Source organism: Vipera ursinii (genome assembly GCF_947247035.1).
Source record: "Vipera ursinii genome assembly, chromosome: 11".
NCBI lineage: Eukaryota > Metazoa > Chordata > Lepidosauria > Squamata > Viperidae > Vipera > Vipera ursinii.
Window position 1 is genome coordinate 19,173,295 of NC_139524.1, and position 135,909 is coordinate 19,309,203.

At 43.3% G+C, this 135,909-nt stretch overlaps 1 protein-coding gene across 1 annotated transcript; it reads right to left on the bottom strand.

Annotated features, from left to right (window-relative positions):
- Window positions 1-1,109: 1,109 nt before the first annotated feature.
- Window positions 1,110-115,449, bottom strand: LOC310645501 (thrombospondin type-1 domain-containing protein 4-like; the record flags this gene model as incomplete). The annotated part of the gene is given in 18 exon segments (XM_083371274.1): window positions 1,110-1,448; window positions 1,966-2,110; window positions 4,299-4,478; window positions 11,176-11,235; window positions 11,237-11,350; window positions 14,859-15,032; window positions 15,543-15,747; window positions 16,671-16,800; window positions 19,972-20,202; window positions 21,311-21,407; window positions 21,915-22,090; window positions 32,140-32,344; window positions 74,190-74,326; window positions 96,329-96,428; window positions 101,747-102,203; window positions 108,153-108,583; window positions 113,343-113,412; window positions 115,421-115,449. Coding segments are annotated over 18 exon segments (3,084 nt in total). The 3' UTR covers window positions 1,110-1,305.
- Between the last annotated feature and the right edge of the window lie 20,460 nt (window positions 115,450-135,909).

Below are 135,909 nucleotides of genomic sequence, written 5' to 3' on the forward strand. Positions count from 1 at the left end.
TGGAATGAGTAAAAATCTTTTCTTCTTGAGCTAAAGTCAGCATCAGAAATGAAATCTGAGTTCCTAATTCTTCTTCTCTTCAAAATGAGCAAGACACGTCCTTGAGACTTCTATTTCTGGGTCCAGAAATGAAGGATGCTGTGGGAGATCTACCCTGATTGATTTCCCATTGGTTCGATTGGAAATCAAAAGCAATCACTCGGTGATATAAACATAGTTATGTTGGAACCCAGAATAAGGGAGCTTGTTCTCCACTTCTCCAAGAACAGGGAATGGAAACGACAGAACTCAGCAAATGTTCTTAGCCCAGAGCGAAGTCTGGTGGAACGATCCTACAAATGAAACGTGGAGGCCAGAAACGGAGGTTCCTTAAACTTGCTCCATAGCTGAAGAAAGGAATGTGGTGAACCTGAAGAAGAAGACTGAAACAACATGCTTGTTTACTACAAGACAACTGAAATAATTGGGGGGGGGGGGGAAACCACCCCACCATTCTGCAAGATTTGTGGGGTGAGGAGGGGAAAATTTCTAAATAAAACGTTCCTCCCCTGCACAGCCCTCCATGAAGTTGCCTTTTCATACGTCAATGAGAACCTGGGTTGGGTAGGTCAATTTGACTCAAGTCAAGCCAACCAGGAGTTGTTTGCACGAGGTTTTTCCAGATCTGTCCTTGCCCTTCAAAGAGACTGTGAGATGTCAGATAGTCTTGCTCGGACAACACCTCTAATCTAGTCAACAGCTAATGGTCCAGTCTCTTTGCCAGGGGCAGCACCCAGTCAGATGAGCTTCATCAAAAGTGACAATGCAAAGACCTCCCCCACTTCATCCCAGAAGTGCCAGATTTCTATCAGCTTCCCCCCACCCCCCCGTGCCTTCAATTTACAACCGCAATGACTTACGACGTAAATTCCAATCCCAATTCTGGTTGTAAGTTTGAAGACTACCTCTCTTGTCATGCATCCTGAAGAGCTGAAAAACCAGGTCAGGGACAACAGGTCGACATGGAGAAAATCTATGAGGTTGCTAAGAGTCATCAATGACCTGATGGCAGATCATCCATCCATCCATCAGCGTGTATCCTCATGCCTAAAGCTTTGAAGGTGCAGCTTTACAGCATGGGTTTCCCCAATGTTTTTTATTACAGTGTGTGTTAGTGATATTCCCCCAGTGGTCCTTCCATCACCCCTTCAGAGGTGCCCATCATTATGGGGGGGGGGAAAGAACCACTCTTGCAAAGGTAGAAGTGTTGTGAAAGCAGCTTGCAGGAGCTGAGGCACAGGTCCGAAGCCCGGGATGGAGCAGCTGTTATCGCCTGCCCAAAAAGGCCGACTGCCGATTCGCCACTCTGGAACAGGATATGCAGCAGGCCGTCTTGTAATAGGTGTACACGCAGAGGCGGGCTTGCACCACCACGTTGCAATTGTAGTATTTATCTTTGCAGTTTTCATCTGGAAGCAGAACATCAGAAAGACCTTTTAGGTCAGGGGTCTCCAACCTTGGCGACTTTGAGAGTTGAGGACATCAATGCACAGAATTCAACAAGACTGCAAGGTCTGGTCCAGGCGATCATCAGGACCCTATCTAAAAGCGCTCTCTCTCTCTCTCTCTCTCTCTCTCTCTCTCTCTCTCTCTCTCTCTCTCTCTCTCTCTCTCTCTCTCTGTATCTCCATCCATCCATCCACTCACCCATCCATACATCCATACAAGGATCTATTATCTATACCTATCTGTCATCTATCTATCATCTATCTTCCATCCATCTATCCAGCCAGCCAGCCATTTATCCATCCAGCCATCTTTTCATTCTAATTTTTTTTTTGAAAGAGAGATACATTTAGCTCTGGTTAAAATCATCTATCCATCTATCCAAGAACTGCCTTCGTAACCTCAGGGGCATAAATAGACTTCTTTCTTTCTCCACTAGATGGAGATCCATGGCTAGAAAAACAAGACCAGGCTTCTTACCTATGTCAGGCATGCAGTCCTGGGTGTTGCAGGATTCCTTTTCTGCCAGCTTCAGCTGGGAGTCACATTTGATACTTGGGGACATGTCATCTGACAGACATCGCACCTCCCGGATTCGGAAGCCGCCTTCGCACGACTTGGAACACTGCAAAAGCAACAAGCAAAAGCATTGTGGTGAGGTTGGGTGATCTATCTATCTGTCTGTCTATCTATCTATCTATCTATCTATCTATCTATCTATCTATCTATCTATCTATCTATCATCTATCTACCTACCTATCTACCTACCTACTTACCTACCTACATATCTATATGTCCGTCTGTCCATCTGTTCTATCTATCTATCTATCTATCTATCTATCTATCTATCTATCTATCTATCTATCTATCTATCTATCTATCTATCTTTCTGTCTATCTATCCATCCATCTGTCTGTCTGTCTCTTGGACTGCAGATTCCAAAACCTGCATTGGCCCCTCTAAGTCTGGGGGGTCGTACTTAACCAACTAATTTAACCAATTCCTTGTTTTGAGAACCCAAGCTGCAAATGTAATTTTTTTAATTCTGCGTGAGGCTCAACCTCAGCCCGTGAGGCGATGTGCAGAGCTCCCCACTGAGCTGAGCAGTTCTTTGGATGACCCCGGGCCAGTCACCCATTCTCTGACCGATTCCCTTCCTGAGATTATGCTAAGAACAGCAGAGCGAGCCAAAGTGAGTTTCTGGGAAGACCAAAGGCTGCAGATGTAAATAATACCCTGGGTTATTCTATGCTTACCTTAATCAGTGCATTTATCTTTAGTCTGCAAACTATGTCAAGTGTTTCTGAGAGTAATGTTCTTAATGTGCATTTTTTTAATTAAGCCAAACCTGACTCAGTTTGCATTTTGGTTCCTGCTGCGACTGGGAAGGGCAGCAAAAATGCCAGCACAGAGAGAATGGACCGACTCCACCAATGAGTGGTGAGGAAGGGACGAAGCAGTGAAAGCAGCAGAGGCCAGAACAAGACCGCTTTCTTGCTTTATGACCGAAGCATCAAAATCTACAAGGAGCTAACTTCACCTGCAATCTTCCCATTTTTAAATTATTTGTTAAAGAATGTTTTTATAGCACTAGCATTAGAACTTAGACTTATATACCGCTTCACAGTCCTTCACAGCCCTCTCTAAGTGGTTTTTCAGAGTCAGCATCTTCAATCAAAATAGAGCTGGAAGGGACCTTGGAGGTCTTCTAGTCTAGCCCCCTGCTCAAGCAGGAGAACCTATAGCATCTCAGACAAGTGACTGTCCAGTCTCTTCTTAAAAATCTCCAGTGATGGAGCGCCTACGATTTCTGAAGGCAAAGCTGTTCCACTGGTTGATTGTCCTCACTGTCAGGAAGTTTCTCCTTAATTCCAGGTTGCTTCTCTCCTTGATCAATTTCCAACCATTGTTTCTTGCCCTGCCCTCTGATCTTTGGAGAACAGTTTGATCCCCTCTTCTTTGTGGCAGCCCCTCAAATACTGGAATACTGCTATCATGTCCCCCTTAGTCCTTCTTTTCCATAGACTAGCCAAACCCTTGCCCCCAACAATATGGGTCCTCATTTAACCGACCTCAGAAGGATGGAAGGCTGAGTCAACCTGGAACCAGTCAAGAATGAACTGTTGGCAGTTGGCAGAATTAGCCTGCAATACTGCACCTAACCTCTGCGCCACCACGACTCCTAAGCCCCGAGTCCAAAAGTTCAAAAATAGCTTCAGCATCAGCAGCACGTTGCACAAGTAATCCTTGACTTACAACCATTTGTTTAACAACAATCCGACGTTACAACACTGAAAAATGCCATAATCAGCCTTCACACGTATGACCATTGTAGCCAGAGGTGGGATTCAAATATGGGGACAACCGGTTCTCTGTGTGTGGATGCCGCTTGCGGAAGTTCGTTTTGAGCCTGGGCAACCAAAAATCAGCTACCGGTTCTGCCAAAGTGGTGCAAACCGGCTGAATCCCACCACTGATCGTAGCATCGCCACAACCAGGTGCTCAAAATTTGGGCGCTCAACAACCAGCATTTATTTACAACAGTCACACATCCCGGGGTCATGTGATCGGCAATCTTCCCGTTTGGTTGCCGTCAAGCAACGTCCATAAGGGAAGCCAGATTCATTTAACGATCGCACAGTCCACTTAACAGCAGCAGCGATTTGCTTAGCAACCGTGGCCAAAAAAAAAAAAAAGGTCATACAATCAGACTGACTTAACCATAGGCACCCTGGTCCCAAATGTTGTCGTATGTTGAGGACTACCTGTACTTTGGCACAAAGAGAGAGTGGGGAAAGCATCGAGGTACATACGGCGCTCCATTCGGTGCTGAACCACTTGGCCCCACAAGGTTTGAGGTGGCAGGACTGCTGGCTGGGGGGTCTTTGCAGGAAGGCGCACTCGTGGGGGTTCAGCATCTCGAAGTGGTCCTCGGTCTTCCGAATACAGATGACCTCCCTCTGCTGGGTGCCACTGCCACACTCGATGGAACACTGGACCGGGTGACAAAAGGGCAGAGACAGAGATTATACAAGGTGGACAGCTCAACTTTTTTGAGATAACCGAATAACTGGCAGGGGCGAGTATCGCCATGGTTACTAGAGGAAAAACAGAAGGTAGAAACTGCTTTTATCAGAAGCGACTAAGCACCTAAAATCCTTAAAGGAGCAGAATATAGGATAACAGAATAACAGAGTTGGAAGGGACCTTGGAGGTCTTCTAGTCCAACCCCCTGCTCAAGCAGGAAAGCCTACACCGTTTCAGACAAATGGCTGTCTAGTCTCTTCATAAAAGCCTCCAGTGATGGAGCGCCCGCAATTTCTGGTGGCAAGCTGTTCCACTGGTTATTTGTCCTCACTGTTAGGAAATTTCTCCATGGTTCTAGGTTACTTCTCTCTCTCCTTTGTTCAGTTTCCATCTGTTGTTTCTTGCCTTGCCTTCGTCTGCCTCTTCTTTGTGGCAGCCCCTCAAATATTGGAAAAATGCTATCACGTCTCACCTAATCTTTTTTTTATATTAAACTAGATTAGACACAGCCAATTCCTGCAATTGTTTTTCCTGGCCCACTCTGGATTCGTGTCTCCAATTAATTTTGAACAAGGTAGAACAGGGTTTCTTGACCTTGACAAGCTTGAAGATGGGTGGATGCAAGTTCACATCATTTCTGCACAATCAATGTTTGCTCCAGCCATTAGCCAATAGATGCCCTGCCCACCCAAGAATACAGATGCAATTGTGACTGGATCAAAAGAAGGGATCCAATAGCTAAACAACTTGATTCCTAGAGTTTCATCTGAAGATTATCACATCATCTCTTGAAACAGGTTTGATGGAACAGGTGAACATACACATGTTCCCAATGGAATATTTTCTGGAGAAGCAGCAGTAGCAATCCAGGTTTAGATTATTTTTCCCTGTTGCCTTTTCAAAAAGCTTTCCCCCCCCCCACTTGACATGTTTTTATGTCCAGGGTTTTGATACTCTTTTGGCTCCAATTTGGGTTTCCTGGGTGTTCCAGACAGTCAGGAATCACATCTTCACAATGCCCTGATTTGATGAAGTGAGCACTATTAAAATAAGTGTGAAACCTGGAATATCACTGCAAGAATATTGTGTCCCATTTGTAAAATAACAGTACGTTGAACTAAGCCAACACAGAAACAGCATCACATACCTTAAACAGCAATTATGAGAAAGCAAGAAAAATAATATCAAAAGATACTTCAGTGGCTGGTCCAAGAACTGTTTGACTTTTGATATTAACACTTGCTTTGTTTTTCTGAGTTCATTCCAGCTAAATTTGCAGCAACCACCACCAAGATTCCTGTGTCTGTTCAAGATCTGTTGCAGGCATCTTACTTTAATCAGGAGGACTAATTGATTCTGCTTAAAAACAAAATAAACAGGCAGTTTGATAGCTCAAGTTTAATAAGCACTCGCTTTCACAGAACACCAGGATCGGTTTGCAAGACTCCACCAAATGTGATTGCAGTCATGTGGCTCCACAGAAACCAGAGCTAGGCCAAGTTATTTTTCCAGCATGTTTGACCTCTTGTTTAATGTGGGAAAGAAAGAAAGAAAGAAAGAAAGAAAGAAAGAAAGAAAGAAAGAAAGAAAGAAAGAAAGAAAGAAGAGGAAATGAGAATGGGAGAAGGAAGGAAGGAAGATGAGAATGGGGAAAGGAAGGAAGGAGAGGAGGGAGGGAGGAGAGACAGGAGGGAGGGAACGAGGGAGGAAGAAAAGAAAATGAGAATGGGGAAAGAAGGAAGGAGAAAAGGGAGAAGAAAAGGAGGGAGGGAGGAGAGACAGGAGGGAGGGAGGGAGGGAGGGAGGAAGGAAGGAAGGAAGGAAGGAAGGAAGGAAGGAAGGAAGGAAGGAAGGAAGGAAGGAAGGAGGAGGGTAATAAAATCAGAGGAAAAATATGAGTAAAATTCTCCTGGGTACACTGTAATAAAGAAAAAAAACCCTAACAGCATTGTGACATGGGTGGTTATCTGAAGGGAAAGAAGAGGTTTTTCTTAGGAGAACTAAGACAAAGGCAAGCTCTGAATCTCATCCAATTTCTTTTCCTCCGTTTAGCCAATTCATTCAATTAGATTTGGAGGAACCACCAATCCACTCTCACCCTTTACAAGGAGCAATGCAAAGCAGGGACTTATGGCGCCTATTATTTTCCAGGCCCATATTCCAGCCTTGAATACAGTTCTCCTCCTCTGGTGTTGCAGTCCTCTGATGGAAGCACGCGTTCAAAAAGCAAACAGAAAAAGAAGCATGCGTTACAGCCGGTGGTTCTCTGATTCCGTACATTTTTAAGCACATTCTCCCCACGTGGAAGTGAGGTGGAACCAGCTAGAGCTTCAGAAAGACCACAGATTGGCAGAAACCCAAGTGGGTAGAGACCTCCTTCCCTTGTGGCAGCCGTCGCACAAACGTGTTTTTTCCCTTCTTCTTCTAAAAGAGAAGGCTGCAGCTTCTAAGCAAAACTGACTTCCGTGGAAGGTGAACATTTTTGCTCCTTCTCCAGCAATGGAGGTGAGAATTCAGGTTGACTGCTGGCTTCTTTAAAAGAAAAAAAACCCCTCCTGTCCTCTTCAATCTTTTGGAAGGACAAGCAATCCACCCAGGTGTTGGACATGGACTTCATGAAGGTCTGGAAAAACGAAGCTGATTTTGGCTTTTTGAAGATCTCTCCTGCAGCTTTAAAGATTAAATATACAGATGTTGTGTTCTTCCTGAAAAAGACAACTCCAATAATGCACCGTTTTCTAGGTCACTCGAAAGGCTACGATCTCTAAAGAGATTGGGGTTTTGGATTAGCCTAGCCTAACCGACTCTTATTTTTAAAAGGGACTGTTGTTCATAGGCCAAGTATAATTTTTGTTATGTTTGAATAGACGTAGATCAGCTGTCCCAGCGAAAAGTACAGGCTGTTCTGAGCAAAATCAACACACGTGATAACTAAAAGCAGCCCAAACAGACTTGAATCCAGAATAACAAATGTTTTTAGTATGGTCTGGTTAACAGGGATGGGGGGAAAGGATAACTCAGCCTAAAACCCCTCCCTTCTGCATTGATGATGTTCCCTAGTTGGGTCATGAAATGTGTGCAAGAAAACTGCCAGGCTCAGAGAGCACTAAGTACCCCACAGTCCTCCTCCTCCTCCTCCTCCTGCACAATTATGTACTGGTTTCAATGAAGAATATGAGGATTTTTCTTTTGGGTAAGTGGTCCTATAAAGTTTAGCTTTGTCCTTTACCTCAGGGGTCTCCAACCGTGGCAACTTTACAGATTGTGGACTTCAATTCCCAGAATTCCTCAGCCACCCAGAATTCTGGGAGCTGAAGTCCACCAGTTGTAAAGTTCCCAAGGTTGGAGACCTCTGCTTTACCTGTTCCAATTTCCTGGACACAGATGCAACTCTTGCTCCAATATTTGATTTCCTCTTCTCTTTCTTCTTTTTGTTGTGCACCAATCAGGTGATTGATTGAGTGGAGCTGATTTATCTGAGTAGGCTTTGAAACAATCATTATTTCTGAGATGGCTTAAAGGCTCACGCATTTATCCTGATGTAAGGGCTCATAAATTACATCTACTTTTCAACGGGGACACCAGCAACAATAAGCAAGGAACCAAGTTGCGCAATTGTAATAAAACTATTTTGAAATGGTAACCATCTGCTTTCAATACGACACTGTGTCATTTTGTGTGCTTTTCAACCTTACAATATCAGCATGTGCCCATCTGTTGCAGAGAAAGAGATTATAACTAACAAAGGAGAATTAAAGTCTTGTGGGTTTTAAAATACTCTTGGGTGCCTATTCCTGAAGAATTTATTACCTTGGAGAAATAAATTAGAGGCCTGGGGCAGAGAGGGTAGATTTATAGATAAACTCAACACGGATGTCTGGAGTTCAAACATAATTCCAGTTAACAGCATTGTAAATTGTGGGTCTCAAAGCAACTTAACTCTTAGGGGAGCAGTTACCCAAACGAAAACTTTTGGCTGTGCAAAAGTTGTGTTTTATTTTCAGGAAAAATGTTTGTGCAGTGGGAGTGAACTGTTGGTGCCCAGCAAAGGCTAAGCAGCTGGCAGATGTGAGTATCGCCAATATTATCAGAGGAAAAATAGAAGGAAGAAACTGCTTTTATCAAAATCGACTGACCTCCTAAAATCCTTAAGGAACAGGATTAAAGGAGCAGAATATAGAATAACAGAGTTGCAAGGGACCTTGGAGGTCTCCTAGTCCAACCCCCTGCACAAGCAGTCAACCCTATACCATTCCAGACAAATGGTTGTCCAATATCTTCTTAAAAACCTCCTGTGTTGGAGCATTCCCAATTTCTGGAGGCAGGTTATTCCACAGATTAATTGTTCTAACTGTCAGGAAATTTCTCTTTAGTTCTAAGTTGCTTCTCTCCTTGATCTACAACTGGATCAAGCTGAATCCATCTCAAGTGCTCACTTTGTTCCAGGCAGAGTGGGGTCAAATGGATAATAAAGACCCTCGATTGCAGGGATTTCCCTCAGATCTTGCAATGGTTAAGGTAAGGGTAAAGGTTCCCCCGCACATGCGTGCTAGTCGTTTCGAACTCTAGGGCCCGGTGCTCATCTCTGTTTCAAAGCCGAAGAGCCAGCGCTTGTCCGAGGACGTCTCCGTGGTCATGTGGCCAGCATGACTAGACGCCAAAGGCGCACGGAACGCTGTTACCTTCCCACCGGAGTGGTCCCTATTTTTCTACTTGCATTTTTACGTGCTTTCGAACTGCTAGGTTGGCAGAAGCTGGGATGAGTAACAGGGGCTCACTCTGTTACGCGGCACTCGGGATTCGACCTGCCAAACCCACTGAGCCACCGCGTCCTTTGCAATGGTACTTGCTTAAAAACAGGAGTGTCCAACTGTGTCAACTTTAAGACTCATGGACGTCTGGATGCTATGATGATCGAAACTCTTGAGGACCAGTTGCAAGTCTCCCTTGGACCCCACCATCACCAACTTGAATGGACCCCTAATAAATGGTCCAAACCCAAGGACTATCTGAAGACATATTGCAGGAGTGGAGCTCATGGCTCTGACTTTATCTTTTTGGTGTGAAAAGACTAAATTTACAGCAATATACTATTTCTGGCTCTGCAGTGTTCAGCACAGGATCACCTGTTTTGCTGAAATCCAGGGATGTTTATCACGGTTAACACTTCAGCAGGATCGTCTCCAGACCCATTTGAGGTGTCATCAAATTGGAGGACCAGAACGAGAAGAGTGGAAAATGGGGCTACGCTCCCCTCCACAGCTGAGAAATCAGCAACAGATGAGCCCTTCTTTTTAAATGGGCCTCTTCCAGCTTTCTCTGATAAGACAACCATCAAAATCTGGCTAGGTTCTGCCACATCTGCTTTGCAGCTGTTCTTAAGGCCGCACAGCATTGAGAATTGGTGAAAGAGCGATTCTAGTCTTCTCTTGTCTTCTCACCTGCTCTCGGGGGTGTGCAAGGACTTCCTTACCTCATGGCCTTGAGACAGAACCTAGTTCTCTTGGCAACCATTCCAGCTAAAGGTACAGATTCCCCCTGTTCAGCCATGTCCGGCTGTAGGGGGCAGCACCCATCTCCGTTTCTTGGCTGAGGGAGCCAGCATTGTCCAAAGACAATGGTTTCTGTGGTCATGTGGCCAGCATGGCTATACACCAAAGGCACACGCTGTTAACGTCCCACCAAAGTGGTACTTATTGATCTACTCACATTTGATTACAGAATAACAGAATTGGAAGGGACTTTGGAGGTCTTTTAGTCCAACCCCCTGCTCAGGCCGGAAACCCTATACCAGACATGTCAAACTCGCAATGTCACATGATGTCGCGTGACGTATCAGGACTGTTTTGCCATTGCCGGCAACGGGGTGGGTATGGCTTCTGCATGATGCATCCGGCCCATGGGTCAGCAGTTTGACACCCCTGCCCCATACCATTTCAGACCAGTGGCTGTCCAGTCTCTTCTTAAAAACTTCCAGTGTTGGAGCATTCACAACTTCTGGAGGCAAGTTGTTCCACTGATTAATTGTCCTCACTGTCAGGAAATTTCTTCCCTAGTTCTAGGTTGCTTCTCTCTTTGGTTAGTTTCCATCCGTTGCTTCTTGTCCTGCCTTCGGAGATTAGGTTCACCCCCTCTTCTTTGGGGCAGCCCCTCAGATATTGGAACACTGCTATTATGTCCGCCATCATCCTTCTCTTCGTTAAACTAGACATCCCCAATTCCAGCAACCATTCCTTACATGTTTTAGCCTCCAGTCCCCTGATCATCCTTGTTGCTCTTCACTGCACTCTTTCTAGAGTCTCAACATCTTTTTTACATCGTGATGACCAAAACTGGATGCAGTATTCCAAGTGTGGCCTTACCAAGGCGTTATAAAGTGGTAGTAACACTTCATGTGATCTTGATTCTGTCCCTCCGTTAATGCAGCCTAGTACTGCACTGGCTTTTTTGGCAGCTGCAGCACAAGGCTGGCTCATGTTTATTTGCATGCTTTTCTACCTACTAGGTGGGCAGGGGCAAGGGAACAGGAGCCCCCCCGTTGCACAGCACTTGGGTCTCGAACCCGGGCTGTCAATTTCCTGGCTGACAAGCTCAGTGTCTTTAACCACCGCCTCCAGCTAAAGAGGGATCCAGAAATACCTGACATCCATGGGTGAAAGATACCTGACTCCAGCTGCCGGCAAACCACTCGACTTTCCCCAGGCAAGGCCCGTTGTCACAGGGGGGTGGTTTCCGAGGGTCTGTTGTGCCCGCAACCCTCCAGCGGCAAACTGCTGATGTGGTTGGTCATGCAGACCACGGATCGGGTTCGAACGCCGGAACCACATTCTGCCGAGCACTGTTGGGATGAAAAAGACAGCGGAAGGATCATAACTACGAGAAAATGAATTACAGGAAGCATTGGGAGGAGAGAGTCCTGTTTGACACAAAACATACCACACAAGTCAGATTTCTAGCTGGGGAAATCCCACCTTGGGCCATGGAGAAAGGCTATGCAACATAGTAACAAAATTGAATGATTTTAAAGGTGAGTTTGCAAGAGATTCTTCTTCCTCCACGCCCTCTTGTACCAAAAAACTGGGCAAGGGGAGAAAAAATGGCAGGAGAAAACAGGAAGAGCAAAAGGCACAGTGGGGTTTTTCCAGAGAACCCGTTTTCCATATAAAAAAAGAAATAAAATTTAGGAAATTAAGCAGGGCTCGCGTTTGTAGAAAACTGAGATTCACAGAAGGTATGAAATGCAAAGAAAAGGAAGGCTGTATTTCTCTTTCTCATACACACATAGAGACACAGATTTTTTTGGGGGGGGATATCTATGGAATGTGGTAAAGGACGAGGGTCCCAACAATGTGACGAAAAACCTGCCCGTTTTTTTCCTCTGTGAATGCAACGCCTTGAATATGCTGAATCTTCCAGAGCCTCCGAGTGTTTCAATCAGATGCAAATTCTTTCCGTGTTTTGCACGTGTACCTAGGTCCTCGTTTTCCACCACGCTTCTCTTCCTTCCTTTAACTCCCTTTCTCACTCTATTGTCCCTCACCTTTTAAGACAGACCCAGGCAGGCAGGAATTCGTATCTGATTCTTTTAGAGGGGGCAGAGAATGGATTATTCAAAATAAAGAAAAACCATGCGCTGACTGCTGAAAGATGTGTGCATAATTGAATTTAAACAGTCACGAACATTTATATTATATTTCACATGGAAAGAAAGCCCCAAGTAAGCATTTTGTTACAGGGTAGGCTACATGTGCCAATTTTGGCATTTGGCAACCGCACGCACACACACCCACAGCCACACACACACACACACAATTTCATTAAGAAAGGAAAGGAAAGGAAAGGAAAGGAAAGGAAAGGAAAGGAAAGGAAAGGAAAGGAAAGGAAAGGAAAGGAAAGGAAAGGAAAGGAAAGGAAAGGAAAGGAAAGGAAAGGAAAGGAAAGGAAAGGAAAGGAAGGGGAGGGGAGGGGAGGGGAGGGGAGGGGAGGGGAGACGAGGAGGAGGAGGAGGAAGGGGAGGATTATTGTGTTGAAGAACTAGGTTCTATGGGATGATAAAATTCAATTATGGAGGTTCTTGAACTTTCAAGCTGGTTCTGAGTTCATCAGGAGGGGAGAACACCATGAAAAAAAAACCTCTGTCTGCAGCCCTAGGGAAAGAAAAATTACAACAGAAAGACATTATTTTAGATTGTGTGTGTGTGTGTCTGTGTGTGTCCCTGCAAAAGATGTTTTTCTTTTCAGCTGATTTCCTTTTCCAGGATCATTCCTCCCCCAGCCCTCTCCAAGGCAAAGAACTGGAAACCACTTTGGGTGAAGTTCCCCAACTAAGATCCCCCTCTCTTCTGTCTTAAACGGCTGCAGGCGAGCCCGCCGTTGGCGGATCCAGTTTCAGACGAAAGGCCAAATGAGAAGATAGAGCCGAACCCACCCTGCCGAGTGAGATTTCAGGACAGAATTTACTGCTCCAGAAGAATTCAAAGGGCTTCAGCGGGAGACTTCAGACTGAAATATTCCTTGGCGCTCAGCTTCTCTCTCGCCCAGCCTTTTAAAATTAAAATAAGGACATTCTTTGGGAACCACCAGCCCAGCCAAGAGGCGAAGAGCAGAGATCTGGGTGGGGCCGAGACCAGAAATTTAGATTTCTGACTCGTATTTATGATGGTTGCAGCATCCCCGGGGGAGGGGGGTCACGTGATTCCCTTTTTGTGACCTTCTAACAAGCAAAGTCAATGGGGAAAGCCAAATTCACTTAACGACCAGGTTACTAACTTATCAACCTGCAATGATTTGCTTAGCAACCGGGACAAGAATGGTCGCAAAATGGGGCAAAACAAACTCTCTCGCTTTGCAACAGAAATGCTTGGGTCGGTTGTGATCATTTGTTGAGGAATACCTGTATTTGGAATAACATTCATCTTAAAACCATTTGCTAAGCTCTCCTCGATTCTTCAAAAGGACCCACCGGGCAAAAATGTCTGATCCAATCAAAACGATTTGGTACACTGTGTGCAAATAGCAATAAAGACATTCTCCGGTGTAAAAAGCGAGGGGGGGGGAAGTCACAGGTTTAAAACTTTGGAAGAACAAATGCTTGTGGGAGAAGGAAGAGGAAGAAAGCCTGCAGTTAATCTCTTGACTGATGTGGCTGGATTTATAACAGTGTTGGATTTAATCCAGAGATGCTTTTGTGCATTTATTTTTTGCTTCACTGTTCTGGGGGAATAATACCTTTTTCTTCTCATATGGATTCCAATAAATCACTAAAGAGATATCCATTCCCTTGTCAAGGTAAATAAATAAACACTAAAAAATACTTTGTGAAATGAGAAAAGAGACTCAATTACAGCTTTGAGCTTCAGCCTTGAGAAAGAAGTTGGTGGAGCAGGGAGATTCTGGCATGGGGTTATAAGCATCTGGCCAACTGGAAGAATTACAGCTTTATTGAGATGAAAGTCTATAGAAATCAGCTTCTCTTGTGGGACCTCCAAGATATTTTCTCTACAATCACTCAGGATCACCTCTAAGATTCCTTGGGAAAGGGAAGTTCCCCTAGAGCAGGTATGACAAAGGTGGAAGCTGTACACTTTGGACTTCTCCAGAAACAACTATCTTCCGTGTCTCTTGGGCAGGAGTCTCCAAACCTAGCAACTTTAAGACTTGTGGACTTCCAGGCTTCAAGACTTCATGGCTGGTGGAGGAATTCTGGGAGTTGAAGTCCGCAAGTGTTAAAGTTGCCAAGTTTGGAGACCTCTGTTCTTGGGGAAAAGAGAATTTCCTGCTGAAAACCTTTCAGAAGACTAGAGAATATCGCCGAGTATCAGTGGGACGGTGGGTCCTTGAACATCCTTAGTGACCAGGGGGACGTGTGAATTAGGTATTTCTCCTTGCAAGCTTCCATACACCAGCACTTCCAATGACCAAGAGAGTCAATTTCAAAACAGCAAGAGGAACTTCAAAAGAAATTGGCACACATCTGAGGGATAAAGTTAGAAAACCAGGTGTCCTTTTAAGGCTTTCCAGAAACTGCAATATTAATCTGTACTGCTATTTGTGTAATGCAATTCTTTTTTTTTTAGACCAGCATGACCAAAGATTAGACTTCGATCATCTATGTCAGGGGTCTTCAAACTTGGCCCTTTTATGACTTGTGGACTTCAACTCCCAGAGTTCCTCAGCTAGGCATGCTGGCTGAGGAATTTTGGGAGTTGAAGTCCACAAGTCATAAAAGGGCCAAGTTTGAAGACCCCTGATCTATGTTGAAAGTTTGGGGGTTTTTTATATGCTAAGCTGCTCTGCTTTGCCTGAGCAAACTCTTGATTCAATGGGATGAAAATACCCAACCTTACCCGATCACTCCATTCCGTAAGGAACCAGCTCTTGGCACAAGGCCCCATATCACAGTTCTCAATGTCATTTGGCCGCAGCTTCATGTTACACTCCTCATCATCAACAACGTCCCCAAGGTTGCTGACACATTTTACGTCCCGGGTCTTCTGGCCAACTCCACATGGAACCGAGCACTAAAAACAAGAACAAACTTTCGGGTCAAGCAGACACAAAACTCAGGGATCAAAGGTTGCTTTCAAGTCAGCAGGCTATCACCCCAGGCCCTGCCCTTGTGACGACCCCACCACACAGCCAAGATCTCCTGGATTGGGGGCTATGTCAAAGCTCAAGTCTTTTGGAAGACCACAGCTGTTTTTCCCCCCTATTTATTTATTTCAAGGGCAGTCTGGTGCTGATGGAAACCTTCCGCCCTTGTTTTGAAATGGAGCCCACGAATTTCCTCTGATAATCAAAGTAAGCCAAGATCTGCCTCTGTCTCACTAGGTGCCCGGATGCCTCTCATCCCATTCAGCTTTCAGGAACACTGTCCTTCCAGCCCTCCTGGTCTTGTGAACGGTCTCATTTACCCTGCTGAAGGATTGACCTGGCCTCTTCAGAAAGGGCTACCAACAAGGAGGAGTGGGTTGCGTCAATGGCACTGCCAAGCTGCCAATGTTGTTTGGCTTTGAATCATTCCTGTTTACCGATGTCCATTCTGTCCGAATTTGCCATTCACTGCAGATCTTCAGTTGGCACGTACTTGTCGTCTCTGGTTTCTCCAGGTGTTGGCATCGGTGCAGCTGAACCGTTAAGGTGCGGTTGGCATAGACTTGCCGGCAGAGAACTTGGCGGTGCTGCATCCCCAGGCCACAGGATTTGCTGCATTCTGACCACTCTCCTAAATCCCAGCTAGGAAATAAGGAAATGCAACACATTGGTGCCATCTATAAGTCTGGACTTTTGCCAATAGCTTTATGGATTGTCTTGCACACTAGCTGAGCGCAGAAAATGGAAACCTCTGAAAAATGGTGGAAATGAACGACCCTATCACCCGACCGGGGGTGAATTTCTCCTCTGTACTGACCGGTAAATTTCAGCACAAATACAAATTTCCCCTTAACTTCCTTTCTGAGAAATGTGAATTGGGGTCCTTGGTGGTCTCTGAGCTTGTTTTCCTGCAGATGTGTTGTTACCAAATTAGGCAATATCTTCAATGCTCTGGTGGTGTTGATGATGCTTTAATGATGAGGGTGATGATCAGGTACTTGTGACGTTACCTAGTTGGGTAATGAAATGTCTGCAAGAAAACAACCCAGCTCAGAGTCCACCAAGGACCCCACCGTTCTCCTCCTCCTTCTTCTCCTCCCCCTCTTCCTCTCCTTCTTCTCCACTCCACAAACCCCCTTCCCTTCTGGCACTGATGATGTTACCTAGTCCTAGTTGCATCATGAAAACTCTGCAAGTAAACAATCAAGCTCAGAGAGCACAAAGGACCCCACAGTCCTCCTCCTCTCTGCAAACCCCCCTCCCTCCTAGCCCTGATGATATTACCTAGTTGGATCATGAAACGTCTGCAGGAAAACCACCAAACCCAGAGAGCACCAAAGGTCCCACCATTCGACCCTGAGCTAGAGAGATTCTCTGTGTTCAATGTGGATTGGATTGTAGCTTTAGTTCCTAGACAGAGCTACATTAACTAAGCATTGTCACCCTACTTCCACTTGAAATTTCAGAAATTTGTTTTGGGTGGGGGGGGCAGGGACTGTGGCTAGGGTTCTCTGGAAATGGCCAGGAAAGCTTAGATGCTACATGAGAAAGGTTCGGCTCCTTACAAGGCTGGGCAAGGGAAAAGGTTGCAGGGCTCCTCCTCTGGGGTGGGCTTGGAGTTGACCTCACAGTAGCTGTCGGCCACCTCCTCGTGAGTGTTTCTGTGCACGCAGCGGAAGACGGGATATTGCGCCCCTGAAAGGAAAAGCCAGATAAAGCAAGAAGCTGTGAAAAATCCATTGAATGGCAGATATACAGGTATTCCTGGATGGGATGAGTCAATTTCTTCTCCTGCATTCAATTGAACTCACCCTGAATTTCCATAGATATTCCAGATCAGAAACCATAAATAAGAATGGAGCAGAGAAAGCCCACTAAACATACACCAGGTCAAACCAATCTCTCTCTCTCTTTCTCTCCCCCTCCGTTTCTCCCTCTCTCTCTCCCTCCCTCTCTCCCTCCTTTTCTGTTTCTCCCTCTCTCTCTCTCTCTCTCTCTCTCTTTCTCCCTCCCTCCCTCCCTCCCTCCCTCTCTCTCTCTTTCTCCCTCCCTCTCTCTCTGTCTCTCTCTCTCTCTCTCTCCCTCCCTCTCTCTCTCTCTCTCTCTCTCATGTGTGCTTAATCCAACAAGCGACAAACACATCTGACTGAGTTTCGGCCAACAGCCATGAATCTAATTAAGAGAACTGCTTTTAGGTCATCGTAAATTTCTCTCTAAGGGGCTTTTTTTCTTTCTTCTTTGCTGGTTTGGCTGCAAAAGGCTACAGGGCGCTTCCACCCTAGACTATGAACCTTTGTTTTAAAAGAAACCACCACCACCACAAACTTCTCACAGTTGGAGCCAGTTTTAGTAAGACTGCGAGGAAACCCTTTGAATGCCGTGGGGGCTTTAGTGACCAGCCTACCACATCGGCTTCCACAGATCTCCCCTAAGTGGGACCAAGCGTTATTTCCAAACCGTCTACTTGATGCTCAGTTTAAACAACCTTGACTGTTGTTGTGATGCTTCTCTGATAAAGCTGATTGTTTGCCCTTCTGTTATGGTTGATGGCAAAAGCAAATACATTTGAATTCCTCAGCAATGGAAACCTTTCCCAATCTTTGAAGTAGGATATCGTATATATTTTGTCAGAAAATTGATTTTCCCTTCACAAGGGATAGAGGGAGAAAGGTTTTTGTTTTTTTAAAAAATTTCTCACAGCAGTCCTTGGAACAGATCCCTCTTCCTGAATTTAAACCAGAGAAGGTTCTTTCCATTGCCAATTTCTCCAGGGCAGGGATCTGGACCAAGTTGGATTATCTTCCCAGTCAAAATATGACATGCTCTTGAACCCAGGCCAACTGCAAAGTAGATTTTGACAACGAGGTTGCAGTTCTCACAAGACAAGGAGGAACATTGAAGGCTGCAGAACGCTTTATTGTACAAGGTGCTCAGTGAAGAGATGAAATGCTACAAGCTTGCGGGATGAGTATCACTTCAGAACAGTTGCAGGGCCTACTTAATTAGGTTCAGATTTGACCAGCTTCGTGTTATCTTACTTTGGACATATCATATGAAGACCCATCTCTCTGGAGAAGACTCTGAGGGTGGGAACAGTAGAAGGAAACAGAAGAAGAGGAGGACCACCAGCAGCAAAGGGGAGAGACTCAGTGGAAGGCCCTTGGAAGTTCTGAAGAACAAGGTTGGGGACAGATCACCAGGGTGAAGTTCTAACTAGGGTTAGAGAACAACTCGATAGCAGCCAACCAAGAAATCGATCAAAACTGCCACATATTATATTAAGAGATGTTGTGGCCCTCCATAGGTTGCAGAGCCCACAACTCTCAGAATCTCTCCACATGGGCCATGAAGGCTGTGGCTCTTGGAGGTTGTATCTGGGCCACTGATGGTCAGCTACAGATTCATGCGTCAGACTCTTGGCATCGCAGAATGAGGTCCATTCAGTGTGTTTTGTTTTCAATCATCCTGAACTCTCATGAGGTATTTCCCGCGGTTCTTCCATTCACGTTGAGGGTGGGGTGGGGTGGGGAGAGAAACTGGCTTTCCTGCTTAGTCCTGAGGGCTGCTTGACACGCCGTGAAAAAAAACAGTCCTGATTTACTCACAAAGGAAATGAAAAAAGAAGTTTCTGCCAAAGCCAAATGTAATATATTCAGTGGTGTATTCAACCAGGAAAACTCTCAGCCTCCCAAAAGCCAATCTGCAATAATTTCACTTTGAGGGCTATTCTTCTCCAGAGTGAGTTTACAGAAAATCCGGAAGTTTTGGCCAATCTCCAGCATTTCTCTTTTTGCTACATTTTCCTCTCTCAGCATGCTGCTTCTATCAGAGCAGTAAATATCCCAGTGGCTAGCAAATCCTGTTTTCACAGCCACCAACGTTCCCAGGAATGGTCAGCTGAGGAGCTCCAGAAATGGGGCATGATCGGAGAGAGGAAAACCTGCCCAAAATGTCTTTGGAAGAGGCAGTTTCCTTGGGTCCCAAATGTGGAAAATTCTGACAATTGCTTTGGATTTGGCCAAGGGGACAGAGATATAGCTCTGCTTTTTCTTTCTAGGATGGTAGCAAATCTTCCATCCAAGCGTTAGACCCTCGGCTAAGAAAAATGGAGGAAGACCCGGTCAACGTGCATGGCCTGGACTCAGGAGGGGTGTCCTTCACCCCAGGTCTGAAAAATAAAAATGTTTCTAGGAAGCCCTAAACTTCAGATGGAGTTACACCACCAGGAAATTTTTCCAGCAGAGAATTTCTTGATTTTTTTTCCTCCTGAGGTCAAGCTTCAATAACTGAGATGATCTGGAGGGGAAAATGACAGCTGGCATTGGGAGGCCTTGAAGATGTCCCAAGTACTAAGAGAGAGAGAACTGACAGTATTTTGCTGCCCCAATCTGGTTGGTCTTCCGTAAGGCTTTAAAAACTTGGCTACCTGCCAGGGTATGGGGATCAGAATCTGCTCAGGGCCCTGTTTCTTGATCCTACTGTTAGTTGTTTCACTATCTTGGCTGCTGTTAGTTGTTTCACTATCTTATTTTAACTGGGGTTTTATTTATGCAGGGACAAATATAATTTTTTTAAAATTTGTTTTTAACTTTTGTATCTTGGTTTTTTAATCACCCTGTAAACCGCCCTGAGTCCTTCGGGAAAGGGCGGTATATAAATGTAATAAAATAAATAAATAAATAAATTTCTTTTCTGGCTGTTTTCATTGTTTTAACTATTTTAGAATTCTAGACTTATAAGCCATCCAGAATCGCTTGGCAGAGATGGGCAGTTATAGAAACTGAATAAATAAACTAATCAATGGCTAAATTCTCCACCTCCTTCAAGCTTTCCCAGGGTCAAATCGGTGAGTCCGTCACTACAAACCTTTCCCACAGGTAGCGCTGCATTCAGTTGTTCCAGTTTGCTTCCAGTTATGTTCCCGGCTACGTCTCGGAGGCTGACCGACCGGGACTTGGTTGTCTGGAACTTGGGAAGGAAATCTTCCAGGCTGACTCATCCCGGGTTGCCTCGGGTGACTGCCTGTCTCCTGATGCAGATCTTCCTCCTCATAATTCACGGTCTCTGTCACATCCAGTTGGCCATTGAATGGCTCCCCTAGGCACACGAGGTCATTCACGTCACAAGAAGAAATATGCCTTTCTCAGCCATGAGCCAGCTAGAATACAAAAGCCCCCTCCCCCCCAAAAAAAAGCCTTGAGGACTTGGGGTGACTACATAAGTTCAGAGGTTTCTTGTAGCAGTGAACCCCAAAGCACCAGGATGGTTTGAAAGACGCAAAGGCCGTGAACTGTTTAGAAAAAGATATCCTATTTGTTAATCAGGCTGAAACGTTGAACGTTTGTTCTTCGACCAATCTTGCAATAGCACAGAGCATTCAGTTAAAGCATCCTGGTGTGAATAAAACTGACGCAACAATGGAAAACGCGCCAAGCTAAATAGCTGGAAATTAAGGGGAGAAAAATTGGTGTGAGGGGGAAAAAAATTGCATTCTTGATTCTGCCCAAAAATTTGGTGAAGAGGTATTTTAGGAAAATATCCTGAGACTTTAGGTAAAATTAAAAAAATATATAGGCTTTTCCCCTCCTTCTATTCCCCCACTTATTTTCCATGAATAAAATCTGTTTTATCTATAAAGATACCCTTCCTTTTGCATGTAGAGAATTGTGCAGAAATGTCCAGAATGACCTTTCAGAAGCATTATTTCTCTAAAGGAGTGAAGGTGAAACAAACAAACAATCTTTGAATAGCTAAAGAAACTAAACCTGGTAATTTGAGCAGGTAGATGAGCCTCTTAAATAATCTTTTGATAAAGCTATCAAGTTTGGGGTACCCTAAAAGCAACGCTGTGATATTTATGGAGATTCCCCACCATCCAGGTCACAGTTGTCCCATAAGGGCTTTTTCAAAAGGCCACTGGACTTCCTTCGTTTTTCCTTGAAGACGTTTCGCTTCTCATCCAGTTGTGAAGGAACTTCTTGGATGAGGAGCAAAATGTCTTCAAGGAAAAAACAAAGTCCAGTTGCCTTTTGAAAAAGCCCCTATGGGACAAATGTGATGCTTTGCTTTCAAAGATAGTTTTACTGGATGCATCAAAGAGAACCATTTCCTGCCATTGAAAGGATGGACAAATGCCTTGTTTAAGAAGTCCCTGCCAATCAAGAGAAAGTCATCAGATTGGTTGAGGAAATCACCGCATTCTTACCTGGCCGTCTGTGAAGAGGCACCTGAGAACTGATGGTGTTGGGACCTGGAATAATGTACTCATAATGTATACCTGGATTGGGCTGTTGATGAATCATCTGCGGAAGGAAGAATTCATTGAGTTGACTCTGACGCACAAACCCAGTTCATCCCACCAGCTGGACCAGATCAGGAAACCCACTCCACAGAAAGACTTAAACTACAGGTGTTTAGCAACCACAGTTGGGACTGGACATTTAGTTGTTTAAGCAAAAACGTCATTCAAATCCCTGGTGGTGTTCTTAGGGACATGAACTCCATAAAAAGGTGTGGCTTTATTCATCTCCACATTTTTCTGTCCCCTCTCAAATTCAGAGATGTTGAGCATTTAAGTTTAATAACTAAAATAAAATAAAAATAAATAAAGTTATCCATCCGAGACAAGGTTATAAATAAATAAACATGCACACATGCTGGCTCAGGTCTCTCAACCTATCCAGATGGAAAATTAACCTAAAAAACTATTTTATCCGGGGGTAAATGACTTCCCAACTTCTAATGGTTAAGGGTGGTTCCTCTGGTTCAATAAAGAAATGATATTATTATCTGAAATCTTCAGTTCTTACATAGACATCCAAGATTTCATTGGTTGGACCCTCTGCTAAAAAGGATTCCCCGGCAGTACTTGAGATCTCGTTGGGCCGTTTATAGATGAACATCGTTCCTCCTCCCTCATATCTCCCAGGTCGATCAATTGCCCAATTCCCATTGATAATGGCACGTCCTGATCGACTCCGTAGTGCTGTAGGAATAACCAGGTGAAAACAACAAAAGAAAGAAAAAGAAAGTAAAGCATTAAAGAAAGTAATAATGAATAGCCAGGTGAACAGTTACAGCAGTGAGGAGTGTCCCATTGGGAGACACTAGAAGCACAAATTAGTAGTAGATGGTCATATAGAAAATCCCTCCCTGTGGTTGTGAGGATTCAACAATGGCATAATCATGAGCCACAATCTTTCAAGTAGAGTAGATGTTTGACCTTAGTAAGAATAATATCTTCTACTATCATCCCTTGTGAACTGTCCATGGTACTGACACGTTACCATTTCTACTGTTTTTAGCTTTGCCTTCTTCTGTCCCACAAGGCTGGATCCAACTATTTCTTGGATGCAAGGTGCTTACAGGGAAAGGCAAATCTAGTGAACTGATTTTGCCCAGTATCTCTAATCTTTCCCTTTAAATAGCTCTGCTTAACTTTGCACAACTCTACATATTTCCCCAGGAAACTTATCATGATATGAGATTATGGATCTCATCATGTAAGCATTTCTTGATGGGTCGTTGATGAAATTTCTTCATTTCAGCACAGGGATTTCAATAGTGCTGGGACAGCTACAATGGAGCATGGGGGATCCTTCCATCATTGTCATAGCAGCTGAACCGGGAATCAGAAAAAGAGAAAATAGAAGCAGAAACATATTGGTACAACACATACTATGCAAAGAAAATGTTTTGAGTCCTCTGTAGTAAAACTATAAATATTTGTGTTTGAAGGTCTCAAAGGTTTTTCTCAATTAGTCTTTCTAAGGCCACATTCCTTTAAATTGAATCACTTCTTAGTGAAAGTTGAAATAAATCTTTGGGCATTTCTGGTGATAAACCAAATCTCTGGAAGATAAAATCATGAACTGAAACTCTTTTCTGTATATCTCAGTCCCTGACATGGGAAAAACAGCATCTTTCATCTATAGGATAAATCCATAGCCCTATTTCTTGTTTCTTCTAATTTTATGTTAGGAAAGGGGGAATAGCATATTTTCCAGGGCAGGGATTATTATCTGCAAATTGCCACTTACATTCAGTACAGTGACAAGCCTTCTAAATCAATGCTAGATACATAGGGACGTGTGTATGCATGCTTATGCAGCCAGAATTCAAAAATTAATAATGAAATTGTGCAGAGATGTTCTGTATCTGAAAGCCAGAACATAGCTCAACATCTGGTTGTGTAGTCTTCACAAATTAAGCTTGTCAACAGCAATCAGCAAATGGTTCTCTTCAAATATTTGGATCTGAAGTTCATTTCATACAGACTTAGGGGGGAAAAATGGGAAGAAATAAGGGTTTCTCTGAACTTGCGTTGAATGGTATGAGAAAGTCTCCAGATTCCACCAAAAGTAAAACTATCTCTAGATACTTCTCATCTCCCTTCCTTAATTCTCCTTTTGAGACCCCCCCCTGCATCACTCAGCCTGCAATTTTCCCTTCACTTATTAGGCTTCCAAAATTCATTCCATCTGAATTACAAGTTGATGTTTCCCAGAAAAGCAGATCTTGAGACATAAAGTAGCATGAACAAACTTGAATCGTGCAATCTCAGAATCGTGCAAGCGATGGTATTCCCCATGAGTCTCTATGGAAGCCAAAATTGGACTTGGTTAAAGCGGGATGGAAAGATTATTGATGCCTTTGAACTTTGAACTTGGACCCTAGACTCCTGAAAATACCATGCACAGCCAAGGAAACTAATTCCCTACTTTTGTTCTGGCTCGTTTTTAAATCCTCTGAGCCGCCCAGAAAAATGGGTAATGCGAATGAAATGTTCTGTAATTGACAGAATAATGACTGCAGGGGCACAGAATTCCTTCGTTGTCAGTCACCCTCTCCCAGCACTGCATCACGGTCTTCTCACCCTTAGGCTAAAATATTCTTGCTTATTTGGGCAAATATATTTAATTTAATTTAATTTAATTTATTGAGATTTTTATACCGCCCTTCTCCCAAAGGGACTCAGGGCGGTTCACAGGGCATAAATATAAACACCAATACAAACATTAAAAAATAATTAAATTAATGCCCAAGTTAAAACCAGAATACTAAAACAAACCAATAAAAAACCCAAGTACCCCCATCAGGCCAGACCCGCTAGTTCAAATAAATGGGTCTTCAACCCGTGACGGAAGGATCGGAGGTCTGATGCCATCCGGAGCTCGACCGGCAGTTGATTCCATAACGCCGGAGCACCCACAGAGAAGGCCCTCCCCCTGGGGGCCACCAGTCGACATTCCTTGACAGGAGGCACCCTGAGGAGGCCCTCTCTGTGGGCGCGCACAGGGCGGAGGGGAGTCGACGCCGGCAGCAGGTGGTCCTCGAGGTATCACGGACCCATGCCATGTAGGGACTTAAAGATCATAACCAAAACCTTGAACCTTACCCGGAAGACAACTGGCAACCAATGCAGCTCACGGAGCAAAGGTGTAACATGGGAGTACCGGGAAACTCCCAAGACAACTCTCGCGGCCGCATTCTGTACCAGTTGGAGCCTCCGAGTAGTCTTCAAGGGAAGTCCCATGTAGAGAGCGTTACAGTAGTCTAGGCGAGAGGTCACGAGCGCATGAGTGACCGTACACAAGGCCTCCCGATCCAGATAGGGCCGCAACTGGCGCACCAGGCGAACCTGGGCAAAAATTATCTAATTTTTTTAAAAAATCAAAAGCTTTCTTAAACTGCTGTTGTATTCCACATTGTTGCGGATTGCTTTGCATTGTGCATTCTTCGGGAATATGGAAAAACTTAACTCGGACTCAAATCACAAACTCAAAAACTGAACGTGACCCCAACATTCCTCAACAGAGAGGGGTGTGCTTGCCCTTGAAACCTGCACTTTTCAGAATTTGGTGATTACACAAAAGAAATGCTTGCCCTACAGAGACAAATAAGGTGTTGAAAGCTTGGCGAGGCGAGAGCAACGAATGCCATAGAGAAGAGCTTTGTCCCTTAGCAGATTAAACTATCATCAGATTCTTTCTTGTCGTTTAAACACTGGCTTTCCAACAAGTGAATCAGCAGGACATTTCTGAAAACTTACCCTTCGCCACAAATTCTAGGAAAACCAGCTGATTTCTTGAGAAACGTAATGTCTACATTGTTTGGAAATGGGCTTTTGAGAGAGAAAGACATTTTTTTATGAATGGGAAGCTGCCAAGGCGGGAGGGGGAAATGATATTTGAACAGCATGAGAACTATTCAAGGGGCAGACCATTGTCTTTCTGGCTCATTGAGTGGTAAAACTGCTAAACCCTGCAAAATGGAGAATTCCCATTTCACAGTGTTCAAATCAAAACCCTCTGTGAGTTTTTACGCTGGGGAGAAGGGGAAATGTTGAATAACATATTCTCTTTTCTCTTGTTACAGCAGTAACTATGCTGGGGAAAAGACGGGTTGAATTTTCAGATTGTAAGCCCAATTTGCAATGAGGGAGGAGACAGGCTGAATGCTTAGAATATGGCAAACTCTCTTCCAAAGAGAGGTAGCCAATGAATTTAGAAAACTCCCAATAAAATTTTCTGCAATATTGGTGTTAATAAATACAAGTAATCTTCTATTTACAGCCACAATGGGGATCAGAATTTCACATTGCTAAGCAGGGCAGTTATTAAGTGGGTTGTCCTGATTTTATTCTACGAAAGTTCATCCTTGTCCATCACCTTCAGAATATTCTCTGGACCTTCATTTCCACCCAAAAGATGCTTATTACAAATTTGTTATAGAAGAAGACAATAGTCTGAATCTGCTTTGGAAATCCCTGAAATATTTTGTTGACTAAGCTTCATCCCTTCTTCTTCAAGGAACTCTTAGTCCTGTCCTGACAACATCTGATTTCTGAGCATCAGGAAAAGCATGGGAAGGCACCCTGACATAAAAACAATGGGAAGAATAGAGGTGATCTTTTAAGGATGGTTCCTAAGCAGACAGAGGCATATGAATTTCTGATCTGGTCATTTCATCCAACTAAATTCACAGGCTGCGCTGGGACCGAGGGACTTGGCTGATGCCTCTCCAGCTCTTAGCTCCTGCTAAGCTTGTAAGCCGCCCTGAGTCTTCGGAGAAGGGCGGGATATAAATGGAATTAAAATAAATAAATAAATAAATAAAAATAAAACATGTTCTGAGTTGGGTCTTAAAAATAAATGTCTGTTTCACTGAATGGAGTACAGTCCATTTTTGGAACCTGGGAGTTTCTTCTGAGAGCTGCTTGAGAGGACCAGCACTGAAAAGGGATGGTCTACTTGGGAAATCTACAACTGACTAGCCTGGGAAGAAACTGAATCTGGATGAGGTCATGTCCAAAATTCAGGAATGAGGATGAGGAAAAACTAGGCGGGATGCACCTTATGGGAAACGTAGTGATGGCATTATTCAAGAAGAAGAAGAAGGAAGACGAAGAGAAGGAGAGACCTTGTTGAGCCAACATTGACACATCACTCTGTCTTAGGTCAACCCTAGCAACCTCCAAGGAATAGCAGGACATTTGGAGGTAGGAGAAGTTATCACTTGTATACCTTCTTCTCTCCAGGCTCTAGAGATGTGTGGTGGCTCCTATTCTGAGGAACACAATTCACAATTCAAGATGGAGGACACCAGACAGGGCAAACTGTCCCTGAACATCATTAAACTTTCAGGTTGTCTACAAGGGATCATCCAAAAAAAGCTAACTGAAAATGTGTCAGGACTCAAAAGCTGCATTTAGGTGAAGCCAAATGGTTAAATCCAATGAAATGCAGCTCTATTTTTAAACTGTAATCAAGCCCTTAAAAAAGCTAACTTAATTGAAGTCTTTATCCATAGGATACAATATTACTTCTCCTGCAAGTTTTCTCTAAAGGAAAAAAAAGGCCCTTGATCTCAAATCAGTCGCCTTGCCTCGTTACATAATTCAAGGGAAGAGCTTAAGAAATTCAAAAGAAGGATTAAAGTGTTTTTATTGAGAAAGTAAAGAGTCACAGTAAGGCTGGACACAGTCAAAGTGGGATTTAGCATACAAATTAAGAGTCTAGTTGGCACATCCCTGATGCCCTCAGAAAGCTCTTTCTAGCTTCTTCCCATATTTAGAGTTCCTTCAGAGTTTTGAGAGCTATGAAGTTTCTCCCATGTCATACATTTGAGCCACAAGCTTGCTTTATTTCTCCGTGGGACTCCACTGTCTCCAGATCTATTATTTGGAGAGTAATTTGAGTATAGTTTGCCATATTCCAAAGAGACTGGATTTAGTCCACTTATTATTCTCAGTAGAACCATAGCTTGGTGTCAGATCACAATGGCTTGAAATAGGTCTGCTGATCTTCAGACAGCCTCAAACAAATCAACCCAGAGGTCTCACTCAAGACCAAAATTGTCCTACTTCAGAGACATTAAGTGAAGACAGAAAAGGCTGTAAAACTAGGAAAGGTGAAGGAAAGAGTAGAAGAGGATGACCAATAGGCAGATCGATGGACAGTAGCGATGGGTGGGACAATGTGTCCTGGAGAAAATCAGTTTATTGGGTGAAGAACTGACAATGACTCAATGGCACAAAACAATCGATGAATTATAGACCACATCTTGAGAACCAATGCAGAACCCGCAGCAAAGTCACTAATGTATCCCCTTCCTCCTCCAGTATGAAGCATTGCCCTCATTCTCTTAGTTATTGACCAGTAATCAAGACAGATAGCTTCCAGCCCCAGATCTTGACTCCAAAACAAACACAGGCCAGTGTTTTGTCAAGGCCTGATTCAATATTAATTGTAGGGTTCCAGTTTCTTTGGGAGAGTTTTAACTTGATTGTCTTTTTCATTGCTTTGGGCTTGGCACAAGATGCTCTGAGTTCCATCAACTTAATAGTAAAAATGAGATAATTGTTTTTGCAAATAAAGGCTGGGCCTTTTGTATGCTTTTATTAAGTATTTCAACCCTTTCTGGTAATAAAGCATGGAATTTCTCAGACAGAGAGAACAAAACCTGCCATGTTCTGTTGCAGAAGCAAACGCTGAAATAGGGAGAGGTTAAAATTACCAGCTAATAGCCTGCATGATTAAAGGTTGCAGGGGACAAAAGGGGGTTGCAGAAAACTGATCTTTTAATCATGTTGGCAACTTCTGAAGAAGGAAGATAAGGGAAGAACAGTGAATAAAATTTGAGAACACACAAGTTGGGTTTTTAACTGTTCTTCTCCCCAGAAACTCAGGAAAGTGTCTTTAATTGACTCTGTAACCCAGTATGTAAGTTCGCTGGCAAAAGTTCTCCAATTATTTGTTACAGGAAGAAGGCAAAGAAATAAATCCATGTTCACAGTTTAGAAACATCATTGTTCCCCCACATAATCCAAATCTGATTTAGATTAAGAGAGCTGATATGAATTAAGAAATCTCAAAGAAATCTGATATGAATTAAGAGTCTCACCGGAACATATCAATGCAGTCCACCCCAATTATTTTGCTGCATGAAGATTATACAAGAAAGCACACCCTCCACATTCAAAATGCATGTTGGCTGCAGGAGTTAATTGTAATTCTGTGTAGGCTTTCACACAAGCCAGAAATACAACTCCTGGCTTTTCCAAATGTATTCTTCACACAGCTGAAATAGGTTTAGCTTGTGTGTCAATCATGCACAAGATTGAGTCATTCTTCTGCACTAGCAATGGGACCCCGCAGCATTGGGAACAATGCTGAAGCTTGGTTGGGCTCTCCACTTGAGCTTGATCTCTTGGCCAAGAAGATCAACGTCAACGTTTCTCTAGTCAATGTCCTGATGAGGATTCACTTGAAACTTTGGTGGAACCCAAACCTAGATTTCTAATTTCAGTTTTCCTTCAGCCAACTAATAAAGGATGGAGATATGTTCTGATCTACAACACCTAGTTGGGCTGGGCCTTTCAGATCCAGATTGAAAGAGTTTGATGGAATAGTATTGGAAGTGACCTTTTTTTGGATGATTTGATATCTTTTTCCTCCAATTCTCCTTGATTGTTATGTCTCCTAGATATCCATTTGCCAATTCCTTCACTTTTCCAAGTTCTAAGAACCTTTATTTGATTTTTGCATGCCTTCTCCTACCACAAACAGATACCCTGCTGACTTTACATACATATACATGAGCTGGCTGATCAAAATATACAAGGGTTGTGAGTAGTAGGTCCACTGTGGCCAAGAACGAAACCTGAAACTCATTGATGTTTTCCAACTAAACAGTCAACCAACGATCCTCTCCCCAAGGACAAATACTCTGTTTTGTTGGAATGTGCTGCTTTGTGCACTTGCTTGCTCCTTGTAACTATAGATTTGCGTTCAAAGGTTCCGTTCTGCTTTCATTCATCATTTCTTTCAAGGGAAATATTTCAAAATGGAGAAGGAAGACAGGGAGAAACATGACCAAGTGCTAAGCAGATGCCAGCTGCAAGAGTTAATCGCGATGCAACGTAGGGTCTCACCCAAGGTAAAAATATAGCTCTAGGCTTTTTCCAAATGCCTTCTTTACACAGCAGAAATAACTTTAGCTTGAGCATTAATCAAAGTTGTGGGCTTTTTCCCACAATCGTTTTAGGGCCGACTCCTTAGCATGTGCTAAGCAAATAATTCATCCAAATACTGAACTTAGCTCATGCCTAAATAAAACTGAACGAAAAATATTAATAGCTTTTCACACAATTCTTTTCCTCGTTTTTTTTTCCTTTAAACAGCAGTATCAAAAAAAATCATTTCTGCATTTGGAAGTAGATATTCTATATATCTGCAGTACAAACTACAGTGCAATATGCTTCAAAGAGAGTCAGTTTGGTATAATAGTTATGGCACCTGGCTAGAAACCAGGAGATGGTGAATTCTAGTTCCTTCTCAGACACAAAACCAGCAGGGTGCCTTTCGGCCAGTGATACCTAAATCTCAGCTTTTAAAAATGCATTTTTACCTCTTTTTGACAGATGAGGAAAGATTTAGCTTTTGGTGAAAAAGAACAATCCTTGGTGTTAATTTTATGGTCTGTTTCAAGTTAATGAAGCATTGATCGGATAGCTTAAAGGATGTTGTCTCAGGTGCTGAATAATCAACCCCTTGCTTTCAGACAACAAAATGTGTTGGCTAAGTTACCACATGCAGGAACACATCTTACTGATGTGTTACTTTGTTTATTCCACTCCACCTTTGGTGGAGATGGGACTTTGAACACACCAAACCAAAGCTAACAACACAGCCTCCAAACTGAGCACTGAGATCAAACAAACCACAAAGTCGCAAACCGATTCAAGTATCACATCCAATCCCCTCCTAAACCTAGCAAGACAAACACAGGAGCTGAGCTTAACATTACGTTTAGAGAAATAGTAACATCCAAATCACAGCATTCCTCCTCCAACTGGCACTGGAGATCTGCCCAGCACATGACCTGCGACAGGACAGAGGCAATAAATACACTGTACAATGCCGCAGAGATACCTAACCCATGGAGCAGAAGATATTGTTGGACTACAGTTCCCATCACCCTTGCAGGACTCGCCTTGGATGGTGGGAGTTGAGTAACATGTGGAGATATGCAATTTGGAGCAGGGCGAAGGAATATGAGAATGGATAACGTTTGGGTTTTTTTCATTGGGTTGGGGGAGCTTAGCCAAAAATTATTCTACAAGCACAGAGAAGGCATTTAACTTTTTTTTTTTTGCAAAAAAGGTGAATTAACGTGAATCCACATTAAAGCAAGGATGGTAGACATCAATGACGACTCTGACTGAAGGGGAATCATCATCTATCTTTCATAATTGGTTCAACTGTTGAATGGCTTTGCCTTCCTAGAATTTTAATCTGTTATCTCATGTCCTGTACTCTGGGATAATCAAGAGCAGATTGTGACACCCCTTCAGACAATTGACAAATACAATCATCTCAAGGCTAAACTTACCCTTAACTAGATAGTCAACTAGTTGACTACTAGTTGGCCCAAAATGAGAAGGCTCCTTAGCTAAAGACGTTGGAAGCTAGCTCTGAACCAGAAGAAATTAAAAGACTGGGAACTTGTAAAAAGGTGATGATGGGCATTTCTTATAATGTTCCTTTTTAGGACTTGCCTCAAACTGAACATACCAAGGTATTTTCATGGGCAGAAAAATAGCAACATTCCTGTTTTAAAAAAGAACCACACTCCTTGGCATGCCTGGGAAGAAAACCCACACAGTTTCTCAGGGCTTGTTCAATCCCTAGAGTTTCACAGCTTGGCTTGCACCAATGTTTAGTAGATGTTTTTGAAGACCTGTCTGCACCAGATCAATCTCCCAGTGTTGAAGTTTCCCAAAACTATTGCTCCATCCTGCTAACTACCAGACATTTTGCTTCCATCAGAAGCAAAGCGTATTTCCTGTTTTCATATATGGCCGTCTAGGTAGCAACTACATCACCGCTGTATTTCAGACAAAGTAGATGAAAACAGGAGCAGTAGAGCGACTAGGGAGAGTGATGTAAAGAGGTCAACTTTGATGTTCAAACATATTGTCATAAAAGACACATCAAAAAGCTTTCTTACAAAAACAAAAATACCCAGAAGGTGTTACCAAAGGGAACTGATTGCACAGATCAATTTTCAGGTCCTCCACTTCTAGTTCATTTCATGTATTAACTCATACATTATCTTGGGCCTCATCTCATACTCCTTAGGAAGCCTATTATTGTTCTTGAGCGTTCACTCAATGGTTCAATTTCCACCCTTAAGTGATCTCATGAGCTTTGCTTGGACTGATGTCCTTTCTAGGAAGAAACAATCTTCCTAGAAGGTTTCATTCAACAAACAATGTTCAAAACAGCACTCTTCTCAAACCAACATAGGCTGGCTCTGTTTTTTGCTTTTATGCCTCCTCCTCCTCCTCCTCCTCCTCCTCCTCCTCCTCCTCCTCCAGAAACAATTATTCTCAATCTGGTTTCTTTCAAATCCCTTGGGACCTACCACACCCAGGAATCCAGAAGGCTGAATAGGGAATTCTGGCATCTGCAGTACCAACAGATCACCCAACTAGAAGAAGACTTCTTTGGGGAGAGATGGACTTCTTACCCAGGTAATTGTTGCTCTTGGACATCTCTGTGATGTTGATTTTGGTGGCCCCTTCTGGAATTTCTACTATTTTGTGGTAGCCAAGGTTGGTCAGACTGTGCTTGAAGACTCCTGAGATCACCCTGCAAGCTGTGTTGTCCCCTCCACAGATTCCACATTTGTCCACCACCTTATCGGAGCCCAGGTAGTCATCACAGCCAATACTCTGTCACGGGAAAGGAAACAGAGAATCAAGTGGTCAATTCACTGTATATGGAATGCATCAGAACTGGTTTTAAGAAAGCAGAGTGAAACTCAGGGTAGACCCGTCACCAGCTTGTAACATGTTTCTATTTCGACATTTCAGAAGTTACTGTAGATCAGACTTTCTCAAAGTGTGGTCTGGGGACCTCTGAGGGCCTTCCAAGCATGAAATTATTTGCCAGCCTATGTTGAAATAAAAAATCCCATCAAACACTTGCAAGAAGCATAATGGCAGCGAATGTGTCAATTTAAAGTTTTAATATGATAAGTACTGTTAAATTTAAGAAGCATCATCGTGATATGGAGGCATCTTTTCACTTCCTCACCGTGGACCCCCAAAAGGCCTGGCTGCTCTATAAGCATTTAAAGATGTAGCCAGTCTCAGCATCAGGTAGTCACAACTAGGATAAAGAGAAGCCCTTCCCACACTTACAATGCTCACCTTAGGAGATGTGCAAACATTAAAAATTGCTCTACAGATCAAAGAGATCACAGTGCAGACAAAGAGAACAATGTCTCTGCTTCCAAATCCCAAGATCTTCCCCGTTTGCTGAGGGGTCTTTGGAAACTGGAGTTAACATATTGGGGGTTGGAGATGTTGTCATGCTTCGTCTCAATGGTTCTTTGGTTTGAGCTTTCATTTTGTTTATATTGTTGTTTTAATTTAGTATTATAGGGCTTAACATTATATTTTGTAAACTGCCCAGAGTCCACTGAAGAGGCTAGCTATGTTAAATCTGTCAAGTCAAGTCAAATCAAGCCAAGTCTGGTTTAGTTTAGTCTGGTCTGGTCTGGTCTAATCTGGTCTAGTCTAGTTTAGCAATGGAACTCAACACAATACAATATAACACAACACAATGCAATACAAAAGTGCTTTTGTTAATGATTCCTTTGCTTGGAAGTTCTGTAGAAAGTCCTTCCTGATGGAATCCAAAGAAATTACAACTGGGGCAATTTACTCCCCAAACAAAGGCAGACTTTATTCCCTCCCCCTTCTCAAAGCAATGGAATTCACTAAGTTGTCATCACTTCTTGGTTCTACTGAAAAAATAATAAATAGGACAACCATTCGGCCAGACGTGGATGCACAGTAGAAACTCTTTTATTCTGCTGCCTTACTAGGAGCTTTGACTTCCAATGGCCTGAAGTAGATATTTATAACTCTGATGAGTTATGGAATATTGCTGGACTTGGACCTTTGGCCAAAACAATTTTAGGGGTGAAGAATAAAGCAATTTTTCTGGCAGGTTGATTTTTTTTGTCTGTTGGCTTTAAAGGCAGCTGCTCCAAGAGGCTCAGCACTTAGGAATGTTTCTGAAAATGGAGAAAAAGATCAGCCTACACCACAATGGAGAAGCCGAGTTCTTGATGGATGACAGAATGGGTTGCACAGGGCTCTGTTTGCCTCCATTTTTCATGGGGATATATTGTGACCAGATGATATGATAGGAGCAGGACAGGAAGAAGGCAGGGGGGGAAAGGATGCAGGCCAAGATGGAAAGAGGTTAAAGGAGATGATTTTCCATCAAGGGCTTGGAAGAGATTAAAGCCTCTTTTTTTTTGCAAGGCATTATCTTTCAAGCTGGATCTTCTCTTCCAGCTGGAAGAAGAGTTCAAAGGAATCAATTGCATCGCTTTCCTTCCAAACGAAAGACTCCTCTTTCAGATTAGTACCTTCTTGGTATCTAGAAATAACCGAATAACAGAGTTGGAAGGGACCTTGAAGATCTTCTAGGCCAGCCCTCTGCTCAAGCAGGAAATACAAGTGGTGGGATTCAGCCGGTTAGCACCACTCCAGCAGAACCGGTAGCTAATTTTTTGTTGCCCAGGTCCTGAATGGACTTCTGGAAACAGCATCCACACAGAGAACCGGTGGTTCACATATACTTGAATCCCACCACTGAGAAGACCCTATACCATTCCAGACAAATGGTTGTCCAGTCTCCTCTTGAAAATCTCCAGTCTTGGAGCACCCACAGCTTCTGGAGGCAGGCTGTTCCACTGGTTAATTGTACTGTCAGGAAATGTCTCCTTATTTCTAGGTTTAGAACTAAATTTCAGTAGAACCCAAAATCTAGGTTTAAGGACTCATAAAGCAACTTCATTAGGAGGTTCTCCCCAAGTACAAGACTCTCCAGCTATGAGTGGGGAAATGCTTCCAAAACCTGAAAAGTCACTAACAATCCATCCTACTTAATGCAAGGCTAGAAAAATGAAAGGTTCTGTCATTATAAGAGAAGATGCTTCTTGGCCCAGAGAATTTAGTAGCCGTATGGAAAAAGAATGGAAGAGATCTCTCAGAATTAGTCAGACATCTATCTAGCCAACATCATATTTATTTATTTTTATCTTGCCTTTATTATTCTTACAGATAACTCAAGGCAGTGAACATAGCTAACACACCTTCCTCCTTCTCCTCCTATTTTACTCACAACAACCCATGAGGTGAGTTGGGTTGAAAGAGAGTGACTGGTTCAGAATCACCCAGTTGGCTTTCGTGGTGAAGGCGGGACTAGAACTCACCATCTCCTGGTGATTGGCCCAAAGTCACCCATCTGGCTTCCAGGTCTAAGGCGGGACTAGAACTCACCATCTCCTGGTGATTGGCCCAAAGTCACCCATCTGGCTTCCAGGTCTAAGGCGGGACTAGAACTCACCATCTCCTGGTGATTGGCCCAAAGTCACCCATCTGGCTTCCAGGTCTAAGGCGGGACTAGAACTCACCATCTCCTGGTGATTGGCCCAAAGTCACCCATCTGGCTTCCAGGTCTAAGGCGGGACTAGAACTCACCATCTCCTGGTGATTGGCCCAAAGTCACCCATCTGGCTTCCAGGTCTAAGGCGGGACTAGAACTCACCATCTCCTGGTGATTGGCCCAAAGTCACCCATCTGGCTTCCAGGTCTAAGGCGGGACTAGAACTCACCATCTCCTGGTGATTGGCCCAAAGTCACCCATCTGGCTTCCAGGTCTAAGGCGGGACTAGAACTCACCATCTCCTGGTGATTGGCCCAAAGTCACCCATCTGGCTTCCAGGTCTAAGGCGGGACTAGAACTCACCATCTCCTGGTTTCTAGCCTGGTGATTTAACCACTAGACCAAACTGGCTCATCATATTGATGCAAAGTTTTAATATTCAAGTCCTCTGATAATCTTATGCAAGTCATTTGACAAGGATATGAAATGGATACATTGGAGAACAGATTCCCACCCCATGCCATTAAAAAAAAAAAGGAATCCTCTCCAGGGATTGGAGGGGGCACACCAAGGACACAAACCCATTTTAGTTTGGTCTAGGAGATCCCTGGGTTTGGTTTCCCACGCGGAAATTCAACAAACAATGAACAAATGGGATTTCTTGCATCAGGAGAAACCCTTGAATTCCAAATTAATTTCAGAAAGTTATGCAGGTTCAATTAATCTTGGTTTAACCCCTTCTGTCTTTTTGTTTTTCTCTTCCACAGGCCCGTGTGTCGCGTTTATACGTTGAGTTTTGAAGGGAAGACCTCCAGGAGGTCAAACGAAATGGGAAAGGAATGAGTTGAGGTTGAAGATTGGCTCAACTTTCGCTAATTAATCTGAAAAAGAAAATAATAATAACACCAACCCTTTGGGGGCACTTTTTGTATTTGCTCATTCAAGTGATTCCAGAGAAACTCTGGGCATCCCTGGAAACTCATTAGGGACTTCCGCGTGAGGCTAGCAGTCGCGAACAAGCTGTCTCCTCAATCAACGAGGGGCTATTCGCCCTCGGCGAAGTACATGGATGGATGAAAAATTAATCCCCCTGGAATTTGTGCACCAAGATGCCTGTTCTGTGCCTCCCCTAGCAAAAATGAAAATTCAGAATGAATTTTCCAGACCAAGAAGAGCAGGCTTTCATTTATGTTGGATAGAGACAGAGATCTCAATACAGAATAACAGACTTGGAAGGGACCTTGAAGGTCATCTAGTCCAACTCCTTGCTCAGGCAGGAAACCCTATACCGTCTCATACAAATGGTGGTCCAATTCCCCTCCCCTCATGTTTGCGGCAGCCCCTCAAATGTTGGAACACTGCTATCCTGTCTCCTCTGCTCCTTTTTTTCATCTTCATTGCAGATCAGAGCCCACATGTGGGCAGGAGAGAATAAGATTCAGAGTTGGATCACATCTGGAGGACAAATTTTTTTGCTTTTCTGGGTCTCCCCCCCTTTATTCCTGGCTATTAAATCACTCTTCGGAAAGCCAAGCTGCAGACAGTTACACAAAGAGCAAAAATGTCCTTCCACTGAGTTTAAAAACATGACTTACATAACTCAGAACATTTGATCTCATTTCCTATGGAGCCTCCACGGCTGGCATTTTGTACCGATTCCACAAGAGACAGGTTGCATTGGGATGTTCTTAGAGCAAGGAAGACCATTTCCAGCCTTTAAATGGGAACCAGAAAATTTTGTAACCACAATGATAAAGAACACATTGCTGCACGCTGGTAAACAGCAAAAAAACCCTGGGTTCGCACCACTAGGCTAAGCCACGATTCAACAATGGTTTATGGCTTTGTGGTCTGAGGCTTTTACGATTGTTGTGAGCTGCCCCGAGTTGCGTTTTAAGATGGGCAGCCCGACAAATCTTTTAATCCAATAAATGAACCTCGGAAAGGGTAAGCCAAAAATAATGATGAGCAAATATGTTGTGTTTATTAGTCTATTATACCCTAAACTAATCCAGATTTAGGACATATTGACAGTGGACTGTAAAGTCCCATGAATGGATGACTTTGTGGTGCCAAAACTTTATTGGGTGGAACATAAGAAAGAGACAACTCTTTACTCTTTACACTTTACAGCATAAATAATCTGCAGTGAATCATCTGGAATTGCACATTCCCCCCCCCCCTCTTTAACCAACACATCTTCCTGGAACAAAGTAAGGGCTACAAAGTCAAACACTCGTTGCCAAAAACCCCAGCACACATCAGACGTGGGTTGGTCCGTTCGTTGGCTGTGAGCTACATTCCCACAAACCCATCTTAAGAGATGCACGACTCCTCTCCTGGGACCGCCGTATTTCAATTCTTCAAAGAAGCACAGAGGCTCACCAAGAGTTTGGGAAAGACACAAGTTTTGTTTTGTGTTTTTTTTTGGGGGGGGGGCTTTTTTGCAGTTCCTCCGAGATTCTGCCTATTAGCTTTTGCTTTCAATTTCCTTGTCCATCTCTTCCAAAAAACCTAGCAGCAACCTCCAGGCTTGCGAGAGAAGAGGAGAGGGCTGGAGCTGGAAAGTCATACGCTGGGGATTTTGGGGTAGGCAACCGGCCATCGGATGCCAGCCTTTTCCAGAAGACTTTCACACAGAAGTCTCCTGCTGACTTTCCTCCTCGGTCTCCAAATCAGCCCTTCAACCATTGTTCCTTTGAACGCTGCTTCGGGAGGAGAGGGAGGAAGCGTCCTTCCCCAAATTGCCATGCCGTGATTGATGAAAACCGAGTCAGAGGAACGAGCACATTTCATGCTGGGCACAGTGGGAGAAAGCCCTTTCAAGACAGACCCGCAAGACTTAGTGTGGTACGTTCCAGCCATAAAGTTCGGTGGGCACTGACACCTTTGTCCAAAGCTTTTGCTCCTTGGCAACTCCGTCCCCACCCTGTGGCCTCACACAATCGTTGTTCTCCTTTCCCAGAAGAGTAGCAGAGCTGCACGAAGCTTGCTTTGGAGATGTCCCCCTCGGTAAAATACAAAGAGTCCTCGGCTTATAACCACGATTAGGCCGGGAACGTCTGTCGCTAAGTGATACGATTGTTCAGTGAGCTGTGTTCAGTTTTGCACTATTATTATTATTATTATTATTATTATTATTATTATTATTATTATTATTATTATTTATTGCTTTGGTTGTTAAGCAAATCATCTTAACTTCCCCCACTGACTTTGCTTCTCAGAAACCGGCTGGGAAGGTTGATCAGATGGTGATCAGATGGTGATCACAGGAGCCCGGGATGCTGCAACTGTTGTGAATACGTGCCGATTGATACTTTACCCATAATTTTTTTAAAAAAAACACAACCGCACACCATTTGTAATCTCCAGATTTCATTTTTTTCACACTCTCCTTTGGACAGACCCTTGCTTCCATCGGTAATAAAATAGCTAGAATTAGTGGTTAGAAATTCATGTCGTACCTTCCTGGCAGGTCTGGTGTTTTTGAACAGCAGCGTAATTGCTGTCATAAAGCCAAAAAGTTTCTCTCCTGCCACAAATCACAACCTGGGGCTCCTCAAATCAACACAGAGCAATGAAATCTCTCCCCAGATCCTTGGTGAATGTCTCAGAAGGTGGGAAAGGAAAAGGCTGGTGGGTAGTGACAGGCAAGGGACCAAATCTGCAAGACTGAAATTGCATTTATTTACGGTCAGCGACCAGCTGAAGTAGCTACGACAATAAAAATCTCACATAAAAGCAGACCGGAAATACAAAAAGAGCAATAATACCTCCCTGCACAGCTGCCAGGTGGGATCTACAAGTGTGAGAAGTCAAAAAAGGAGAACAACGCAAGACAAAACAGAAGAAAAATAGATACAATCTGTGAGATGAGATCACAATGCAAGTCCTGCCCCTTTGGCATAGCTGCCATCTTGCAGAATTTCACCCAGGCAATAAACACCCCTGCATTTGTCATCCTGATCTGGTCTTTCTTCCCAGGAGATGCTCCGCAACGTGGCGATGTGGATGTTCCCTCCGGAAGCGCCTGTATATCTGTGGGGGGTTTTTTGGGGGGGGAGGGGAAACACACCCTTTCTTGTCTCTCTCCCCACCCCCACCCTCCGCCCTCTCTCTCACACACACAATAACTCTTTGCCCAAAATAGAAAATTCTGTTCTCAAAAAATAACGGCACAATCTGAGATTGTGGAGAAGGAAGAAGAAAAGGAGGGGTACAAGAAGGTGGAGAAACGAAAGGAGAAAAGAAAAGGCAGGAGGAGGAGGAGGAGGAGGAGGAGGAGGAGGAGGAGGAGGAGGAGGAGGAGGAAATGGTGGAAGAGAAGGGAGGGAGGGAGGGAGGGAGGGAGGGAGGAAGGAAGGAAGGAAGGAAGGAAGGAAGGAGATGGAGGAGGGGAAGAAAGGTGGAGGAGAAGATGGAGGAGAAGGTGAAGGTGGTAGAGAGGAAGGAAGGAAGGAAGGAAGGAAGGAAGGAAGGAGAAAGAGGAGAGAAGAAAAAGGAGGAGGAGGAAGAGCAGATGGAGGAAGAGAAGGCAAAGGAGGAGGAGGAGAAAGAGAAGGTAGAAAAGAGAAGACAAATTCTCCGGTCTCTTTTGTTAAAGGAGAATGTCCTGAACAAACCAACCATCTTTCAACACCCTAGAAACAGGAAAAAAGAGTGTTTCCAAAGTTGTCCAGCAATATTTCCGGGAAGGCAAGAGGGGTGCTCATGGGCCAACATAAAGAAGAGAAGGAAAGGAGGGAAAAGAGTCCTTGAGGTGTGAAGGACCCAGATGTCCCCCTCCCTCCTCCACTTATCTAGAGTTGGTTGCTCTTTCTCAGCCAGCAGGAATGAAAGACCAAGCAGAAGAATGGCCAGGCCACATTTGGAGCCCAGATGTCAGGCAAGGGCTGATGTTTCTTCTTCTTCTTCTTCTAATTGGGAATAAAGAAGAAACGCTGAGAAGCTTTAAGAGGAACCAAATGCTTATCATTCCACGATAAGGCCAGATAAGGGCGACTCGAGGCCCCTTTTGCTTTCAGCCTGGTTGCAAACGCTCAGAAGAAACCAGGTCTCAAATCCGAAAGGCCCACCCGAAGCCGTTGGGGAGACCTTCAGCTTCCTGGAGTATTTCTGTTGCATCAGGATAGGAAACCCACGTTCGATGATCAGTTGTGGCTAACCACGAAAGCCTTTGTTCCCATTCCAAGACACACTCGGCTCTCCTGTGACTTGTGTGAGGTTGACTCTGCATGCTGGGTGAGCCTTACTGTGGCTTAGTGCGATTTGCTTTATTACTATTATTATTATTATTGATAAGGAAAAGTCCTATTTCTAATCGTCATGATGCCTTGGGAGACAGGAATGACAGCATTCCCACGTGCCTTGATCTCTCGAACTCACCCCCCTGACGCGCGCACACATGCACGGTAGGTAACTAACGTGGGAAGTCTTGGCGCTGCCAGTAAACTTGCTCCAGATTGATTTGCGATGCTGTTGTGTTGATCCAAGCGCTCTCTTCCATGAAGCTAAAGTATTTGGCAGGGGTTCAAGGACAACTAGGCGGGCCACCGTCTTTGAACCACAATGCACTTTGGAGGACAGATGTCAAATCTTGTAATGGCAGATCAGCACAATGAACAATATCTGTACAGCAAGCATTTTATAAGCCGAGGGGCTTCTGAGGCTGCCGTTTGATAAAAGAGTAGCAGTGCTCCCAACGTCAGGAGGAGGAGACGTGCAAAGCATTATTAATAGTATTTTCTCTCCTACACCCAGGTCACATGTGTTCTTCAGCATGAAGGTCCCAAAGGTGTTTTTTTCAAATGGCAATGGGACCTTCTCTGGAAGACATTTCACTTCTCATCCAAGAAGCATCTTCAGAACTTAAGATGTTTCTTGGATGAGAAGAAAAACATCTTCAGGAGGAAAAAACACACACACACACACACACACAGAGAGAGAGAGAGAGAGAGAGAGAGAGAGAGAGAGTCCACTTGCCTTTTGAAAAAAGTACCTTTGGGGCAACCAGGACCTGGATGACTGAGAATCTCCATAGACATCTTCAACATGAATTTGTGTGAGATGACCAAGATGAGCCTGAGGGAGGGACCACGCGAGTCATCAGTCTTGAATCCCTTCATGCCCACAAGAGATTTAAGTTCACCCCACCTTGAATTCCGTTGACTCTTATCTGCTGCCAATTTGCTTTGACCATTAGTACAGATTCTTGTAAAGACATAAGCTTGCAATAAACATTCATATTCATTTGAACTGCCTGGATTTTCTGATTTTCTCATGCTTGACATTAATCTTCAAGGTGGGTTGGACTTAGATCTCTTGTGGGCGCAAAGAGTCTCGAGACTGATGGCATGTTTGACCCCTCCCTCAGGCCCAGCCTGGTCATCTCCTATAGAATCTCTCTCTAAAAGCATGTTCAACAAGGGGTTTGGAAGCAGGCGGAAAAAGCATCTTCTGGTGTGAAGTCATAACTTCTTAGCTTCTCTTCTATGATTGGTGGCAAGAGGATAATTAGAGGTTCTTCCATTGGAGTCCAACGTCAATGGTCCACCTCTACCTTAAGTTCAATTCTTCTTTGGAGGCCCAAGGGCTTCTAAGCGAAGAAAGATAATTGGCTACTAAGGAGACATTTATGCTGACCAGCATTTCTTCAGCTATGGAACAGAACCTCCAAAGAAGCTTGGCCTGCTCTTAGCCTGTTTTTGACCCATTTGTAAATAACTTTTAAGTCTCCTGATTCATTCTCTCCAGCAAGAGTGAAGCCATCATATTCACAAATGCCTCTGATACCCAATTTCCCACCAGGCTCTTGAGAAAGTAAGGAACGGATCCAGGCACACTGTCTGGAACCACTTAAAGGAAAAGTAGAATGCAAATGTCCCACTTAAATAATAGGTTGAAGAACTTTGGAAAATGGTCAAAGAGGTATTTCAAAATACAATTACTGGCCCTTGGAAATGCAAACCAAACGGATGATCCAATCTTCTTGAGCATGTATCAGATCCATGGCTTTCTTCAGATGGAATGGGGTGGCCTCCTGCCCTTGCATTCCACAACCACTTAATAAATAACTTGTGGGAAAGGAGGCAGAAAGTCCAAGATCTACCCACACTAATGGAAGAAGGGGGACCACGTTCAAAACTTGACTCATTTCCTCCTTTCAGCTGCACCAGATGCCATAATAACTTGGCAAAACAAAAAGCAACAAATTAAACTCAATTTTCTCCAGCACAGATTGGGACAAAAATGAACGACCACAACAGAGCCTTAAGAATTAGAGAAGGATGGCTATAAATTCATCGGGTTTGCAGTTAAAAATTATGGAGCTTTTGCTCTGCTCTGCTTTTTTTTTTTTTTTTCCTTCCCCTCATTTCAGGAAGAGTAGAAGAAAATAGACCAAAGACGCCCGTGGCTTGCAAAAAGAAATGCAATAAAAGTTCCTTGGTTGCTTCCTTTTAGGGGGACAGCATGAAATCCCCCCATGATGGACAAAGGGGGAAAGAGGGCAACAATTTAATAATTTAGTGCTGTGTGTCCCATTTAAGAGTTACTTTCTCTCACTTTTTGCACTAGTCTATCAAATAATTAGGGATGCGGTGGCTCAGTGGGTTAGGATGCTGAGCTTGTCGATCAGAAGTTCGGCAGTTTGGCGGGTCGAATCCCGAGTGCTGCGTAGCAGAGTGAGTGCCTGTTACTCGTCCCAGCTTCTGCCAACCTAGCAGTTCGAAAGCATGTAAAAATGCAAGTAGAAAAATAGGGACCGCTACGGTGGGAAGGTAACAGCGTTCCGTGCGCCTTTGGCGTCTAGTCATGCTGGCCACATGACCACGGAGACGTCCTCGGCCCCTAGAGTTGGAAACAACTAGCACGCATGTGCGGGGGAACCTTTACCTTTACCTTTTATCCCATTTAAGAGTTACTTTCTCTCACTTTTTGCACTAGTCTATCAAATAATTTGTCTATCTATCTATCTACAGTATCTATCTATCTATCTATCTATCTGCCTTTATCACCTATCTATCCTTTATCTATTATCTATCTGTCTGTCTGTCTGTCTATTTATCTATCTAGTCACAAGGAGTCAAAACAACTTGCTGGCACGTAGTCAATCAGTATCAAATAACAGTACCAATAAACTATTGTACAAAACTCAAAGGTTGCTTCATTGTTATTTTATGTCTATAAACCCTCTTCTGAGTCAAGTTCAACTCCTGGTAGATTTTATGGACATGTCTCTGTGGTTTGCCTGACAACATTTTGCTGTGGGACTTTGATTATTTTATTTGAAGTGAGTTTATTTAAGCTTCCCAGTCTAGTCTTCAATAGAGGAGGTTTTTAAGAAATGCAACTTTCTACCTGTAGAAAAGGGGTTATAAACAATATTTTTTTAAACTTTTTCTAGGGTGTTCATTGAAAAATCACTTGACCAAAAGCAAATGTCTGCAAAGGCAATTCTCCCTCTCCGCCACACACACTTACCCATCCACCACAAATCTTTGTTGTGAATCATCCTTCTCTGAGGCTTCAGTTGTCATGAATGATGAATATATGAGGACTTTTTCCTCTACAAAGTGCCAGCAAGCTGAAACACTTAAATCAAGCAGACATTGATGACAAATTGCCCTTCACTTGACAAGGATCCTGTCTTAGTATTCAAAAGGGCATGCTCAGTTTCTTTACAAAATGGGAACTCATAGAGAAGCGGTTTCTCTCTCCATCCCTCCCTCCCTCCCTCCCCCATCCATCCATCCATCCATCCATCCATCCATCCATCCATCCTTGCTTCCCATCTATCCAGGAAGCCTGAATCTATCAATATTCCCCAATTAACCAAACTTTGCAAAACCATTGTAGTTGTAAATCTCTTCATTCTTTTGCCCTCTTTAAGTATTAAGAACGAGCATCCCCAAACAGTTGAAGGTAGACTATTGGACTTGGCCTACTCAAGTATGGATAGCCAGATCATCTGGATTTGTCCCAGTCTGGGACAAATCTTCTTGTGTGATTGTTTATACGTATTTCATTTGAGTTACACTATACTGAGCCCCAGAGAACTTACTCCCAAATTAAGGAACAATGTTAGGAGAAGATTCATGAAATGTTTTCTCCTTGGTCACCTGGATCAAGCTCATGAATTTGGGGAGACAAGCAGAAATGTACCATCTCCATCCCTTGTCCTGGGCGATGCAAATTTGGCTTAAATAGATTGAATGTAATTCTATTTTAGAAAAATAGAGAATCTGGGTGTGTATTGAAGAGTTTAATCCAAATTCACTGAATTCAGCTGAAACATCGCCAACAGGTTTTTGAAAGAATCCTGAATGCTGATTTTCATATGTTTCCTATTATGCTAAAGTTTCACACTTCCAAGAATACCAGAGTCAGTGTTTTTCACATTAAAAAAAATCTGTGTTTCATTGTGTGTGTGTGTGTGTGTGTGTGTGTGTATGTTTAAAGAAAAAAGGAAAGGATTTCAATTGCCCTCTTTAATTTCTTTCAGTCTCTTTCTCTCAAAGGCTGAGAACCTTAAATTGTTTTTATGCTATTCTACTGTATGACCGTAATAAACATTGGATTGGACTTGATTTGAGTTAAATTGTTCCACTTTGGATTGCACGTCAAAACCTAACAACAGTGCTGAAATATTATTGATCTTCAAATTGATATCCTGGGACAACAGGGAAAGGGAAGCTCCAGAAAAATGCATGGAAACTATTGCTCCCGTAATAAAAAAAAACTGCTATGAACCACCAGTTAGGAAATCCAATTATTTAATTTATTTCCTATGCCTATCAAGATATTTGGGGTATGATCTGGGGTAGGACATCACCTGATTGACATTCTCAGCCTTCTTTGGTTGGGAAGCTGGAGGAAGTATTGATTATCTCAGAGGGTTTGAGGATGGGTGACAGGCAAGATGATCATGAGTCAGTCCTCAGCTGCTTTGAAGGATAAGGACTTTAAAATTATGGTGGTGGGGCCACCTCCTTGGGGAGCAAAAGTTTTGGTTCCACTTGCAAGGGAAGTACACAATGGAAGACCCTGGAGATACAGCTTCCTTGCACACTGACACTGGACTACAAAGTCACACACTGAAACACAAAAAGTGGACTGGAGGAACTTCACCCAAAGGGTTAGTTACTGGCCATTTCTTATCAACCCAATGATGAAAATGACCTCAGCTTAGATGAGGGTTTTCCAGCTTTGGGAACTTTAACACTTGTGGACTTCAACTCCCAGAATTCCCCAGCCAACAATGCTGGCTGGGGAGTTCTGGGAGTTGTAGTCCACAGGTCTTAAAGTTGCCAAGGTTGGGAAACCCTGGTTTATAGTATACTTTCCATGGAATAATTTCTGAACATATGGTTGTGGTATTCCTGGGAATGTTGTGCAGATCATCATGGTTTCTCTGCTTAAGGCCATAAAGATATAAGCTTCCCAACCTCACATTGAAAATGTGCAGGATGGCTTTTTAGGACGTTTCCAATATTGTTTCACTTTCACATACAGCCACCTCATCCGCTTGGAAACGCCCAGAAGACTTTGATCACATCTGTTCCTAGTCAGAGCTAAGAAAGAAGTGAGTTGAGGTTGGCCAAAACAGAGTTTAAAAACCTTGCCTTCAAGGACGGAAGAAAATCACAACATTTGTAAAACTCCCCGTCTGTTTGATTCACTTTTCCTTTCATTTTACAACACACTAAACCCAAGGTGATCTCCACTCATCCCACCAAAAGAACGTTTCCATTGAAAAACGTGCGGGATGGGTGTCAACCCCTTCGTGGATTTGTGGCTTCCATTCGCGGATTTCAAGATGCTGAATTCCCAAGGGAAAAAGAAATGAACGCTTTGACGACGTGTTCATGGGAACGGCCAATGGCAGGAGACTTGATCATTCACAAAATAGGTGTTTGGCTGGAGTGGCTAGTTAGAAAAGACCAATTTGCTACAAGTGAAGTGAGATCTCCAGCCCACCTCTCTAAGGACGAGGTCCACCAGCTCAGCTTTCCTTGGCTGAATTCTGAGGAATGGAGAATGGAGCTCAGCATTGAAGATGGCCTCTCCCATAGTCTGTTTTCTGAGAATGTGTGGTGGTCCTACAAGACCCAGCACATCCATGAAAGAGAAGACTAGGATCTAGAGCAGGGGTGTCAAACTTGCAACGTCACGTGACGTGTTGTGACGTATCACAACTTTTTTTCCCTTGCCGGCAATGGGGTGGGCGCAGTTTTGCTATGATGCATCTGGCCCACGGGACAGCAGTTTGACACCCCTGATCTAGAGTATGGTGCTGCAGCCAGGCCAATATAATTAATCCGGGGGGACAGGCATTAAAGATATGGTTGCTACCTTGAGTTAAAAGGTCTCTGGTAGTAAATCTGAGGAGCTGATCTACTCTTTTAGGTCAATGCTGCTAAGTCAGTGTAGGAAACATTGGGCTAGATGCATGAACGGCATGTGAGAACATAAATGCAGCTTCAAACCTGTCATTTGCAGAAGACATAGCGTAATACATCGTTAGCCTGGGCCAAATATGGGTTACAGAAGGCCACAATTCAAATACCAAAAAGTTGGTGGGTTCTTGACCCTAAGAAAAAAGTAAGGGACTGAGACATCAAGTCTAACAGCAAACTTATTTGGTCTTTGGCTTTTGTCTTTGCCATTTTTTTATTTTTATTTTTTAAAAATTCCTTTTTTAGGATGCGTTCCCAGCCAGCCCAACAACCTAGAGAGGTAGCACAGAAATCAGCAAAAGAAACTGCCTCTTTACAGAACAGCCTATGAAAGCAAGAGCACAGTGTAACCTCTGTGCCAAAAGAGTCTCTGGTGCCAAAAATGAAAGAAAATGAGACATTTCAAACCACAAATTGGAAGGTATCGTGAATTTCAAAGGAATTCAGAGGCCGGAGTATAAACAGAGCTGCTTTTAATTGCTCAATGCACTGGATCAAGGTATATTTCCCCCCTCCCCCCAGCCGAGTGTGGCCACATTTCCCTTTTCATAAAGAAGCATCCAGACCCCGGGATCCTGTATCTCCACGGGCCCAAGTCAATTCCTCGGAGAAGGGTACGGAACCCTTTGACTTGATGTATTGTCAGAACTAGCCTCCTGGCAAGCAAACGACAGTCTCCCAAGGCCGGAGAAGGTAAGCGTTAGGGTCTCCTTGTTTGAGCAGGACCACCAAGGTCCCTCCCAACTCTGTTATTCTGTCCAGGGAAGAGTCACACAGCAGCAACAGAGCAAATAGTTGGCATGCCAAAGGTTCAGGAGATTTCCAGAAAGGGCTGGAGAAATGGCCCCTTGAACAGTTTAATTCTGCGTTGGATCTTTCTTTGATAAAAGAGATCCATTGTAGAACTAAGGAGAAATTTCCTGACAGGGAGAACCACGGATGGGTGCAACAGGTTTTTAAGGAGAGATTGGACAGCCACTTGTCTGGAATGGTAGAGGGTCTCCTAGACTCCTGGATTAGAAGGCCTCCGAGGTCCCTTCCCAACTCCGTTATTCCGCATTCTGTAAATGTTGGAGAAGCTTTTCCAAGGAAAGCTAAGCTACAAGGACAAAACTCCCATCTTTCCCGCTGTTTCCTCGAGTTCCAAAAGTTGAAGGAATGTTAGCAACTGGCAGAAGCGGCCAGGAGCCATCATCCCCGACCCTTTGAAAATGAGTTCAGACAGGGCTTTAATCCCCCAGGGGCCGGCCTCCTTCCCAGCGCAGAATACCGACTGAGTTAGCCAAACGGATGAATCCGCCTCTGGTGAAGATGCAGACTGCTGTGTGGCTCTGGAAGTGAAAATGATCTCGCAGCATCCAGCCAAACGCTTGCAGGCGCAGAGAGGCTTGGCTTGCTGCAGCAGCAGCAGAGAAGGAAGCTCCAGGAAGCTCAATAAACATCCTGGGAAACTTCCTCCCTCCCTCCTTCCTCCCTCCTTCCTTCCTTCCTTCCTTCCTTCCTTCCTTCCTTCCTTCCTTCCTTCCTCTTTCTTTCTTCCAACCTGAATTCTTTTGACTTGCAAATCAACGGGGAAATACAAGCCCCGACATCCCCAAAAGCCCCCTGCCCCCAATTCCCGCAGCCTTGCTGCCAAGGAAAGATGCTTTGGGCGTTGAAGGCAGCATCTTACTTCGGACGCTCACTTCTTCCTTCCAACCGCGAGTCCTTTATTATGGAGCATTAAGGAGCAATTTCCCATCTCTGAACTAGTAAAACAAAAACAAAAAAATCGGGTGCCTGGATGAGAAATAACAAAACGAAACAAAACTGGAAAAATCTAAAACTTTTTTTTTCCCCGGAGGGGAAAAAAAATAAGACGCTGACCAACACGACTTATCCTGCCACTCTCCGAAGACGGAGAGAAGAGATAGCAGGATAACGGCAGAGAGGACCGTCGCACGCCCGCGCGCCCCCCTGCCCAAACTCCACGCCACCCCCGTCGTCTCCCCCACTCCCCACTCGTGCCGGCGCGGCTGTTGCAAAACCTCACTGTTGTGCCACGGGGCCAAAGCGGCGGTGACTTTTGCAAAGAGCCTTGGTGGAGCAGTGGGCTAATGCCTCCTTAAGTAACACCAGCTGCCTGCAATGAGTGCAGGTTCGAGTCCCACCAGGCTCAAGGTTGACTCTGCCTTCCATCCTTCCGAGGTAGGTAAAATGAGGACCCAGATTGTTGGGGGCAATTAAGCTGACTTTGTTAATAATGCCGCTTGGGGGGGTGTGTGAAAGCCCTAATAAGCAGGCATATACATAGAATGAAGGCTACTGCTAAGCTTGTAAAGCCGCCCTGAGTCTTCGGAGAAGGGCGGATATAAATGGAATTAAATAATAATAATAATAAAAAAAAACTCGCCTCCCTCTCCCAGAACGGGTGCGTGCGTGTGTGTCTGTCTGTCTGTGCCTTCCTGCGCGGACAGGTGCGACTTTCCCCACAGGTGCAAAGGGAAGGCGAGGGCGTCAGGTTGAAGAAGGCAAGAGACTTCTGACCCGTCCGGCTTACCTCGTCTTCGGGGGTCGCTGAGGTCGCGGCTTGGAAGCAGACCATCCCCAAGAGCAGGTAGCTGGTAAGCACCATCGCCCCACCCTTCGACTCCCTTCCAAGCCGGAATCTGTTCTTTTTTTTCGGGGCTCCGACCCCCCGACCCCCCGGGAAGGTGAGGCGCTAGCAGGACGTGGTGGGGGTCTCCAGAGTCTCCAGATCCTACATTTCTGGATCTCCGGGGGGCGATCTCGCCCAGCGCGCGCGGCTTCTGCGCCCAGCAGCTCCGCTCCAAAGACGGGTCTTTTCAGGCACTCACCTCTTCCGATTCGGGGCGGGGGTTTCACGGCAGCCCCGAGCTGGGGGGTGGGAGGGGGAAGGGGTTGCATGTGTGTGCGCGCGTGTCATTAGTGTGAAGCAAAGGAGGGAGGGAGAAGAAGTACATGGGCAATGACAAATCCCCCCCATCTGTTCCAATTTATGATTTTTTATTTTTTTTTAAGAAACTACGGCAAAGAATTTCTTCCCCGCCCCCCTCCTCCTCCTTCTTATACTAGGAACGGTGCCAGGGTGTTATTTGCTAACTGCGGGCAGGCACGGCTGGGTCTGAAAGCGCCTTGGGGCACCTTCGGGGCATGTATTGAAACGAAGAAGAAATCTATAAATCTACATGAAGAAGTAAATGGTGTGTTTTTTTTTTTTTAAAAAAAAAGAGAATGTGTGAAACCTCTAGGAGAAGAGAGGATAAAAGTGGCCGGCTCAAAGTCTGGAATCTCTAGAAAAGAACAAACTGTCTGGATTGGAAATTGGTTCACCATCATCCAAACTTTATAAAAGGCCTGAAAACTTAATTCTGCGCAGGAAATTTCTTTCTTGCAAGACTGTTCGGCTTGGATGTGGTAATTTCCTGGCATGGGGAGGAGGTTGTCAAATTTGGCCCACTTGCTACCCATCTCACCAGTGGACTTTCCTGGAAGGAAGAAGGGTAAAACAGGGGTAAAAATTGACGGAAACTGACTTGAACCTTGCTTGTTTTGAAAAAGCAATTGATAGAGCAAGTAATTTGGCTTTGTCTACTCCAGTCCTTGTCCATAGTTTGAAGGTCCAAATGTACTCCCGTGATAACCTGGCTCTTTGAGCTATCAGGTCTGGACTGAGGGGTTTTAATGATTTTAAATTGAGATTTTAATTCTTGGGGCCATATTTAATTTAATTTTACTTTAACTTAATTTTATACTGTATTGTTTTTAAATTTTGCCCTGTAAACCGCCCTGAGTCCTTTGGGAATAGGGTGGTATACAAATTGAATTAATAATAATAATAATAATAATAATAATAATAATAATAATAATAATAATAATAATAATAACCAACATCAGCCCTATAAGGTAGTACAGACGAAGAAATAGATGATACATAAGCTTACAATTACTTTATCTGCTCACTGCTTTTGGAGGACCTTCCCTCTCTCTTATTAATATCCTACAACACAGGAGTTGATATTTCTAAAGTTTTACCTTCTCCCTCTTTTCTGACTCTATACCATTATTTAAAAAAAATCAATCCAAATTGCTTTCTTATCCCTCTGATGAAAAATTATCTCCACATTGTTGGAATAAATTCTCTTACTTTGGACTCAGATTACATTCCATTGAGTAGAATGAAATCAATAATTATATTTTTAAAATGAGACTGTAAGATGAGCCAAAAATTATGGCTACCCACACCCTCTCTCCAATTGCATAATTTGATTTAGACAATTTTGTTCCTCCCTATAAATTTTCATAGTCCTGGCATATAAATTCAGGTTGAATCGAATATCTTTATTATGATGTTTGACCAGTTTTTATAATAGGGAAAGAGAAATAGCTTGATACTGCAATTCATTATCGGGGGGGGGGGAAACAATAATAAGACAATAAAACAACTTATCTAATTAAAAAGTTTTGAGTAGTTGTATGACTTGATGTGGATATTTGGCCAACTGGTATGCAAGTGTAGAGTTGACATCCCTTATAAAGCAATAAACATAAAATTTATTAGTGCAACCCTGAAATTTAGAGATGATTGGGGAGATCGAAGCATATATAAATATAAATGTAATCCACTGTATGAAGTAGTGTCCTAAGTTAACTAGGAGAAAAAAGAAAAAAATGGAAAATGGAAAAAAAAACAGTAGGTATCAGACAACGCCTTTTTCACATCTAAATCGGTTTAGAAAATTGGTAATCCCAGATGGCATTAGGGTCAATATAGGTAGTCCTCAATTTACAACAGTCCATTTAGTAACTGTTTGAAGTTACAACAGGACTGAAAAATGTGACTTATGACCAGTGCTTTTTTTGTAAAAGAAAAAGGTGCCGGAACTCACACAGGTCATACAACCCGCCTTGCCTACCCTACAAGGTCCCATCCCAAAAAGGTGCCGGAACTCCGTTCTGGGCGTTCTAGGAGAAAGAAAAGCCCTGATTATGACCATGTTTTACACTTATGACAGTAGCAATATCCCAACGGTCATGTGATCAAAATTCGGCCACTTGGCAACTGGCTCACATTTATGACGGTTGCAATGTCCTGGGGTCACTGTGGTCCCCTTTTGTGACCTTCTGACAAGCAAAGTCAACGGGGAAGACAAATTCACTTAACAACTGTATTACTAAATTAATCACTGCAGCAACTCACTTAATAACTTTAGCAAGAAAAGTCATAAAATGGGGCAAAACGGCTTTTTTTAAAAAAAAAACTTTTAATACATTGAAAAAAACCCTGACTTGCACCATTTCAGATGCGTATAACAAAGAATTCATTCGCTGCTGCCGAATTTCCATGTGAATCATTGTCTGGGGCAAAACTACCCTGAGTGGACAGCATATGGAATTTTCCATTGCAAGCCCATCGCATTCTGGGAAATCCAAAGTTAGCCAACACTCACGCTTTTTGAAAGAAGATTCATACATGGAGATGCTTTCTTGGATCCAAGAGCCCAGTAGAGATTTAAGATCTCTTCCCTTCAAGACGAATTCCTGAAAACTTCCCATGAGATGGGGGGGGGAACCCTCGCAAATCCTAAGAACGCCCTTTTCATTCTTCCAGGTGATTTGTTTTTTCTCCCACCTTTCCACTCCACGGATTGTTGTAATCCTTCCAATTTGCAAACATGCAACTTCTGTCTACTGCCATTGACTGGAAGTAATTATGCCTCTATCTGTACCACTCAACAGCACAAGGGCATTTGGGAGTGGGCAGCTGTTTTGATCCAGCTTATTTATTTATGTTAGATGGTTTATTCTTTCCATGTGTTTCCAACTTAGATGAAATCCCCGTCTAAACTCATCATGGAGGCTAAGATCTCCGGTCCATTTGGAGATGAACCGTCTACAGGGAACGCTTGGTCTGATGATGAGGGGCTGTTTGAAGTTGCACGTCCTAGAGGGGACCCCAAAGTCAGAGACAGATGTGCAGACACTGCCACTATCGTATGGCCAACCATTTTACGCAAGGCAGTTCCAGTGGTGAGGAGAACACAGCTCGGTCAACATAGAAATATTGCTACATAGCAGTCTTTTCTAACTGAATTCTAACCGAATTTCTATAATTGCTAGGTAGAGTATCCAGTCCAATGTTTCTCAACCTGGGCAACTTTTAAATGCTTGGAGTTCAATTCCCAGAATTCCCCAGCCAGCATGCTTTTAAGGTGCATGGACTTCAGCTCCCAGAATTCCCCAGCCAGCGTGTTTCAATTCCCAGAATTCCCCAGCCAGCATGCTTTAAGGTGCATGGACTTCAACTCCCAGAATTCTCCAGCCAGCATGCTTCCAGTTTACAGTTTATAGCTATTAAAGCCAGAGGTGGCGTTGGGGCCCACAAAAAGTTAAATCAGGGGCCCATCTCTATATTCCTTAAACTTATTTATTTATATTTTATTTCATCTGCTAATTTTCTAAACAGCCTCAATCTTAGATTGAATGTAAACAAAGCAAAGAGGAGACCAATGCACATAACAAAGGGATCAAATAAATCCATAATTTCATTGCCTATTAAAATTAAGAATTATGCGTACTTTCACATCTGCTGCTGGCAATATCCCCCTGGACTGCATCAGAATTCCAGCGTGACCAAGACAGACACAAATTCTCATCCATTCTACTTAAAAGTTATTTCTTTCTAGTTCATAAATAAGGACAACCAGCCCTATTTAGACTATTACAGCAAAAATCAGCAAGCCAGGAGAGCATCTACAAGGTTGCCATCTAGAATTATTTCTCTGTATGTATCCGTTCCGTTTTGCATCCATAATGCAAAATAGCTGCCATCTATTTTGATGAATATGCCACAAAGAATAATATTTAATTTACAGGTAAGTTTATTATTCATTTATGTGAGAAATGCTGATCTTCTGAAATCTCATTATAGCTGAATACAGAACTGCAAATAACAGCCAAGTGAAGCATTAGGCTGCAATTCTGCGGATTGATTGAAATCAAGATTATACACAGCTGGTGCAAAAGAACACCAATTCTTCTTCTTCTTCTTCTTCTTCTTCTTCTTCTTCTTCTTCTTTTGTTCCAAAGGAAACATTAAAAACCTCAAAGAAAACAGCATTCCTGAGACAGCCCCCATATAGTGCAAGGACCCCAAAGAAAACAAATATTGGTTTTATATTACCGATATATTAAGGCACCACCTACAGGACTTTTGCTATTTGTTCATCAAATCCAGGAATTAGATCAGGTTTATTCAAAAACCTAGCATTTTCTGCCCTTTCTTGAGTTAAATCCAAACAAAGCTAAGGTACGGGTCATTGAAATCTAAACTTTGAACTCAGGGGAATGTAAGTGGTTAAAATCATGGCTGAAAATATAACAAAATGAACGGGTTTTCAATACCAGTGATCCTTTGGTGAATTTGTTGTTGTTAGTTGCGAAGTCGTGTCCGACCCATCGCGACCCTATGGACAATGTTCCTCCAGGCCTTCCTGTCCTCTACCATCTTCATTGGTGAATTAAGAAGCAGCAAATTTCAAAAGTAAATCTCTCTGGCTGAGAAATGAGGACGTAGAGTAGGTTGGGTGGATGTTTTGGGGTGACACAGAAACATGATTTTCATTCCTTATTTTATTTTATTCTTTTCACAGACTCCTAGTGCAGGGAAGGGCCTCGAAGCTCTTCAAGCCCCCACCCAAAGCAGGACTCCTGATACCATCAAGGACAAATGGATGTCCAATCTTTTTTTTTGAAGACCACCAGCCGTGAGGCAGCCCTGAGTTCAAGAGGCAAGTTGTCAGTGCTTAACCATTCTCACTGTCAGAAAATTCCTCCTTAGGAATTTTCCAGGCTGTCTCTCCTCTCATCAGTTTCCTCCTATCTGCTTCTTCAGGTGCTTTGGAGAATAAATCGCTAATTTAGCCTGCTTCTTTCCTTCCTTTGTTTTACATATAGTTTTATTAGTGTTTTGTGTTTTATTTTGCATTTTGATATAGCCTATTAATGAACAATGGAATTCTAATCCAGGTTCTCCTAGAGAATATTTTCCTGACTTGAGGTTTCATCTTTAGCCAGAGGAGTCTCTTGCAGGTTGGAGATTTTTCCCTTCCTGAAATCTTATAATCCTGAACTCAAATTTGAGCTTCTGAATGCTTCGTAAAAAGAAAAGAAAAAGAAAATAAAGGGGGGGGGAGACCAAGCACAGCCAAAAGCACAGACATGCTGCCCGCCACCCATACTGAAATGCACATTGATATAGTTAGGGTTAAAGCGGGTCCAAAACTAGAAGCGTATGAATTGTAAGCTATCTTATGACATGTACTTAATAACCTAACCACAATTAAGTTGTGTCAAGTATGGGCACCATGAATCACGACAGACACAACCAGGAAACCAAGAGAGAACAGCAGAGGCACTGCGCAACTGCTGCAAATTAAAGCCATGGCTCAGATGCCAGAACAAATGTTCACAATGACGCTTGTTTTAATTAACAAAGGAAACATTGCTGGAATAATGAATCCAAAGACTTTTTAAAGAAGAAAACAGAAAGTCGCTTGATCGGAGGCTGAGATTCAGAACAGGTTCTCTAAGAAATTAAGGCTGGGAAGTCATGGGGCAGGCATGTCACCTCCTTCCTTCCTTTTAAATAATGGCTCGGGGAAAATACAAACTTAGAGGTTTGACTCGCCAGCCTGAGGATGACGGATGAGATTTCATCGAAACGTTGCCCTGATACCTCCAATTTTATGTGGGGAAAAACCCGAATGACCAAAGATCTACACACACAAACACACACACACATATATACCAGAATTGATCAGTAGCAGGTTTTCTCTTTTCTTATTTTTGCAAAGGATTAAGGACCAATCCACCAGTTTTTAACTGCTTCCATTGTCCAGGAAGGCAAATACCATTTTTCAACCATGGGAATGAAAATCAAGGTAACGTAACAGGTAAATTTTGCCAACAAACATATGGATCTGACCCATTTTACTCTCAGTTCCTCTTGGGAGAAGCAAAAGTCTAGCAAAAGGAAGAGAAAAACCATTAATTTCACCTGACTTTCATGCAATTTCCTTTGCTGAGAATTTTCTATATTACCTATGCCTGTATCCAAGGTAACCCTTACCACGTTACACACAGCATTTGAATTTACAGTTTTGGAAGTCTACAAAAGCTAACGTGTTCTTCAAATTGGGCTTTTTTCCAATTTTTTTCTCCATCCCGCCTCTGACTATCCCCACCAATTGCTTTTAATGGAACCTAAAGGTGCAGGTTGACAAGGCTAAACAGGATTCAGAGCAATCCTCTCTGAAGCATCTGTTAGATATCTCCACCAAGTTAAATTTATCACCAGACTGAATTCTTCAAGGAGGTTTGCAAAGGTTCCTCCCTTTCCCACACTGCCGCAAGGTAACAAAAACGTGTGTGTTTCTCACAACATCCGAGTTTCTAAAAGAAAATTGATTTTCTCAGAGGCCCAGCGTAGAAAAAGTTTGGAATCAAGACAAGCCAGAACAGCAGAGAGATTAACATCTGGATGAAGGTTTAGTCTCGGGCAATTCTGCTCAGGTTTTTAGTGAAGACCCCTCTCTCTGCAAGAAATTCTTGATTTCAACATTTCAAGAAGAAGCTGAATAATTTAAGGATGGATTGGCCATTTTTCAGTGATGGGAAACCAAAGGCGATATACTTTCCCCATACTTTCTTTTCTCTTCCTTTCGGATCTCGTTTGACACAGATTTTAATCAATAGTAAATTATCTGCCTGACCTAGCACATTCTATCTTAAGAACCAAGACCCCACATCGGTTTTTCAGCTGTTGTTCCCTTCAACAGAAATTATAGGTGACACCAGCTTTTCTGAATGTGTTCCTTCTTTTTTTTCTCTCTCTCTCTTCTGCAAAGGATGGGTGTTCCTATTGCTGGGAAAATTTAAAGGGATAATCCTAACAGGACTCCAAAGATCTGGTATTCAAGAGTTCTGATATTCCATTTCTTGTTTACTTGCAAACTGCAATTCTTGTTAGCTAGAAATCAGGGATACAGAACGACAACAAAAGGTTTTATTTTGTCTGTTTGTTTGTTTTTAATTAAACGCCACCTTTGGGGTTTCTGCATCCTCATTGTCTTTTAGAAGTGCAAAAAAAAATCTAGACATATCCTTATAAATGAAAAAGAGATATCTGTCTCTTCCCACAAACAAAGGGCCGACTTTCAGGACCTAGGACAGAGTCTGGAGACCAGTTGACTTGGAAGACTTCATCTCTTATCTGGGGGGTGGGGGTGGGGCTGTCAGTGCCTAGGAGACCCTTGTCCAATCAGTTGTCACCCAAGTTCATTGAGGTTGGCCTTCCCAACATTTGAGGATCATTCTCGCACTGAAGCTCCACCCCACTTAGATCTCATTGCTGGGGCCTCCTACATTTCTTAACCCAGTTGTGGGTTGTCTCTTTCCTCTTGAGGGCAATCAATCAATCAGGCTAAGCAACACTGCATGGATTATATTGATCCCAGGATGGGGATTTTCTTTATGTAACCATTCGACCTCACACAGCTCTGCATATTGTTGTTCTTCTGCATAGTTTGGGGAGCCCGTCATGATCTTTTAGCAGTTCAATGCACAAAAAAGATACAGACACATTTTGTAGTTGCTACAAAATAGGCAGATATAGTGGGGTATTTTCAAATTCTACTGCTATCTAGGGTGTTCTGGGGAGATTATTTTGGCCTGTGGTTGTCTGAAATACAACAGTTTCACACTGACACAGAAGCCACGCAAACATGGGGTTCTCAGTAGAGGTCTTCAGAATCAAACAAAGCCATGGAGGTTTCCTTTACAATCTGAGGACAAACCAAATGATTAAAATGTGACATTTCTAGAGCTAAGAATGATAGCAATGTACGGGGACAGATTGCAGAGGAGGACTGAAAGAGCCTTCGCTTATCAAGCTATTCCAAATTTTGGGCTGGTTTTAACTTGTTTTATGCCACAAAGCCTACAGGGAGCAATAATACAACAGCTTGTGTTTGTGGCAAGAAAACTACTAGAAATTTTGGGCATGTTTTTTGGGGAGATGCCAATTGTTTTAAATCCGTATATTTTCTGCTTCAAGAAATTATATTTCAGAATATTCATGCAGGATACATAAAACAGGCTTCCCTAAACAGCTGGGCCCTCTAGGTGTACTGGAACTACAGTTCCCAGAATTCTCTTGGCCATGTTGGCTGTTGATCCCTAGATTTTCTACAAGGATTGGGGGAAATGGAATTAAAGCTCCATTGTTAACCAAGAAGACTTTTTTGTTCTGCCAATTATGGCATTTTTTTTCTTTTCTACTTTATTTACTTATTTTTACAATATATATATATATTAGGCAGTGTCAATGATCAAATGATACAATCATTCAAAACCCTGACAAACACATGGACTCAAATTATACATTCCATGGATAAGCTATTCCAGTGCTTGATAAATGTCTTCCAGATGTTTCAAATAAGACTTTTTCCCCACTGGGTTTTACTGTTCCTGTAAATGCCTAAAGCTAGTTTCATCCTTTCATTTTGCATTAGGTTCCCTTCTTTTTATTTTATTTTTTGACAGATGTTTGAAAGTGACTGGCAAAGTTTAAAAACAACAACAACATCGTCATAAAAGTGAAGCTCACAGTATAAAAAAAACAACTTGATATTGGGCAAATTTGCAATGCCTGCCATCCTGGCCATTTCCTAGGTTATGTCTTACACTCTTTGGCAAATAGGTAAAATGACAAAAGGTAAAATCAGGAAAGACAGCATTAACAGGCTATCTGTGAGCTATCGCTGCTAATTTGGGGGAGATTTCTGAAGCTTTGATCTTCTTACAGGCAGGATTTGAATTTAAAAAACAAGAAATCTGACTAACTGTAAGACTAGGGCCTTAACTCAACTCCCTAAGTAGCAATAAAGTAAAAATAAAGTTTGATTGAGGATTAGAACATGTTGGATTCTTAAAAAGAGACAAGCAGACTTAAAGGAGTCTCAGTTGCGGCTAGTTTTTCGAATGTTTACCCTCAGCTTTTGTTCAGTAAATCCACCAAATGGCTGCCATGAATGTTTATATACATTTACAAAATATTAATAGCACCTGTACTGATCCTAATTATTAACTCATAGGACTGAGCACCAAAGTCAGTGCTCAGAATACAAAGTCAAGCATGGGTCATGCTAAGTGATATTAATACCTGGAAATATTTATAACAGCTTTAGGCTGAGTGTAGGAAGAGACTGGGTGCGTATTTTACATTTGTGCGAGAAAAGGCTATTCCTTCAATGATTCCACGGGCTGAAAAATCAGAAAGACAGAAAAATATGTCTCCTTGCTAGAGCAGTGAAAGCTGATTAGATTACCCCTAATTAAAATGCTACATTTTGATTAGCTCCCTGCCAACTCAGGCTTCCAATAATGTTGGAGGGGAAACGAGTTCCATCAAAAATATTTTTGAATATTTCACATTTTTGGGCTCCAGCTGTGCTTACAGGGGGAAGGAATAACATCTGATGTGGGGTTTAAATCCATTTATCACGTTATTTCCGATGATGGCTGCTTTCTCCCCAGTCCCTCCACATCCCCCTTTGACATTTTAATTAAACCACAGCCACTGCCATAAAACGAGATTGCTCTGAGCCGCACTCCAGCTAAGAACCCATATTTCATGAGCAGGAATCAGCGCAGTGCAGAAACATATGGTTTGGAAAGCGAACTGAACAGAAAGATTGTCAGGGAAGGCAGGCAGAAATTAAAAATCCGAAAACCAGACAATTACCACAATTAAGGAAAGGCTCTGGTGGCGTTTAAATGCGGCCGATTCAATGTGTGCCTGATTCGCGACTCCTGAGCATTTCAACAGATTGTTTATTAATTAGAAAAGATTTGATTAACGGGGCCAGATAACATGCGCTTTGGACGTCCCACAGGCGCTTTTTCCAAAAGGCAACTGGTCTTTCTTGGCCTTTTCCCTTTGAAGATGTTTCGCTTCTCATCCAAGATGAGAGAAGAACTAAAGGAGCTTCTTGGCTGAGAAGGGAAACATTTTCAAAGAATACAAGCCAAGAAAGTCCAGTTGCCTTTTGGAAAAAGCTCCTTTGGGACAACCGTGACCTGGATGGTTGAGAACCTCCACAGAAATGTGCTCTGGACAAAACTGGACCTTGAGTCACTCTATGAGACAGATGGTCAGTCTCTAAATACCATAAATAAGTACATCCAAACATCCCAGACTATATTTCAATGTATCATGATGTCATTCGTCTCCAGAATGTTATTGCTAACGTGCTGAAGAGACCATCGCTGGTGCAGTGGTTAAAGGCACCAAGCTAGGAACAAGGAGCAACCTTGAGTTTTAGTCCTGCTTTTAAAGCACGAAGCCATCTCGGTGACCTTGTGCCAGTCCTTCTCCCTCTCAGCCCTAGGAAGAAGAAGAAGACAGTCCCACCCCCCCACCCCACCCCCCACCCCCGGCTTGGGGAAAAATAAATCTTGGCAAGAAATCTGCAGAGACTACAGGTAACCCCCCAGAGTCACCCCCAAACCAGAAAGATAAGAAGGATTTGTGGAAACTCAGAATGAAACAGAAATAAAGAATTGTGTTGACCTGAAAGAATTACAACTTTGTGTTCCTAACTGGTTGGGCACGGTCTAATGAAATTCAGGTTGGTGTATATAAGCCAAGTTGCATTTCAGGGAAGAGTTACTAGTCTTTCATGGGCCAGGTTAACTTTTTTTAAAAAAAACAACAACACGTGATTCATTGTCGAAGCTGAGGACTCCAGCTTAGTATAAAATAAAATATAGGAAAAGGAAAGTAAGGGGGAGAAGCTTCACTCCAGCAGTTTTCTTAAGGCTGGAAACGTAAAAGGCGCTGTGTCTTTATCCCAAGGAAAAACACTACCTGATTTTTACTATAATTAAAGCCTTAAATTGAAAAAGAAAACATATATAACAACTGAGGTCATTCTACTGGGGGGGGAAAAAGAGATGATTTCCAGGTGAAGGAGGCACGTTTGGGTTACACGCTCTGCTCCTTGAGAGACCACCCAAGGAAACCAGGAGGGGAAAAGAAACGTCTTGCCATTTTATCTTCAAAGAAATTCCTTGGATAAATAAATAGTGTGAAAAGGGAGGAACGCAGGGTTTCCCCCCCCCCTCCTTATCTTGCAGAATGTATTTACTTGGATCAAAAAGTGAATGTTTCGAGATGAGCTAACAAAACACAATTCCTAGATCATAATAGCACACACTCCCCTCTCAGGTGGGAATTAAGATTAAAAACAGCAAACAATTTCCCCAAAGCTCAGAAACTCATTTATTCAGATGGCCTTTGTTGCACACCAGTGTTCTTGCCATATAGAGGTTATAAAAACAATCCAAATTCCGCTTGGGACAGGTCTATTCTCTGAAACTTTCACGTGAAAATGACATGGTTTTAAAAACTTAAAGATTGTTTTAAAAACAGGGGTGCCCAATCTTGACAACTTTTAGACGTGTGGACTGCCACACCCAGCCGGACTGGCTGGGGAAATCTGGGAGTGGAACTTGCCAAAGTTGGGTTCCATATTTCCAAAATATAGAACAAATGAATGCAATAAACAGTTTTGTTTAATATTAAGCCACCCCAGTGCAGTTTCTCCAATATTACACACTTCTTCATAGCATTTTAATGCTTGTTCATTCACGTGTGGGGTTTTTTTTAATTCATGTGTTGAGCTACTAAGTTTATTACCAAATTCAGAAAGGCGGACAACCCCAAGGATTAATTAATAGATTAATTTAGGAATTACAAATTAGCCAGATTCACTTGAAATGAAGAGCAGATCTTTAGTTGTCCTTCTAATCTTTTCTCAATGCAGCAGGACGGACAATTCTCTTGCCCATAATGCACAGACCTACATTTGAAATGGTATAGGCTTTCCTGCCTTAGCAGGGGGTTGGACTAGATGAACTCCAAGGTCCCTTCCAACTTTATTATTATTATTATTATTATTATTATTATTATTATTATTATTATTATTATTATTATTATTATTATTATTTACCTTACAGGTCTTTAGAAGATTGCAAATACTTTCAATATCACTTCAATGTTGCTTCAAGAAGCAATGGATGGAAACTAGTCAAGAGAAGCAACCTAGAACTAAGGAGAAATTTCCTGACAGTGCGGACAATTAACCAGTGGAACCACCTGCCTCCAGAAGCTGTGATTGCTCCAACGGTGGAGGTTTTCAAGAAGAGACTGGACAGCCCTTTGCCTGGAATGGCATAGGGTCTCCTGCCTGAGCAGGGGGTTGGACTAGAAGACCTCCAAAGTCCCTTCTAACTCTGTTATTCTATTCTAGATCTACTCTCAAATGTTGAAAATGGGAATTGGTTCATTTGGAAACCATTCACTGCCCTTGATTACCCATGCTAATGCAAGTGGACAGTTTTGGCTTTCTCCCCCATATGACCATTTGTATCTGCGTCTCCAACTTTTTTTCTCATTGCTGTTCCGGAATGTCCTGCGGCTTAACACCAGCTTTCATAATTTTCCTAGCAAATAGTTTTCAACGCAACAAGGCTTTGCAGGTGCTCATTCTCAGGAAAGATTAAAGCCCTGCCCGGGAGATTCCTCATTTCCGCCTCTTTGATGAAGGAAGCGGCACCTGATCTAAGTAACTGATCTGATCCAGAAAGCTCCCAAGATGATGATGATGATGATGATGATGATGATGATGATGATAATAATAATAATAATAATAATAATAATAATAATAATAATAATAATAATAATGTTGGAAGGGACCTTGGAGGTCATCTAGTCCAACCCCCAGCTCAGGCAGGAAACCCTATACCATTTCGGACAAATAGCTGTAAACAGTCTGGGAATATGAATAAATGAACTCCAAAACTCTGGAGTACTTTTGTATACTTTTTGGCGGCACTTTTGATGGTTAGGAATGCAGATCAGAGGTTGAGACTCTGGAAAGAGTGCAGAGAAGAGCAAGAAAGATGATTAGGGGACTGGAAGCTAAAAGCATACGAAGAACGGTTGCAGGAACTGGGTATGTCTAGTCTAACAAAGAGGAAGATTAGGGGTGACAGGATAACAGTGTTCCAGTATTTGAGGGGATGCCACAAAGAAGAGGAGGGGATGAACCTCTTCCCCAAAGCACCTGAAGGCAGGACAAGAAGCAACAGTTGGAAACTAACCAAGGAGAGAAGCCTCCTAGAACTAAGGAGACATTTCCTGACAGTGAGACCAATTAATCAGTGAAATGACTTGCCTTCACAAGTTTTCGGTGTCCCACCACTGGAGGTTTTTAAGAAAACATTGGACAACATTTGACCAGGTTGATATAAAGCCCCCTTGCCTTGAGCAGGGGGTTGGACTAGAAGACCTCTGAGGTCCCCCCCCAGGCCTATGGTTCTATGTTCTACGGAATCATTTTCAGAGGCAGCCCTTTAAAATCTGAATGCTATTTCATTAGCCACTATGGGATATCAGCAAACGAAGGTGCCATTTCCTGAAGGGGAACTGTAATCTACAGTTAAATGTCTCAGCAACCATCTTGTGGTTTGTTTGGTTTTTTTTGTATTTTTAAATAATCTCCTCCTTTTTCCCTACCCCTCTTTCTTCCTCTCCTCTTTCTTCTCCCTCTCCTCCTCCTCCTCCCGTCATGCTCCTGACTTAGAAAAGAAAGTTAAAGAATCTGTGCTGCCCAAAATGCACTTTGCCCTAGTTAAACCATTTGCCTACTGACCTGCCCTTGTGAGGAGAGACTCAAGGTCTGTTCTTAAATACAAACACTCCTTTGAAGAGGGACAGCCCCTAACGGTCTGCAAACATTCCTATTTGAAAAGGTATAGTTTACTCCAGAGCTGGAGCCCAACCAATTCAAACCGATCCATGTAAACTGTAGGAAAAAGCTAATTTTCGGCATAAAAAAATATCGTTCAGAGGCAAGTCACTGTGCCTTTGGTAGACAGAAAAACTGGATATTGACGAGGGGAGAAAGTGGGAGGTAGGGAGGAGAGAGAGCAAAGTTCTACTGAATTGCAGAATCCCGTTGTAACAAGGAGTCCTCATTTAGTGACCACAGTTGGGATGGGCCACTTGGTCACTGACTGAGGAGTGAAACTGCAATTGTGCTTATGATCTGACTTCAGTTTTCCTTTCCTCTGCAGAGGTTGTCAGTGTGAGAATGGGTACCAAAGTGACTTTTTTTCATCACTGCTGTAACTGCGAAGAGTTGCTAAACGAGGCAGTCGCTAAACGAGGACTACCTGGGAGCACTGGGAGCTGGGTTGTGAATCACATCTGAGCCAGTTAGTTTTACTCTTTTATTAGTGACTACTCCCAATTGGTGACAATAAATTCTCATTTACCAACTACAAAAATTGGGTTGGCACAATGCGCTAATAAACCACACTTTGCCGTGGCAATTTCCTTCGCCTCTCACACATTTTTTTTTATAAAAAACTTGATTAACAACTTTTGAAAATCTTAGGGGAATTCTACCCAGGAAAGCAAAGAGTTCCAGGAGCAAAGTTGGCTGTTTTTGGCTCGTCAAAGAATTTCCTAAAATAAATTGTGAACGTTGAACTCTTACCAATGGTTATATTCCCGAAATATGCCTCTGTTCCCAAACAAAAAAATACCCAAAAAAACCCCGTGATTCAAATCAACCAAATCCAGGAAAACAGAATTAACAACGGGTGCTTTGTTCTCACTCTAGTGAGAAGGTAGGGAGAGTTTTTCAAGCTACGAGGCCACAAAGGAAGACACCACCTTTCCACCCTCCTCTCCCATCACGTCAAATCCTGAAGGAAAAAACGAGGGGGCAATATTTTTTTAAAAAAATTCCCCAGCCCCGTTTCTGGCCTCGAAAGCCACAATTGGCATGGGAACGCCGGTCTCTGACTGGCTGTCAGAAATCCTGACTTCTCGGAAGTGTTTGAAGATATGATTTGTGGGACACACCACTTGAATGCCAAGACGGGCGCAACAATGAGCTGGGCAAAAGACGGCAAGGCAGACGGGAAGGCTGCAAAGGCGGTGGGCCGATTGTCTGCCTTTCTAAGTGTGCGTGTGGGAAAACAAACATGGCTCAATTATTCTAAGATTAGCCTGGGCCTCCGATGAATTTGTTAGCAGCTGCTGCCCTACCTTGAGACGTCTCCACGGTGAAGGACGGGCCCTTTTTGCCAATTACGGCAGGCAGCCGAGGGACGAGGCAGGGCCATTCAGTGGGCTCCGTCTCTGCTCCAGGCGGTCAAGGAGTTTTCACGTCTGCTCCCAATGAAAAGCCGGCCTCGGGGAAATCTGCGATGGGGCAGGAGCTCCCAGGAGTCTGGAATCCTACTTTGGGGACCAAAGGAGACTTCTTTTCTTTGCAGGCAGACACTCTCATTCAAAGAGTTTGGTCTGGGATTGTTCAGGTTGAGAAGTAACTAATTATCTGAATGCCTTTCATTAGCGGAAGGCGGTCATTTGAAGTTTCATTAGCCAGGATGAGTTGTAGCTAAGCGCCGTAGCAGGAGCAGGTTTTCTTGTCTAGATGATGTGTGGGAACTTTGTGGCAGTGTACATCCAGGCTGGGGGATCTTTGAGTGGAACAAAATGTTTTGTCTGGATGGAGCAGGTGTCCTGTAGCTTCACTGTCCTGAGAAGAACGGACCTATTTTTAGAGACACAGCAAACATGACACGCTTCAAGCTTGCTTTGTTTCCTTCACTTGGTGGAGAGTTTGTGCTTTCTATGCACACAACACTAAGTTCATTCCCATATTGCCAGATGAATGGGGCAGTGAGCAGACAATAGCTTGACATTGACAAGAGTGGCTGTCGAACTCAACTACCCATAGAAGAGAATATTTGTAGGTCAGGAGTCCTTGGGGCTCTCTGAGTTTGGTGGCTTTCTTGCAGACGTTTCATGACCCAACGAGGTAACACCTTCAGTGCTGGGAAGGAGTGGGGTTTGTGGAGAGGAAGAGGAGGAGAATCGTGGGATCCTTGGTGCTCTCTGAGCTGGGTGGTTTTCTTGCAGATGTTTCACGACCCAGTTCGGTAACTAGTTGTGATGATGATGTTACCTAGTTGGGTAATGAAACATCTGCAAGAAAACTACCAAGGACTCCACTAACCCAACTAAATGGGAAAGTTGATACAGGATTGATTGGTTGATTGATTGACTAGGTGTCTCCAAGTTGGTGCTGACTCTTTGTAACTACATTGATAGGTTTTCTCTACGATGCTATCTCTCTAACCTGATCCTTCAGGTCTTCCAGAGATGCCCCATCACTGCTGCAACAGAATCCATCCATCTTGCTTCTGATTGTCCTCTTCTTTCCTTTCCTTCACCTATTCCAGTATCAAAGCCTTCTCCAGAGACCTAAGTCTTCACATCATATGTCCTAATTTGAGCCTGGTCATTGGTGCCTCAAGTGACAATTCTGGGTTGATATGTTCAGTTGAGTTCCCTTCTGTGTAGAGATGGTTGTTGTAGCATTGCAACCCTGGGAAAATTCTTGAGAATAATCTAGTAGGGTTCAAATTACTGTGGTCTGATAGAATGGAGAGCTGCCTAGTTGGTTTTTTCTTTCATTTTTGGAAGTTCTGATGCTTGAAAAAGAAAATGAAAGAAACGAAGGTGGATTCTTCTCCTTGAAGAGGCATTTGACCTTTCCATGCCTCAGCCAGGAGAGAAGGTCTCTTTGGAAAGGCCTTTTTCTATTTTTTTAATCCAACCACTAGAACTTTAAAGCAATATTGTTTCAAAGGTGCAGTTCTTTGCATTAAAAAAGGCTTGGTGAAGGAAAAGAAAACCACAATAAATATTTTGAAGAGGTATTTAGATCTTCTCCTTACATCTCAGCCAGGAGGGAATCTTTCTTTGAGAAAGCTTAAATCATTTATTAGACCCAAGAGTGATACCACAATATTATTATTATTTTAAGAGTTACAAGAGTTTATGAAGAAAGAAAGACAATTAAACGTTTGGAAGAAGTGTTTCTTTTTCTCTTTGACATCTCAGCTAGGATGGGAGGCCTCTTTGAAGGGCCTCTGTGATCTGCTTCAGGGAGAATGACACCACTTGGTGATGTGCTTTTCCCAGGGGCATTTTGGCTCAAAACATTGGCTCCTCTCAGACAATGAAGAGGGGGAGGAAGGAAGGGAGGGAGGGAGGGAGGGAGGGAGGGAGGGAGGAAGGAAGGAAGGAAGGAAGGAAGGAAGGAAGGAAGGAAGGAAGGAAGGACAGGGAGGAGGAGGAAGTGGAGGAAAATTTCAGTCCGAATTATGGTTGTAAATTGAGAACTAGCTGTATCTTATAAAAAGACAAACCAAATCTTGGAGAAGCCAAACTGGCAGGGCAACCATTGGGTCCTCCCGCCCTCACTCTGGCAGCTACAAAGTCAAAACCTTTGGAAAAATACATATATTTTTTCTGGGCAGGTTCAATTACATATTTGAATTATTCTCTCTTTCCAAACAACCTTGTTCTTTCTGCTCAACGGCCAAGGAATACTTGTTGACCTTCTCATTTTCCTGACCCAATCCCTGTCTTAAAATTCATGTGCCAAATCCTTGTTTGTCTAGACTCTCTCCTATGTAAAACTCTAAATGTTTTACATCCATGCTGTGAACGGGACATTATTTCAATGTTTGCACATGTTCTCCATTTCTCCTTTGGCACCGGAAGCCAAACACTGCATGCATTGCCTACAAGCCAAACTTCACATAAGGTATCTATTCTGAAAACGGACAATCCAAGGAAATGGTCCCACAGCAACATGACGAAAATTAAATATTCCACCCAAGAGTTTTTGTTCCTCAATCCAATATGGTTTCCCTTTCCTCCTAGCAGGTCCATACTGACAACCACGAACGGAGGAATTCAGTTTCCCTCCATTCCCACAACCAGAACCGAGAAACCCCCACAAAAACCTGAAAAAAAGTATCTTCTTCAGATGTATCCCATACTTCTGCCTCAGTCGAATTCCTTCTCTGCAGTCAGGTTGGAGCAGAGAAGCTGGGTTAATGTTTGAAAGAGCCCTGATGTTTCCAACTTGGCTAACTCCATCCTAAAGAGATTTCCTACAGGTCTCACACAGATGCGATGGAAAGCTAGGCAGATCTGAAAGGGATCTATGGTAGATCACAAAGTGTTGAGTCCTTTGGATGCTCCGACTGTAAATAATCAAGGCATCCTTGAGAGGGGTGATGCTAATTAAAAAGAAAAATGGTGTTATGGAGCAGAGGAAGCCAAACGTTTTCCTCTGAAGGAAATGCAAGACATGTGGAGGAAACCTCTTGGTAGAACTTGAGGAGAATCTGTATACAGGGTGATGGAGGAAAATCAAGCTAGAAGGAGATCTCAAATGTCTTTGCTTGGGATTTGGAAATTTATCAGAATGATGTCCCAGGCTAAACTAATCTTTCTCTTGGGAGCTTTTCCAGCCAACTCTTGTAAAAGGTGGATCATTCGTCCATCCATCTTGAAGTGAAGCCATTGGTCCATCCACCTTAAAGCCATTGGTCCATCTACCTTCTTGAGGTGAAACCATTTGTCTCCAAGCTGGCTGGAGACTTCTGGGAGATTTAGGCATGTCTATTGCATAGGTGCATTATTGCAATTTTTAAGCAGGACAAGAAGCAGCAGGTGGAAACTAATCAAGGAGAAAAGCAACCTAGAACTAAGGAGAAATTTCCTGACAGGGAGAACAATTAATCAGTGGAACGGCTGGCCTCCAGAAGTTGTGGGTGCTCCAACACTGGAGGTTTTTAAGAGGAGACTGGACAGCCCTTTTGTGAAATGGTCTAAGGTCTCCTGCTTGAGTCCCTTCAAACTCTGTTCGTCTGTTCTTCTGGTTAATTGGAGGTGTATTTTGCAGAACCTCTGATAGAAGCCTTAGGATGACCCTCAGCCTAGAGTTTGTCCACCTTCAAATCTGTTTTTTTTCCCCTGTTCACAGCACATCCCTTGCAACGAAGGATAGGAAAGGCAGTGGGGAAAGCATCTCTCACTGAGAATCTGGAATTTGCAGTAATTCATTTGCATATTTTTAAGCTCAACTTAAGGGAACTGAACTGCGAGGAAACCTCCTCAGGCTACAAAAAGGGGGGATTTCCTTCTGGGCTGGCCCAAAATTAAGGGAACCCTCTACATAGCCCCCCACCCCCCACCCCTTTGTGGTTTTCAAACATCTTTTTCATTTCAACTGCTCTATTGTTCTCAGGGATTGGTTTCCAGTTGTTTTCACAAAATCATCTTTTACGATGATTTCACCCTTGAGCCTTTTTTTATGTTTTCCCGTTGCTTTATGGCGCTCTGGGTTTGGCAGGCCACCCGGGTGGCTTTTTAGGAGGAAGGAGGACAGAAAATACTAGCCATAAATAAGGGGAGCTATTAGGACCCACGGCCTCTGCGGAACAAAAGAGTTTTCCGTTTTTCTGATTGCACAAAGGATTCGGGGCTTGAAGCGAGGCTTGGAAAAAGTAGAAGAAAGTTTTCCCTCCAGGAATCTCACCTGTTCTGATATTTATGCAAAGCTGCAGCGCAGACTAAACTCAGCAAGGGGAAAAAGAAGAGAAATGGAGGAAGCCTCTCTTCTAGACCACAAAGAATAAAAGGGTATTGTTTGGGGAAATCATCCCTGTGGTCCTCTCTCCTTTGCTCGTCTCTAAGTTTCTATTATTCTAGAACCTTGCCAACTTGCAGCTCTCCTTCCCATGGCTGGCACCGAAGAAAGAGACGAAGATGGCCCGGCCAAATCTTTTCCATTCCGAGCCTAACCCAAACCAGAACTTCGGCTGGATCCCATCCTCGCCTTGCGTATGCTTCCAATTTATACCACACAGGAGTCTGTAAAACCCGCAGCCCAGCCAAATCGAAGGAAAAGACTGTCCAGCAGTGACTGTCAGCTGGAAGATCTTGGGACAACAGCCTTCCCTTCCAGCTGGTTCTTTCCCAGCCTATGAAGTGCAGGGGAGACACGGTCTCTCTGAGCGCCACTACCCCGAACCTCCGACTGGGGTGTTAAGCGACTCTGAAAGGGGGAAGGGTAGGGGGGGATGTCTTATGGGGTCTTCATTCTGTGGGAGGCTAGTTGAAAAATGGGATTTCTCTGCAAGGTGTTATACTATTACAGAAGAACAGAGTTGGAAGGGGCTTTGGAGGTCTTATACTATACCGATGGCTGTCCAATCTCTTCTTACGTCAGATATTCCGTTCCGTCATGGTGCCCCAGTTGAGTGTGGTTCAAGCCTATGATTCTGCATGTTGGTTTGATTCATTTGTTGACTCTTATCCTGAGGTCTTGACTACCAGGTTTCCCAGAAGAAGGCCAACTGACTGTAGAGGGAGGATCTCCAAGAAATGGTATAAAAACCAAAAATCTTTGTATTTGTTATTTATTCCCCCACACGGTCATTCCTGTTCCACCTTAGTAGATGACCTCTCTAGCTACCAAATGGGGGTTTACTGCTCTTAATGCACAAAAATACTGACCGTTCTTTCTGGGAGATACTGAAAGTCAGCACGTTGTGGCTTTAATGGAATATAAACTTTTCTTTTGCAATTGCACAAACAGCTGCCTTTTTTCCACCCAAATTGTGGGTGCCTCTGGCTAAGGTGGAATTATGAGCGGGCATAAATATTGCAGCACTGCAAATTCAATCATCCTTACAAGTTGTCCTTTATGCTGGAATCTGAGTTTATTTGGACCACACGGGAGGTCAGGTTTCAAAGCAGTTTGAGAAGAAGAAAAAATCTGAACACTGTTTGTTTGATAGCATTACCTCCCCAACCACAAAGAAGCATTCATTTGGGGAAAACAGTCACTGAAATGTTTTCAAATTAAAAGAACGGACACAAGTCCCTTATAAAGAAGTCGGTCTCTTCTGAAACACATAGCCTGTTTTAATAAGAATCAAAAATTTATTTCTCGCCATTTCACCACTGATGGTACTTGCAACTGAGATCAGATTTCCTGTTGCTAAGGAAACCAGCTGTTAAGCGAGTGGCACTCGATTTTGGGACCTCTTCTGCCTTCCAAGCTTGATAGTGTCTAAGGCCCCACCTCTCCCAGACCATAAAACACGATGGATCGTGCATTTAAGTTTCTTTCTCTCGTTTATTCAATAATTTGACGAGTGCCCTAAGTTAGGCTTGGGATGAGGCCTGCTAGTCTCAGACAAACTGGCCATCAACATCACATAGAGATAAACGATATCTACACAGCACTCGAAAGAGTCCATCAAAAAGCCAAAAAGGAAAGAAAAAGATCAAGACATCTTCCTTCCAGCAATCAACACCCAGATAAGCAGAGGTTAACACCAATCAGTCAATCAGAATAGAGCTGGGACCTTGGAGGCCTTCTAGTCCATCCCTTTGCTCAAGCAGGAGACCCCATACCACTTCAGAGAAGTGAAAATAAGTTGGCCCCCTCCTCTTTGTGGCAGCCCCTCAAATACTGCAATGCTGCTATCATGTCCCCCCAGTCCTTCTTTTCTCTAGACTGGCCACACCCAATTCCTGCAGCCCTCCTTGGTATGTTTTAGTCTCCGGCCCTTTAATCATCTGAGACACATTAAATGAAATATTAGCTGCTATAATGACCTTATGGACCTTCGGGGCCCTTTTTTTGTGGTCACATCAGTGGCAGGATAAGGGGGTAATTGTGGGGTGAGATTCAGTGCTGATCAGGGATACAGACTGAGAATAGGATTTCTTAAGAGGGTGGGCAATCTCCCCCCCCCCGCCGAGAAATTTCTTTAAGAGGAACAGAAAAGTCTTCAACTTTTGTGCGTTATTGTGAGTTTGGCGCCACCGTGTGGTTCAGCATCTAAGTGTCTGCACAATTTTGTATAACTATGCAGAATAGACTCCTCCTCCTCGTTTTTCTAATAAGAAAAAAAAGTCCATTTTGGCATGCCTCATCAGGGATGAATTAACCTAAATTAAGTCTAGATCAATGGTTTATTTATTTGCTACTCATTATTTCTTACTTCCCTTCTGCTCTCTGCTTCTTCAGCAACTTGAAATCAACTCTTCTGGTATGATCCTTGGTGGCATAAATGGGACTTGTGACAAATCACCCAGCAGATGGCACTGAAGGCCTATTAAAGGAACATACATCTTCTCAACAATTTTCAAAGTCCACCAAGCCCAAAATATAAGTCCCTTCTTTGTAAACTCTCTGAACTGGACCCCAGGGAAAACAAATGCAAATGAAATATATTTATGCTCAAATAAAGAGGTTAATCACTGCCAAATCCCTCTCCCTCTGTAGTTCCTTATAGCTCTGCTGGCTGAGGAATTCTGGGAGTTGAAGTCCACTCATCTTCCAGCTGCTGAGATTGAGAAAACTGCCTGATGTCATTCTGCACTGGCTCATTTTTTTCATCCCGTAATGTATCTCCTCAATAATAGAAATATAAGAAATTACAATGCAATAATAGGCCATAGGCCAACTTTCTGTCCAGGCCTTCTCCTTGCCCACCCCTCAACTGAAAATGCCATACATCTGAAAACTAATCTATGGTCCATGGTGATTCTCAAGCATCCAGGTGGAGGAGGAGGAGGAGGAGGAGGAGGAGGAGGAGGAGGAGGAGGAGGAGGAGGAGGAGGAGAGGAAGAAGAAGAAGAAGAAGAAGAAGAAGAAGAAGAAGAAGAAGAAGAAGAAGAAGAAGAAGAAGAAGAAGAAGAAGAAGCTGCTTCTTGGATGAGAAGCGAAACCTTCATTTTTCAAGGGAAACAAAAAACAAAAAAAAACCAAGAAAGTCCATCTGCCTTTTGGAAAAGCGCCCTTGGGACAGCCATCCGTGGTCTTCAGAAAGCCCCACTTCGACAAGCAACGCAGCATGGAACTGCAACTGAGCCAGAATTGTCAAGGACAAAGCAAGGGGAGAAGGTCACGTCAAGTGTTCACAGGTCCAGTCTACTTTTTTGCTTAAGTCAACAAGCTTAAAAATGTTTCTTACCAAACAGTTGCAGGATAAAATCATGGAAGAAGAAAGCAATTGCACCTGCTTCCCTTCAGGTTTCACCACACTGATCGTTGTGGGAAGAGTGCCTAATATCTCCTTGAATCACACACAGCTTAGTCTCTACGCACAAAGCCCCCATTGCAGTCCACAGCTGGACATGAAGAGCTTTCCGACAGTAAGTACAATGAGTGCGTAAATAGCCTTGAAAGAGAAGTGGCAGTTATGGCAATTTCACAATATCTACTTATCTGATTGCAAAAATCAGGTTTGCTTTCAAGAGCCTCCTCCTCCTCGTTGCTCAAAGTGTGTGGGGCCGCACACACTACAAAGGTCTTTTAAAAGCATGAAAGAGATCGTGTGAAGAGAGGCATTTTTCACATTCTTTACCGAGTCAAGGATATCCGTCAAAATCATATGCCGGGAAATTCAGGACAAAGAAAAGGAAATACACAAAGGAGAGTATTTGTAGGTCAGAGATGAAATTAGAGGTCCTTGTTGCTCTCTGAGCTTGGCTGTTTTCTTGCAGGTGTTTCATTACCCAACTAGGTAGCCTCATCAATGCTAGCAAGGTGTGGGGTTTGCTATATTTTAGTGGCTTGCCCTGTCAATGATGGTGGAAATGATCTTGGAGAACTTTGATTGGGCTGTTTCCTGTTAGCTTGTTTGACAGTTCTTTGACCGGGGTATGGTTTATTTCTTGATTGTCTGACGTTACCTACTTTGGGTAATGAAACATCTGCAAGAAAACAGCCAAGCTCAGAGAGCACCAAGAACATCTCAAAGAAATACATATTTACACAGCAAGGAGTTTGGGATTTGCTACCAGCAGCTCTGGTGATGGCAGCCAAGGACATGTTCATGGGGAATCATGAGGTAATGAGTTTCCAAAATGGACCCAGTTGGGCCCAGAAGACTTGACTTAATTGGTCAAGAGCCTGAGATTGACTCAGGATTTCCTTGAGCTCAAAAAGTTTGAAGTCTGTGTGTTATTCAGCAGTGTTATCTGCAAAGACGAGGCCAAAATCGCTCTTTTTCCAGAGCCCTGATTTATATAAACAAACATGTGAAGAACATCTGTGAATGAGAATGTTAAAAGGCTATGTGATCATTTACGCACCCAACATGTTTCCTTGGTTTTACAGTACAATTGCTCCATGGTGTATTCTGACATGAATCCAACTGAGTGTTACTCATTGCGAGTAAATGATCATAGACAAATTTCTTTCCATGTTTGTATCTTCTCTTCCAACGAGTATGGCCATATTGTGAAGTTGGCCTTTGGGCATTATGTGGACTCAGCTTGGATCGAAACATCAGCAGTCTCCTGGCCTTCCGCCTTATATCAAAAGATGCCTTAATAAGTCATCTGAAACTCAGCCATATCTTCCATCTACAAAGATAACTCAAGCTTCCAACTATGCTTTGAATCACTAAAAATAACTTCCAAGAACATGTCTGATCCTCTCCAGATGTGGACAAGTGGAGAAAGCTAGACTTACAGAAAAAGATTGTGTTTATCTATAAAAAGAAGTCCAAAGAAATGTACAGAAAATATTGATGTTCCTGCTGGTTTTCTCTCTCTTTTGGTAATATCACGCCACAGGAATCAGATGGAAGAAGCTTCCAACTTCAAGGTTGATATTCTTCTTACCTTGCATTGCCCCGACACGCAGATGGAGGTTCCATTTTGATCGCATGGTGTCCCGTCAATGACTTTCTCTGCCTGCCTCACGTAGAAGCGATAGCCGACCGCTCGGCAGTTGAGCTCACATTTCTGACTGCCCTTCACTGGAAGGAAGGCAGAAAGGGTAAAAGTAGGACAAGACGCAAACACAAATATTATCCCAAATCTTCTTAACATTGCTTAACTGTGCCAGCCTTACCGTGAACAGAGTGAAGCGTTTGCATCAGATAGCAAATTATTTTTTAGGAGGAAGGGTTTGGAACCAGGAGTTATGCAAGGACTCAGTTGGGATATCAGATCAAATGAAGTTCAATCAGATCCCCCCAAATGGAACCAACTCCCTGCATTGGAACCATGCAAATCAAATTGTGTTTAAATTGCAAATGTTTTTCAAGGGATGCCTGCTCGTAATGCTGTGTGGGAACAAACCAGGTTTCTCTCCTGCCCCACAACCTTTTTGGGCAACTCTGGAGACAAGGAATTGTCTTCCTTTGCTTCTGGGCATCCTACGTCCAATGACTATGATCCTTCAGATTGTTGGACTGTTATGTCTACACTGTCTTTCCACTGGTCACATTGGATGGAATTTATGGAAACTGAGCTTCAAGGAGCTCTGGAAGACTCCAAGTTGTCCTATTTATCCTTGAGCCTTCGGGATTAAGCGAATCCTATGAAATGCTCTCTTGAATGTTTCTTGGAACAAGCCATTGCAGAAATTTATTTATTTTTAAAAGGTGGGGAGGGTGAGAAAGAGGAAGAAACAGGAATCTGATCCTTTTCAAGAACTTCTCTAGAAGTCACTGAGCTTCTGCTTGACTAGGTTTCTTCATGGGCTGATGTAGTGATTTGGATGGTGAAAGGCCTGCATCCAAGAGATTAAACTGTTTTGCAATACCATGCTACAAGTTTTAAATCTATCACCAACAATATAAACAGCCAACAGTTGTTTAAAAGAGGTGGGCATCTGATTTTGCTTGATTCTACTTTTTTTCTTTCCCAAATTCAGTTCTTTACAGACACCCCGCCCCCGTCCTTGCATTCATAGCTTAAGATTTCTGCCCACATGTGTGTTTCTCCTTCCCTAATATGCAAGTTTTACGTTTTATAATCAATTTCTTTGCATGATATAAAATTTAATGTAGCAGATTTCTTGGAAAGCCCACGCTACACTAACCCCAAAACCTATCATCATCCTTTTTATTCAGGGCGGTTTTGATTTCTCCCAAATGTAGTTTGGAGATATCTTGAGATGGATTTTAGCACGTGCAATGAAGAAGATGCTTGTTCTCACCACACTAAATTCACTTTTGGCAGTTGATCCTACTTCTCTTGGACGGAAACCCAGGCAGGATTAATTTTACAATCTCTGAAGCAACCAAGTCAGACAAGAAAGGAGCATTTATCTGTTTCTAAACTCCGTCGCGATGCTCCCAATTTAATGAGGCGGTTCTAATTTTCAAAGCACATTCTTCCATATCTGGTTACAGTCCCTTCAAGGACAGTTTTGGATGCAACTTCTACTTCAACATGACAACCAGTTGCCCACAGGACCTTGTCCTTATAAGGACTAGGGGTGACATGATAGCAGTCTTCCAGTATTTGAGGGAGAAGAAGGGGTCAACCTATTCTCCAAAACACCTGAGGGAAGGACCAGAAGTAACAGATGGAAGATTATCCAAGGAGAGAACCAACCTAGAATTAAGGATAAATTTCCTGACAGTGAGAACAATTAATAAGTGGAATAAATTCAAAGAGATTCAAAGTGCTGGTGATGACCTATAAAGCCCTAAATGGCTTGGGTCCGGGATATTTGAGGGAACACCTGCTGCCAGCATCAAGTTCCCTTCGTCCAGTGCGCTCGCAGAGGGAGGGTCTTCTCAGGGTGCCGCCGGTAAAAGATTGCCGGTGGATAACACCCAGGGAGAGGGCCTTTTCTGTGGGTGTGCCTGCCCTCTGGAACCAGCTGCCCGTGGAGCTCAGGACTGCCCCTGACCTACGCTCATTCCGCCGGGACCTGAAGACTTGGCTCTTTGAGCTCTCTGGCCCAGGCTGAGAATTTTAACTGGGGTTTTATTTTCAGGGATAATTTAATCTTTTAATTCTCTTTTAACTTTGTATTTTATATTGATATGATTTTAAAATGCCCTGTAAACCGCCCTGAGTCCTTCGGGAAAGGGCGGTATATAAATCTAATAAATCTAAAATCTAATAAATCTAAATAAATTGCCTCCAGAAGTTGTGGGTTCTCCAACACTGGAGGTTCTTAAGAAGAGATTGGAGAATCATTTGTCTGGGATAGCATAAAGTCTCCTGCTCAAAAGAGGGCTGGACTAGAAGACCTCCAAGGTCCTTGCCAACCCTGTTATTCCGTATTCTGCAGATCTAGTCCTTGATATAGAAATGTGTGGAAAAATATATAGAACTCACAGGTTAAGCTACCCTTTAAGAGCCTCAACTTCTTCTTTGGGAAATTTCTGAGCCAAGAAGTTGTCATATTTCTTGTCTCCAATCTGTTGAATACCGAATCATGTTTCATAAATCACTGATCCTTTCTAATCTCTTTGGGTTAATTTATCTGCCATGCTTACTCTTGTTTCTCCCCGGGTCACATAAATCTTCATCGAGTTTGGGAAAGTCTTCCTGAATTTGTTCAGGCCTTGACATCTGTCAACCCTTAACCCATCGCTCATTCCAAATACATACCATGGAAAAAGCACCCAAAATGATTATTAAGAGTTTGTGGGAATGAGCCAAAAAACATACCATTTGTTTACCGCTTTTAAGAGTATTCCATGAATAAAATAGACATTAAATAGATTTTTCAACCCAAAATGTAACTAAAATTACTTATTTCAGTCGGAGGACTTGTCCTTCCTTTGCCCTGCTTTTAGTATCGTGGCATTTAGATGTTTTGTCCTTATTAGGCCATCTTTGCTCAAAGAATCTCAGTAAAGTTCCTTCTCCTTAATTTTACTTCTGACAAATTTTCATCTTCTTAGTGCTGTATTTAAATGATTTTCAATCCTTGAATTAAAGTCACCAAGGATTTGCACTGAGAAATTGCAATCTCGGGCAATCTAGAATAAAACCTTCTGGATTTAATTGGAGTTCCTTTGGAGGAGACATATAAGGATCCCATTGTGTTAATGGGATTCAGTGGCAATGCTACCAACAGAGCACAGTGTGGCCTGGTTAGAAGGAAGTGAGATCAGCTTATCTTTGTGATGCCTACATATTACAGGCTTTTTTTTTAACCCTCTCATTTTCAAAGTAGCTTAACTAGGCAATATTATCTCTTCAATTATCGTGTAGAGCCCGAAAAACTGGGTAAGATGTACTGAATAGTTACAAAATCAAATGATTATCAAGTTGATGCTGATTCTTAGCGACCACATAGATCTTCTCCGTGATGATCTAGTCCTAATCTGGTCCTTCAAGTCTTCCAATGGTGGCCCCATCACCACTAAGTTCATCCACCTTCCCACTGGCCATCTTCTTCTCTTTCCTTCCATGAGAACTGGATCTTTACATTGATCGATCGATCGATCGATCGCTTATGTCTCATTCAGTTGACGCTATTAGTAACCACATTGATTTAACTATTGGTTGTACACCATCCAGAGTCACATTCGGTGAGAAAGGTGGTCATCTAAATTTATCAAACGAATAAATAATGTTCTCCAGGAGAATCTGTCCCCAACTTGTTCCTTCCGGTCTTCCAACTGTAAATCCACCCCCTTGCCGTGGGTTGTCCTCTTCTTCTCTTTCCTTCCCTTTTTTCCAGCAGCAAGGGGGTGGAGGGATAGTTGCAAGACCTGAAGGAACAAGCTGGGGATAGATTCTCCTGGAGAACGTTATTGATTTATCTGATAAATTTAGATGACCACCTGTCTCACTGAATGTGACTCCTTTTGAGACATATCTCAGGTAGCAAATTTGGGGTTAAAGAACCGGAAATTCTCAACGTCAATTAATTAGACACTATTTGATTTTGCCTAAGGGAATATTGAGGTTATAAAGAAGACCAGATGAAGCCAAAGGGACAACAGAAATTAAGTGGGGAGCGTTAAAGGGGGAAGAAAAAGTATTGTTCTCTAAAAAGGGGGAACCTACCACAAAAGTCCTCTTCCTTTCACTAAATGTCCACTGGGGGTCTCCACAAGTCCACACAGTTGTGAAGTTCTCCATGAGTTGGGCATGTATACATTTACATGTCATTTTCATCTATTTATATTTATATAAACTTTCCCCACAGTTTATGGGAAGGAAGTGCATCCACCCAGCCACTCACCCAACTTCACTCTGACTGTCTTTGTATTTATTCCTCATGATAAGCGTTCCATACAAATGTAGTTTTATTAAGTGGTTGTGATTAGGGGGCCAGGACAAGCAGATGCACCATCTCATGGCAACATACCAATATAAACAAATCTTCAAAGGATAATGGAACCAAGACTTCACTCACAAACGCACCATTTCCCAAACCAAAAACTGGGAACTCTTGCTTCCCTCCTGGTGAACTCTCAACATCAACTATCTATATCACAGCTGAAGACCATGGAAGATCAATAGTAAAAGGATCAGGAATGTCTCACTCTAGTTTTTTCTTGAAAACTCAAGGCTTGAGTGGTATAGATCTATCTCGTTGGAAGTTCCACACTATCTTCCAACAGGCCCACCACGGTTAAAAGAACAACCTTTCTTGTCCTCTCCATTAACTTGTCTTTGAGAAGTAGGATGGCCCTGATCATGAAGGTGTCATCTAGGGCCACCAGAGTCAGTTGACAGAGATAGACCTGCCTCTTCTATGAATTTGTCTACCTTTCAAAGATGCTGGTGAATATGACATAGCTCGAAGTTCCACATTCATCTGTGAATTACATAGCAATGTAATAATTCTCCGTGTAGGTTGGAAGGAGAAAGCCAAGACGGATCGACAAGTTAGTGAGATAGTAGCTTCTTCCATTACAGATCTCCCTTTCAATACGTTTTGTCCAAAGGACCTACATTCTTCTGCAGATCAGTGTATGCAGTTTGGAAGTCTCTCTGCAGGATTTCCACTCTCACCCAACAAAAATCTGCTGAGATCCAATCTTAAAACCAAAAGCTGTAATCCACACCTTTGTCTGATGAAGGAAGAGCTCAACCTGGCAGAGGACACTGCAATAGAGAAATGAGAAGTGCAGATAAGCTCTTAGAAAACGCAGGGTGCCAAGATGGCCTGAGTTTACCTCCCTTCGCAACTTTTCATCTTCTCTGAAAGTTCTGCAGATTAGAGGGGAAAATGTGCTTTGCCCCAGGTGCAATCTTTGGGAATGCACCTCTGCTATGACATCATGAATGAAGGGAGAAAAAGTAAAGAGAAGAGAGGGAAAAGGGTATTGTCAGGTTCACACCCCGTAGAGGAGAACATTCCAGCCTTTCACTTGGGAAGATGATTTATCGCCCATTTCTAGCTCTTGCAAGCCTCTCTTCAGGGAAAATAAAAAAAAAAAACAACCAGAAGTTAGGGAAGGCAGTAACAGGCAGGCAGGCAGCCTCCTGAATTAGCATGACAAAGAAGAAGGTTTCCTACAAATCTATCAGGAGACCACAAAGCTTTGACTTCGGTCTTGCTGAGTTAGCTGAAGAAACACCCTTTCCAGAAGGCACCCAACTTTTGCCATTAATTGACATCGCTCAAGCTAAAAAGCACAGGAGATCAAAGATTTTGTCTTGCACTGCTCAGCTCCAAATGCTTTGGAAGGACAGACTACAATTAGCCTGTGCAGGCTGCAACATGCCTGTGAAACAATGGAGAGCGAGCAAGCCCCACTGACAGGTGGGGCTCTTATTACTGCTGGGGACTCATAGGAGAACAAGCTAAAATTACAACCTCTCTTTCAAAAAAGGGGTTCGTTTGCAAAACTGCAAATGCAAGAAGCATCTATCTGGTGGTCACTCTTGGCTTTCAAGGATACTTCATCAATCTTGCTAGTCCAGTTCTGGGCCATCCAAGGGGTCTATGCCTTCAAGCTCCAACAGAAAAGGCCATTTCTTCTCCTCACTTCCCAGGAATGTTTTAGTGCCAGAAGTTGAACTTTGGAATTTGCTTCCTGCAGAGCAAAGACTTGAGAAGGGAGCCACATCTGGGCTCTTCCTCCTCCAACAGAGGAAGGCAAAACCCCAAGCAAGGAGCAGCTCGAAGGGACGAGCTTTGTTTCGTAAAGTAAAGGAGGAGACTTAATTCAATGTATATCCACTAATAAAGAATTCCACTCGTCATTATCAAGATGAGCGGGAACTGGCTGGAGTGTGCACTTCAGTTCCCAGAATTCCCTAGCCAGCCTGTGGACGATGTCATCGTTTCGGTTACGTTGTGCAGCACTTTTAAAAGGTTTAACTTGAAAAGTAAGACAACGGTACTCCAAAGAAGCTTAACACAGTTGTACATCTGAAGGACAGCTTGAATACTTTGCAATCTGCTTTTGTCAAACAAGTTTAAAGGGGGGGCAGCCAAACACATCTTCGCCACACTTGAGAAAGCAAGATGTAAGCACTCGAGCTTGCTGAAAGAGCATAAATAAAAGTTAAATATTGCTTGGATATAATTGCCAGCATCCTGCTCCAATCTTCTAATGAATTGCTGCAAGTCCACGCTTCCCCCAAAAAAGAGATTTCCCTAGTCTCTTTCCCTCCTCCCTTCCAAGTTGGCTCGCAAGATCTGATTTTTCTTTTTTCTTTAATCAGCCTGGCCGCTGGTAAGATCCTTAAGAAATACATCTAGCTCTAATGAGATAACCAAAAGCAGGATTATATTAGCAGGCACGGGGCATGGCTGGACCCAAAACAAAGTTAATTCATCAAACGTGATGCTTCTCTCTCTTGCCCAGAGGATACCTTCAGATCTCGGGCAATTGCAAAGCCATGAAAATATATGATCCGGCAGGGTTGCCACAAGGAGAAAAAAAAAAGGCAGCAAGAATTTAAAATGCCTTCCAAATTAAAACGCCTTGCAAAGCTGAAACTGTTGAAAGCCGCTAAGGGCAATAAGCTCAGTGCCTTTGTTCAGATTGTTTCTCTGCGTGCAGGGAAAAGTAAAAAAGAAAAGTTAACTCACACGGTCTGGCTGTGTGTGTGTGTGTGTGTGTGTGTGTGTGTGTGTATGTATGTATGTTTATATATAAACAACAACTGAACTATGTTTCAACCATATCTTTGCCTGGTGTCTTGACTGAACTAACTACGGTTATGTTAACCATGGGGGATTGTGCAACATGAGCACAGTCCTAGTGACAACCTGCACCTGCCTTCCAAGAAACCATGGTTAATTAAAAAAAAGAGGGAGAACCAATTAATACTAAAACAGAGGTATTGTCTTCTTAAGTAGTACTCGTCCATTAAAACCACGGGTGGGGGATCCAAATCAAAGAGCGGCAGATTTTAGAGCAGGTTGATCATTTTGCTTTGGCTGGAGGTGAAAGAAACATTTTCAGGACTATTGAATGAGAAGCCATGCACAAATATAGCTGGTTTGGATGGAGGTGCCTTAGATGATAAAGCCATGGGTGGTGGGTGACCTTCTAGGTTGAAGGTAGATCTGAATCTGGGTCCTCCCAGTCCTAGTTCCACACTTTAACTAAGCCACTGGACCATCGATTCCTTCTCTTTTTGTGCTGAGATGGACTGTGTCTTCCTCTCTCTCCATTCGGCTACGGTCATACCGTGATGACTGCAGCGTTCCAACACAGGAATAGAAGCGTTGCCCTTATTACCCAGAGTTTATCAACCATGAGCACTTCACAGCAGATTAACTTAATTCTGATGTTTGGTAAATCTACGCTAGCGAGAAAATGCAACGGAGTTTTCACCAAGTAGATCTGGAAGAAAACAATTGTTCTATAGCAGCACAACTTTCCAGATCAGCCATGAATGTATCTCAGCCTTCTCTGACAGCCTGAAAGGGCAGATCGTATCAAGCCTCAAAGCCGTCCAAGTCTTGGGACCCAATGATGGTTAATGCGCTCTTGTCTGGAATTAATTTCAGACTTTTTTTTTTTTAACCAGCATCTCCATCCCACAGCCAGACCCTGGGAGAGCCACTAACGCAACCCAAGCCAAAGCAGATAAAAAGAAAAGATAGAGATACAGAGATATTGTGTGAGAAAGAAAATAGTTATTTCCAGAACGAGTTGGAATGTGAACACAGCGTAGTTGAGTATAGTTTTATTTGCTGCACATCCACACATTGCATCAGAGTTAAGTTATAGTTTCTTTCTTTTCCTTATGGGGATGCAGGAAGACTCTTGGAGAGAAGGGTCAAGACAACTTGAAGAAACTTGAGATGTTCAGTCTGAAGAAAACAAGGGAGACTTCATGATAGTCTTGTTCAATAACAGAAAGAAAAGTTATAGGGAAGATGTTCAAGATCTAATTTCCACAGTTACAGAAACTAGGCCTACGTTGCTGTTACTGACGTATAAATTAAGCACGAGAAGAATCTTCCTGGCAGGAAGACCTGTCTAGCAATGGAAGCCGTCTTTGTGGTTCTGGGGAGGGGCGGTTTAAGAAGAGGCTGACCAGCCTTCTCTCAAGAACCATTTCATTGCTTTTCCTACCCCTTGCAAATGATTGGATGGGGATGATCTTGAGTCCCTTCCAACTCCACAACTCCATAATTCTAAACTAAACCGTGAACCATGGTTTGACAAACCACAACTGGATTCACACGGCCCACTCATCCATAATGTAATGAGTTTTTGACTTAACAAACTGATGGAGCCCAGATCTTCCAGGAAGGGGGAACCAAAGCATTCCCATGACAATGGTCCCAGCTCCAGGGGACAATTATCCCAGTGGAAAAGAGAGGTCTCTTTCTTTGCCATTTGGCAAAATTCCAGGCGGACGGGGGGGGGGGAAGGGTGGGAAAAATCTTTGCCAAAGTACTATCACCAAAAAGAATAATGTACTCACAAGTTGAAAGCTATAAATTATGTCTTCCCCCCCCCAAAGAGCAGCTTTCGCAAGAACCGATGTTATCCATTATCCACTCTCCATTGTAGCACTCACCCTAATGTAGCCCACAGCCTTCAACGACCCTCACATCTCCTAAATCAGCCATTCCTGTGTTGCAGAGAAGCCAGCTAATGAAAGCCCACAGAACTATTTGTTGAGCTCCATGGCTAAGAATGTCTAAGGAGGTGAAGAGGAACAGACCTAAAAGCAAATTGTGACTCTGGAAAGAAGATTTAAAAATTAAAGGCGATAGATGGAATGCATAGCTGTGGTTTGAAATTTTCAAAGCCAAAAAAAGTGTGTGTGTGTGTGTGTGTGCGCGCGCGCGTGTTAAAAATTTAAAAAATCTGCACCACTACAAACAAACATTTATTTTTTATTTAGTTATATTTATATACCGCCCTATTCCCTGAGGACTCAGGACATCTTGAGCAAAGCAAGCATTTTTTTTTAAAAAAACTGCTGGCTGGCTGAGGAATTCTGGAAATTGAGATCTTCTCTATGTGACATCAGATTTCAGTTGTAATCAGAAGCAAGATTCTGGGGTCCTTGGTGTCTCCTCTGCTCTCTGAGCTTGGTTGTTTTCTTGCAGATGTTTCATTACCCAAACATCAATAGTTCTATTCTGCGCTACAAATATTCTCTTTTATTAGTCCACAAGTCTTACAGTTGCCAAGTTTGGAGACCCCTGTTTTAAACCCTTAATTTGGCATTCCTTGGAGTAGGGATGTCCAACCTTGGCAACGTTAGAACTTGTGAACAAGGCTTGAGCAGTAAGAGAAAGCATGATGGTCTCCCCTGTGCCAATGGGTCTCAAGGTCTCTGCTTCTCCTGGATTCATTGTCTTCTACCACCCGTTGAGTGAATGGATCCCAACTGCTTTGACTTGTTCTATGGACCAAACTGATCACCAGCTAAGGATAACCTGAATTTCCCCCAACTTCTTTTGAAATGCTATTTCAAAATGGCCCGTGAACTACCCTGCTTTGGTGGACAAAAGCTGGTGAGCACAATATTTTCCATCAAGCTCCCTCTAAAGAAATGTCAACCCACTTCAATGTGTGAGGAGAAAAGAATCAAAGCAGGCTGAGGGGGAATCCTAAATTCAGAACAAACACCCACCCACCCCATGATATGGGCATTCAGAACCCACAGACCAAGAAAAGGAACCTATTTTGTGTCGGTTTTTCCCACTTTATGATGCAAACCAGTCCCCCTTTTTTAATGAACCCAAACTCTGGAGACATTTCAAAGCTTCTTTAAAGATTTATGGAGGAAGCCACAGTTAGCCATCTTACACATGCCTCCCTTTTTATTCCCTCGAGTTTGAGATGGGGATGCCGGGGTTTTGTTTGGTTTGTTACCATGACGACCTATTTATCTTATTTTTTTAACCCTCCCAGCATTCAGTTGTAAGTTTTCTTGAAGAAACCCCACACTACTCTACCTACACTCTATTGGAAGAGTCTGCTCTCTCTCTCTCTCTCTCTCTCTCTCTCTCTCTCTCTCTCTCTCTCTCCATCCATCATTATAAAACCATATCAATACAAAAATTAAAGAATAGACTGAAAACAGAATTAAACCAGATTAAAAGCTATAAGTAAAATATCTGAAGGACTGCAGCCCACCTTGATTGACCAAGGATTCATTCTTGTCTATATCAAATATATATATATATAGATATATGATTTTGTGAGAGATGCTTGGTAATAAATGCCCCAGCTTGTAATAAATCATCAGTTGTCCTTAGTCTATTGTTTTATTTTATTTTTTTATTTTTATTTTTATTCCATTTATATCCCGCCTTTCTCCGAAGACTCAGGGCGGCTTACAAGCTTAGCAGTAGCCTTCATTCTATGTATATGCCTGCTTATTAGGGCTTTCACACACACCCCAAGCGGCATTATTACAAAGTCAGCTTATTGCCCCCAACAATCTGGGTCATTTCCTTCCCTTTTGTCTTCCTTTTCCAAAGATCTCAGCCAGATTCTGACCTCTGAGATGCTTGAACCTCCCAATCAGAGAAAAAAGTTGTTCTTGATGACTATTTAAGATAGCAATTTAAAGCTTAGATCTGCCAGTCTTGAAAAAACACTCACCTCCTTTGCTTAGCTAAACAGAAGTTACTCAGAATCGCTCAAAGCCAAGAAAATCTGAATAAATCAAATCTGAAGCCCAGGGTCAACGTCTGCATTTTGAGAGGCTTCTGCATTTTGAGTTAATCGTCTTTCTACAAAACGGGTTTTTAAAAAAATGCTTTTTTTTTTTTAATAAGGACCGTTGATGGGGAAGAGAAAGAGGCAGGGGAAGTAGAACAGCCCAAGGACTGTGAAATATCCCTTTTAAAGCAAACGCTCAGCTTAAATGGGGTACTTTTTCATGCCGAACAGATTTCACAAAAATGTGCTTTTTCCTGGACTAAATTGCTTCCATGCCTTTTCATTATTAGTACAGGAGTAAATTGGCTGGACTCCTCTAGATTCCGATCCAGATGAAGCTGCTTCCCACTTATCTACACTTAAACCGTGTTCAAACTATAGGCAAGGCTAATTTGTGGCCGTCCTAGGGTATCACCCACACTCAGACCGCAGGTTTAATCATGGTTCAAGGGGGATCCTAATTTCTACCAGGCTTTATCACTGAGCAACTTCTGTAAACTAGGATGACTGCTTGGATCAGGATGGGGAAGGTTAATCAGTGGCTAATCTCTCTTTTTGGCTTTTGGAGACATAAATATCCCTCCAAATACAGGGTTTTTTTTTATCCTTTTCTCGTGTGATGTTGCATGCTAAAGCGATTTGTTTTCGAGGAACTGTTTTGCTCTTTAAACCAAAGCAATGGCAGAAAATAAGAAAGGGGGGAAAAAGGCATCTATCGTCAGCCCTGCAGCCACTGAAAGCCGCTGGGACGGAGTCCAAAGAGGTGATTCACCATTTTGGGTCAATTCCGAAGGTGGCTCATATTAACAGATGGGAAGAAATATTTCTGTTTTACCGAAGCAACAGGCATGCAGTCTAAGGTTGGCGTGTGTGAAATGTCTCAGTCACAGGTCCTGCTTCTGTAAAGCATGACACCTATATTTGCAAACAAAGAAAAGTTTTTCCTTTCGAGGTTCACCCAAATCCAAGAGGCCTCATTCATCAGAGCATTAGCCATCCAGAGTGGAACCACAAAAATCTAGTCCCCAATTTCTCTGAGACTTGACCCGACCAAGTGGCATCTCACAACAATGCACAACGAGAAGGGCGGGATATAAATGGAATTAAAATAAAATAAATAAATAAATAAATAATATGCAAGGCTTTCTTTGGAGCCCGGGCAGATGCAAATTGCAGCTCTCTGCAGAACTTTATGGAGACGACGTGCTTTTAAAAATGAATCTGGGACGTTCTGAGGGTTTTCACCCTGAAAATGTGTTTGCCATATTCAGCCATGGGACGGTGCTAAAAAACCACCCTGGGGAATTAACCCTAAAACTTAACTAAAAGACGCAGCAGCCTGAGCCCAAATTTTAGCTATCTGCTGGATCCATTTCCAACAAGTCATGATCGTGAAAAGGGAATCATCTAAAAGATGATTACGTATGACGACTGATGCAGATTTTAAATGTGCATTGACGAGTTTTAATAACTGATGGCTTTTTGGTATGTAGGTCACTTCCTTGCATAGAAGCTGAAAAAAACATTTTCTAGCGGGAAGACTTCTCCATGACATTTATCAGAACTGGTCCTATTTATGCTGTTTTCTTAGTCCAGAGTCATGGACTACCTTCTTCCTATCTCCCAAACCATCATAAAAAATCCCACTGGGGGGTCCTTGATTTTATCTGAGCTTGGTTGATTTGTTGCAGACATTTCATTACCAAACTAGGTAACATTATCCATGCTAGAACCACACTCCTTTGTAGTACTGATGATGTTACCTAGTTGAGTCAAGAAACATCTGCAACAAAACAACCAAACCTAGAGAACACAAAGGACCCCATCATCCTCTTCCTCCCCCTCCTCCTCCTCCCCTTCCTCCCCTCCCTTCTAGCACTGATGATGTTACCTAACTGGGTAATGAAAAGTCTGCAAAAAAACAACCAAACTCGGAGAACACCAAGGACCACGCAGTTCAACCCTGAGCTACAAATATTCTCTTCTTTCCATATAAAGATCCCAGCTTAATTGAACTCAGCCAAGAATGAAGTCTCGAACTGTGGTGATGCACACACCAAACACTCCTTTTCATGCCTGCCACAACTTGCTTTAGTCAATGGTTAAATCACAGCGTTTGCACTTTTGCAAAGTTACACCTTTGTTTCCTGGTCTAATTGCAAAGCCAGCAGACTGGAAACAGTTTGAGGGTGAGCCCTGCCAGGGATTCTTGCCATCTATGAAGATAAATCTCAGCCCTCTGTCTGTGGAGCTATGAAAGTAATAAAGGCAGGATTTTTTAAAAAACAAAACAAAACAAATACATATCAAAAAAAAACCTGCTACACACTCCCGCAGGTTTGCACGGGTCCATCTGGCCCCCGGATCATCCTAAGGAAGCAAAATTGCCATCCATTTTTAAAGCTATCTCCTTCAACAGGTTCTTGAAACACAGTGGAGGAAGGAGACAGAAGAATGTAGAGTTTAAGCAAACACAAAGAGACTGTGAAAAGCGCAAATATTGACATGAAAATTCAGCCGATGAATAAGTGGAAGAATTATCCTTGTCGGCAAAAAAAAAGAATAAAAAAGATAAAAAAGGGAGAAGTTCTTTTCTTCAGCTAGAAGCCAAGATCAACTCCTTCCCTGTCGGATGAGTTGTTGCCTTCCAGGCATCAATAAATGGTCCAAATATTTTGCATTCTTTCTCTGCCCCAACACACTCACAAACACACACCCACACCAAACAGGAGGTTTCCAATTCATTACCTCATTAGCAGCCAAAGAGGACACGGGTTTCCAAACATTTTGTTTTAAGGATCGGCTCAAAAATAATTTTGAGGGCAAAGGTAGCCCTCTGGGGTCTTGGCAGAGTTGCTGAAGGAAACCTCCCCAGGAATTCCGTTTGGCCAGGGGCAAGTGGCAGATGTGAGTGGGGAAAAGATGCTGTGTTCAGGGCATGTTTGTGATAGGGATAGGCACAAGAGGACAAGGAAGCTGGTCAGAAGGAAAACCAACCTGAAAATAAAGAGGAATTTCCCAACAGTGGGAAGAATTAATCAATGGAACATCTTGCCTCCTGGAGTGGTGGGTTCTCCACTGCTGGAGGTCTTCAAGAAAAGATTGGACAACCATTGGCCCAGGTTGGCATGAGGACTCCTGCCTTGGGCAGCAGGTTGGACTAGAGGACCTCCAAGGTCCCTTCTAGCCCTATGGTTCTATGATTCTATGACAAAAAGTGAGAACCAAAACCGACAGGGATCCAAGAAGATAATCCCAGAGCCAGATGCAAAGAATGGCACAAATAAATTGAATTGTTATTAAAAAGAAAATGGTGCACCATCTCACTTTCAAGAAAGATCTACAAAGGTTCCTGCAAAGGCCACCTCTAGTTTGCCTTCAAGATTAACCCTACAGAGGAATCTTTCACTATCCATCTCATTTTGAAGGAAATAGCCCCCGTAACCATAACACCACTAAAATATAAGCTAAACAACCAAGATGCAGGAGAATAAATACAGAAAGGAGTTTATTCAAAGAGTAGTTGTGTTTATCTCTTGTGCTAGCCCACCCACTATTTGTTTTACTGAGAACCTACATCCTGATTTTAAAAAAGAGAAGATTTCCCCCCCCCCCTCTCTCTATTTATCTATCTATCTTTGTGTGTAGGGAATACAAACTAAATCTGCAATTTCAGAGATAGAATTTTATTCATGATTTAATCCATTGTTTCTCTCTCATCCTGGGCTTAACTCTCTGGAATATTTCACCTCAATTTCTGTTTGCAGATCCTGCTCAAGAGTAGACTCAAGCCAACCTTAAGGAGGAGAAGGATTTACTTAAATTCATTGGCCACCAAACTCCAATACATCCTGAAGGTTGATCCAAGAGAACTGCGGCGTCCTTGTTGGTCTCTGAACTTGGTTGTTCTCTTGTAGACATTTCATGACCCAACTAGGTAATCTCATCAGTGCTAGAAGGGAATGGGGTTTGCTCTCTGTTTATATGCAGGAGGCCTGATGGTCATCCTCAGCACCAACCATGTTCTTTAGTTGGGTCATGAAATGTCTACAAGCAAATCACCAAGCTCAGAAAGCACCAAGGGCCGAACAGATGTACCTGAGAAGAGCAGGTTCCCCAAGATAAAGGCTGGGATAGGAGACTCCAGGAAGACCAAAGACAATAATAACAAGGAAAAGGAACAGACCAAAGTGAGCGATTTAAACACCCGTTTTGGCTCCAGAGCTGTTTTTTGAGCGAGAACACCGGAGAGAGTGAAAGCCACCAGAGGACCTGAAGAGCAGATCTGTTCCGATGGTGGTGGAATTCACAAAGAATGCATTCAAGTCTTTTCGCTAGCTAAAGTTTTCTGAACAGATGGATTGCCCATTTATGGCCCAGGACCAGCGCCATTCAGAGTGTGCTAACAAGAGCCACTCTCTGCATACCCAAGACTGTCTGAGTATTTCTTCATCCAAGAGAGAAATCGGGAAAAGGCCCTATTCCCTCCCCTTTGCAAAAAAAGAAGGAAGGAAGGAAGGAAGGAAGGAAGGAAGGAAGGAAGGAAGGAAGGAAGGAAGGAAGAAAGGAAGAAAGAAAGAAAGAAAGAAAGAAAGAAAGAAAGAAAGAAAGAAAGAAAGAAAGAAAGAAAGAAAGAAAGAAAGAAAGGCGTGAACTGCTGAAAGTCAAAATAATTTAATATTATAGCTTCAGTGGGATAAGCCCAGCTGGCTTTTAAAAAGAGGCAAAACAGCAAATGCTGCAGAACAACATGGCAGAAGGCTCCGAGACCCCCCCACACACCCCCAACCCCATCCATTGGTAAGGTTTTGCACATCCCCACAGATCAGTGAAAACATCTGGAGAATAGACCCAAAGAGAAACCTAAGTTCAAATGTTATTTTACCATATGTCAGCAGGAGCGCTGGGGAATTCTTAACAAGGAAGCGATTAAACTGAAGGCAATCAACATATGTTCCATACTTAGGGCTGGATTCCTGAATTCTTTTAAATAGGATTCTGCTCCCGATTCTGGATGCGGAGCCAGAAAAAGTAGTAACGCTTATAATAAAAATGCACAAATGTTTTATTACTCAGTAATGAAAGTCCTTGCTATGAACTCACTTTTTTTGCCAGCAGTGAGATCAGCTGTAGCTAAATTGATAGAATTGGAGGGCTGGAAGGGACCTTGGAGGTCTTCTAGTCCACCCACTGCTCAAGGCAAGAGTCCTTATGGCTTATGTCAACCAAGATCAATGGTTGTCCAATCTTTTCTTGAAACCTCCAGCAATGGAGCCCCCACAGTGCTGGGAGGCAAGCTGTTCCGTTGATTAATTCTTCGCACTGTTGGAAAATGTCTCCTTATTTCCAGATTGGATCCTTTTCTGATGAGCTTCCATCCCCCAAAAAGTGTTTGACTCAAGAGAAGAATTCAAAGCAGGGAGTTTGACTTAAGCATCTCATTTAGGTGGACACCTCTGAAGCTGGAGCCAGTCGAGGATTTCAGAAAATAAAGTATCCCATGTTCAAATCAACTGCAATTAGAAATTTATCAAAGAGAAATTCAGCTTAAAATTAAGGAAACATTTCTTGTTAACGGGAACAATTAATCAGTAGAACAAGCTTGCCTTCAGATGTTGCTCCGTTCCTGGAGGTTTTGGGCTGGGCAGCCACTTGTCCAGAATATTGTGGGGGTCTCCTGCTGGAGCAGGGGGTTGGGCTCCATGCAAGGTCCCTTCCAACTCTGTTATTCTATATTCTGTGCTTGAGATGAAGGATGAGAAGCTCCCCGTCACTGGGATGCAATTATTCTCAGTGGCATCACACAGATGAACCCAGGAGGCTGAAAAGGCAGATCAGGCAAAAAGAAGCTCACATTTCATGGGGGAAGGAGAAAAAGAATGTTCCCAGGATATCCATCTTGCTTCAGTTCGCCCTTGTGACAGGTAAAACACTGCCCTATTGATTTTCTACCTTCAATTAATCCCCTGCTTGACACCAAACATCGACCCTAGCTTGATTCCAATCATGGCCAGTTGCTTGAAGGATGGAGCTTCAGGCCAAAGGGAAGCTACGTTCTAGAAAGTATTTTCCCATGTTAGAAGTTTAAGTGAGGAAATTGGTTTCTGACAATCCAGGATAGGAAACAGTAGGACAACAACTTTGCTGGACTTTGAAGCAGGAGGCTCTCCAAAAGCCATTTCCAATGGCATCCAGTGGACCAACGCAGTCTGAAAAGCCCGTTCTTTGTCTTTATTTTTATTAAGCGATTTGATCGCCTACAGAGGTATGCCAGTAAATCTTGGCAGCTGAACAGAATCCGAGTGAAATAACATCTTAGAAGCAGGTGATCCCTTGTCCCTTAACCTCACTTTGTTGCCACACATCTTTTCACAGGGAGCTATTAATGGACTTTTCATACATATGTTAATGTCTTTGCGGAAGAAAACCCCTCATTTTCTCCCATTCGCCTCAATCCGATTGCTGTAACAAAAGCCCATGTTTTATCATAAGCTCCTCAAACTATTTAGCTGGCAGCTTCATGTCCTCAGATGTAGTTGTGTGAAATTTCCTCCGTCCTGAATGTGGTATTCATTGGCATTGACCTGTAAGCATCTTCCCCCCCCCCCCCCCCCAGTTCTGGCTTCTACTGAAATCCGGATAATTTTCCTTCGGTTGAGATTATGGAAGGTTGAGAGTTCACCTCTAAGTTAAAACAGCAGGGAACAAAAACTCCTTTTCCAAAAGGGAAGATTAACCAAGGTTTGTTTACAGGATGAAAAAGCCTGCTTTTAAAAAAAAACCAGCAGGCTGAGGGATGGAGAGGTGGAGAACTCATAAAAAATCAGTATTAAGTCCACACTATAAAGAGAGCTGAATAAACAAGAATGTGGAGGGTTCTTTTATTTAAACATTTCTTAAAAGCCTAGCATTTCACCCATGTTGCGAGATGTATTCAAAATAGACTTTTGTAGACTAAAATGGGGTACAGCGTTGTCCTGCTTAACATCTCCAAGGTTTTCATAAAGTAAATTATTTGCTCAAATTAATCTATAGATTTTGACTGAAATTCACTTCAGATGGAACACATTTTATGTGCTTTTTTCATTTATACTGTTTCTATTATTTAATATACAAAATATAAAATACAAAGAAAATAAAAGTAAAAAAAACCCTTTTTGGCTGCCAAAGAACAAAATGAGGAGATTGAGGGAATCTTCTTAAATCTTGACTGCTCTCCAGAAGATCCCAGATGTGGAGAGAGCACAATTCCAGATCATCCTCATGTTTAAATCATTTTCCTGGATGTTCGTATCCATAAGCCTGTTGAGCTGTTTGCCTTCATCCAAAGGAATTCTCCTTGCCTGTTCTGGGTCCTTCTGCTAGCATACCCACAGAAATCTAGGGAGGATTTCATTCAGGAGCAAATTGTAAACAAAGATCCCAGTTCTTCAGTCAGCCTTTCTCAACCCACATATTTCTCACCAGAAGGAGTTCGTCCGCTAATGTCTTAGTTGTCTCTGGATTTGCTTACAAGCTACATACATTACCAAGAAATGGAGAAAACAAGGTCGTCTCCCAAGTGCATTCAATTCATTTCATACAAACATAAAATCAGACTTTGCTTATTTCATGCCTGCTTAACGGCACCTTTGCAAGTTTCATCCCTCCCTTAACAACAGACGTATGAATCACTTTGGGAGGTTAATGATAATTGACGGCACTAAAGCAGGGCTGTTTACCTTTGTGGCTACGATCACTCTCATGTTCAGCCAGCCAGGTTTCCTTCGAACGACTCTCACAAGAGAAAATGTCAACTCTACAATGAACATGGCTGCAGCCATTTTTTCTTCTCATTCTAGGTTTCCACATAGGACGGAGGGAGGGCCTCATGTCTAGGTGCTTCCTTAATCAAAATAATCTTCTGTCCCATGGGAAGCAAGGTCATCTGCTGCTCCCGCGATCAGGGACTGGGTGTGTATAAGAAAGCCCACCAAATGAATGTATTGGGGAACATAGGGATGGCACAGTTTTGTGGGTGGGACATTATACTTTGGAACTGGGTAATTTTTAGTGGGAAATTCAGACTTGGTTTCACTTTTGATCATGCCGATACTCTGTAAGGAATAAACATGTTCTTTGAGGAATTTCCAAGCCTCAGAGATCTGCTTTATTCGTCTCTGTCTGTCGGAACCATGACAGAAGAAAGAGAGGCTCTTGTGCTGAGAAAGGCAGCCATCGTGTTGACAGGTGGTTGAACCCTTAGATCACCGACGCTTAAGGTACTTTAGGTGACATTTCTCAGGACCTTCTTCTGAAGCTCAGGGTCATCGCGAAATAGAGCTCTGTTCCTTTTGTTGGTGCCCTTATCGGAAGTGTTGACAGAAGAAATGTGTGTGCAGTGAAAGCATGAAGGAGGCCGAAAAATCGACACCCAAACATGTTGCAACAAGCTTTTGTGGAATCTGAAACTCGGCCATGCAAAGCCATGCCTGCTTGATGCAGGAATAGAAGATAAACCTTCTTGGACAAAGGATTGTCCAGTTTTTGCTGGATGACTTCCATGAAGAAGAGTCCCACCATTTATCTGTCAAGCTGCTCTTAATATTAGGATTTTTTTTTCTCTAACACCCAGTAATTTAAGACCATTCTTCCTTGTCCTATGTTCTGGAACAAGAAAAAACAGATCTTGACCTTCTTCTGTGGGACCTCTCTTCATCCAGAATGCACCAACCTGACATTGCTGATCTCAGCCAATTCTTGTTTGCTATTCTGGTAGGCTCAAGCAACGTCTTCTCCTCTATGAGGTAAGAAAAGCCAGAGAGCTTATTCCTTGGTTTAATTCAGTTACATGAGCTTAGAAGGTGATCCACCAAGCCAGATTCTCAAGAAGCTCAGCTGGCCCCAAAAAATGAAGAAATGAAATTCGACTCTACTAATGCCTCCATATTTGCCAAATTTAGTACACAGTTGGGGAGACGTCTGATGTGGTAAACATCCTTATGATGGAAACAAGGTATTCACAATATCCTAAGGCCACATTTGCATGTTGACGTGACCCCAATTTGTTGTTTAAAAGTCCTTCAGCTGTATGGGTTCCCTCTCCTTCATTCCTTTATCCTTCCTACTCCATAGGGTTGCCCACGAATGTATTGAGGTTCAGAACCGTTCTTGGTTTGGAGAGCAATAAAATAACTCAAACTTGTACGCTTGAATGCCTTTCAAAAAAATTTCCCTCAATTTTCCTTGATCCAAGAATTGCATTTAGGTTTTTGCTGAGGAGCCACAGTTCAAAACCTAACAGGGGAAGTCAAGTTAGAAATTCAACTGGATGAATTTAATGAGAAATAAATATGGCTAATGGGATTGTTTTTCATTGTATTTAACATTCTTCTCTTCTATCTCAGTAAAATTGCAGTGTAAAATAAACTTTTGGCAGCCCTTCAGGAACACACCAAAGGAGTCTTAGGTTGTCTTCTTCTGTTTCATAGTTGTTGATAATATTTGGAATATGAGAGCTTGTAGGCCCATAATTTCCGAAGGCATGGCATAACTGGATTTCAACATTATTTATGACATTATTTCAATTTATAGCACTGAGAATAACACTGAAATGGCCCGTATGAAATGGTGAAAGGGAAGCAGTTTTGAATCTACCTTTCGATTAAACTTTCTGAATGGGTTCCCTTATTTCTTTTGCTGAAATGCCTTGTTCATCATCAAATTCCAAGAAAAACTAGGAAAGAGGATAGGAAAGGAAAGGAAACTCTTCTGGTTAAGTAAATTAGATGGCTTTAAAATTCATTTCCCTGTTATGTTAGTGCATACAGGGCACCTATTCAAAATGGCAGCTCTGGGAATAAACGCCGACTCAGGTGGCAGCTCTACGTTTTGTGCTGAGCTGGGTCTATTTCACCTATAAATGTTTAAAAAGACCCCACTTATGGATATTTTTAAAAAGAAAGTTCCAAAGATATTTTTCTGACCGCTTCTTACCTACACACAGTTCTTTGTTCTCTTTCTGATTAAACGCCGCAGTTCCACATCACCCTTTCATCCAGAAATGCACATTATTATTTATTAATAATTAGATCAGCTCCCGATAATGGGAAATCACCCGGCTTGCAATTCCCCAAATGCCAAAGCAGACAGGAGGAATGCTTTTATAGGTAGTCCTCAACTTATGACATCTTCACGAGCTTTCGAAGCAAAGTTCAGCTTAGTAGGAAATGCTATGAAAATGATTCTACAAGGTGTCCTCAGAGGCAGGAGAGGGGGGATTTGAAGAGAAGGAGCAGGGGTGACATGATAGCAATATTCCAATATTGGAGGGGCTGCCACAAAGAAGAGGGGGGTCAAACTACTCTCCAAAGCACCAGAAGGTTTAAAGGTTTTTTAAAGGTTTTATTAAATTTTTATACCGCCCTTCTCCCGAAGGACTCAGGGAGAGAAGGCAAGAAAGAAGGCAAGAAAGAAGCAACGGATGGAAACTAACCAAGGAGAGAAGCAACCTAGAACTAAGAAGAAATTTCCTGACAGTGAGGACAATCAACCAATAGAATGACTTGCCTTCAGGAGTTGTGGATGCTCCATCACTGGAGGTTTTTAAGAAGAGATTGGACAGCCATGTAGGGCCTCCTGCATAAGCAGGGGGTTGGACTAGAAGACCTCCAAAGTCCCTTCCAACTCTGCCCTTCCGTTATTCAAACATCACTATGCCATTGGGGCATTCACAAAACGGGGGCCAAGAATAACCAGGTTCAACCATGACAGATAAGGCCCATTTGCAAGAAGGTCCTATTTCAATTTCCACCCAGCAATGTGCTGCAATATGAGGACTGGTAGAGAATAAGTTGGGAGATGACATATTTAAATATTCCCATCCACCCCCTACCCTCCACAGTGAACAACATCGCAAAAAGGGAAGGAGGGTGGACGCACGTTTTCGACCAAGCCACAGAGGTGCCTTCTTACCTTCAGCAAATGGCTCCCACTCATAGAAACGGCCCATAAATGGCTTGTTGTTGTAGGACGCACATTGCACCTCTCTGATGTTTCTGCTCTCAAGGCAGGCCTGTAAAATAAGTTGTGGGAAAGATACATTAACCACATTATTTGGAATTTAGGAGGTCCAGGGCCCACATCTCCTGGAATAACATCCAACAGAAAATCCTAGATTATCTTCCATTTGCCATGAATGGACTGGACACCCATCCAGGAATTGAGGATGCTAATAAACGCCATTTCAATGAGGACATTTCTTAACATGGGTTAAAAGCTCATCCTTCCTAACTATGGTTAGTTTTACATCCATTTAGTGAGCAGCCTTTTCCAGATTCTCCAAACCCAATAATACAACATGAATGGAATAAAATAGAATCAGTTTGGAAATCAGACCAAAAAAAAAGAAAATATCTATCCTTGTTTATCCTGGAGCCCGACTTATAGCAAAATGGACAACCATGTTAGAGTTGTTGAACATCTCGGAGACCCTCCTAAGCCTGGGGCTATTCTGAGCAAATTCTTTCAATACTGTCACATAGTTGGCTATTCGCTCAGCTACGGCCACACTTTCATAAAATGCACATTTAAAAAATCCATCCAAATATTCCTTGTCTCTGAGGTTGTATTTATAGAACATGTATGCAATGCATGAGGCACTTGATTCAAAGAGAAATCAGCAAAACCTTATTTCCAGTGGACAAAATCCAGCTGAAAATCTAAAGGCTTCCACTTGCTAAGGAATAACTTTCTAGCTCATCTGCTAATTACATCAGACAAAGCAATTATTATTATTATTATTATTATTATTATTATTATTATTATTATTATTATTATTATTATTATTATTATTATTATTATTATTATTATCATCCCTGCATACAGTTATATGTCAAATAAATGAAAAACAATTTGCCTTGAACACTCATCAGAGAGGAAAGAAAGGGTATAAATCAAATAAAGACTAAGGACTATTTATTTATTTATTTATTTATTTTATTACATTTATATACCGCCCTTTCCCTGAGGACTCAGGGCGGTTTACAGGGAATTAAAAACCAACAATACAAAAGTTAAAACCAGTTTAAAAAAAGATTAAACGTAACCCTGTGCAAATAAAACCCCAGTTAAAATAGATTAATCCTCAGCCTGGGCCAGAGAGCTCAAAGACTAAATAAATAATGCGCAGGATATACCTGCTTGTCAATGGAACTATAAGGTTCTTTTGGACTTTTAGAAGAGTGGTGTCAAAAATATCAATGCATAGTGATATCAGCCTATGGAGTGAAACAGAGCGCTAGGATCTGCCTATCGGTCACCAAGGCCAATGGCGATAGTCTGCATGCAAGCACAATGGGAAACAGTAAAATGTTAAGTCTTGGTATGACAGAGCATCTGCAATTGTTGTTTTCCTTATGATAGCCTTTTTTGCCTCTTTTGGTTCATTGTTGTTGTTGTTGTTGTTGTTAGTTTAATTGTTTTTAATCATGATATACAGGAAATCTCAAGAGCCACAGAAAAAATTAAAAGGAAAAACAAGGAGACCTGGTGATTACAGAGTAAGGGAAAACGTAAGGTATATTATAGCAGCGTTTCCCAACCTTAGGAACTTGAAGATGCGTGGACTTCAACTCCCAGAATTCCCCAGCCAGCTATGCTGGCTGGGGAATTCTGGGAGTTGAAGTCCACGCATCTTCAAGTTCCTAAGGTTGGGAAACGCTGTATTATAGTTATTAAACTGAATGTGAGGAGGACAAAAGGGGGCAGAAAAGAGGCTAATTAAGCAAAGAAAAGAAAGACAAAGCTCTCTGTCCCAAAACGTATGGCTTAAATCTGGCTTGAAGGTCCATGCTTAAATAGAACGTGGATTAAAGCCATTTGCAAAGACAATGATTTGTAATTGGAAACTCCTGGCTGGGCCAAAGGGCTGAAAGAGGAAACTTGAGCCGTTGAGATGAAGATCTGGCTGAGAAATCAAACCCCTCCACTCTAAATGGGAAAGGGGGGAGGGTCTATAAAGCTCCTCCCAAGGGTCTGTATTGTTTGCAGTGAACCCACAAAACATACGGGCTGTTGAGAGAATTCACAGATGGAAGGGCTGGGTTGATTGAGAAATAATTGGGGGGAAAAACCCACATCAGCCAAACAAGGGGCAGAGAAGACCCAGGCCCTGCTATAAATATTGGAGAAGGTCATGAACTTTACAGGTGGACAGGAAAATATTTCAGAGAAATCAGAAGTGTAGCATGAAAAGCCAAGGCAGAAGAGAAAAAAAAATGGGGGTAAAGTCAAAGGACAATGTCTGAGTATTCAGTGGGATGGTTTGAAGGGACCTACAGAGGGTGGGATCTGATCTAGCCCTACTTCATTGTGTTTTTAAAAGAACAGTTTCTTTGGAGTACCATTTGGTTTTAATTCTCATTTCAGAAGACGGAAGGAGGAGGAAGCACACAGCTGTTAGAAAAGAGATTCCTTCCCTCTCCTCCGTTTTGATGGCCTTTCTCCATCTCAGGAAAAGACATTCCCAAAAGTTAGCAATCATAATAGCTTGGTTCTACCTCAATCCACCCATTCTGAGAAACACCCCCCCCCAACATCTCAGGTAATATTGTTGGATGAGCTGTATGGTCCTGTCGACCATTCCAAGAACGCAAAATAAATGTTGCATTGTTTTGGAGGGGAAGGAAAGGGATGCTGGTCAGTATCCCTCGTGTTCTTGCCCTCTTAGATCCCGCCATTGAGTCAAGAAAAGAGAGCCTTTACATAGCGTCAAGCTCACCCACGGAATTCAGCCCCACATAATGGGGGGGGAGAGAACCGGAATGAGTCAATACGGTAGACAGGTTCGATGGTTGCAGGGAAGGTCCTAGTTATAACTCAAGACGTCTATATATCATTTCACAAACTTAGTTGGGCTGAAGCACAAGCAGAAGAATGTTGTAACGATATGTGTAAGCGACCTTGGGAGACAGAGGGAAGAACACAGCCAAGGGAAGATAAGAGGCTGCTGAACCCGGCAGAAGGAATCGGGATGCAGCAAACATTTCAGAAAGGACCCTCCTTAGTTTCTCGACTATAAGAAGTGGGGGGAAGTACTTTCAGACTTGAAATATTCTGTTAATGTAATGTAGAATTAGCATATCTTCCCATGTTTCCGGTCTGGACTACCTCATATGGCCAACAGGTTCTACAAGCTCATGTCTAATTGCATTTCGTTGGTTCCAGTTTGGGTCTATAGACCCAGTTTGGGCCTATTTGGGTTCTCAAAACTACTGTTTCTTAGCCAGCAAGGAAATGAATGAACAATCCTACACGCATTGTACATTGTTCTGGAACTCAACCAGCAACCCAACCTTGTGTGTACCACGATGAATTTTTCCCCCTGCAGGGACACATCTTCACATCTGGCAAGCAACAACATTCCCGTCTATTTTTGCAGCTCTTTCTAAATGCTTTTATTTGCTTTAATTATTCCATCCCCTTCCAGCTGAGCATCCCACTGGGTCTTATTTATCAAATGGTGACTGATCAGACAGTTCTTGCCCTGCGCCTAATATAACTTCAAGTGTTTCTAAAACAATGGACGATTAATCTTAATTATAAAAAAAAAAACATCACCCTTCCAGAGAGCCCTGATCTTTAAATGTGTTTTCAGAAGCATGTAGACCAAACCATCTAAGCTGAAACTGTATACGATCCAATGTGTCACTCATGAAAAATGAGTTCTGCTCTACATGAAAAAAACATTAAAACTATAACCGCAAGGAAATGACCTAATGGAGAAAAGCAGATTGAGTTAATTTGTTATTAATTAACTGCCCCACCAGAATCCATAAGGGGAAGTGACCCAACACTACAATTCCAATTAAGAGAGCTCTTCTCTCCCCCCCCCCGATAAATTATATTAACCACAGAGAATGTTCCAAATAAAAGAAAAAAATGTTGTTCTCTGCCTGCTAGTAGGAGCCCTTAAAATATTTTGGCTAATAAATTAAATTACTGCCTAAATGTATGTTCTGGGAGATCATGCAGAAGGTGGATAAACACAGTAGATTTTCCAGGGTCCGGTGCAAGCCCACCTGCCTCTCTTTTTATGATTTGGTGTTTAAACTATTCATCTAGGGCACAGTGAGGTCATGACACCCAACTGGGTAGCAGCTGAAACCATGATGGGTTGCCCCATAACTATTTTCTTAAAGATGTTTTTAATAAGGAAGAAGAGTGCAGAGGAAGTGGAGACAGAAAGGAGCTGTGTTCACTTGAAAAAATAAAATAAAATAACACGAGGAACTTTGTAATGTTCTGGACAAATATTCAGATAGGAGACCTGTATATTGCGCAAGTCAGAAGAAGGGTTGAGAAGATATCTGTAGATCCCTCACATCCTGGACATAAACTATTTCACCTCCTTCCCTCAGGATGGCAGTATAGAGCATCATATGCAGTGGCGGGATTAAATAGGTGAACCACCGGTTCTCTGTGTGGATGCCGCTTCCGGAAGTCCATTCTGGGCCTGGGCAACAAAAAATTAGCTACCGGTTCTGCCGAAGTGGTGCGAACCGGCTGAATCCCACCACTGGTCGTATGCCAAGACAACTAGACACAGGGACAGTTTTTCCCTCTTGCCATCACTCTGCTGAACACCTACTCTCACAGTACTGTCTAAGGTCTATGCATATTTACCCATGTAGTATAGCTGTAGTATTATTCTTATTTTTTATTATTATTATCGTCTTTACTTCCTCCTTTTATTGGTACAGCTAGTCCTTGACTTAAACAATTCATTTAGTGACTATTCAACACGTCGGCACTGAAAAAAAGTGACTTATGACCGTTTTTCACACATACGACCACTGCAGCATCTCTGTGGTCCCGGGATCAAAATTCAGATGCTCGGCAACTGCTTAATATTGATGATGGCTGCAGTATCCTGGGGTCACCTGATGTCCTTCTATGATCTCTTGACCAGCTAAGTCAATGGGGAAGCCAGATTCACTTAACAACCCTGTTACTAACTTAAAAAACGGCAGTGATTTGCTTAACAACTGTGGCAGGAAAGGTCGTAAAATAGGGCAAAACTCACTTAACAACTGTCTAGCTTAGCAACATAAATTTTGGGCTCAAAATTTGTAGTCGTAAGTCAAAGTCTACCTGTCTTATTGTCATTCTCTCTGTTGCTTTGCATGTACACTGAGAGCTTCTGAACCGGAGACAAATTCCTTGTCTCTTTCATCACACTTGGCCAAATAAAGTATCCAATTCAAGCCAATCCAATTCAGATCACCCAAGAGGTCTAGTGTGCTTCCTTTCTTCTCTGCAAAACTCCTAAGCTCAAAACAAGAATTTGTGGAAGCAGGTGTGGAAAGGCCAGAGTACAAAGGACAAACTTACGTTTGTATTGCAGAGTCTGTACTGCTTGTAGGCCCCGGTGCACACAATTGCAGCGGCCGGCTGAGCGGACATCTGCCCTTGGACGGGTGGATAAGACGCTCCAAAGAGATGCCTGCCCCGTTCTGTGCCCTGGAACAAACTTCGAGATGCTGCTGGGAAGGCTTGAAAATGGGACCCCGGCTGTTGATGGTAAGAGCTGCTCGCAACCTGAGACCTGGCTGGAGAAGATCGGTGGTCACCTTGGTAGGTTCCTCCAGGATGATGATGGGAAGGGCTACCTGGATGGGCAAAAGTGGAGATGCCACCAGTCCCTTGTTGGTTTTGTGCAGGCTGCATGGACTGACGTTGCTTGCGGGGTTTGTGTGCCGATTGTCCCGTGTCCGTCTGCAGCGGGAGGATGTAGGGAACTTTCCCGTAGCCATATTTCCCAGGTCCAATGGGGCTTTTATTTCGGCCTCTAAGGACAGAGAGAGGAGGAGAAAGCAGACGATCTATCATGCTTCAGAACAAGCAACCAACAGCTTCAAGACCAGTTCCGGATCTGATCAGCCAAATACCATCCCAATAGGCTTCACTACTTCTCTCCTGCAGCTTAGAGGGATGGATGAATGCACTCATAGAAGGCTTTCAAGAAATCAGAAGGACAGAAGATGTTCAGCGTGGACCACAAGTCCATCTAGACTCAGTTATGCAGCAGACTCTCTTGTTCATAATTCTCATATTAAAAAGGACAACGAGAGGACAATTCTTGGGGAGGGGGGGCAGTCTACTTGTTCACTTTTCAAGTTTCCAGCATTGCAAGTATCTCCTCAAGCTTCAAGCAACCAAGCTTTGTAGGGTGCCAGACAGCAAATACCAAATGTGGAATACAAGGCATTAATCGTTTGGTGAAGAAGAGGAGGTTTTTTCTGTACCTTGAAAACAACATTTATCCAAGGAGAATGCCAGTGAAAGGAACGGGGTGGGGGAGAAAAACCCTTTGTGATCATCAGAAAACAAGCTACTGTTTAACAGATAACACGTGTTGAAAAACATGTACCAGATACAACCGTGAGGACATCTGACCAGACTTCCAGACTTGCTGGACTTATCTAAAACAGAAGTATTATCTCAGTGATAAAAAATGTAAGCTGCTGGTATCTCTCATTCACCCACCCTGAGACCTCACGTGTGTGTGTGTGTGTGTGTGTGTGTGTGTGTGTGTATCTGTGTCACACAAGATTTGAATCAGCATTCAAAAACAAACAAAATATGGGGGAGGGGGGTTTAAAGAGGCTTGTTTTAAGAATAAGGGAAGCTGGGTTTCATTTTGCCTATTTGATGCCAGGATCTACCTTAAGCATCATGGCGCTGTCAAAACCAACCATGCAAAATCAATTATTTTAACAGCCAGCCTGGGTGAAAATGTCCTTTGATCAATTTTCTCCATCAGATATGATGGACTCCAGTTTCTTCTTTCCACATATCCCCCCTCCCCCCCCCTCCAGCTACTACTGTTCTCTTTCTCCATGGTGTAAATTAGCAGGAACATTTTGTCTAATGTGAACTGAGCGGATAGGCATCTAGAGCCAATGTTTCGTTTTGCTCCATTGCTCCTCCCGGGTGTGGAGGAAATTCAACTCCCTTCAGAACAATTACAAAAACCTCAGAGCCTCATCTTGTGTGTGTGTGTGTGTGTGTGTGTGTGTGTGTGTGTGTGTGTGTGTGAACCATCTGACACCCCCAAACCGCATTCAGCCTTGAGATTCATTTTCCTCCCAGCTACTGAAGCCCTTTCCATGACCACAAATGTTATTCACCGGTTGTGCAGATCCTGCTCTGTGAAAGCAGGAAAAGCACACAGAAAATGGGGGTTGAAGACCCCCCAAATAGGTTTAATTCATGAAGGGAGAGGACAGAAAAATACACCCACTTTATTTGTCTGTCATTTCTTCCCCAGTTTTACATCCATGCTTCCAACAGTAGGCCAGCTTTCTTAAGCTAGCTGCCTTCTCCGTGTGAGATTTTGTTTTCAATTTCCCAAAAGCCAGTCTGGGTAGCCCAGAAGGTTTGGACCTGGGTGCAAGGCCCAGGCAGAAGATAGGCATGAACTCCACAGCAGAACAAGCTAGATTGGCAGGAAGGAAATCTAAATTCCAGCCAACTGAGAACGTGCTAGTTCCTGGATCCCTTCCTTGGTACAATTTTTTCCTCTGGCCTCTCCAACCCTTTCAGGGTATAAAAAAATGTATTTGATAAACTGTTGCCCAACTCTTCCCATTAATATTTTTCATTAGCAAGGGAGAGAGACTTAATTCCTGTGAACGTTTTTTTAAGACTAAGTCACCCACCCAGCTCATAAATCTCTCTGACAACTGCCTTATTTTTTCCTCTCCAAAGGGAAGTCTATAAAGAATTTGATTTAAATGCAAAGCCTGCCCCAACCCTCTTGGCTCATAATGGACCCAGAGCTCCTATAACCAGCAAAAGACAAAGTCTTAGTACTGCTAGTGACCTTCTATGTGACAGGTGAGGGCAGTAGGAAATCCTTCTTCCAGGACAAACATCTTGATCCAGGATGACATGATGTGGGAGGAGACCATCTCCCCATCCTTTCATCTACTACACGGACACAGGCCAATAGTTGTGGGTCAAATCTGTCCCTGTGTTTGTGCATGCTGAGCTTCACAGGTTCACATCTGCAATATCCAGAACCAATTCCCTACGCCTCTGTGCTTTGGAGTATTATTTATCAAGCTGGCTTTTTCAGTGGTTAGCCCTGGAAGAACGCCAGAGGGGCATATCTCCTTTGGAAAGTCATCTGTTAGTCATGAAGAAGTGGAAGCAGCTTGCAGGAGATGTGTTGCCTCTGGAAAAAATAAAATGTTTGGTGGAGCCCTTGGCTCAGATTTATCAGAGAGGCAAAACATCTACACTTCCTGCCATAGCCACTGCTCTAGATGTTGGAAGGTGTTTCAGAGCAATGTTGCATCAGATAGAACCTTCAGTGCAAACTGCCCAAACGTCCTGGGTCTTACCGAATTGTCTACCACAAGGGATTATGACCCTTTCCCAATAAACCATAGCCAGCTTTCCAGATTAACTCTTTTTTTGACTTACCCTTGTAAGTCCATTTCTTCCTGGTGATGTAACCATTCACCCTCTCTTGATGATAATATTTGTGTTAATTTTCCATAAAATATCTCCAAAAAAAACCCACCTCGGTTGGTGTGTCTGCACCAAAATTACAAAAGTCCACCTAAGAAGACCTTAATTAACAGCTATCCGTCTTTCCTCCAACTTCTAGAAGAAGCGTCAAGAGGACATGCTAGGGACAAGCAAATTTAGAGAAAGAAGGTCCTTCACTGCGTGATCCTTAGCCATAAAGGGCTTTAAAAGTCTTTAAACAGTGCCCAGTAACTCTTACTTGATCCCCACATTTGGGCACCAGCTCAACAGCTTAGCACCACCAAAGCCATTTCTATGTCCTTCCTACTGACTGGTACAAACATTTTGTGACTTTGGGAAATGTTCTGGCTCTCCTCCAGATACATCTTTAGAATGAGTTTGTCTCGATCATAATTCCTACTTTCTACTTTCCAGTTTCTTCGATGTTTTCCTTAGCTTTGAGGAGAAAAAGAGACGGAGGAACAAACGGCCAGCAAAGCTTCCCAACTGATCAATATTATGGTTGTGAGCCACCCAGTTCAGGTTTTAAAATAGGTGACAGTGTTAATATTCTAAATAAATAAACTCTAACCCTAGAATTAAGTTGAAAACATCCTGGCAGTGTTTCCCAGCTGGAGACACTCAAAAAAAAAAACCCCACTCAGTGAAAAACATTTTGCCTTTTTTCTTCTTCTTCTAGTTGGATCTACCAACTATTTACTTTATCTCCTGGAAGTTCTTGCAAGAAAAAAGAAAAGACAAACATAAATTGTGCTTTATCGCATTAAAAGCCTTTTCATTTCACTTCATTTCTATTTTAATTTTTTTCCCCTTTCCAATTCTCTCTTTGCCATTGCCAATGAAGCAGCTGAATATCGTCCTCTCCAAGAGGGTCAGCTGGACTGAAGGGTCATTTTGAAGGCCCTTTTAACAATAAACCCAGATCGAGGATTGAAACGCCTGGGTTTTGCAGCCTAGTCTGATGTTACGATGGCGCAGCTGTAAGAAATGCACACAGGAAATTCCCTGAAAGAGAGATTCTCCCCCTCCAGACCAACAGCTGTTCCCTATTCCATGGGGATCCCACAGTTGCTTAATCCAGACCTTCCTGGGCTGAAGCAAAGGGGCAGCCAGCCTCAAGCGAAGCTCAACAGCATCCAGGACAGCAAAGGAGGACGGAGACGCTTCTCAAGAGAGAGACGTCCTGCTTTAATGACACATGGACCAAAGCTAGGAAGGGATTTTACATGACTTAGTGCAGGGCTTCTCAACCTTTTCACCCATTCTACCACTTTTAGGATATGGCAACATCCGAGCACCACCAGTCGCCTAGCAAGAAGTCAAAAACTTGATGACCCCCCCAAAGGAAAAAAGTGATGAAGTACAGGTAGTCCTTCATTTAGTGACTGTTCGAAAAATGGCACTGAAAAAAGTCCCCCCCCCCAAGCCACAGCCGAGCAACACACCTGCCTGCCCGCCCGGTGGCGCTCTTCCTCCTGTCTGAGGTTTTCATTGTTGTGAGCATTTCTGTTGAGGATTGGCAGTGGGGGTGGGGTGGGGGAGTGTTTGGTTTTTATTCTCCCCATCTACTGGGTGGTTGCAGCAGGTTTTGGTCACTTCACATGACCCTGGGACACTGTGACCGTCATAAATATGAATCGGTTGCCAAGCATCTGAATGTAAATCACAAGAGCCTGGAGATGTTGCAACATTCCAGCTGATCGGTGCTTCTTCTGGGCTTAGAAGCGCCAAGATCAGCGCCGAGCTCCAGCTGGAGCCTGGTGCTGATCCTGGCGCTTCCGCTGAGCCCTGACAGCCCCGGAGAAGAGCTGATCCTGGTGCTTCCGCTGAGCCCTGACAGCCCTGCAGCTCCAGCCGTCTCTCGCTCAGGCTTGTGTGGTGCTGCCACCAATTCAGCTCATTCCCCCCTGCCTGCTACCACTTTTCTAGGATTGTCGCGTACCACCTGCCAGGTGCCAATGTACCAGAGGTGGTACCTGTACCACTGGTTGAAAAGCTCTGACTTAGTGGTCAGAGATCGGTTTTTGGGGAATATACAGGCAAGGCTGATGCCACACCAGAGGTTCCTGGTTTTATTCATCCTTTCACAAAATAGAGGATAGTCCTTATCATAGGACAGATCGCTGAAGGAATCCTGTGTCCAAAGGTGCATATCTGCGTCTTTGAGGCATATCTAAAATTTTGACTGGAGGTTGTAGTTTTGCTCATGAAGCCAAGGAAGGCTGTTGACCAATGGCAGCCACAGGTTATAAAATACTTATTTACTGTAGAGGTAGAGTTGGGCTTAGGCTTAGATATCGTTTTAGAGACAGAGAAGAGAGGTATGGGAAGCCAAGGCACAGACAAGAGACAAAGATAAAGGAGAGATGTAGAAATTGATCGTAGAAGGGACGTCAAAATGCAGTCGATTGCACAGGGCCCAGCCAACCACCTGTGGCCCCACTGAAACCCCTTTTCTTCAAGTTGCTAGGAGATTTTTGGAGAAGGAATGGGGAAAATGTTTAGAAGAAAGGAAATTATAAATTCTCATTCCAAGAATGAGGAAGAGTCCTTATTTACCATTATTTGTTCCGTGTGAACTGTTGCTTCTGTTTTTCCTTTGCCAGGGGCGGGGGAGGGGTTTTATTTTAATGCTCCTAGCATGCAGACATCTATCTGCACTTGAGCTTGTTTGATGTCAAGTCCTTCCCCCAGAGCTACTGTAGAAAACTTAACGGGACAAGTCTACACCTGACTGCTCTGAAGTTCATCTTGCAACCCTTCTGCAACCTAAATTTGGAAGAAGACACATCTTGACTCCAGAGGAAATGTAGTAGTTTCCCAGAAGTATTTATCTGTAACCTTACACAGAAATACCATCTTGTCTAACTAATTTATATAGTAAGAATGAAAGAAAGCGAATTAAGAAAAATGCTGTCTGTCAATACATATCTGCAATTAAACAATTTAAGAAAAAGCTTCAAATTTACTAGCTAAAAGCAAAAATAAACAAATTTGTCTCTAAGAAGCGTGTAGGAGGGAAATAGTTTCACAATAGGGGCCAAAGGACCTCTTATTGCACTCATCCATGAGATGGACCTTACAATTGAACATTTTTCAGGAATGTGAAAAAAGACAAGGAGGAGGAAGGAAGGAAGGAAGGAAGGAAGGAAGGAAGGAAGGAAGGAAGGAAGGAAGGAAGGAAGGAAAGAAAGAAAGAGAGAGAGAGAGAGAGAGAGAGAGAGAGAGAGAGACATACCTTCTTTCTGATTTGGGGCTACGTCTCCGAGATTGAGGAGCTTGGCCCCCTCTTGAGGTGGCTCGGCTCCAATGGCTGTCATTGCGGCCTCCTCCAGAGGAGAGAGCAGCCCGTGGTGGTTCCTCATTCCTGTGAAGAGGGACCGATGTACGGATGGCTGAGATGACGTGACCAGAGAAAGGAGGCAGAGAGTCTTCTTGAGGCAGTTGCTGGATATGAGCCAGTGCCCTCTCCGAAGCAGAGTACTGCCCAGGCTTGTGAGAAGTCCTCTCGTAGTAGTAACCTGGAAGACACGGCCGCATCTGCACCATCACTCCACCACTGCAGCTTCTGGAGCAAGCTGACCAAGGTCCCCAGCTGCCCCAAGCCCCAGGGATTCCTCCGCTCTCTTCTTCTGGGGCAACATTCCCATCTTTTATCCTTTGGGGTACCTGCAAGGAAAATCAGAGGAGATGAGTTAGTGGGGCAACGTCATATTTTCAAAGTAGGCTAGGTCAAGATAATAGAATTTATTTTACACCATGTGTAATTCAAATTTGGAATTCTCTACCACAATGGTTCTCAACCTATTTTCCAAAGCACCTGAAGGCAGAACAAGAAGCAACGGATGGTAACTTATCCAAGAGAGAAGCAACCTAGAACTAAGGAGGAATTTCCTGACCGTTAGAACAATCAACCAGTAGAACTTCTGCCTTGCCTCCAGAAGTTGTGGATGCTCCAACACTGGAGGTTTTTAAGAAGAGACCGGACAGCCATTTGTTTGAAATGGTAGAGGGTCTCCTACTTGAGCAGGGGGTTGCACTAGAAGACCTCCAAAGTCCCTTCCAGTTCTATTCTGCTTGAATTGAATGGATCTTCCACAGGGAGGTTGGATTGGCTGAAACACTAGAAGGTCTAGCCAACCACATCTATAGAGAAGAACCTGGGGGTGGGATTTCCTGGTCTCACAGATGCTGCTAATTTTATGGAGTCACTTTGTGACCCAATTAATCAACTGCATCAGTTAAAGGAATTTTCTGAGCTTTAGTTTCAAAGCTGGGAGAGATTCAGAAATTAGGAGAATGAATCACTTTAAAATCCAGAGGGAAAAGCTTGAACTCTGCTTGCCAGCAACGAGCAACAGGTCCACAGCAGCAGTACACAATGCAAACACACAAAAACACACAGAGCCCTCGCTCTGGCATCACAGATTCCCACAAACCACACCTCCCAAGTTGTTCTCAAGGGGAACTACTGAGCATGTTTAAATGACTCTTAACAAGAGGGGAGGATTTGTCAAAAACTTATTAACAACATAACCTAATTTAGTGTCATCTTTATTTGTTACATGCATACCCAGATTCTTCTGTCAATGGAATCCAGATGTTTCTCCATTTTGAAATGCGCCTGCACATTTATTAGTCATGACATCAAGTGAGGGGAGGGACAAAGAGCCTGGGTGACTTTAGCACATGTCCTGTTTGAAATCTGCCTTGTTCTCCTTCCCCATCAGTTAAAATTTTGGCACAAAAATAAAGCAACTTTGGCCAGAAACGCTAGCAAGGACAAAATAGAAGTATTCACAACGGACGAAGGCGGTGTACTGCTTCTAACTGGTTCACAAAAGGTGCTTCAGACCATCATCACTCCACGTACTTCATTCCAATCTGCATCTCTTTAAACCAGGATGCCCAGCAATGGCAATGTTGAGACATGTGGACTTCACCTGCCAGAATTCCCCAGCCGGCAGAATATTTGGAATTGGCCAACCCAGATGGCCAATAACTCTTCCTCTCCTCACCCAACATCGTTTCCCCAACACAGAAGGAGGCTCTAAGCGTCACATACTGTATCTAGGCAGGTAAATGTCTATGGAGATTCTCAATCATCCAGTCCTGGTTGTCCTGAAGATGCTTTTCCAAAAGGCAACTGGAGTTCTTTAGGTTTTTTCCCCTTGAAAATGCTTCACTTCTCATCCCAGAAGCTTCTTTAGAATGGAAGAAGCTTCTTGGATGAGAAGTGAAATGTTTTCAAGGAAAACCCCAAGAAAGTCCAGTTGCCTTTTGGAAAAGCATCTTTGGGACATCTAGGCAGGCAGTACCAGATATTTTGGGTTTTCAAGCTGAAAGCACGGTCTGAGAAGCATCAGCTCCAAAGGTAGACTTTGGTGATCACCAAAGGGCTTTGTACAGACCTGAGGGACTCTTCTTTTGGGGACAGGGAAGAGGCAGCTGGGCCTTTTTTGAGCTAAAAGATCATCGGTGGTACTTAGAGGAGCAAAAGGCCACACATACAGAGCAACCTGCTGATGCCTACAGGCCAATTTGGATGGGGGCCAGTCAGAATAACTAATCTGTATGACGTTGCGCCCTTCAGCAGCTATTTTCCGTGACTGCTGCTGGACTACCCAGCCTCTGAATTATGAGATTCACAATTAAAGGGTGATGAAAGGAACCAGGAAAGGGAGGTTAAATGTTAAGCAGACCTACAAAACTAGAATCCATTTTTCACATTTTGAATCAACGCCTATTAATTCAGCTTGGGCTATTTATCTGCCAGCGCTGGAGATTTCCCATTAAAAACAAAATAAGAGCCACCCCAAAATGTAATAGTTAAAAGTGATATTAACTGCCACCCAATAGACTCTCCCTTAACTATTTGTGTCTACATTTCTGAATTATGCCTTCACCAACTTCACGTATATGCTAAGAAGGAAATAATGCTGAGATAATTGCTCAAGACATTCATCCATTTTCTAGCTCTGGCTTTTATTCAAATATTCTATTCGAAGACAGCCATCAACAAGCATTTTACTTTCCAAAGCCATTTCCGTTAGACTTTGAAGAAACAAGATTGAGATCTCAAAACATGACCCAGAGTTGTTGAAACTGTGTGTGAACCCTTGAAGAGAGAATATTTATGGGATTAGAAGCCACAATAATTCCAAGAATCCAAATAGGAAATGAGATCCCAACAGTGGTGGTTATCTAACTAAAAGTTATTCTTGACCAAGCTAGACTCAAAGATTCTAATATATTTTACTCAAAAGATAGAGCTAACCATATGTATGTTTGTCTTTGGATGATGATCCAGAGAATGGTTGGAGAGATATACGAGTCCTTCTTACATCTCAAACAAGGGTGTCCTTTTTATCAACTGCTGAGGTTGTTTTGTCCAAACTATATGACAACTATCAACAAGACATAATCACACATGGGCAAATGAGGCAGAAGAGACCATGAAACTGGGCAATGTCTGGAAAAAATCACCAGCCCTACCACATCTGAAGGGTCTTAAAGGACGTTGAGAGGACAAACAGCTCTGGACTAATGCCACCCAGATTTGCATGCATGTATAACCTTGAATCACCTCCCAAACTCATTCTTTTGGAGCACGCAGAGAAGGCTGGAGTCAAACCAGATGTAGAAAGTGGACAAAGATTTCTTTCCCCCCCCCCAAACATGAACCCCTCTGAACCTTAAGAATTTCCATGAGTGGGTTTATGAGAAAGCACACGGGTCGGGAGCAGGAGAAGAACTTGGTTTATCACAATCCATTTTTGGCTGAAGACACGTTGATATCTCTGCGGATCAAGTTCAGTCCTGGCCAAAACCCAGCCTGGCATGTGTTCTTCCAGAGTGGCTGACTGATTTTAAAACTGTTTCGTTGCTGTGAATGTAAGAAATCTCATTGTAAAACATACTTGTCCTGTCACTTCTCTTTTGCAGATGATGCCACTCTTGGATAGAATTACCAGCAAGGGTTGCCAATATTAAGCAATTTGAGCAGGCAGGAAGATAATCTTGATCCAATTCCAAAACATGGGGTGGAGTTAATGGCTTCATCTTTTTGAGAAGAACTTGGGAAACTCTCTGTCTGAAGGAACTCAAAGCAGAGGTAGAACTTTAGCCGAAGCTACTAGAGAAGTGAGAACCTTCTCAAAATGTTACATTTTGCAAAGCTTGAGACAGGACCACGTTTTCTTTCTTTGCTGTTGGTTGTTTAATGGCAGAGATAGGAGCTTCAAAACTAGGTTCTGTCATCATGGTTGGTGGCACACAGAGAAGACCGGATAAATAACCACCCCAGTTGGTCATCAAAAGAAAAACGCTTTCCACCAAAGAATGACTCGATTTAAACCGTGATCTGCTGTGGGGAACTGAGATCAGCCTGGTTGAGCAACAGGAAGCAAGTCAGAACTCTACACATTTTGAAAATCAAAGTTGCTCCAGTGCTGGTGACCTTGCTTAACCCGTGCAAAAAAACCCCAAACAGTGGAAACAAAGGCTAAAGCCTTGGCGTGGCGCTCCAATTCTTCCAGAACAATGGAGCTGACAAGGCTCGGCAACCTCTGAAGGAAAGGCTACGTTTCCCAGAGCCTGGCCGTGGCTTCCTCTCCTTTCCTCTCCTCCCCATCCCACCCCACCCAAGATGAAAGCCAGCATGGGTGTTGATGTGCCTTCAGGAGATAAATGCCTTTTGCTCACCCACAAAAGGTGGATTCTGAAGGATGAGGGAGAGAGAAAAAGTTACATTCAAATGAGGATTAAGCAGCCAGATCAGCCAATTGTTGAAAAGCTGAGCTTCTTGCTCCAACTGAAATGGAATTTCAAGTCAGGATCAGATTTTGCACTTAACAGGCTGCCTGGAGACAGGACAAAAAAAAAAGATGCTGGCTTTGCTTCTCCCAAAGATGCCACCAGCTCGATTGACACACCATCTGAAGCCTGGGCTTGGTTTAATCTGGGCACTATATCCTAAACACACTCAATCCAGTTCACAACAGTGTGGTTTGCTTAATGACTGTAGTAAAATGGTCACAAAATCATACATGGCTCAGACCACATCAATAGGTGATGGGAGTTCCGGTTGCGGTCATATGTCAAGGACTGTTTGTCAGGACAATGGATGAAAATCCATCAAGGACAAGGTTTGAAGCAATGCACACCCAAAAGTGAAGCTATAGAGCATGGGTCTTCAAACTTGACCAATTTAAGACCTGTGGACTTCAACTCCCAGAATTCCTCAGCCAGCCAAGTTTGAAGACCCCTGCTGTAGAGCAAACCTTACTGACATTTCAGCATTTTAAATGCTACTGAATGGACCATTGCTAGCTTCTCAAACTGTCTTAGGAAGACCTTAAAGCACACAGAACTGCAAAACTCTCCCATACAGTACATGCCGGGTCCTTGCGTGACACGCAGCACTCACCTTTCTGTGTTCAATGGAAGGCTGTGGAATGACCAGCTGAAATCCCAACACGACTAAGGAACTCAGAATCCTGCAGGGCAAAAGAGTTCATCATTGACTTTCCTGCTTCATGAGGGAGAAAACCCAACAGCAACTTTCTGGTTAAATGTGTAGATGGCCCATCCTTGAGGTTTGCCGACCACCACCACCCAAAGGCCACAGGGTGCGCACTCATAGCATGGAGGGTGTTACCTAGTTGGGTCATGAAAACAGCTAAGCACAGGCAGCATCAAGGAGACCCCAGATTAAACGTTTTCATTCCAAAGCTAAAAGTTCTTCAAATATCTAACAATCTGATTGATGGTTGTCCCAAAGATGCTTTTTCCCCCCAAAAAAGGCAACTGGACTTTCTTGGGGGTTTTTTCTTTGAAAACATTTCAGTTCTCATCCATGAAATTTCTTCAGAAGTCTCTTGGATGAGAAGCGAAACATTTTCAAGGAAAAAATCAAGACTGTGCAGTTGCCTTTTTGGGGGGGAGCAGTGGGGGGGGAAAGAAAGCAAGCACCTCTGGGACAACCATGACCTGGATGATTGAGGAACTCCATAGACCAATCTGATTGACTCTGACAATTTTTCAAAGAAAACACAATCATCCTGGCTTGGGTGTGTGATGCAAAAGTTTATATGCAAAGCCCAGATGGAAAACTATGCTTACGTTTTGCATGTCAAACAGACTCAACTTACAAAACTGCTATCGGTTTTCTGTTTTGAGCAAAGAGACAGGCACTTTGTATTCTATCTCCTTTAAATCTTCCCTTTGCCATACCGAGCAATTATTTCTCTTATTTGCTGTTTGGGGGGGGGGAAGCATTATTATTATTTTCCGCCAGGTCAAATTATGTTTTGCATCCTTTGCGTTTATGGCTCCTTGCTTGGTTTGCTGTGTCTGAATTTGTACCTTCTTCCTATGTTTTTTTTTCCTTTCTTTTTCTGTTCCCCATCTTTGCAAAAATAGATTCTATCTATTCTACAGGGGGTTTGCTGCAAGCTGGCAATGTTAGAATACAGGAAGCCCAAACAGCCAAATGAAACTGGGGGGAAAATAAATAAATAAAACCGGCAGGATATTTTGGAACAGACTATGAATGGGTTTCACTGCCAAGATTTTTGTAGAAGTGACATCAAGGATGGCTTTCCATCTGGGAGGCGTCAATCCCTGCCAAATGTTCGTGAATAAAAGCTGGACGTAATCAAGAGCAATGCTATTAAAAAAATGCATTCATTTCTAGCCAGCGTAGTTTTGCAATCAGATTAAAGTTTTGGAGCATGTCCTTCTCGCCCTGCATCCAAAAGTAAATCTGATTTTGCTGTGTCCTTAAGAAATTGGGTGAGTAAGCAGTGAGGTCAAGGTCTCCTTCGATTTTGGCTGGTGGCTGCGTGGGCCTGGATGTACAGTATTGTTTTCTGGAAATAATACGGAAATGAATTGCCATGGGTTTCTTCCGGGTGTGGTTCTAACTTCCCACTCTTATCTTCCATCTAGAAATCTCCCTTTCAAGTGTTAATCACATCTGAACACATCAACCAGGTTGGAGAAAACTGTTGTCAAAACGTGGGTCAAAGCAAGAGCATTAGCCAATTTGTCCTACGCTGAAAGGTGTTGGCCAATTTAAGTTCACAGTTAAATAAGCGAGGACCGAATGCCCCAGCAGCCTCTATAAGGAGATCTCTGAAACAGTTATAATATTCAAAACCAGTCCGACCAGCCCATCAATATTGTCCTTACCCACCCAGACAGTGAAATGAATTTTTAGTGAGTCACACATTCCTTATAAAGGTTTGAAAACCCCTTGGCTATCTTTGCTCTACTTTAACAAGCCCAGGAAGAGAACCAGGTCTCAAGAAAAAAAGATTTATTCCTTGCGATCAATATCCCAGAAAATGGGGGCAAAACTCATTTAACAAATGTCTCACTTAACAGGAAGAAACTTTTGGCTCAATGGTGGTTGTGGGTCGAGGACCACCTGCACACACTAAGTTGTCTTGGGAAAGTTGGGGGACAGAGTGGGTGGGTGGGTGGGAGGAGGCCAATACTCACCTCAAAGACCCTTTAAAATTGTCTAGCATAGTTCTTGACTCCGAAAATGGCGTGCAGGAGAGCCAAAGGTCGTTTGCCAATTTGTTGAAATGGGGGTGGGGGGAGGAATTATAGAAAAATCCTGAGGAAAGTAAAACAAATAAAAAAGAGACAGGGAGAAACAAAGGATAGGTTTCATTACTCATCGGCATTTTTAACCAAAGCTTTTCAGAATTTTTGTGAGGATGAAAGAAGGTTGAAATACTACTCCGATATTCATTGGGGACCGTGATATGTAATTAACAGAAGAAGAAAAAAATGATATAAAATGCAATAATAATAATAAAGTTGGAAATATGTTCATACCCCCCCCCCATCTTCAAATGCAGATTTCAAAGAGTCATAAAATTAGGAGACCCAAATTTCCCATTATCACCCACTTTTTTTAATGTAAACTGTAGACCCACTGAACGGAAATTTGGTTTATACAATTAGTGGCCAATGGGCAGTTCTTAATAAGGTGAAGTTTTGCTCATTTTCCCAAAACAACAAACTATGTTTGTATGCTATTTTTTCCAAAATTACCTACTTTTTTATCCCAATTTCCCCAAATTGACCTAATTTTTATCCCAATTTCCCCAAATTAGCTAACTTTAAACTAAGTTTAGCTAATTTTATCCCATGTTTCCAAATAATTAGTTCACTTTAAGCTACTTTTAGCTAAAGTTTAGGTAATGCTATGCTACGTTTCCCAAAATTATGCTCTGCTCTTTATTCCAAAATAAATCTGGGCTAATTTTTCCCCAAAACATATTTTACATGGAACCAATAAGCGTAACACACCCATCTTCATTCTGCTAAAAAAAAACAACAACCAACTCTTCCCAAACCATGTAATAAAAGCTAAAGAATCCCAGCTCGGTTCCTCAGCGGTCATTTTCCAAACTTCATTCAGTCCTCTCCGATGGAGAAAAGCAATTTTTAAAAGGCAGTCCCAGTTGCAAAAACCAGCCTTTCCATCCTAGCAACAGATTGGAGAAAAGCATTTCAAAATTCCCAAAGAGCAACGCCGCAGACGAACGTGGGGGGGAAAAATCTGTCTCATTTCATGCCAGGACACAACCCAATCTTTTACAGATTATCCACCTTGGTTGCCTTACGCTTTACAACCAGCAATTTGTTCTAACTGGGAGGCATTTTGCTGGAGCAGCATCCCTTTGAGATAAACCTTGATCCCTGTCTGTCAACCAATCAGATAACTTGAAAGATGCCGGGCAAAACCAGAGCCTTATCTCTTAAGCCACCCTGCCCACTGCTCCACAGAGCCTCCAGCCTGTTTATTGTACAGACTTGACATTATCGGCTACAGAAGTTGGATTTTGTGACCTGGCCAAGACTAACATGGTTTGTAAGGGACTAAAAACAACCAAGCAGTGTTTGAAGCCCCTCCGAACTCAAGAGGGGGGGTGGGGGTGGCGTCAGAACGATGCCAGGAATACAGAGTCCAAATCTGGATCCGGATTTCTCCATAGGCCTGGGACCCCTTTCTCATTGAAGTCTTCTGAATGTTTACTTGGACGTTGGGCAGCGTCCCAATGGCCGAGGATCAAAGATGCAGACAGGCTGACCTGGGGGAGGAAGGAACCGTGGTATTTTTCAGCCCATTCTGCTAAATTGTAACTTGGAAGCCAAATAAGCTTGAAATTGCAAAAAGAGAGAACATGGAAAGGCTGGTGCATCGAACTGGAACCTGGTTTAACTGCAATGTATTGAATAAGCCACGATTGTATATTTAGCCTACCCACCTCCTGCAGGAGTCTAAAACTCCCCCCCTTTTATCAATTCCAAAGACCTATCAAGATCGTTGCATTAAGATATTCATCTACTACAGGATGTGAATTTTTTTTACTATTTCATATGTTTAGCAATGATTTGAAATTTCAACCACACTGGAAAACGTTACTTAGAACCAGTCCTCACACTTATGACCATTGCAGTCAGCTTCACAGTCATGCAACCAACATTCAAGTGCTTGGGAACTGGTGTGTGCATTTACAACAGTTGCAACGTCCCAGAGTCGTGACAAAAAAGGTGATAAAATCGAACACAATTCATTTAACCATCACTTTGCTTAGGAATGGAAATGTTGATTGTGGTCGTATGTTGAGGAGTACCTGCAAATATCAAGGAAAAGGGCCTCAGTTACAAATTTTTAACCTGAAGCCATTGCACTTCATTGAGATTTATATCCGAAACTCATTCAAGTGCAGATCGGTCTGTGCTGTGTAATTTATTTTATTTTGCCTTGTTGACTTAAATCTATGGCAAGCCAAGACTAAATTTTCTTGGTATTTATCTTTCTGCTTAGTGTGTGCACTTTGCCAGCTGCTACTGACAATTCTAGTAGAGGCAGCTAAGAAATGTCAGGTTTGTTTTGTTTTTTGAAACTGACTAATTTTCCCCCAGTGATTTACGACCCAAATTCTTTTGTGTAGCCAAAAAGGCCCACCCAGTACCTTTCTGGGAAAAATAAGTTGCATCTCTTTCAAGATGAGGGCCTGTGTGGCAATGCCTGGATGTTCTGCCATGAAGGTTCAAAAAAGGTAGACAGCTAGATAGCGATAGATAGATAGATAGATAGATAGATAGATAGATAGATAGATAGATAGATAGATAGATAGATAGAGATAGATAGATAGATAGATAGATAGATAGATAGATAGATAGATAGATAGATAGATAGATAGATAGATAGATGATGGATGGATGGATGGATGGAAGGATGGATGGATGGATGGATGGACGGGTGGGTGGACGGACCGATATGATAAGTAGATAGGAAGATAGGAAGGCAGGCAGGCAGGCAGAGAGAGAAGCAGACAGACAGACAGGACAGTGGACCTGTCTATGAAAGAGATGGGATATTTTTTGACACACACACACACCCAGCCAACGCTGCTGCCCCAAATCTAGAATTATGTCTGCAAGTTTGAAAAATTGATCCCTACATTCCGGGGGGGGTGGAATTGAGGAATGAAATGCTATGCTCCTGCCAGGGATTAAAGCAATCTCTGAGTTGCAAGAAGATGACATCTCAATGAGAATTCGGACTAAAACTCAATGCTGCCTCGAGGCTGCACGAAAGAGAGGCAGGATATACATCTAATAAATAAATAACAACCCTCCATTCTCTTTCCCTCGCTGGATAATTGCTTCCTTCCTCCTTCCTGAAAGTTGGAACTCAACTTTCCCTCACCTTCCACTCGGGCCAATTCGGAGCTCCTATCTCATAAAAGATAGGCACACGGTGGCATCGCGCAATCGTTCATGCAAAACCAGTTTCCTCCTGTCCCTCCAACAACCTTCCACCCTCTGGATCAAAACTTAGCTCCATGAAGACTGGGGGGCAGGGTTCACCCAGCTGATTAACTCACATGGAGCCAGACTCACAACAGAGAATGCAACTACACCCAGCAATCAAAATTCTGTTTCTTTTCAAAGAGTTTCGATGAGGGTTTTTGGTTGTTTTTTTTTAAAAAAGGTCTGATCACCCATATAACAGGAGCCAGGTTTTTAATGGCTTGTGTGATGGTTGGGTGGGGTACAAAGGCTGGGTGTGTCGTTTTGAAGCAGAATGGATGGTGTGCTTCACAATGATATTTGCTAGAGTGTTTCACACACACAAACACATCCTTTTATGTTGTTGTTCTTCCGTGGAGACGGGGTAAGTGGATATCTACATATAGCCAAGATGATGGCTCAATCACTGCTCTAGGAAGGTTGAGTTAAAGCCAACTATGGTAACTTGACCACCCATGGACTTCAACTCCCAGAATTCCTGAGCATGTGGACTTCAACTCCCAGAATTCCTGAGCATGTCCTTGGCTGCATTAACAGGGGGATAGAATCAAAATCACATGAAGTGTTAATACCACTTTATAGTGCCTTGGTAAGACCACACTTGGAATACTGCACCCAGTTTTGGTCACGACGATATATATATACATATATACATATATACACACACATATATATATATATATACATATACATATACATATATATATATATATATATATATATATATATATATATATATAGAGAGAGAGAGAGAGAGAGAGAGAGAGAGAGAGAGAGAGACTCTAGAAAGAGGGCAGAGAAGAGCAACAAAGGTGATTTAGGGCAGACATGTCAAACTCGCAACGTCACATGACATCGCACAACATATCAGGACGGTTTTGCCATTGCCGGCAATGGGATGGGTGCGGCTTCCGGATGACACATCCAGCTTGTGGGCCAGCAGTTTGACACCCCTGATTTAGGGAGGTGGAGGCGAAAACATACAAAGAGTGGTTGCAGATATTGGGAATGTCTAGTCTAATGAAAAGAAGGAGTAGGGTGACTTGATAGCAGCCTTCCAATATCTGAGGGGCTGCCACAAAGAAGAGGAGAGTCAAGCTATTCTCCAAAGCACCTGAAGGGAGGACAAGAAGCAACGGGTGGAAACTAATCAAGGAGAGAACCAACCTGGAACTATTTCCTGACAGTGAGGACCATTAATCAGCGGAAGGACTTGCCTCCAGAAGTTGTGAGTGCTCCATCCCCGGTGGCCTTTAAGAAGAGATAGTCTAACCAAGATCTCTTCCAACTCTGTCATTTTGTTATTCTGTTATGTAGACTTCAACTCCCAGAATTCCTGAGCCAGCCAGGTGGCGAATGGCTCATCCTTCCCTAGAGTCGCCCCAGCCCTGAGGTGGTGAGCCAAAGGGACTTCCTCCCAGTTTCAAAAAACTTGTCATGGACCTCTGAAAGCTCAAGCCCATGTGGAGATGAGGCCGTTCCTTCCTTCATCCTCGTTGCAACTCTTTGCTCTCTCCTGCCTCCTCGGGAAGGGTAAGAATCTGCTGCGTTTGGGTTGTGGAGAACATTGAGGACAAGAGTCCCAATCTCCATCTCTGCTCTCCTCCGTCTCCCGCTCTACCTGAAGAGATCAGAGCAAGCAAGATGTGGACAGGTGTGGGTTGCCTGCTCGATCTGGGAGGCCCCTGCTGAGAGGAAAGAGGTCACAGGATCCCCACAATCCTTCCAACGGTTGTGCAGCTAAAGGAAAAGGACCACACACACAGGGAGTGGTTATCACACTTACCCAGAAGTCACACTTGTGATGCAAAGGAGATTATAAACATTAGCGATGGTTATAAACATTGGTTTATAATCTGGGCCCTCTCAGTTTCTGGAGCACAGCGGAGCCCCTGACTTTACCAGCCATTCGTTTAGCAACCGTGTGAGCTTCCAACGGCACTGAGAAAAGTTGCCTCACAACCAATCCTCACCCTTACGACGGTCACAGCAAGAAAATGGGGGCAAAGTTCACTTCTCGCTTAGCCACAAATTTTGGGCTCAGCTGCGTGTCAGAGAGAATATCGGGGGGGGGATTCAGTTATTGAGCCGATCAGGAAAAAATAATAGCGTTAAATGGGTTCTCCTCACAATTTCACACACACACACACACACACACACACACACACACACACACACACACAAACTGTCCAGTTCAGAAGCCTGTGAGCTTTCTCCAGACTCCTTAAAACCCTCCGGATCATCGGCCTCATGTGACAGGTGAGGCTCCAGGTGTGGCACAGGTGAGGTGAACCTCAGGTGCCGGCAGGTGAAGGAAACAATGGAAAGTACAGGTGGCAGAAGGAGAATGGAAAAGGGAGGTTGAGAAACAAAGCAGAGGGGAATGAGAGAATCCGTGAGGAGAACCCATTTAAGGCTATTATTGTTCCTGATCGGCTCAGTAGCCAAATTTCTTTCCCCCCGGTATTCTCTCTGACACACAAAGCCAGATAGGCAGGCACTCCTCGACTTACGGCCACAACTGAGGCCAACATTCCTGTGGCTAAGCGAGAAGTGAATTTTGCCCCAGTTTATGACCTTTCTTACCTCAGTGGCTAAGTGAACCCCACAGTTGTTAAGCAAATCCGGCTTCCCCGTTGGCTTTGCCTGTCAGAAGGTTGCAAAAAGGGAGTCAGGTGACCCGTCGGGATGCTGTGACCGTCGTAAATATGAGTCAGTTGCCAAAGAGTCTGAATTTTGATCACGTGACCACAGGGATGCTGCAACGGTCGTAAGTGTGAAGCATGGTCATAAGTCATTGTTTTCAGTGCCTTTGTAACTTTCAATGGTCGCTAAATGAACTGCTGTGAGACGAGGACTTTCTGTCCCTGGTTTAATGCATTGTTTTAAGCTGTTCGGGGCTCAACAAAGGATTTAGCAGAAACCACTCTTTCTTTCTTTCTTTCTTTCTTTCTTTCTTTCTTTCTTTCTTTCTTTCTTTCTTTCTTTCTTTTTCTTTCTTTCTCTCTCTCTCTCTCTCTCTCTCTCTCTTTCTTTCTTTCTTTCTTTCTTTCTTTCAAAACATATCTAACTAACCAGGCCACTATTTCAAAGGAATTTTGCAAGATAGGTGTGGTTGCGTTTAGAGATTCTTAGCAAGGATTAAAATGCCCATTTTCAGCTGTTGCTTGGATGGAGTTCCAGAAACAAGAGCATTTTTGTGTCGGCCTCCATTTCAACCCCCAACAATCTGCAGCGATCAGATTATCATCTTTTGTTTTGTTACCCCTGTAGGCAAATGGGTTTCTTCCTCTTGCTGCGTGACCAAAACACAGTTTTAGGCTGTGTTATTTCCACAACAGAACACACAATCTGGAAGAGAGCACGGAGGGCAGATTTTTTTTTCTCTCTCTCTCTCTCCTTTTCCTAAAAATGCCGCAGTTGTCCCTAAACCACAGCAGTCGAGATTCAACCCTCAAAGCTTTTTGAAACCCACCCGAAAACCAGGCTAGATTCTCATCTGAGCTGCACAGTTCAAGAGGAAGCCGGTCTAAGTTGCTCTTTCTTAGCTAACCTACCTCAGAAGGGTCTTGTACCACATATCCTGAGCACCTTTTCTGACCAGGGTGGGAGAAAATGCCATAAAATAGAAAATACAAAACTTGCAAAAAAAAAAAAAGTCTTCATGAAACTTCAACTCCAGCTGACTCCATGGAGAAGACTCCAAACCTTGGCATCCCTAACCCATCGCCAACACTTGCTGGAAACTCATCCTGTGACTTTAGCCCAGCAAGAGCAAACCCCAATGGTTTTGTCCCGTGTTGTTAAAATGCAGAAGAAATTTCGGTTGTCTCCTGTCTGGAACTGGCTTCCCCCACCATCCCCGCCTCTAAGACAGATTCTCCAGAGCTAAGGGTGGAACCGTGCCAAAGAGAAGAGTGGTTTCTCTTCTTTGCTTCCCTCCCTACCTGACACACGTATTTTTCTGACTTGCTCTGGCTGCAAAGCTTCTAACTGCTGGGGGCAAAGGGAACTTTTGCAGAAAGAGAGAAAAACCCCTGCAAGAGGAGGAGGAGGAGGAGGAGGAGGAGGAGGAGGAGGAGGAGGAGGAGGAGGAGAAAGAAGGAACGTGCACAGACCTGGGAGCTCCAGAAGACAAAACAGAGAAAGGAGAGAGGAGAGAGAGAGAGAGAGAGAAAGAGAGAGAGAGAGAGGAGAGGGAAGAGAGAAATGGGAAGGGAAGGGAAGGAAGATGAGAGGAGGGGAGGGGAGGGGAGGGGAGGGGAGGGGAAGGGAAGAGAAGAGAAGAGAAGAGAAGAGAAGAGAAGAGAAGAGAAGAGAAGAGAAGAGAAGAGAAGAGAAGAGAAGAGAAGAGAAGAGAAGAGAAGAGAAGAGAAGAGGTCTTGATCCTAGAACTGCCCAACAGGTGTCCTAAACTGGCACGAGTGTCCTGGCACACAGACACCCAGGGTGTGCAATTGGACCACAATCCTATACATTGGGAAGTAACGTCCCTTGCATGCCATGGAAACACACTCAGGCTTTCGCAGCAGGTCACCTTGGCACCCACAAAAGAACGAAGCCCAGGCTTTGAAATCAGCAACAGCAATCACACGTCCCTCACTCTGTTGTTGGCTGGACACCCGCACAAACGCTGCATCGCAAAGCACATGTCTTCCCAGCGGTTCCAGCTTGCCCTTCAAAGGGCTTTTAACCCTTGCTGGCACAGTGGAAAAGTCTCGTTCTCCTCCCATTTCGGTCTAAGCAAGTCGAAGGCCCCCACCCTCCCCAAAATCCAGATGTGAGAAGGGATGCCTCTAGGCTAAATACCTGGTGGAAGGCCAGCCGAAAGGGTCCTCAGTCCTACCGGGCCATCTCTGGAAAAGCTCCTTTCTCCCTTCCTTTTTTTTTATTTTTTTACCTTGCCACTTTCTGAAGCTTCTTCGGTGTCCCAGAGACTCACATCTGGACGATGGGAGACCAAGGTGGGCTGCCCTCTAGCCAAGATCAGGGCAGGTCCTGCAGGATCATGCGGGCTTCCTTCCTTCCTTCCTCGGCACTTCTGGGTCCGGCTAGTCGGTTGCCGCTGAGTGGAGGAAAATGAGGCGAAGCTGTCAGAAGGCAGGGAAAATTTAAGAGCTTCTTCCATGATGCTCTCAGTGCCACCTGGCGGTCCTGGCGGGCAAGAACGTCCCGGAAATCTTCTGGGGAACCCCAAACAGGTCCATGCAGGTGTGAGGAGATTTGCTTGGGCTGACTAGGTTGTTCGGAATATAGAATATCAGAGTTGGCAGGGACCTGGAAGGTCTTCTGGTCCAAACCCTTCTATAGCTAGACTGTTTCCTACCCCAAACGTTGCTGCCTAGGCTTAGCGATTCTTATGGCCAACGCGCTTGTGTTGAACGGGTGTCTTTGCTTTATTATCATTCACTCAAACTCACTTATTACAGCCCTGAGACCCAGATACAAAGAAGGTATTCTGAGATGGGCCTAGTGATAAAGGCTCCAGACGAGAAACTGGGAGACGGTGAGTTCTAGTCTTTTCTTTGGCATGAAAGCTGGCTCTCAGCCCAACCTACCTCACAGGGTTGTTGAGGGGAAAGTAACAGAAGGAAAGAGGATTAGGGAAGGGAGGGAGGGAGGGAGGGAGGGAGGGAGGGAGGAAGGAAGGAAGGAAGGAAGGAAGGAAGGAAGGAAGGAAGGAAGGAAGGAAGGAAGGAAGGAAGGAAGGAAGGAATTCTACCTCTGCAAATGTTGAGAATCTCCCAGCCCTGTGTGTGAGACCCACAAGGATATTATTTTTCAGTACTCTCCCCCCCCCCATAGAGAAGGAAAATAACATCTGCCACAGGCATTTCTCCACCCAACGTATCTGGAAAGGTTACAGGCATACCTCGGAAATATTGCGGACACAGTTCCAGACCACCACAATAAAATGAATATTGCAATAAAATGAGTCATGTGATCTTTTTTCTTGGTTTCCCAGAGCATATAGAAGTTATGTTTACACTATACTTTAGTCTGTGAAGTAAGTAATAGCATTAGGTCCCTCCAAAATGTACATCGCTTAATGGGGGGGGGAAACCCTTTCTTTTTAGCAAACATTGCTAACATTACTTGTGACAAATTCACTTGGGAAATAAGTTACTTCTGGTTTAAGCTGGGCCCAGAGAACCTAAAATGAAAGGTCTGCACTTGGTCCACCTTCTTAATTCATCTAACTTACTACTGTCCGCTCTGACTAGAATCCGATCTTTCCTCTGGATACCTAAAGGTGGAAAGAATTAAATCCAATTCTGTCTCTAAAGCAGATGTCCCCAATCAGGGAGCAATTGCCTGCAACTCTACAGCAAGGGTCTCCAACCTTGGCCACTTTAAGACTTGTGGACCTCAACTCCCAGAATTCCCCAACCAGCCACGCTTAAAGTCCACAAGTCTTAAAGTGGCCAAGGTTGGAGACCTCTAGTCTACAGCTTCGCAGAGGAGTTAGCAATTATAATCTTTTCTCCAACAGGAAGGATGTTTTTCTCTCTCTGATTTTAAGCAAGCTACATGGCAGCATCCATAGGACCTCAGTTGAATTTGGTTAGACCAGTGGTCTTCAAACTTGGCCCTTTTATGACTTGTAGACCTGAACTCCCAGAATTCCTGAGCCAGCCGCTGAGTTGTCTGCATGCTGCAGGTCTCTTGTGCTGCTACACAATAAGATGGGGCAGCAAAAGAAGTTGTTTGGGAAAAATAGCTCTTAATTTTTTTTCTGGTTAAGACACCATCTAAGTTGTGCAAAGCCATGTTAACTGAGGGACAGGCAAAGCCAGCTTTTGAGTATGTTCCTCAAAGTCCATTGCTAGCGATGGATGGATGGATGGATGGATGGATGGATGGATGGATGGATGGCAAGACAAGAAGCAATGGATGGAAATTAATCAAGAAGGGCTAAGGAGAAATTTCCTAACAGTGAGAATAATCAATCAGTGGAAGGACTTGCCTTCAGACGTTGCGGATGCTCCATCACTGAAAGTTTTTAAGAAGAGACTGGACAGCCACTTGTCTTAAATGGATAGGGTCTCCTGCTTGAGCAGGGGGTTGGAATAGATGACCTCAAATGTCCCTTCCAACTCTGTTATTTGGATGGATGGATGATGGATGATGAATGATGGATAGGTGGGTGGATAGATGATGGATGATGGATAGTGACAACCTAGATTTTCTCTAGGAAATTCTGGTCTTAACCTGGTCTTTCAGGTTTCCCAACAGTGCCCCGATTGTCATTGTAACTGAGTCCATCAGTTGGCGGTCACCCTCATCTCCTAGTTCCCATCTTTAGGCCTTCTCCAAAGAGCTGGCCCTTAGCATGTGTTTCGAAGTAGAATAATTTAATCCATGGGTCATTCGGCTGGAGAAAAAGGGACAAAAGTTTCAGGGCTGGTGAAAATGTAGCTTATTAGTTCAACATGATTTCTTGAATGTGGGAGGAGTGAAGTTTGGCCTGCAGCTGCACAGCAAAAGGAGGAACTGACTGACAACTCTGATCAAAGAAGTTTGCCGGCCTCCAGCAGTCTAAGGCAACTGCTCGGAGTAGGGAAAATCTCTGGTCCAAGTTTCCTACTGCTGCAGCTTACCGTTCGTGCGGGCTGGTTAATTAAAGCCCAGTTAGAAGAATCAAGCAGGCGTAAGAGGACAAAGGTGGATGTGAGCAAGGACGGCTGAGAACTCACGTCCGCACCTCTCCAGGAGTACCTCACAATAGACAGAAGCTACCTGGTAAAGTTCAAAGAAACTTTCAAAGAAATGGTTGGTTGCAGAATTCTATGGGCAGTTTTCAGCACGGCAAGGCTTCCTTTTTTTAAACACGATCTGGTCTTCTGCAAAGAGAACTAAAACACTGCCTTTCTTGCCACATTTAGTAGCCTGAAGATGGTCAAGGGTCCTACCTCCCAGTTTAGGAGGCACAGTGGAAGTCTGTGCATTGGGGCAACTTAGATTTCTTGCATCTTGAAAGCTGTGGAAACGTTCCCTGTTTGAAAACAAAAGTCCTGTGGCATCTTAAAGAATATTTTCTATAGTCTAGGCAACCTTGGCTGTTTTAAGGACTCGTGGACTTCAATTCCCAGAATTCCTGACAGTTAGAACAATCAACCAGTGGAACTACCTGCCTCCAGAAGCGGCGAAAGCTTCAACACTGGAAGTTTTAAAGAAGAGACTGGACAGCCATTTGTCTGAAATGGTGTAGAATTTCCTGCCTGAGCAGGGGGTTGGACTAGATCAGCGTTTCCCAACCTTAGGAACTTGAAGATGCGTGGACTTCAACTCCCAGAATTCCCCAGCCAGCTATGCTGGCTGGGGAATTCTGGGAGTTGAAGTCCACGCATCTTCAAGTTCCTAAGGTTGGGAAACGCTGGACTAGATGACCTCCAAGGTCCCCTCCAACTATTATTATTGTTATTATTATTGTTGCTGTTGTTGTTGTATTTAGGGATTCTTGTATCTTGGAAAAGTCAAGCAGCAAGTCAGATGTAGAACAGGCTTGTTAAGACTTACGATAACTTGTGGAAAAACAAAAAGGTTATTAAACAAGTAGAAAGAATGCAAGAGTCTTGAAACCTTCTTGGAGATTTGCTGTGGAGAGAAGTTCGGAGAAATGATTCTGCTCGCGCAGTGGAGTTTTCTGATGCAAGGTTCTTTGTCAGACAGATCTTGGCCAAGGTCCTAGCAAGACTTGCCTCTTGATTTGGCCACAGCCAACTTGGTATCTCTGCAAAGATTACCCAAGGGAGACCTTGCCTTCCAATCCAATTTTCCTACCTCTCAACTTTAAGACAGCAAGCGCAATGACAACTAGGAAGATTTGTAGGGGTTTTTTTTCCCCCTGCCTTGGCGTCTCAGAGCCCACGGGTTTTCAGTCAATGTAATTATGGCCGCTTTTATGAAAATGGTTTTTCAAGTTGTTAAATCACATTTCATTGTATTCATGTATGCCGTACGCTGTCTGGAGACAAACTGCAGGCAGCTGGTATATAAATATTTCAAATAAATAAAGATCTCAAAGCACAGTTCTGTGACGAGCTGTGACAAAAAGCCCCTAAGTTCATTCTACATGGTGTGAAGACGTCCATTCTTATACTGCTCATTTAATATCTTCCTCAATCTGGTTTTTGTACAAAGTATTGTCTTAGAATCACAGTATGTAATAAGAATTTTCTCCAAAGGCAATGGATATTTCTTCAGGCTGGGTTTCGGATTCACACCTCTTAGGAGGGTCATTCCTGAATTTTTCAAGCGTAAGCTTCTGGTCCTCCTCAAGCCTTTTGATATTTGGATCAGAACCAGGCAGAGACATCAGGGCTGTTGGCTATTTTAGATGTCAAAAACATCCAGGAAGATTTGGTTGCCCATTCCATAAAGCCACCAGGAGGTCAACTTTACTGCAAAGAAGCATATTGGATCAGGAAAACCCATTTAATTGTCTGAGAGGAGAAAACAGAGGCCTATTTTCACCGCTGTTACATTACTTAGTCTACGCCTAGGGGTTTATGAGTTTGCCAGTTCAGACTTCTGAGGATCGTTGAGTATCTTAGCTCCTTCAAAGCAAGGTGGCTCAAGAACTTTGAAGAGCTGAGTCCAGTCCCATCCTGAACCTTCAGATCTTCTCATCAACCTTGAAATGTTCCTCCACTAGAAACCCTCAGCGGAGAATTATTTCTCAGGCCCTGAATGCGTTCCAAAGATTGATTAAAGAGTACAAGCAATCCCTTCTCCTTCGTTTTGGAAAAGCACCTTGTAAAAAATTTTAATTAAAGGAAAGCTTGACTGAACGCTGGAACAAACCCACTGAACAGTATAAATCAGGCCTCCATTGTTGTGCGCTTGATAAATGCTCTATGACTGGTATACCCAGGAGAGCGCTTTGCTAATGTTGGCAGAGGACGTGCAACCAAAACAAGCCTGAAATTCCTGACAGAACAGCTGCCAACCTTGGCATATTTTAACTTTCCCTTTTCCATCCCCCTGGTGATATTCTTGGAGATGACCTTTGTGGCTGGCCAGGGAGACAACGGCTTGAGGAAGGTGGCCACTGACCGGCGATGAAAAACACTGGATGGTGTCTTCGCTATTCTTTTGAGAAGGTCAAGCCATTGAATGTAGTAACCAAGGTGGCTTGAGAACAAATAGAAAGATGCAGCCAGTAGCTCGATGGCCCACACATTCCTTGTTGTATGGATACACCTGAACGAATGACTGGGACCTGTTTAGGGAAGGCTGTCATCACGTTGGATATTGGTTAAGCAACTGATCATAAGTTGAGGACCACCTGTAAAACCATCACCACGGAGAAGCCAGCGTGGAACCATGCCTGCAGTTGTGAGCTTTTTTGAGAGGAAAAAAAATGGAATAGAAGTGCCAATGGATAGAAGTGCGAATCTCCTGTAGATTGAACCAAGAATAGTAGGCCTTCCCTCTTTCTCAGCATTGTGTCCAACAAACACCCCAGGGAGTTGACTAGGTTTATACATCAAAGTGTGATAGCGGCGAAGGTCTTCAAGAAGGAGGGTGGAGGACAAAGAAAGCCCTTGCTCTGGAGTTGTGGCTGCTCCATCATTGATGGTTTTCAGGAAAAGATTGGGCAACCATTTGTCTGGCAATGAAGTGTCCTGCTGGAGCAGGAGGTTGGTCTAGAAGACCTCTAAGGTCCCTTCCAGCCCTAGGATTCTGTCACACTAAGTCTGCTTAACCCCGATTTAACCAAACACAGAAAAAGACACAAAGGGCCTGAGAGGAAGTGTGTGATCATCAATCAGCTCCCCCGCCCCCAGACACTTTCAGCCAGATGTGGACGTCCCTGAGTCTCTTATTGATGTCAGTCCTTTGGCTTCTTTTGGCAAGATGAAACACGTAAAAATGCAGGCTTCTGAATTACTGACGCCCCCACATACACCCATCTGCCTAGAGGGAAGCTAAATTTAGAAAAGCCATTCCAAAAGAGAGTTGGCAAATCACAAGTCAGTTACTGCACCAAAGAAGACAGGAATGCTTCTTTCTTTTGGAGTACAAACAGAACAGTAGCAAGATATATTTCTAAATAATATAATATTTCTGTAAAGATAATATTTATACTTGCTTTTCTTCTACCTGGAGGGCTGAAGGAAGGGCCAGACTGGGAATAGCAGGTCACTGGCTGGGGAATTCTGGGAGTTGAAGTTCACCTATCTTAAAGTCGCTAAGGTTAAGAAACGCTGCTTTGTGGAATTGAGATGAACCAAACATTTCGTTACGTCCCTGCAGATGACCTCCTGTGATTGAATTTGAAGGCCAAAACCAAGTTTTAAAAATTGAAGAAGGGAGACGAGGAGGAGGAAAGAGGGACAGGAAAATGGAAAATCTTCACTTGGGAAATGGTGATGCTCCAGACCAGGGCTAGGCAACCTCGGCTCTTTTATGACTCATGGACTTCAACTCCCAGAATTCCTGAGTCAGCTATGCTGACTCAGGAATTCTGGGAGTTGAAGTCCATGAGTCATAAAAGAGCCGAGGTTGCCTACCCCTGCTCCAGATGCTTAGTGAGTGTGGGATGGTTGAATAAGTGATGCAATTTGCAGCTGGGACGCCAGAGCCTAGTCGAACACGGCATGGGATCAATAGAAGTTGAAGTAGCTCGACACCAAAATGCACAACTCCCTGCAGCTCGACAAGTTCCATATTTGGGCAGCTGTGCTAAAATCCAGCATCTTGTCACCATCCTTGTTCCTCATTCCCGTTCCACGTCCTCATCCATGTTCCTTGTGGCTTTTTCCATCGTATTCAAAGGGCACTGCGCCAAAAAAAGAAAATATTTCAAGTCGCCCTTCGTTTTGGAGAAGAGGAAAAGGGAACGGAGGCTGGAGCAGAAAAATAAACTTCCACGGGGTAAATGTGTGCTTAGGGATCAGCTACCCTTTCTGCACAGACACACCACCACCAAAAAATATACAATAGAAGGAAGATGGGTTTTTTTTCTCCCCCCCCCCTACCATTTCAAGACCAACCTTCTCTTTGGACGGAAATATAGACGAAAAATTCTTAAGTCTTCTTGTTAATGAGTGCTAAAATATTTTGGACACGGCTTCAGGTCAGACCATGAGCGATCCATGAGAATCCCTTTTTGAGAATCGCCCCAAAAGCTGCTTTATCAGTTTCCATCCCTCCAGTTTCATTTCCTATATTCGTGTTTAAACGTGGGGGGAAAAAATACTCTTAACAGGATGGCTGGTAAAGCATCGTTGCTACATTTGCTAGACACAAGCATCTGGGCCATGTTTAAATGAACTATTTATTGAGATGTCTATCATTCTCCAGCTGCTGACATCCCCAGCCAACACTGGAGCATGCTGGGAGCTGTAGTTTAGCCCCTTTTGGAAAGGCCGCAGTGCCCCCATCCTGACATTTTGAAGTATTTGCAAGTAACCTTGTAATACCAGATGTTTTGGACTAAAAAGCTCTTCCTTTTACAGACGTCTCAACCCATAGCTCCCTCTGGATTTTCCACAATTTCATTCTTTTTCCATGGAATAGCTCTTCCTTCAGATCTTCCTGAAACTCCTTGTCCCCTTTTATTTCATCAGATGGCTGTTATGATAAGAAATGGATACCCACACGCTGAATTCTACTAGACAGAGAGGAGGGAGAAAAATATGCAAAGGGCTGTTTTCCATGGCAGCTTCCTTTCCTTGTAATGTTTATTTCTGCCCTTGGGCCATCGTTCAACCACTGGGTGGTCAGGGGCTTCACACAATAGTAACACAAAACAGGAGACCAAGGGTAGGTCTGAATGTTGCCAGGCCCAGCTGGGTGTCCAGGTTTCCACAACAGAAGTTCAACCGGTGAAAGTCTCTTGATGCTTGAAGGCACCAGAGTCAAGCTTAGGCTGACCACTCTGTCAGCCATGCTTATCCTTCAGAGCATCTGAAAGTATGGGGCTACATAGTCTGCTAATATAATTGGTTGGGGATGATGGAACCATAGTTCAGTACACTGAGAGGAAACTAAATATGGGAAGATGGGATCCAAGGGTTTCCTAGAACAGGACTCTGGAACTTTGGAAACTTTTAAGATTTGTGGACTTCAACTCCCAGAATTCTCCCCATGTCGGTTGATGCATCTTCTAACTGTTCCATGCACTGAGGAATCTATTGGTTCCAGCACCTCTGCCAAACAGCTCATTTTGGCAAGTGAGCCGGTCCAGATGTTGGAAAACGTACCTCTGTTTCTCACCCGAGATAGCAGCAGCAGCAGCTCACCAAACTATGGACTCTTATCCTAGTCCTAACAGCGCCTGACCCCAGAGAGTAATTTTTTTCCCTATGTTGGACATATTTATATTCTCCTGTTCAGCTGGCAAACTTCCTAGAGCAGTGTACAATGGGACATAAAATCAAGAAACAGCAGGAAATAAAACAATCCTTTCTCCTCTGCTCAAATGAAATGAAAAGCAAAGGTCAACGTGGAGTGCTGGCCCAAAGATCCTAGGAGGCCAAAAGGGACACGTTGGCCAAGGTTTACATCTGACCCAGAAATGAACAGCTGGACTCTGCAATGGGGAAACTTATCCAGGCAGCCTTCTCGAGAGTTAGGACCAATTGATCATCCCTGGATGTCTTCTTCTACTGTTTGGTGGAAGGGCTTGCCTTCAGAAGTTGTGGGTGCTCCATCCCTGGAAGGTTTCAAGAAAAGACCGGACAGTCATTTGTCTGGAATGGTGTAGGATCTCTTGCCATAAGCAGTGGGCTGGAGTAGAAGACCCCCAAGTTTCCTTCCAGCCCTATGATTCTATGTTCTATGATCATCCTTGTAGGCCTTCTTCAGGGTCTCCCTGACCACGACACATCTCAACCCCATCAGAGGTCAGGGAGTCCCTGAAGAAGTCGTCCAAGGATGATCGTAACACCTGGGTGATTTCTGGTGGAAACAAGCCATTTCTTTTCCGCATTGCGTCTTAAACTTTGCTTGTCCTTTTTGAACATGCACATGTAATCGACAGCCAAGGATTTTCTTCTGGCAGAGGAGAGGTTCTTTCCTGGCCAAGGTGAGCCAGATGTTCCGGCATTCTCAACTCAGCCTGGCGTTGATTTATGCCACATTCAATCCTCGAAAGAGAAAGGTAAAAGAAACAGGTTCCCATCTGAGGTCCATTTGGGCTGGGAAGAGAAGATCGAGGCTCATGCTTCAGGTCAACTCAGCCATGGAGAACCTAAGCAGATCTGAGGGAGGAGAGATTTCAGAAACAAGGGAGTAAGTAGCTTTGTGCTCTCCCTCCAGTTGAAAAAGAAATGATTTCTAACTCTGCTGAAGTTGATTTTCCCTTCGACCGTTTGACAATTTTAAAAAAGCTGAACTATATCTTAAAAGCAGCAGTAAAAACTATCAGGGGGAAAAAAAGGGGAGCAAATTCTTAATATTTGGCAGCCTCTCTTTAAACTTCCAAATGGCTCTGAAGAGGAACCATCCGATTGATTGTCCCTTTGACATGGCCAGATGTCGACTTCAGCAAGGGATGGAAAGGAATCAAGGTATTTCCCTGCTAGTTGGGAGAATAATTCCGAGGAATTTAAAGACCGAGGAGCTCGGAGCAATGACGCAAGTCAGAAAATAGAAGGCAGTATTTGCAATTTGCAGGTAGTCCTTGATTTACAGCTGTAATTAAGCCCGGAATTCTGGCAGTAAATTGTTGTGCTCATAAATCTAGTAACCGAATTTGTTGTTTTTTTAATGACAATTGTTCAGCAAATGTCATGGTCATTAAGCAAATCCATTTTCCAAGGAATCCAGAACAGGGGAAACTGGCAAAAGGCATCACAAATCGTAGTCACGTGGCTGTAAAGGTGAGCCAAGCGCCCCTGGCACTGTGATATGTGCATGTGTGTAGCCGTCATAACTCTGAAAATGGGTCCTAAGTACTTCTGGGGAGACTCGTGGTAACTGAGCGGCCATTAAGCAACCAGTCATAATTTGTGGACTACCTGTGCAGGCAAAAAAAATAACCTGATATATAGCAAACATACAGTATGTGCTATGGGAATATGGGCTAAGGATTGCACCGTGCCTAAACAATCATGCTGCTTAAGGCCCTCCTGATCTACAAACTAAAGTTTTGCACAAGTTCCACTGTCTTCACAGAGGTGACCACGATTGGTAAGGAGAAGAAGGAAACAATGAGAAATGACCACTAAAAAAATGCCAGATGATTTATTTGTCCTCGTGATGATTTACTAGATAGCCAAATGGACAGATCTCTCTCCTAAAGAGGCAACGAGGTAATAAAAGATTCACACAGAAAGCCCCCAATGAGCTGAAGTTTCCTCTCCTCACTTCCAAAAATTCCAGTCCCTCTTTCTCTGGCCTTCCCAGAAAACTTCGGTCAAGTTGAAGGAATGCAATTTCTCCTTGCTCAGATGAAGGCAGCCCCGCTCTTTGGAAGGGCTCTGGGGGAGGGGGATCTCCCCTTCTCTAGCCCCAATGGATGCATTAACCATCCTTCAAAACAAGCCAAAAAGTTGTCCCGACTCATCGCTTCAAGATGACTTTACGAACCATCTCTCAAAGCGTTCCTCCATTGGAACAGCCCCCTTGGCTGACACCAGCCTTTCAGAAGGCCAATGAAAGTCATAGCCGAGATGATTTTGTCTGTCCCAAAGGTGCTTTCTTTCAAAAAACACCTGGAATTTCTTGTTTTGCTTGAAGAGGCTCCTTCAGTTCTGACTGAATGGTAGAGAAGGGTTTATATTCCTTGCAGTCATCTGGTCGTTAGCGCGCCCTCTTGAAAGTCGTTGAGGCCACTTGGAAATTTATCCGTGCCCTGGGGGTCACCTGAATCCTGTAGGTTGCCATTTTTCTGGGAAATCCGTTCATACTCCTGCACCATTCGAAGGACTCTCCGAAAGGGGACCAATGACCAGCTGACTGCAAGGAATAGAAATCCTTCCGTTCTCCACCGTTCAGTCAGAATGGGAATCTTTCTATGGGCTGCTCAGGTGCAAGGCTAAATCTCCCGAGCCAAGAATGCACCACCAGGAATGTTTCAGCCCATGTAAATTATGCTAATGCCATTAAAATCTGCGATACTCAAAATAAGACGTCTAGACAAAGAGAGCAGATGTAGAGAAATGCAAACACCACCCGGTTTCTTCACCACTGTATTTTGAATTAACTTCACAATCATTTGTCTAACAGTATATTTTAAGTGGATGGAAACCAGATGTGATTCTGGGCTATCCTCCCTGGTGTTTGAGTGTTAAAGGCACAACCTGCAGTCTACAAACGAAGGCATACTTTATTTTTCCTATCCTGATCTCTACATGGGTAGAAAATATGAAAACATGGGGAGCTGGAGTCCCTTTTCCCAGTGATTCCAGAACTGTACTTTACTCCATATCTATTCGGAATCCATGAGCTTGGGGGTCTCTGCCGAATATTTTGGACTGCGATACCCATCGCCCTGCCGACAGAGCTCAGGCTGATCTACAGGGAAAGCCTCAAGATGCACAAGCTGCAATATGAAACTGCGCAAGGATGGGTGTGGACGTCCGTCAAACTAGCAGAAAGGAGAACGGAGGGCTCAAACGTGACATACTATCACTTCTATGGGCAGAGCTGCTGAGCCAGCACTAATGGGAGAAATAAGATCAGGTTCGCACGGGAGTTTGGCAGCACAGACTTTATGGTATAGAAAGGCCAGACAGAATTCATTTCAAAGCCAAAGAAATCCATCAAAATCACATCAAAATGCGGTATCGGTGAAATTGTGGATCGTCAGTAGCATCTTTGCCAAAGCACCCAGTGCTTCAGATCAAGTTCTAGTATTAATTCCCAACCACGGTTCAAAGTGTTATGGTCAAAGAGTTGTCTTGCTGAAGCAGAAGAGAATCATCCATGAAGTCACCAAGAAACCCTCTCTTTAAACTTTTTAAATTTTTGAAAAACAATAGAGGAGGCTTCTTCATGCTGTGGGTCTCTATGCATAGGGGGCTTTCATACACGCTAAAAAGGAGCAATATTGCAGATGGCATCTTAAACTTCTTTAATCTTCCTATGTCGCCTAACTCTGGTTCGTTGAATAAGCTGCAACCATCTTAAGAGTTGCTAAGCCTTAAACTGTGGTTTATAAACTACAAGGGGCTGCCTTCACAGAACACAGTAAA